This window comes from Oncorhynchus gorbuscha, linkage group LG19, assembly GCF_021184085.1.
Source record: "Oncorhynchus gorbuscha isolate QuinsamMale2020 ecotype Even-year linkage group LG19, OgorEven_v1.0, whole genome shotgun sequence".
NCBI classification, from domain to species: Eukaryota; Metazoa; Chordata; class Actinopteri; order Salmoniformes; family Salmonidae; genus Oncorhynchus; species Oncorhynchus gorbuscha.
Genome location: NC_060191.1, coordinates 30,840,517 through 30,984,695, shown reverse-complemented (window position 1 = coordinate 30,984,695; position 144,179 = coordinate 30,840,517). Strand labels below are relative to the sequence as shown.

The window sequence follows — 144,179 nt, the reverse complement described above, 5'->3', positions numbered from 1 at the left end:
ATCTGCAGAGAAAAATGGGAGAAACTCCCCAAATACAGGTGTGGCAAGCTTGTAGCGTCATACCCAAGGCTGTAATCACTGCCAAAGGTGCTTCAACAAAGTAAAGAGTAAAGAGTCTGAATACTTATGTAAATGTGATAATTAAATGTTGTAATTTTGTAAAAAATTCTAAAATCCTGTTTTTGCTTTGTCATTGTGTGGTTTTATGCTTTGTCATTGTGTGTAGATTGTTGAACATGTCAAGTGGTCTGAATACTTTCCAAATGCACCTCTACTATTACAAAAGATTCTGGGTGGCACCAAACATTGTAGGATCAGACTGGCTACTTTCTTTAAGAAGTTCCTATGGATTGGTTGGTGTCATGCAGTGTTTCACTACAGTCATAGATTTTAAGCCTTTTTTGGCCAGTCCCTCTTGAGGGTCACAACTAAGTGCATAGCAGTGGGAACTATGGCAACTACAGCCACAACATTCAATGGAACCACAGCTCCTCCTACTGGTCCCGAGGTTAACTCTCTTCTGGGGAAAAAAAAGGAGGATTTACCTTTGGAACGTTAACTGATTTAATAGATGACACATATCAGGTTTAACCCCATCATTTGAATGCTGTAAAGAAGTATTCTCTGTTGCTGTGAAGTCTGGTTAAGGTGTTTGGTCTGCTCCAAAATAGCCCATGAAGGTTCAGGTTCCCATTCATCTCAACATCAATGTTTTGGTTGGACAGATTTATCAGTGCAATGTCGCAACAAGCAATGGAGCACTGACAAATACCCATATCTCATTGAAAACCACTGTTATGTTGTTTCACTCCAATCATCTTAATGCATAGGCCTTGCAGTGGCCAAAGAAAAAACGATGTACAATAACATATTTTCATATCTATGGACAGCATGCCAACAAAGCTGTTGAGGGTTGACTGACAATACCACAAAGACGCAGCCGTGATGAGAAACTCAAAGCCTTCATTCAGTCTCTAAGAAGAAACATACATAAAACTTCACCTCCAGACAGATGATATGGTTGGTGTGAATACTGTATGTATATAAGATAACTAAGAAGAACCATGATGCCAGACTTTTCGGGTTATGAGAAAACGAGCGGCAACTGGAGGAGAGTCAAATCCCAGTGATGTGAGTGAGTTTACAGTCCAGACAGAGAGATCAGAGGGGTTAAGGATGGGGGGTAAATGTGCAGAGATCCTGTGCATGTGGGGGTTGTCAGCAGGATTATAGAGTACGAGCACACTTTCATCAGCAGGTAATCCAGCACAGGCTAGAGTTTCGTCCAAATATCTGACAAACCATTCACACAGATACAGTGGAGCTTCGCTTCAGTTTCACAGAAGGAGAGAGCACAGAGAGCAAAAAGAGAGAGAAAGGGACAGAGAGAGAGAGAGAATAAGAGATATATACAATCAAATTTCCCTAGATCTCATGAAATCCACATAAGAACTTATTTGGCATGAGTTTGTTAGTACAGATCAAACATCTTATGCTTGTTCTTCAAGTTGGACCCATTAACCTAGAAATGAAGTTTAAAAGTAGAAACCTTTCCTCAAACTGACTTGTTTGTCACTTCTCAGAGTGCAAGGGGAATTCTCAATATTCTCAATATTTCCAGTGGAACATGGGGTGACCAATTTGTTACACACCACAGATGGGCTAACTTGCGTCACCTCAAGGCCGAATTCCTCAGTGTGTAGAATTCCAAAATAAATTTTTCAACAACCTTGAAATGTTTCCTTTTAGAGCTGTTTCTTCCCCAACCAGCCTCTATAATTAGCCAGAGCAGATCACTGCAGTTCCCTTATCAAGTGTCTGGAGGGAAACGGCAAATGTGAATGGAAAACTGAATGATAGGAAAATGATAGGACATTTCTGAACTTGTCAAAGTTTTCCCCCAGTTTTTTTCCCATTTGTCTAAAAACATGTGGGACATACAGAACATAACTACCTGCAAGTCAAGAGGTCTTGTTGTGTCATCTGCTCCGTCTCATGATCTCATGACTATAAAATGAAAATAGTAAATACCCCTTAACCTTTCCCACATTTTGTTACGTTACAACCTTATTCTAAAATGGATTAAATCAAACAATCTACACACAATACCCCATAATACCAAAGCAAAAATAGGTTTTCCAAAATGCTTGCAAATTTATTATAAAAAATGTTAATACATTTTGTTTTAAATAATAATATAAATCTAAGCAGTTGAAGTCGGAAGTTTACATGAACTCGTTTTTCAACCAATCCACAAATTTCTTGTTAACAAACTATAGTTTTGGCAAGTCGGTTAGGACATCTACTTTGTGCATGACACAATATATTTTTCCAACAATTGTTTATAGACAGATTATTTCACTTATAATTCATTGGATCAAAATTCCAGTGGGTCAGAAGTTTACATACACTAAATTGACTGTGCCTTTAAACAGCTTGAAAAATTTCAGAAGATTATGTCATGGCTTTAGAAGCTTCTGGTAGGCTAATTGACATCACTTGAGTCAATTGGAGGTGCACCTGTGGATGTATTTCAAGGCCTACCTTCAAACTCAGTGCTTCTTTGCTTGACATCATGGGAAAATCAAAAGAAATCAAAAGAAAGACCTCAGAAAATAATTGTAGACCTCCACAAGCCTGGTTCATCCTTGGGGGCAATTTCCAAACGCCTGAAGACACCACGTTCATCTGTACAAACAATAGTATGCAAGTATAAACACCATGGGACCATGCAGCCATCATACCACTCAGGAAGGAGACACGTTCTGTCTCCTAGAGATGAACATACTTTGGTGCGAGAACTGCAAATCAATCCCAGAACAACAGAAAAGGACCTTGTGAAGATGCTGGAGGAAACAGGTAGATTACAAAAGTAATCTATATCCACAGTAAAACGAGATCTATATCGACATAACCTGAAAGGCTGCTCAGCAAGGAAGAAGTCACTGCTCCAAAACCTCCATAAAAAGACAGACTGCGGTTTGCAGCTGCTCATGGGGACAAAGATCATACTTTTTGGAGAAGTGGCCTCTGGTCTGATGAAACAAAATAGAACTGTTTGGCCATAATGACCATTGTTATGTTTGGAGTAAAAAGGGGGAGGCTTGCAAACCAAAGAACACCATCCCAACCATGAAGGGCCAGCATCATGTTATGGGGGTGCTTTGCTGCAGGAGGGACTGGTGCACTTCACAGAATAGATGGCAGCAAAAGGAATTGAGGAATTGTGTGGATATTTTGAACCAACATCTCAAGACATCAGTTAAAGCTTGGTCACAAATGAGTCTTCTAAATGAACAATAACCCCAAGCATACTTCCAAAGTTGTGGCAAAATGGCTGAAGAACAACAAAGTCAAGGTATTGGAGTGGCCATCACAAAGCCCTGAACGCAAACCTATAGAAAATTTGTGGGCAGAACTGAAAAACGTGTGCCAGCAAGGAGGCCTACAAACCTGACTCAGTTACACCAGCTCTGTCAGGAGGAATGGGCCAAAATTTACACAACTTATTGTGGGAAGCTTGTGGAAGCCGACACGAAACGCTTGAACCAAGTTAAACAATTTAAAGGCAATGCTACCAAATACTAATTGAGTGAATGTAAACTTCTGACCCACTGGGACTGTGATGAAATAAATAAAAGCTGAAATATATATTTCTCTCTACTATTATTCTGACATTTCACATTCTTAAAATAAAGTGGTGATCCTAACTGAATAAGACAGGGAATTTTTACTAGGATTAAATGTTAGGAATTGTGAAAAACTGAGTTTAAATGTATTTGGCTGAGGTGTATGTAAACTTCCAACTTCAACTGATATATATATATATATATATATGTATATATATATATATATATATAAATAATTTACATAAGTATACAGACCATTCGCTATAAGACTTGAAATTGAGCTAATGTGCATCCTGTTTCCATTGATCATCCTTGAGAGGTTTCTACAACTTGATTATAGTCCACCTGTGGTCAATTCAATTGATTGGACATGATTTGGAAAGGCACACACCCGTCTGCATAAGGTCCCAGAGTTCTGGTATATGTCAGAGCAAATACGAAGCCACGAGGTCGAAGGAATTGTCCGTATAGCTCGGAGACAGGTTGTGTCGAGGCACAGACGTGGGAAAGGGTTCCAAAAAATGCCTGCAGCATTGAAGGTCCCCAAGAACACAGTGGCCTCCATCATTCAAGTTTGTAACCACCAAGGCTCTTCCTAGAGCTGACCGACCGGCCAAACTGAGCAGTCAGGGGAGAGAGGCCTTGGTCAGGGAAGTGACCAAGAACCAGATTGTCCCTGACAGAGCTCCAGAGTTCCTCTATGGAGATTGGAGAACCCTCCGGAAGGACAACCATCTCTGCAGTACTCCATTAATCAGGCCTTTATAGTAGAGTGGCCAGACAGAAGCCACTCCTCAGTAGTAGGGACTAGGAGACTAGTCAGGATCGAGGGAAAGATGAACGGAGCAAAGTACAGAGGTATCCTTGATTAAAACCTGCTCCAGAGTGCTCAGGACCTCATACTAACAGGACAACAACCTTAAGCACACAGCCAAGCCAACACAGGAGTGGCTTTGGGACAAGTCTGAATGTCCTTGAGTGGCCCAGCCAGAGCCTGGACTTGAACCCGATCTTAAATCTCTGGAGAGACCTGAAAAAAGCTGTGCAGCGACGCTCCCTATCTAACCTGACAGAGCTTGAGAGGATCTGCAAAGTGGAGAATCTCCCCAAATACAGGTGTGCCAAGCTTGTAGCGTCATACCCAAGAAGACTTGAGGCTGTAATTGCTGCCTAAGGTGCTTCAACAAAGTACTGAGTAAAGGGTATGAATACTTACGTAAATGTTTATTTTTGGGGTATTGTGTGTCGATTTAATGAGGATTAAACATTTTTACATCAATTTTAGATGGCTTATTGAGGTAGTATGTGCATGTAGGTATCGTTAAAGTGACTATGCATATATGTTGAACAGAGAGTAGCAGAAGCGTAAAAATACGGGTTGGCGGTTGATGGGACACAATGCAGATAGCCCGGTGAGCCAATGTGCGGGAGCACTGGTTGGTTGGGCCAATTTAGGTAGTATGTACATGAATGTATAGTTAAAGTGACTATGCATTTAAGATTAATAGAGAGTAGCAGCAGCGTAAAAGAGGGGTTGGGGGGGCACACAATGCAAATAGTCCGGGTAACCATTTGGTTACCTGTTCAGGAGTCTTATGGCTTGTGGGTAAAAACTGTTGAGAAGACTTTTTGTCCTAGACTTGGCACTCCGGTACCGCTTGCCATACGGTAGTAGAGAGAACAGTCTATGACTGGGGTCGCTGGGGTCTTTGACAATTTTTAGGGCCTCTGACACTGCCTGGTGTAGAGGTCCTGGATGGCAGCCAGCCTTGCCCCAGTGATGTACTGGGCCATACGCACTACCCTCTGAAGTGCAGCCCCGCACTACCCTCCACTACAGCCCGTCGATGAGAATGGGGAAGTGCTCGATGCTCTTTTTCCTGTCCACAATCAGATGCCTTAGTCTTGGTTACATTGAGGGATAGGTTGTTATTCTGGCACCACCCGGCCAGGTCTCTGACCTCCTCCCTATATGCTTTCTCGTCATTGCTGGTGATCAGGCCTACCACTGTTGTGTCGTCAGCAAACTTAATGATGGTGTTTGAGTCCTGCCTGGCCATGCAGTTGTGGGTGAACAGGGAGTACAGGAGTGGACTGAGCACGTACCCCTGGGGAGCTCCAGTGTTGAGGATCAGCGTGGCAGATGTGTTGCTACCTACCCTCACCACCTGGGGGTGGCCTGTCAGGGTCTGTAGTCATTTAGGCAGGTTGCCTTTGTGTTCTTGGGCACAGGGACTATGGTGGTCTGCTTGAAGCATGTTGGTATTACAGACTCAATCAGGGACATGTTGAAAATGTCAGTGAAGACACCTGCCAGTTGGTCAGCACATGCCCGGAGCACACGTCCTGGTAATCCGTCTGGCCCCGAAGCCTTGTGTATGTTGACCTGTTTAAAGGTCTTACTCACGTCGGCTACAGAGAGCGTGATCACACAGTCGTCCTGAACAGCTGATGCTCTCATTGCATGCCTCAGTGTTGCTTGCCTCGAAGCGAGCATAGAAGTGATTTAGCTTGTCTGGTAGGCTTGTGTCACTGGGCAGCTTGCGGCTGTGCTTCCCTTTTTAGTCTGTAATAGTTTGCAAGCCCTGCCACATCCGACGGGCGTCGGAGCCGGTGTAGTATGATTCAATCTTAGCCCTGTATTGACGCTTTGCCTGTTTGATGGTTCGTAGCAGGGCATAGCGGGATTTCTTGTAAGCTTCCGGGTTAGAGTCCCACACCTTGAAAGCGGCAGCTCTACCCTTTAGCTCAGTTTGAATGTTTCCTGTAATTCATGGCTTCTGGTTGGGGTTTGTACGTGCAGACACTGTGGGGATGACATCCTCAATGCACTTGATTGATAAAGCCCATGACTGATGTGGTCTATTCCTCAATGTCATCGAAAGAATCCCGGAACATGTTCCAGTCTGAGATAGCAAAGCAGTCCTGTAGTTTAGCATCTGCTTCATCTGACCATTTTTTTATAGACCAAGTCACTGGTGCTTCCTGCTTTAATTTTTGCTTGTAAGCAGGAATCAGGAGGATAGAGTTGTGGTCGGATTTTCCAGATGGAGGGCGAGGGAGAGCTTTGTACGCGTCTCTGTGTGGAGTACAGGTGATCTAGAATTGTTTTCCCTCTGGTTGCACATTTAACATGTTGATAGAGATTTGGTAGAACTGATTTAAGTTTCCCTGCATTAAAGTCTCTGGCCACTAGGAGCGCCGCCTCTGGGTGAGTGGTTTCCTGTTTGGTAATGGAGTCCAGGTGTGAATCATAATGATCATGATCACCTTTGAAGAACTTCAGATGTTTTCAATGAGGAGACTCTCAGTTAGATAGCAAATGTCCAGTTTTTCCAAAAATATTATTTGTTTAGGAAATATCGCTCAGCTTTGTTCATCACGTTTAGCTACGAAAAAAACCTGTATCCAGGAGTGTAATTATCCCGCAAGCTCATTAGCATAACACAACGTTAACTATTCATGAAAATCGCAAGTGAAATGAAATAGATATATTAGCTCTCAAGCTTAGCCTTTTGTTAACAACACTGTCATCTCAGCTAGCGTAGCATTTAGCGTTTGCATTCAGCAGGCAACATTTTCACAAAAACAAGAAAAGCATTCAAATAAAATCATTTATCTTTGAAGAACTTCGTATGTTTTCAATGAGGAGACTCTCAGTTAGATAGCAAATGTTCCGTTTTTCCTGAAAGATTCTTTGTGTAGGAGAAATCGCTCCGTTTTGTTCGTCACATTTGGCTACCAAAACAAAATGAAAATTCAATCATCAAAACGCCGAACTTTTTCCCAAATTAACTCCATAATATCGACTGAAACATGGTAAACGTTTAGAATCTATCCTCAAGGTGTTTTTCACATATCTCTTCGATGATATATCGTTCGTGGAAGTCTCCTCTCTCCTCTGAATCACATGGATGAATGCGTGCAGCTGAAGATTACGCACCAATTTCGACGAAGGACACGTGGGCGGACACCTGGTAAATGTAGTCTCTTATGGCCAATCTTCCAATGATATGCCTACAAACACGTCACAATGCTGCAGACACCTTGGGGAAATGGAAGAACGTGTAGGCTCGTTCAGGGCGCATTCACAGCCATATAAGGAGACAATGGAAAACATTGCCTCAAAAATTTAGCTCATTTCCTGTTTGAAGTTTCATCTTGGTTTCGCCTGTTTTGTGGCACTCATATATAATATCTTTGCAGTTTTGGAAATGTCAGAGTGTTTTCTGTCCAAAGCTGTCAATTATATGCATAGTCGAGCATCTTTTCGTGACAAAATATCTTTTTTTTAAACGGGAACGTTTTTTCATCCAAAAATGAAATACTGCCCCTAGTGTTCCAAGAGGTTAAGACCGAGTCTGCGTCTCTCACATAGTAGGCAGACCATTCCATAAAAATTGAGCTCTATAGGAGAAAGCCCTGCCTCCAGCTGTTTGCTTAGAAATTCTAGGGACAGTAAGGAGGTCTGTGCCTTGTGAACGCAGCGTACCTGTAGTTAGGACCAAATCGGAAAGATAGGTAGGAGCAAGCCCACGTAATGCTTTGTAGGTCAGCAGTAAAACCTTGAAATCAGCCCTAGCCTTAACAGGAAGCCAGTGTAGAGAGGCTTGCACTGGAATGATATGATCACATTTTTTGGTTCTAGTCAAGACTCTAGCAGCCGTGTTTAACACTAACTGAAGTTTATTTTGTGCTGTATCCAGGTAGCCAGAAAGTAGAGCATTGCAGTAGTCTAACCTAGTGACAAAAATATGGATACATTTTTCTGCATAATTTTTGGACACAGTTTCAGATTTTTGCAATGTTACGTAGATGGAAAAAAGCAGCCCTTGAAACAGTCTTGATATGTTCATCAAAAGAGAGATCAGGGTCCAGAGTAACGTCGAGGTCCTTCACAGTTTATTTGAGACAACTGTACAACCATCAAGATTAATTGTCAGAGTCAATAGAAGATCTCTTTGTTTCTTGGGACCTAGATCTAGCATCTCTGTTTTGTCCGAGTTTATAAGTAGAACATTTGCCGCCATCCACTTCCTTATGCCTGAAACACAGGCTTCCAGGGAGGGCAATTTTGGGGCTTCACCATGTTTCATCGAAATGTACAGCTGTGTGTCGTCCACATAGCAGTGAAAGCTAACATCATGTTTCAGAATGACATCACCAAGAGGTCAAATATATAGTGAAAACAATATAGTGGTCCTAAAACGGAGCCTTGAGGAACACCAAAATTTACAGTTGATTTATCAGAGGACAAACCATCCACAGAGGCAAACTGATATCTTTCCGACAGATAAGATCTAAACCAGGCCAGAAATTGTCCGTGTAGACCAATTTGGGTTTCCAATCTCTGCAAAAGAATGTGGTGATCGATAGTTTCAAAAGCAGCACTAAGGTCTAGGAGCACGAAGACAGATGCAGAGCCTCGGTATGATGTCATTAAAAGGTAATTTACCACCTTCCCAAATGCAGTCTCAGTGCAATGATGGGGTCTAAAACCAGACTGAAGTGTTTCGTATACATTGTTTGTCTTCGGGAAGGCAGTGAGTGGCTGCGCAACAGCTTTTTCAAAAAAATTTGAGAGGAATGGGTGCTTCGATATAGGCCGCTTAGTTTTTGGTTTGGCTTTTTCAAGAGAGGCGTTATTACTACCACTTTTAGTGAGTTTGGTACACATCCGGTGGATAGAGAGATGTTTATTCAACATAGGAGGGCCAACCACAGGAAGCAGTTCTTTCAGTAGTTTAGTTGGAATAGGGTCCAGTATGCAGCTTGAAGGTTTAGAGACGAGGATGATTTTCATCATTATGTCGAGAGATTTACAGTGCCTTGCAATAGTATTCAACCCCCTTGGTGTTTTTCCTATTTTCTTTCATTACAACATGTAATTTAAATTTATTTTTATTTGGATTTCATATAATGGACATACACAAAATAGCCCAAATTGGTGAAGGGTAAATTTTAAAAATAAAAACGGAAAAGTGGTGCTTGCATATGTATTCACCCCCTTTTCTATGAAGCCCCTAAATAAGATCTGGTGCAACCAATTACCTTCAGAAGTCACATAATTAGTTAAATAAAATCCACCTGTGTGCAATATAAGCGTCACATGATCTGTCACATGATCTCAGTATATATACACCTGTTCTGAAAGGCCCCAGAGTCTGCAACACCACTAAGTAAGGGGCACCACTAAGCAAGCGGTACTATGAAGACCAAGGAGCTCTCCAAACAGGTCAGGAACAAAGTTGTGGAGAAGTACAGATCAGGGTTGGGTTATAAGAAAATATCAGAAACTTTGAACATCCCACATAAGCACCATTATTAAAAATCCATTATTAAAAAATGTAACAACTATGGCACCACAACAAACCTGCCAAGAGGGGGCTGCCCACCAAAACTCACAGACAAGGCAAGGAGGGCATTCATCAGAGAGGCAACAAAGAGACCAAGGATAACCCTGAAGGAACTGCAAAGCTCCACAACGGAGATTGGAGAATCTGTCCATACGACCACTTTAAACCATACACTCCATAGAGATGGGCTTTGCAGAAGAGTGGCCAGAAAAAAAGCCATTACTTAAAGAAAAAAAAATAAGTAAACAGGTTTGGACTCCACAAACATATGTAAGAAGGTTCTCTGGTCAGATGAGACTAAAATTGATATTTTTGGCCATCAAGGAAAATGCTATGTCAGGCGCAAACACAACACCTCTTATCACCCCGAGAACACCATCCCCACAGTGAAGCATGGTTGTGGCAGCATCATGTTTTTCATCGGCAGGGACTGGGAAACTGGTCAGAATTTAAGGAATGATGGATGGCTCTAAATACAGGGGAATTATTGAAGGAAACCTGTTTCAGTCATCCAGAGATGTGAGACTGCGACGGAGGATCACCTTCCAGCAGGACAATGACCTTAAGCATACTGCTAAAGCAACACTCGAGTGGTTTAAGAGGAAACATTTAAATGTCTTGGAATGGCCTAGTCAAAGCCCAGACCTCAATCCAATTGAGAATATGTGGTATGACTTAACAGTTGATGTACACCAGCAGAACCCATCCAACTTGAAGGAGCTGGAGCAGTTTTGCCTTGAAGAATGGGCAAAAATCAATGTGGCTAGATGTGTCAAGCTTATAGAGACATATCCAAAGAGACTTGCAGCTGTAATTGCTGCAAAAGATGGCTCTACAAACTATTGACTTTGGGGGGGGTGCATCGTTATGCATGCTCAATATGTTTTTTTTTGTCTTATTTATTGTTTGTTTCACAATAAAATATTTTGCATCTTCAAAGTGGTAGGCATGTTGTTTAAATCAAATGATAAACCCCCCCAAAAAAATCAATTTTAATTTCAGGTTGTAAGGCAAAAAAATAGGAAAAATGCCAAGGGGGTGAATACTTTTGCAAGCCACTGTTGTTAAAAAAAAACTTGTCTCCCTTGATCCTTACAGCTGCAAGACTCTTTGGATATGTCTCTCGACTTGACTGCCAGCCAGCCTACAAAGTCAACAACGTAGCCACTGCCAGCTAGCCTACTTCAGCAGTACTGTATCATTTTAATCATTTTAGTCAATAAGATTCTTGCTACGTAAGCTTAACTTTCTGAACATTCGAGACGTGTAGTCCACTTGTCATTCCAATCTCCTTTGCATTAGCGTAGCCTCTTCTGTAGCCTGTCAACTATGTGTCTGTCTATCCCTGTTCTCTCCTCTCTGCACAGACCATACAAACGCTCCACACCGCGTGGCCGCGGCCACCCTGATCTGGTGGTCCCAGCGCGCACGACCCACGTGGAGTTCCAGGTCTCCGGTAGCCTCTGGAACTGCCGATCTGCGGCCAACAAGGCAGAGTTCATCTCAGCCTATGCCTCCCTCCAGTCCCTCGACTTCTTGGCACTGACGGAAACATGGATCACCACAGATAACACTGCTACTCCTACTGCTCTCTCTTCGTCCGCCCACGTGTTCTCGCACACCCCGAGAGCTTCTGATCAACGGGGTGGTGGCACCGGGATCCTCATCTCTCCCAAGTGGTCATTCTCTCTTTCTCCCCTTACCCATCTGTCTATCGCCTCCTTTGAATTCCATGCTGTCACAGTTACCAGCCCTTTCAAGCTTAACATCCTTATCATTTATCGCCCTCCATGTTCCCTCGGAGAGTTCATCAATGAGCTTGATGCCTTGATAAGCTCCTTTCCTGAGGATGGCTCATCTCTCACAGTTCTGGGCGACTTTAACATCCCCACGTCTACCTTTGACTCATTCCTCTCTGCCTCCTTTCCACTCCTCTCCTCTTTTGACCTCACCCTCTCACCACTGTGTCCTCACCACGCGCTCTCACCACTGGTGTCCCCCAGGGCTCTGTTCTAGGCCCTCTCCTATTCTCGCTATACACCAAGTCACTTGGCTCTGTCATAACCTCACATGGTCTCTCCTATCATTGCTATGCAGACAACACACAATTAATCTTCTCCTTTCCCCCTTCTGATGACCAGGTGGCGAATCGCATCTCTGCATGTCTGGCAGACATATCAGTGTGGATGACGGATCACCACCTCAAGCTGAACCTCGGCAAGACGGAGCTGCTCTTCCTCCCGGGGAAGGACTGCCCGTTCCATGATCTCGCCATCACGGTTGACAACTCCATTGTGTCCTCCTCCCAGAGCGCTAAGAACCTTGGTGTGATCCTGGACAACACCCTGTCGTTCTCAACTAACATCAAGGCGGTGGCCCGTTCCTGTAGGTTCATGCTCTACAACATCCGCAGAGTACGACCCTGCCTCACACAGGAAGCGGCGCAGGTCCTAATCCAGGCACTTGTCATCTCCCGTCTGGATTACTGCAACTCGCTGTTGGCTGGGCTCACTGCCTGTGCCATTAAACCCCTACAACTCATCCAGAACGCAAGGTTAAATTGAGTTCTTCAGTTAGGTGGTTAACTGATTTTTTGTACTCTGACGTCTTTGGGTAGGTGGATGGAGTCTGGAAGGGCATCTAGGAATCTTTGGGTTGTCTGAGAATTTATAGCACGGCTTTTGATGATCCTTGTTTTGTGTCTGAGCAGATTTGTTGTGATTGCAAACTAAATAAAATGGTGGTCCGAAAGTCCAGGTTTTTGAGGAAAAACATTAATATAATAATAATATAATAATAATAATAAGATCCACAACATTTATTCCACGGGACAAAACTAGGTTCAGAGTATGACTGTGGCAATGAGTAGGTCTGGAGACATGCTGGACATGTTAATATTAAAGACACCAAAAATTTGAATATTATCTGCCATGACTACAAGGTCCAATAGGAATTCAGGGAATTCAGTGAAGAATGCTGTATCTGGCCCAGGAGGCCTGTAAACAGTAGCTATAAAAAGCGATTGAGTAGGCTGCATAGATTTCATGACTAGAAGCTCAAATATGAAAACGTTTTTTTTTTGTAAATTGAATTGCTCTCATGAATGTTAGCAACAACTCCACCTTTGCGGGGGATATGGTCACTAGTCACACATTTAAATTCATCAGGCTTAAGCCATCACATCAAGATTGTGATCAATGATTAATTCAGGACCTGCCTTGTTGATACTGTTGTTACGAAGGCAGAGCATCACTTTATTATAGACTTCTCCCCATCTTAATAACTACTACTGCATCAATATGTTTTGACCATGACAGTTTACAATATAGTGTTCCTCCAAGCAGTTTAGTCATCTCAACTTGCTCAATTTCCAGATGATTTATTACAAGATTTAGTTGAGGTTTAGTGAGTGTTTTGTTCCAACTACAATGCTTTTAGTTTTATAAATATTTAGGGCTAACTTACTCCTTGCCACCCACTCTGAAAATAACTGCAGCTCTTTGTTGAGTGTTGTAGTCATTTCATTCACTGTAGTAGCTGACGTGTATAGTGTTGAGTCATCCGCATGCATAGAAACTCTGGCTTTACTCAAAGTCAGTGGCATGTTGTTAGTAAAAATTGAAAAAAGCAAGGGGCCTAAACAGCTACCCTGGGGAATTCCTGATTCTAACTGGATTATATTTGATAGGCTTCCATTGAAGAACACTCTCTGTGTTCTGTTAGACAAGTAACTCTTTATCCACATTATAGCAAGGGGTGGAAAGCCATAGCACATACGTTTTTCTAGCAGCAGACCATCATCAATAAATGTGAAAAGCTGTCTAAAAAGACAGCCCCCGCAATAATTTAATCATCCATTTCTCTCAGCCAATAATCAGTCATTTGTGTAAGTGCTGTGCTTGTTGAGTGTCCTTCCCTATAAGCATGCTGAAATTCTGTTGTCAATTTCTTGAAATAGCATTGTATCTGGTCAAACACCATTTTTTCCAGAACACCATTTTTTTACTAAGGGTTGGTAACAGGCTGATTGGTCGGCTATTTGAGCCAGTAAAGGGGACTTCACTATTCTTGGTTAGCGGAATGACTTTAGCTAGTAGCTTAAATTGAAGATATGGCAAATAGGAGTGGCAATGTGGTCTACTATTATGCTCGGTAATTTTCCATCCAGATTGTCAGACCCTGGTGGCTTGTCATTGTTGATAGACAACAATCATTTTGTCATCTCTTTCGCACTGCCTTTACGGAAGTCAAAAGTACAATTCTTCTCTTTCATATTTGGTCCGATATACTTGGATGTGTATTGTCAGCGTTTGTTGCTGGCATGCCATTCCTAAGTTTTCTTATCTTGCCAATGAAAAAGTAATTAAAGTACTTTGCAATATCAGTGGGCTTTGTGATGAATGAGCCATCTGATTCAATGAATGAAGTAGCAGAGTTGGCTTTTTTTTCCCAACATTTCATTTAAGGTGCCCCAAAGCTTTTTCCTATCATTCTTTATATAATTTATCTTTGTTTCATAGTGTAGTTTCCTTTTCGTTTTATTTAATTTAGTCACATGATTTCTAAATTTGCAGTACGTTTGGCAATCAGTTGGGCTGCCAGACTTAACTGCCATAACCTTAGCCTCATCCCTCTCAAACATACAATTTTTCAGTTCCTCGTCATTCCAAGGGGATTTAACCGTTTTTACAGACATTTTCTTAATCGGTGCGTGCTTATTAGTAACTGGAATAAGTAGTTTCATAAATGTGTCAAGTGCAGCGTCTGATGCTCCTCATTACACACCACAGACCAGCAACTATTCTTTACATCATCAACATATGAATTACTACAAAACATATTGTATGACCTCTTATACACTATATTAGGCTCAGCCTTTGTGACTTTGGTTTTCCTAGATATGGCTAGTGTATTGTGGTCACTACATCCTATGGATTTGGATACTGCTTTAAAGCAAATATCTGCAGCATTCGTAAAGACATGATCAATACATGTTGATGATTTAATTATTGTGCTGTTTGTAACTACCCTGGTAGGTTGACTGACAACCTGATCCAGGTTGCAGGAACTGGTTACAGTTTGAATTTTTTTCTTGAGTAGGCAGCTTGATGAGAGCCAGTCAATATTTAAAATCACCCAAAAAAATATAGTTCCCTGTTGATATCACATACATTATCAAGGATTTCAACATATTATCCAGATACTGACTGTTAGCACTTGGTGGTCTATAGCAGCTTCCCACAAGAATGGGCTTTGGGTGAGGCAGATGAACCTGTAGCCATATTCAACAGTATTTAATATTTGATCGTCTTTAAGCTTTACAGGAGTGTGGTTCTGAATATAGACTGCAACACTGCCTCTGCTGGCATTTCGGTAGATGTTATAACCATGTATTGCTACCACTATCATCAAAGGTATTATCTAAGTGAGTTTCTGAGATAGTCAGTATATGATTGCCATCTGTTTCAAGAAAGTTGTGTTAAGTTGAGTTATGTTATAATAAATAAATAAATAATATGCCATTTAGCAGACGCTTTTATCCAAAGCGACTTACAGTCATGTGTGCATACATTCTACGTATGGGCTATTTCTTAGCACTTAGCACTTTCTGGGTTGCTTGATTGTTTTTAATTCTTTACTGTGAAGCCTATCAGAGGTAGACTTACTCATGTTATTTACATTGGAGTTGATAGTGCAGGGTGAGCAGCATAAAGTGGTCTTCCTACTATTGCACACTGACTCAGTGCTTACAGTGTAACTCTGGTTTGTAGGCTCACGATTACTGCTTACAATAGGTGTAGGATAAACAGATGTATTCGATGCAATTAGGGGTACAATAATTAAATTACTTACATTGTGTTTGCCAATGCCCCTAAGATCATGTACATTTGATGCAGCATTATGACAACTCATTGTAACAATGGTAGGGATTAACTGAGGTGGTTTTGGATCATTTACCAGTCATTGTTTCAACACAGCTTTGAAATGCGTGGACAGAGTCCAGGAGCCAAGATGATTACTCTGTCATTCCTATAGAGTATCTTCTGTTTCCAGAAGGTGTCAAAGTTATCAATAAAAGTGACTCCAGCAGAGCTACAGTAGTCTTTTCCAGGTGTGTAATGCCAGCATTCTGCTGAATCTTTCACACCCGCGGCCCAATGTTTTTTGGAGTAATTTTAGTTCATTCAAATCAATTTTCAAATGTTCTGAGCTAGCCCTCCTGATGTAGTTTGACCCCACATGGACTATGACAGTGTCAGCTCCCTGCATCTGTGGTAGAACAGTCGGAAGCAGCCTTGTTATGGCCTGTACTTGTGCTCCTTGGTAGCACAGGGTTTTTGCCTTGGGGACTGAGATGTTTCTCAGCATAGGGCTGCCTATGATGACAGCTGGTGATGTTGAATGGGCCGGTCTCTCAGGCAGCCTCACGGTCTGGTGAGGTGAGCTCCGAGGATCTGAACCCGAGGTAGAAGCCACCGGAGAGGGAGACAGAGCCACGGACGAAGGCGCCGGAACCTCTGGATCCAAGGCGGCAAATCTGATTCTGGTCCAGGCTCAACATCTCCATGGAGCCCCCCATTGCCAGAGGATGCCTTCTTCAACTTCCACGGCCGGTTAGTTGGGTCGAGATCAGCTCCGTTCTCCAGGGAAGTGGGAGACCCCTTCGGGGCTGGAACACTGCCTAGCACCGGCCAGTCGGCTATGGAGAACCAACACGGCAGCGACACTTCCACCAGACCAGAGCGGCATCCGGGTACTGGGGTGGAAGAAAAATAAAAAGTAGGTGGGTGTGGGTTCCCCAGTAGCTTATGTAGGTTTGTTACTTGCTTGCTTTAATGTTAGAAACGTTCAATAGCGGCCTCCATTTGAGCCCGCCATTCAAGCTAGGCTGGCTGGGCTTTCGAGTCTCTCCCCCTATACAGAACCTGGCAGGATCCCGAAACAGATAGCAGCGCTCACAGCAATTTAGCCCAACAGAGCCACAGGATTCAAAATAAAATTAAAATAAACATTTTAAACACTGTCAGCTTTTAAACCGAGGTCTTTAGTTCAGGCTTCAGCGTTCGACAGGTTTCAGGTAGCACGGGTCTTGGAGAATATCTTGGAGAATACCTTTCGTAGATCCTGATATTCCTCCGAGATGTAGGGCTGGAGGGCAACCACAGGACTCTCAACCGACGTGGAACCACAGGGAACAGGAAAGCAGGTCTTCCGGCATTCAGGTGACCAGATTCTCATCCTCGAACATGAGATGGTAGGGTTATGGCACTGAAGCCAAGGTAGGCCGAGGATGATCTTGTGAACTGGTGTACTGGTGATGAAGGGAATGTTTTCCTGGTGATTGGGCTCCACAGTGAGGGTGAGTGGGTGGGTGATGTGTGATGGTTCCAGATCCTAGAGGCCGACAGTCGAGACCTTGAACCGGAAAAGGAGAGGAGAGCGGGTAGGTAGTAATATTGAGAGAGGAGGCAAGGTTCTGATCCATGAAGTTGCCCGCGACACCGGAATCCACTAAAGCTGTAGACACAGGGCACAAGGGACAGTCAGCCAGAGTGACGGGTATTAAAAAGAGTCTAACAGGAAGATCAGTAGCTGGAATACTCACTCCTGGTCTAGGGGATGTAACATCATCTTACCGTCCCTCTGCTCTAGTGGATCCAGGATTCTGACGTAACGGACACCGCTGGCACTTGTGCCCTCCCTGGACACAGTACAGACAGTGCCCCAGCTGTATCCATCTCCATCGTTCCGCCACGGGAAGGCGTGTGACCCCTACCTCTATGGCTTCAGGCTCTGATCCTGAAACTCACCAAAGGAGGGAGAGAAGCGATGGAGATGCCGACGCTCCCGGAGGAGGTTATCCAGACGGATGGCCATCGCAATGAGTGCGTCCTGGTTGAGGTTGTCATCTTGGAAAGCCAGTTCCATCTGGACCTCCTCGCTTCAGATCTCTTCTAAATAACGCGCTGAGCGCCGGCTCATTCCATCCACTGGAAGCTACAACTGTCCGGAAGGTAAGCGCATACTCAGCAGCCGTCTGATTCCCCTGCTGGAGCTGAAGCAGATGCTCACCCCCCTCTCTAGTTTAGTTTATTAATTCATCCATTTAAAGAAAAACAAGCACACATAAAACTTAAAAGCTATACATGCACATTAATAAAATTATTGAGTATAACACATAATAAAGTCTGGGACTTATTTCCATTGTGGTCCTCTTGAGACAGATGGCTAGACAAGATCGAACACAGTATGGCAGTGAAATAATAAAACAAAATCATGGAAGAAGAACATATATCTCGTCATTCCAGTTACACCATAGGGGTTATTCATATGGGCACAGAAGACATCAAACATATTTTAACTGTATTTTTAAACCTGTCCAGAGAGGACGTTGTTTTTTATAGGCAAAGGCAACTCATTCCATTCTGAAGCTCCAGTATACAAGAACGTACCTTTGCCAGCATTACTTCTGAACCTATATAAGCACACATCAGTAACACCTGATCTGGTGCTGTGATTGTGTGCATCCCTAACACGAGGAAAGTAATCACTTAGATATCTGGGCGCAGGACCATAAATACTCCTGTAAACCAAACCTAGTTTGATCTGGGACACCCTAGCCTCAACAGGCAGCCAGTTTAGTTCATGAAACCAGCTCATGCCTCTGTGAGTACGTGGACTCACCTTCAATACTACCCTAATCAGCTTATTCTGGGCTATCTGGAGCTTCGTCTTCATAAGTTTAGATAAGCCCCCAAACCAGGAAGTACTAGTATAGTCAAAATGGCATTTTCATGGAGTTCTTATCAAGCAGCTTGGACCTTCTAGCCAAAAACCTAGCCCAAAAACGTAGTCCCTTCCCTAGCACCTTACTGGCCATGCTCAAACCTCCCAAGCTTCCATCAAGGATACATCCCAAGTAGCTAACAGAGGTTTTAGTAGTCAGCACCTCACCCCCTAACTCCACTCTGATTTCAGACGACCTACACAATTTAGGTCTGGATCCAAAAATAATTGCTTCAGTTTTCCCTAAGTGCAGAGATAGCTTATTATCTCCAAGCCATTTGCAAATGTCGGTAAGCTCTGTGCTAAGTATGCTCTCCAACATAGTTTTACTTTTGTGAGACACCAGAAGTGTAGAGTCATCTGCATAAAGAAAAAGACGGCAATAACAAGCATCTTTCATATCGTTAATATACAATAAAAACAGCAGAGGCCCAAGCACACTCCCCTGCGTAACGCCACAACTCATTGGTTTTGCCTGAGACATTGAACCATTAACCTCTACTACTTGCTCCCTTGCTGAGAAATAGGACTTTACCCAGCCTAGAGGGATACTGCTTAACTCCAGTGCCTCCAGTTTGGGTGCCTCCAGTTTGGGTGCCTCCAGTGCCTCCAGTTCCAGTGCCTCCTTCTGTACGTCAAGCAATACCATTTCACACAGATTTCCCTCATCAATCTCTTTCCTGATGAAGTCAGTCAAGTAAAGTAGACATGAATCAGTGGAGTATGTTTTTCTAAAATCCGACTGAAAATAATACATTTGACCCTGTTTGTTAACATATTCATACATTTGCTCATGTTCAATTCTCTGCAGGATCTTTGATGTTACAGAGGATATATACAGGCCTATAATTCCCAGGGTCAGACTTTATTCCCTTCTTATATAGAGGTATAACTTTAGCTTGTTTCATGTCCCTGGGAAAGGTGCCTTGTTCAAGAGAGAGATTAACGATATGCGTAATACAAGGGCCAATTTGCTCAGCAGAATCTATTAGAAACCTTCCAGGCCTGTGGCTTTGGAGCATTTAAGCTCTGCCAGCATACTGACTATTTTGAGTGTTGCAATCTTTGCAAAAGAAAAAGAGTTTGGCTGAACCCCTAACTCTACATAATACTTCTTGACTTGGTTGCTTCCAAACCAGAACTGGTGGGCAACCTGCTAACCAGCTTGCTGGCAACAGAAAAAAATGATAATAGTTGAATTCATTGGCAACCTCTGCTTTTTCATATACCATCTCCCCTGTTCAGTCCAATACTGTTTAGTTTGTTTTTGGTAGTACGTCTACAGCCTAGTTCCTTTAATGATTTCCAAAGCTTTTTGGGGTCATTTTGGTTTTCAATTATTTTCTAAGCAAAGTAACCCCTCTTGGCTTCATCCATCCTGCTCTGTGCTTCATTTCTGTGATGGAACATTTCTATTGTACAAAATCATGCTGCTCTTGAGAGTTCTTCCATTTCTTAAAATAAAGGCCTTATTCCTTGCTTGGATAGATTCTAGAATCTCATGATTAAACCAAGGGGCTATATCTCTGCTTTACCCTGACCAGTCGAATGGGAGCCATCACATTCACCACATCAAGGGATCTACATTTAAAGACTTCTCAGGCACGGTCTACCACTACACTATCTAGCACAGGTGACCAGTCAATTTTACCCACTTCCTCCCTAAACTTTTCTACACAGTATTTTTTGAGTCCTCTGATTCTAACGGTTTTGGAACACTTAAATATATCTTTAAAAATCCTCCTTGTGGCGTGGTTAAGGGCGCTGTACTGCAGAGCATCAACTTCATGTAATTGTCAATAATAGCCTTTGACACTTATGAAATGCTTGTAATTATACTTCAGTTTTCCATAGTAACACCTGACAAAAATATGTAGACACTGAAGCAGCAAACTTTGTGAAAATTAATATTTGTGTCATTCTCAAAACTTTTGGCCATGACTGTAGATATTCCATTAAAAAAATCTGTCGTTTCTGATCAATTTGATGTTATTTTAATGGACCAAAAATGAGCTTTTCTTTAAAAAACAAAGATATTTCTAAGTGACCCCAAACGTTTGAATGGTAGTGTATGTGTGAAAAAAAGGTTGTCCAAAAACGGAACCTCGAGGAACACCAAAACTTAGCATTGATTTGTCAGAGGACAAACCATCCACAGAGATGAACTGATATATTTCTGACAGATCAGCTCTAAACCAGGCAAGAACTGTAGATCAGCTCTAAACCAGGCAACTAACTGTAGATCAGTTAGGGTTTTCAATCTATCCAAAAGAATGTGTCAAAATCGGCACTACGGTCGAGGAGAACGAGGACAGATGCAGAGCATTGGTCTGACGTCATTCAAATGTAATTTAACACCTTCACGAGTGCAGTCTTAGTACTATGATGTGGTCTAAAACCAGACTGGAGCGTTTCATATACATTATTTGTCTTCAGGACGGCAGTGAGTCGCTGTGCAACATCTTTTTCTCAAACAATTAAGAAGAATGGGAGATTCGATATAGTTTAATAAAAAGTCTGGGTCAAGGCTACCTAAGTACAATATGGACACTTACCACGCTGCGCATTGGTCGTCCGATCCTTCTTACTACTCCTCCTCCGAAGAGGAGGATGAGAATCGTTACACAGAGGCTGATAGATAAATCAGGATTCTGCCTTATAGGCTGTTTTATAGGGAAAGGTCATTGCAGGCAGATGCATTATGTATATGATCAAGACTGGATGCACTCTATTCCTGTCAGGCTAATATGATTCAATAGCAGTCTTAGAGGCTGATAAGTCAGGATCCTGCAATGGAGCCTTACATATGAAACAGCCTATAATGCAGCATCCTGATTTATCAGCCTCGGAGGCTGCTGTTGAATCTGATCAGCCTGACAGGAATAGAGCTCACCCCATGCATCAGATATGCATATGCATAGAAAGCACTTTGACAGCTCATCTGCCTGCAAGGAGCCTTACCTATGAAACAGCCTACAATGCAGCCTCCTGACTTATCAGCCTCTGAGGCTGAAAATGAATCTGATCAGCCTGTCAGGAATGGAGCTCACCCACTGTAAATGTAAATAGTATCCACAAAAGTGTCCCTTATAATTACACACATCAGTTATACAAGCTAACAACCAGAATATACAGTGCCTTGCGAAAGTATTCGGCCCCCTTGAACTTTGCGACCTTTTGCCACATTTCAGGCTTCAAACATAAAGATATAAAACTGTATTGTTTTGTGAAGAATCAACAACAAGTGGGACACAATCATGAAGTGGAACGACATTTATTGGATATTTCAAACTCTTTTAACAAATCAAAACCTGAAAAATTGGGCGTGCAAAATTATTCAGCCCCCTTAAGTTAATACTTTGTAGCGCCACCTTTTGCTGCGATTACAGCTGTAAGTCGCTTGGGGTATGTCTCTATCAGTTTTGCACATCGAGAGACTGAATTTTTTTCCCCATTCCTCCTTGCAAAACAGCTCGAGCTCAGTGAGGTTGGATGGAGAGCATTTGTGAACAGCAGTTTTCAGTTCTTTCCACAGATTCTCGATTGGATTCAGGTGTGGACTTTGACTTGGCCATTCTAACACCTGGATATGTTTATTTTTGAACCATTCCATTGTAGATTTTGCTTTATGTTTTGGATCATTGTCTTGTCGGAAGACAAATCTCAGTCCCAGTCTCAGGTCTTTTGCAGACTCCATCAGGTTTTCTTCCAGAATGGTCCTGTATTTGGCTCCATCCATCTTCCCATCAATTTTAACCATCTTCCCTGTCCCTGCTGAAGAAAAGCAGGCCCAAACCATGATGCTGCCACCACCATGTTTGACAGTGGGGATGGTGTGTTCAGGGTGTTGCTTTTACGCCAAACATAACGTTTTGCATTGTTGCCAAAACGTTCAATTTTGGTTTCATCTGACCAGAGCACCTTCTTCCACATGTTTGGTGTGTCTCCCAGGTGGCTTGTGGCAAACTTTAAACAACACTTTTTATGGATATCTTTAAGAAATGGCTTTCTTCTTGCCACTCTTCCATAAAGGCCAGATTTGTGCAATATACGACTGATTGTTGTCCTATGGACAGAGTCTCCCACCTCAGCTGTAGATCTCTGCAGTTCATCAAGAGTGATCATGGGCCTCTTGGCTGCATCTCTAATCAGTCTTCTCCTTGTATGAGCTGAAAGTTTAGAGGGACGGCCAGGTCTTGGTAGATTTGCAGTGGTCTGATACTCCTTCCATTTCAATATTATCACTTGCACAGTGCTCCTTGGGATGTTTAAAGCTTGGGAAATCTTTTTGTATCCAAATCCGCCTTTAAACTTCTTCACAACAGTATCTCGGACCTGCCTGGTGTGTTCCTTGTTCTTCATGATGCTCTCTGCGCTTTTAACGGACCTCTGAGACTATCACAGTGCAGGTGCATTTATACGGAGACTTGATTACACACAGGTGGATTGTATTTATCATCATTTAGGTCAACATTGGATCATTCAGAGATCCTCACTGAACTTCTGGAGAGAGTTTGCTGCACTGAAAGTAAAGAGGCTGAATAATTTTGCACGCCCAATTTTTCAGTTTTTGATTTGTTAAAAAAGTTTGAAATATCCAATAAATGTCATTCCACTTCATGATTGTGCCCCACTTGTTGTTGATTCTTCACAAAAAAATACAGTTTTATATCTTTATGTTTGAAACCTGAAATGTGGTAAAAGGTTGCAAAGTTCAAGGGGGCCGAATACTTTCGCAAGGCACTGTATAACACGCTAGCTTGCTAGCTAGCTAACAAGACTAGCCAATTTAGCTGCATTGTTACTTGCATGCGATTAGATGTGGTGTTGGGTCGGCAAACTGTCTGGGAGACAATGTTGCCTGATAGGTATCGTTCAGGGCTTAAATGCCCCGCATTGCAATCAACGCAGCCACGGGGCTCCTTAATGAAGTGCTTATTGTGCATCTAAACAAATTAATGGATGATGCGTGGAAATTTTTATCTTGTGATCTCGACAAAACATCTTTTGTTATGTCGTGATCATGAGATGAATACGTTGCGATAGCTGCCAGAGAGCGCAGAATAACTGATGAATTTACGAATGCTCAACACCCATTAAATATGTCAGTAAACTCATCGGCCAAAGCATCCACTGTGCACTCAACGTGAAACGCGCTGAATTTACGAACGGACAATCTGATCAAGGCTCTGGATAACATAACAGCCCAACCAGCTCTGCTAGTGTGAGTAATGTTCAGTGTGCTGTTCTCTCTCACTCAGATGATTAGAAGTAGCTAGCAAGTTAGCGTGGGTGCTTGACTGCTGCTGTTAGTACATTCGGATCAACCCTTAAATAGATGGTTGGGGCTAAAGCTTAAGAGGGTGTGAATGATGCTGAATGGGTGTAGACAAAGAAGGGCTCTCCAATAGTAGTACCAAAACATTCAAAGGCCATTTTCTCAAAGTGAGTTTACAAGTTTAGCAACTTAAGGCAACATTATTTCCCATTGTTCATAAACTGTAGTGTATGATATACAATGTTGTAGGTCTAAGTCTCTATTATTAGCCAATGTAAACACCATTTCAAATGTTTCTACATAAGACCAGTTTGGGCCTGTTGGTAACATACAGTGGGGAGAACAAGTATTTGATACACTGCCGATTTTGCAGGTTTTCCTACTTACAAAGCATGTAATGGTCTGTAATTTCTATCATAGGAACACTTCAACTGTGAGAGACGGAATCTAAAACAAAAATCCAGAAAATCACAGTGTATGATTTTTAAGTAATTAATTTGCATTTTATTGCATGGCATAAGTATTTGATACATCAAAAAAGCAGAACTTAATATTTGGTACAGAAACCTTTGTTTGCAATTACAGAGATCATACGTTTCCTGTAGTTCTTGAACAGGTTTGCACACACTGCAGCAGGGATTTTGGCCCACTCCTCCATACAGACCTTCTCTAGATCCTTCAGGTTTCGGGGCTGTCCCTGGGCAATACGAACTTTCAGCTCCCTCCAAAGATTTTCTATTGGGTTCAGGTCTGGAGACTGGCTAGGCCCCTCCAAGACCTTGAGATGCTTCTTACGGAGCCACTCCTTAGTTTCCCTGGCTGTGTGTTTCTGGTCGTTGTCATGCTGGAAGACCCAGCCACGTCCCATCTTCAATGCTCTTACTGAGGGAAGGAGGTTGTTGGCCAAGATCTTGCGATACATGGCCCCATCCATCATCCCCTCAATACGGTGCAGTCGGCCTGTCTCCTTTGCAGAAAAGCATCTCCAAAGAATGATGTTTCCACCTCCATGCTTCACGGTTCTTGGGGTTGTACTCATCCTTCTTCTTCCTCCAAACACGGCGAGTGGAGTTTAGACCAAAAAGCTCTATTTTTGTGTCATCAGACCACATGACCTCCTCCCATTCCTCCTGTGGATCATCCAGATGGTCATTGGCAAACTTCAGACGGGCCTGGACATGCACTGGCTTGAGCAGGGGGACATTGCGTGTGCTGCAGGATTTTAATCCATGACGGCGTAGTGTGTTACTAATGGTTTTCTTTGAGACTGTGGTCCCAGCTCTCTTCAGGTCATTGACCAGGTCCTGCCGTGTAGTTCTGGGCTGATCCCTCACCTTCCTCATGATCATTGATGCCCCACGAGGTGAGATCTTGCATGAAGCCCCAGACCGAGGGTGATTAACCGTCATCTTGAACTTCTTCCATTCTCTATTAATTGCGCCAACAGTTGTTGCCTTCTCACCAAGCTGCTTGCCTATTATGATGTAGCCCATCCCAGCCTTGTGCAGGTCTACAATTTTATCCCTGATGTCCTTACACAGCTCTCTGGTCTTGGCCATTGTGGAGAGGTTGGAGTCTGTTTGATTGAGTGTGTGGACAGGTGTCTTCTATACAGGTAACGAGTTCAAACAGGTGCAGTCAATACAGCTAATGAGCTGAGAACAGGGGGACTTCTTAAAGAAAGACTAACAGGTCTGTGAGAGCCAGAATTCTTACTGTTTGGTAGGTGATCAAATACTTATGTCATGCAATGAAATGCAAATGAATTACTTACAAATCATACAATGTGATTTTCTGGATTTTTGTTTTAGATTCCGTCTCTCACAGTTGAAGTGTTCCTATGATAAAAAATTACAGACCATTACATGCTTTGTAAGTAGGAAAACCTGCAAAATCGGCAGTGTATCAAATACTTTGTCATGCAGGTGAAAGAGGACCCAAAAGCGACTTAACAGAAACAGAGTTTATTCAAGTCCAAACAGGGAATAACAGAAATCCTCTAGTCTGTAGAGGGGAATAACAAGAGAAGCGGCCACAGACTGCAGGTCGCTTCGGGTAGGCGCAGGCCGTAGTAGACAGAGACACCTGCTCACACGCAGCATCTGATGAAGGCAAAAAACACGACAGGACAGGGCGATACACAATCACAGCAAAAACACGACAGGACAGGGCGAAACGCAATCACAGCATGGTGAATACTAAACAAGGAACCGACGGGACAGGAACGGAACACAAAGGAATAAATAGGGACTCTAATCAGGGGAAAGGATCGGGAACAGGTGTGGGAAGACTAAATGATGATTAGGGGAATAGGAACAGCTGGGAGCAGGAACGGAACGATAGAGAGAAGAGAGAGCGAGAGAGTGAGAGAGGGAGGGGAGAGAGAGGGATAGAAGGAGGGAAAGAACCAAATAAGACCAGCAGAGGGAAACGAATAGAATGGGGAGCACAGGGACAAGACATGATAATAAATGACAAACATGACAGTACCCCCCACTCACCGAGCGCCTCCTGGCGCACTCGAGGAGGAATCCTGGCGGCAACGGAGGAAATCATCGATGAGTGAACGGTCCAGCACGTCCCGAGACGGAACCCAACTCCTCTCCTCAGGACCGTAACCCTCCCAATCCACTAAGTATTGGTGACCCCGTCCCCGAGAACGCATGTCCATGATCTTATGTACCTTGTAAATAGGTGCGCTCTCGACAAGGACGGGAGGGGGAGGGAAGACGAACGGGGTGCGAAGAAAGGGCTTAACACAGGAGACATGGAAGACAGGATGGACGCGACGAAGATGTCGCGGAAGAAGCAGTCGCACAGCGACAGGATTGACGACCTGGGAGACACGGAACGGACCAATGAACCGCGGAGTCAACTTACGAGAAGCTGTCGTAAGAGGAAGGTTGCGAGTGGAAAGCCACACTCTCTGGCCGCAACAATACCTTGGACTCTTAATCCTGCGTTTATTGGCGGCTCTCACCGTCTGTGCCCTGTAACGGCAAAGTGCAGACCTCACCCTCCTCCAGGTGCGCTCACAACGTTGGACAAACGCTTGAGCGGAGGGAACGCTGGACTCGGCAAGCTGGGATGAGAACAGAGGAGGCTGGTAACCCAGACTACTCTGAAACGGAGATAACCCGGTAGCAGACGAAGGAAGCGAATTGTGAGCGTATTCTGCCCAGGGGAGCTGTTCTGCCCAAGACGCAGGGTTTCTGAAAGAAAGGCTGCGTAGTATGCGACCAATCGTCTGATTGGCCCTCTCTGCTTGACCGTTAGACTGGGGATGAAACCCGGAAGAGAGACTGACGGACGCACCAATCAAACGACAGAACTCCCTCCAAAACTGTGACGTGAATTGCGGGCCTCTGTCTGAAACGGCGTCTAACGGGAGGCCATGAATTCTGAATACATTCTCAATAATGATTTGTGCCGTCTCCTTAGCGGAAGGAAGTTTAGCGAGGGGAATGAAATGTGCCGCCTTAGAGAACCTATCGACAACCGTCAGAATCACAGTCTTCCCCGCAGACAAAGGCAGACCGGTAATGAAGTCAAAGGCAATGTGAGACCATGGTCGAGAAGGAATGGGGAGCGGTCTGAGACGACCGGCAGGAGGAGAGTTACCCGACTTAGTCTGCGCGCAGTCCGAACAAGCAGCCACGAAACGGCGCGTGTCACGCTCCTGAGTCGGCCACCAAAAGCGCTGGCGAATAGACGCAAGAGTGCCTCGAACACCGGGATGACCAGCTAACTTGGCAGAGTGAGCCCACTGAAGAACAGCCAGACGAGTGGAAACAGGAACGAAAAGGAGGTTACTAGGACAAGCGCGCGGCGACGCAGTGTGCGTGAGTGCTTGCTTAACCTGTCTTTCAATTCCCCAGACTGTTAACCCGACAACACGCCCATAAGGAAGAATCCCCTCGGGATCAGTAGAAGCCACAGAAGAACTAAACAGACGGGATAAGGCATCAGGCTTGGTGTTCTTGCTACCCGGACGGTAAGAAATCACAAACTCGAAACGAGCGAAAAACAACGCCCAACGAGCTTGACGGGCATTAAGTCGTTTGGCAGAACGGATGTACTCAAGGTTCTTATGGTCTGTCCAAACGACAAAAGGAACGGTCGCCCCCTCCAACCACTGTCGCCATTCGCCTAGGGCTAAGCGGATGGCGAGCAGTTCGCGGTTACCCACATCATAGTTGCGCTCAGATGGCGACAGGCGATGAGAAAAATAAGCGCAAGGATGAACCTTATCGTCAGACTGGAAGCGCTGGGATAGAATGGCTCCCACGCCTACCTCTGAAGCGTCAACCTCGACAATGAATTGTCTAGTGACGTCAGGAGTAACGAGGATAGGAGCGGACGTAAAACGTTCTTTTAGAAGATCAAAAGCTCCCTGGGCGGAACCGGACCACTTAAAACACGTCTTGACAGAAGTAAGAGCTGTGAGAGGGGCAGCAACTTGACCGAAATTACGAATGAAACGCCGATAGAAATTAGCGAAACCTAAAAAGCGCTGCAACTCGACACGTGACCTTGGAACGGGCCAATCACTGACAGCTTGGACCTTAGCGGAATCCATCTGAATGCCTTCAGCGGAAATAACGGAACCGAGAAAAGTAACGGAGGAGACATGAAAAGAGCACTTCTCAGCCTTTACGTAGAGACAATTCTCTAAAAGGCGCTGTAGAACACGTCGAACGTGCTGAACATGAATCTCGAGTGACGGAGAAAAAATCAGGATATCGTCAAGATAGACAAAAACAAAAATGTTCAGCATGTCTCTCAGAACATCATTAACTAATGCCTGAAAAACAGCTGGCGCATTGGCGAGACCGAACGGCAGAACCCGGTACTCAAAATGCCCTAACGGAGTGTTAAACGCCGTTTTCCACTCGTCCCCCTCTCTGATGCGCACGAGATGGTAAGCGTTACGAAGGTCCAACTTAGTAAAGCACCTGGCTCCCTGCAGAATCTCGAAGGCTGATGACATAAGGGGAAGCGGATAACGATTCTTAACCGTTATGTCATTCAGCCCTCGATAATCCACGCAGGGGCGCAGAGTACCGTCCTTCTTCTTAACAAAAAGAACCCCGCCCCGGCCGGAGAAGAAGAAGGCACTATGGTACCGGCGTCAAGAGACACAGACAAATAATCCTCGAGAGCCTTACGTTCGGGAGCCGACAGAGAGTATAGTCTACCTCGAGGAGGAGTGGTCCCCGGAAGGAGATCAATACTACAATCATACGACCGGTGAGGAGGAAGGGAGTTGGCTCGGGACCGACTGAAGACCGTGCGCAGATCATGATATTCCTCCGGCACTCCTGTCAAATCGCCAGGTTCCTCCTGAGAAGTAGGGACAGAAGAAACGGGAGGGATGGCAGACATTAAACACTTCACATGACAAGAAACGTTCCAGGATAGGATAGAATTACTAGACCAATTAATAGAAGGATTATGACATACTAGCCAGGGATGACCCAAAACAACAGGTGTAAACGGTGAACGAAAAATCAAAAAAGAAATAGTCTCACTGTGGTTACCAGATACTGTGAGGGTTAAAGGTAGTGTCTCAAATCTGATACTGGGAAGATGACTACCATCTAAGGCGAACATGGGCGTAGGCTTATCTAACTCTCTGAAAGGAATGTCATGTTTCCGAACCCATGCTTCGTCCATGAAACAACCCTCAGCCCCAGAGTCTATCAAGGCACTACATGTAGCACCCGAACCGGTCCAGCGTAGATGGACCGACAAAGTAGTACAGGATTTTGATGGAGAGACTTGAGTAGTTGCGCTCACCTGTAGCCCTCCGCTTACAGATGAGCTCTGGCTTTTACTGGACATGAATTAACAAAATGTCCAGCAACTCCGCAATAGAGGCACAGGCGGTTGGTGATCCTCCGTTCCCTCTCCTTAGTCGAGATGCGAATCCCTCCCAGCTGCATGGGCTCAGACTCTGAGCCAGAGGAGGGAGATGGTTGCGATGCGGAGCAGGGAAACACCGTTGATGCGAGCTCTCTTCCACGAGCCCGGTGACGAAGATTTACCCGTCGTTCTATGCGGATGGCGAGAGCAATCAAAGAGTCCACATCTGAAGGAACCTCCCGGGAGAGAATCTCATCCTTAACCACTGCGTGGAGTCCCTCCAGAAAACGAGCGAGCAGCGCCGGCTCGTTCCACTCACTAGAGGCAGCAAGAGTGCGAAACTCAATAGAATAATCCGTTATGGACCGTTCACCTTGGCATAAGGAAGCCAGGGCCCTAGAAGCCTCCCTACCAAAAACTGAACGGTCAAAAACCCGAATCATCTCCTCTTTAAAGTTCTGGAACTTGTTAGAGCAATCAGCCCTTGCCTCCCAGATAGCTGTGCCCCATTCTCGAGCCCGGCCAGTAAGGAGTGAAATGACGTAAGCAACCCGAGCTCTCTCTCTAGAGTATGTGTTGGGTTGGAGAGAGAACACAATCTCACACTGCGTGAGAAAGGAGCGGCACTCAGTGGGCTGCCCGGAGTAGCAAGGTGGGTTATTAACCCTAGGTTCTGGAGGCTCGGCAGGCCAGGAAGTAACCGGTGGCACGAGACGTAGACTCTGGAACTGTCCAGAGAGGTCGGAAACCTGAGCGGCCAGGTTCTCCACGGCATGGCGAGCAGCAGACAATTCCTGCTCGTGTCTGCCGAGCATGGCTCCTTGGATCTCGACGGCAGTGTAACGAGCGTCTGAAGTCGCTGGGTCCATTCCTTGGTCGGTTCCTTCTGTCATGCAGGTGAAAGAGGACCCAAAAGCGACTTAACAGAAACAGAGTTTATTCAAGTCCAAACAGGGAATAACAGAAATCCTCTAGTCTGTAGAGGGGAATAACAAGAGAAGCGGCCACAGACTGCAGGTCGCTTCGGGTAGGCGCAGGCCGTAGTAGACAGAGACACCTGCTCACACGCAGCATCTGATGAAGGCAAAAAACACGACAGGACAGGGCGATACACAATCACAGCAAAAACACGACAGGACAGGGCGAAACGCAATCACAGCATGGTGAATACTAAACAAGGAACCGACGGGACAGGAACGGAACACAAAGGAATAAATAGGGACTCTAATCAGGGGAAAGGATCGGGAACAGGTGTGGGAAGACTAAATGATGATTAGGGGAATAGGAACAGCTGGGAGCAGGAACGGAACGATAGAGAGAAGAGAGAGCGAGAGAGTGAGAGAGGGAGGGGGAGAGAGAGGGATAGAAGGAGGGAAAGAACCAAATAAGACCAGCAGAGGGAAACGAATAGAATGGGGAGCACAGGGACAAGACATGATAATAAATGACAAACATGACATACTTGTTCTCCCCACTGTATGTCCTCTCTCGACTTCCGTAAACAACAGCATGCAGTCAACAGATTTTTCCAAACAAGAACGAAGCAGCTATTCACTTTGTTTCTTACATCATTTAGTGGTTTGAATACTGTGAGCACTTGGAAAGCAGTTTTGCTTGGCATGACAAACAAAACTGCATTCCAAATGCCCACTGTATTCCAAATATGAACTTAGAATGATCATTCTATATCTATAGTTACCCAAGTGTTTTTATCTATAATCACAAGTAAAATCGCAATCGCAAAATTTGGTACAAAAATGGCAATTCGATTTTTTGGGCCATATCATGCAGCTCTAGGACTAGTGGATCAGACTGTGAGCTTCCCTGATTTCGAAAGACTCTTAAGGCTCTTATCCGGGCTTGAGGGTCCTTGACCACTCTTATATCTAACCTTTGAGCCACATTATGGCAGAGCATATCAGTTAACGTTCTCACTTCGGACAGGCTCTCCCAGTCCTGCCTGGGCATTTCAGCAATTCTGCCAACTGTCAACACTGCCCAGGTCATGTTCTGGTCATGGCTGGTCTTGAACTTTAGGCTTTAGGAGAGTCAAGTGTGAGCAATCGTAAAGATAATTTGTATTGGTGTGTGTTTGTGTGTGTACACATTCTCTATTATGTCAACATGAATTAATGAGCTAGAGTGTGTATGTGTGTGCAAGTTGGGTTGTGTTAGTATTTATTTACACATGTCCAAATCAGCAATCTAAAATCTCCAACCCCTCGGGTCTCAGAGACCATCCGGCTGACCCCTAATAATGCGGTCCTTTAAAGGTGGTCATAATGGTTCTCAATCCCGTGACTGGGACCATGGAGGACAACAGAGCTTGTTGCCCTCTCCAGTCATATATTGCCCTCTCCAGTCATATATCACCCATATCAGTCCCATGAAGTTGATATCCTCTGCATTTAAACCATCTGCCTTGATCTCAGAGCCCTGCCAGAAATGTGAGCTGGGGGGTTGATAGAGCGATAGGACAATGCTTTGGCTTTGACCCCCGCACAATGTGACACTGGAGGGTATCCAAAGTGACTCACGCCAAATAAAATTCTGCCCTAGATCCCTGCCTGCCACAGTTACAGGGGGTGTAATTCTCTTTGTGTTACACTTCTCTCAACATATCACTGACCTTTCCAACTGCCACTCTCGGGGAAGGTTGACCAATTAGAATCAAACTTTTCATTTACGGATTACCTTTTTGCATCTCGACTGGTGATGTTACCATGTCTGCCGACCTTTCCGCAAATAAGCAACAGGGACGCTCAGGTGAAGTGTTGAAAAGTAATCAACACTTGTCAGTATCTGGTATCCAAGCACCAAAAGCGCAACAATCTCGCGTTGCAAATACATTGTGGTGAACTAGGACCCAAGTATCTGTGAATTTGTTTACAAATGTGTAGCTAAATATCACACATATCAAACGCGCCTTTTCAATGACATTTCTATATTTTAGAATGTTTAAATCGGTCTTATAAACAAGAGTATCCATGTTAGCACTCAGGCAAAAAAGATCACATAATCAGGATCCAAAAATGACTTTTTGTTTCCCTCGTTACTGTAGACATCAACTGTTTGAATACAGTATTTGTTTCTGTGTGTGACCATAGCTAAATTGGTAACTGTTTATCTCTGTCTGTAAAGTGGACGTCTCCCATTTGGCAGAACGGCCAACTTTCCAATATTGACTCTGTCATCGTGCAGACATGTAAGACAGCCAGAGCTGGCAACGTCAGATATTATTGTGAGAAGCTTGGCCTCTGTCTGTTGGTTTCTATGACAGCCATCAAGTCAGTCAAGACCTTTGGCTGTTGTTTTATTTAACCTTCATTCAACTAGGCAAGTCAGATAAGAACAAATTCTTATTTACAATGATGGCCAAACCCTAACCCAGACGACGCTGGGCCTATTGTGTGCTGCCCTATGGGACTCCCAATCACGGCCAGGTGTGAAACAGCCTGGAATTGAACCAGGGTCTGTGGTGTCGCCTCTAGCACTGAGATGCAGTGCCTTAGAACGCTGCACCACTTGGGTGCCCCTGTAAGGTGAGTCAATGTGTGAGTCATCCAAAAACTTATACCCATTCCTAACGGAGGGGTTGACAATGTATAGTGGATTCCCTCTTTAACTCTGAACTCAAAGTGAAGTCATTGTGCCCCTGAAATAAAAAGCTGTCGTTCTGCCCCTGAACAAGGCAGTTAAACCACTAGACCGTCCTTGTAAATACAAATTTGTTCTTAACTGACTTGCCTATGAAAATGTTTGTCTCACAGTGGCACTTGTGATCACTGGACATCAGATGGACGGACATCAGTAAGGTCACTGGACGTCTGCACGAAAAGGAGAAGTGATGAGTCAGGAGAGTTGTGTGTGGCCTGTGACAGAAGCAATGTGGAAATGTATAATCATTCAATCACACTCACAGTTGAAGTCGGAAGTGTACATACACCTTAGCCAAATACATTTCAAGTCAGACTTGTGGAGGTCTACAATTTTTTTTCTGAGGTCTTGGCTGATTTCTTTTGATTTTCCCATGATGTAAAGCAAAGAGGCACTGAGTTTGAAGGTAGGCCTGAAAGTACATCCACAGGTACACCTCCAATTGACTCAAATGATGTCAATTAGCCTATCAGAACCTTCTAAAGCCATGACATCATTTTCTGGAATTTTCCAAGCTGTTTAAAGGCCCACTCAACTTAGTGTATGCAAACTTCTGACCCACTGGAATTGTGATACAGTGAATTATAAGTGAAATAATCTGTCTGTAAACAATTGTTGGAAAAATTACTTGTGTCATGCACAAAGTAGATGTCCTAACCGACTTGCCAAAACTATAGTGTATGTAAACTTCTGACTTCAACTGTATATACGCACACACCTACACACACCCACACATGCACACACACACCTGGCCCCAGACAGATGTCAGATGTTCTTATCACATCAGCTGTTCTTTTTATTGGATGCCTCAAAGTAAACTCTACAGTGTAACTTTATAAACACCCACGTAAAAGCTGCAGTAGGACACTAATGCCAGCATGGCAAAGCTCTGTTTAGAATGATTCATCACTGTGATGAGCTGAGGGAGAATTTATCTAGGGAGCATCCTAGTCCACTGAACCTTACAGCACTAGCATCAGAACTCTGATCAGCACTCTGATATCATTTGGCAATTTATAGTTGATTGCTATCTAATTCTTATGGTACAGGGACTCTGGTCTAGACCTGAATTTGAACCATCCACTCCACCCATCAATTTACCAGAACTACCAAGGAGCCAGCCAAAAGGAATCATAGCCACTGACTCTGGTTTTTCTTTGAAATATATTACATGAGTCCACTGTCCTCTCACATGATTAGCATCAGCTCTCTGGTGGCATTGGGCACTGCATAATTGATGTTCATGTCATTCATGACTCAAATCAAATCAAATTTTATTGGTCCCATACACGTGTCTAGCAGATGTTATTGCGGGTGTAGCGAAATGCTTGTGTTTCTAGCTCCGACAGTGGAGTAACATCTAACAAGTAATATCTAACAATTCCACAACAACTACCTAATAGACACAAATCTAAGTAAAGGAATGTAATTAAGAGTATATAAATATATGGACGAGCAATGTCCGAGCGGCATTGACTATGATACTGTAGAATAGTATAGAATACAGTATATACATGTGAGATGAGTAATGCAAGATATGTAAACATTATTATAGTGACTAGTGTTCCATTTATTAAAGTGATTTCAAGTCTATGTACATAGGCATCAGCCTCTAATGTGCTAGTTAGTGATGGCTATTTACCAGTCTGATGGCCTTGAGATAGAAGCTGTTTTTCAGACTCTTACATGATCAATTTACCAGTACCAATCATCCCAGCAAGAAAATAGGAATCACATCCAATGTCCATTCACCATAACGTCATTTAAAATAAGTCATAGATAGGTTGCCCATGGATACTTAATGGCTGTGGCAGAGCCATGAGCAGAGATAACAGTATACAGTGGGTCTATTCTACTCTAACAATGATCAGTGATGAGGGTGCACACAACGGTGTGGAACAGTGGCAGCCAGCAGTGGCGAAGGCAGTGTGACGGCAGTTTTCATTAGTGATATGGGAACCCCTCACAGGTTAGAAGTATAAACCAGCCTCGACCAGGAGGATAATCTTATCAACCTATGATGAGTGGAGAGGACAGAGAGAGACAAAAGAGAGGGGAGTGAGAGGAGAGAGAGGAGCAGTAGTGGAGGCAGTTTGGGGAGACGATAACTTTAAAGCTTTATTCCTTATTTTGACTTCATTCTACCATTTGGGATGTCATTTACACTGAGTGTACAAAACATTGGGAACATGACAGACTGACCAGGTGAAACCATGTGTAAGCTATGATCCCTTATTGGTGTCACCTCAATCAGTGTAGATGAAGGGGAAGAGACAGGTTAAATAATGATTTTGAAGCCTTGAGACAATTGAGACACGGATTGTGTAGGTGTGCCATTCAGCGGCTGAATGGTCCAGACAAAATAAGTGCCTTCGAATGGGGTATGATAGAAGGTGCCAGGCACACCAGTTTGAGTGTCAAGAACTGCAACGCTGCTGAGTTGCATGCTCAACAGTTTCCCTTGTGTATCAAGAATGGTCCACCACCCAAAGGACATCCAGCCAACTTGACACAACTGTGGGAAGCATTCAAGTCAACATGAGCCAGCATCCCTGTGGAACACTTTCAACACCTTGTATTTGTATTTATTATAGATTCCCATTAGCAGCTGCCAAGGCAGTAGCTACTCCTCCTGGGGTCCAGCAAAATTAAGGCAAGAAAGTGTTAAACAAATCAAAATATATTTTATATTGGATATTCTTCAAAGTAGCCATTGGTACAATGACAGCTTTGCACACTCTTGGCATTCTCTCGAAAAGCTTAATGAGGTAGTCACCTGGCATGCGTTTCAATTAACAGGTATGCCTTGTCAAAAGTTCATTTGCGGAATTTCTTTCCTTCTTAATGTGTTTGAGCCGATCAGTTGTGTTGTGACAAGGTAGGGGTGGTGGGGATCCATAATAAATAGATGGGGATCCATAATAAAGACAAATACAAAATACTACATGATTCCATATGTGTTATTTCATAGTTTTGATGTCTTCACTATTATTGTACAATGTAGAAAACAGTTTAAAAAAAATAAAGAAAAACTCTTGAATGGGTAGGTGTGTCCAACATTTTGACTGGTACTGTATATGTATAATGTATTTGCAAAGCATTGCAAAGTATCAAGTGATTGATAAAATAATTATACATGAAGTTGGCATATAGGAAAGGCCCTGTAGAAGCTGACCACTGAACATGTCTACTAAACAAGGGGATGATTGTGGTATTGAAGCTAGGTGGAGCATGAAGCGTACAATATTGCGGGTGGCAGCAGTGCAGCATTGCACGTCCTCTGGACTAATAGGCCTCGCACCCCCTCTACCCAATAGTCTACCCCCGGACTCTGTACACAAAAGTACGCCCACTACTCTGACCAAGGACACACTAGACCAGAAACCATAAGTGTACAATCTGATTGTCTGATCATCGTCATATTTCACTCCAGTTCTGTCGAATTGCTTAGTGTGTCACATCACCTTACTTCCTGGTCATGGTAATTCAGTGTGAAATCACGAAACCGCATCTATCAGCCCGACATGTCCACACCCTTCCTTCATTGCCAGCTGGAACCTGAGGTTCCAGTCTCAGTCTGACGGTGGATGACATAATACAGTATGTTCAAAGTCTGTTCCATAGGCGTACTTTAACTTCCATTCACCATATCAATGTACTGTATGTACTCCTGTGAGCCTAACAAAGTCATTTTATGAATGGTTGAATGTTTGAATGGTGAAATGCTGGAATTGCTTCCACTTCTTCAAATCCAATCGTTATTTTGTCACTTCATTCCTAAGAGCATTACAATAATCAGATAAGAGACAAAACTGAAATCTGCACTGCTTGTTAGCATGCTCTATGCTGCATTGCTAGCATGATCTATGCTGATTTGCTAGTATAGGCCACCCAGCAAACATGATCCCATTGGCCCTTTGTGGGTATTTTGTGGGAAAGGTGGGCACGGGCTAGCCCACAGCAATCCCACATCTGCCCAACACAGGGTTCCTATGACCACAACAAGCCCATACCAGCCCAACATGGGTTAGCCCACACCAATCCCCATCAGGTCAACATGGGCTAGCTTACACCAGCCCAACACAGGCTAGCCCACACCAGCCAAACATGGGCCAGCCCACACCAAGCCCAACATGGGCTATCCCACACCAAGCCCACACCAGCCCAACACAGGCTAGCCTACACCAACCCAACACAGGCTACCCACACGAGACCAACACGGGCCAGCCCACACCAAGCCCAACATGGGCTATCCCACACCAATACGACACGGGCTAGCCTACAACAGTCCAAGACAGGCTAGCCCACAGCAGTCCAAGGCGGGCCAGCATACACCAAGCCCAACATGGGCTGTCCCACACCATGCTTAGGGTTGTTGTCCTGTTGGAAGGTGAACATTCGTTGAGGTCCTGAGTGCTCTTGAGCAGGTTTTCATCAAGGATATATCTGTACTTTGCTTCGTTCAACTTTCCCTCGATCTTGACTAGTCTCCCACTCCCTGCCGCTGAAAAACATCACGACAGCATGATGCTGCCACCGACATGCTTCACCATAGGGATGGTGCCAGGTTTCCTCCAGTTTCTCTTGTAAAACAACATATGTATGATAGCGACAACCAATGCTGGCAGCCTACATGTGGCCAATATTTCAGCCCACATCGGACCCACATTGTGCCAATGTGGACATGTTTGCCTAGTGCACTCTATGCTGCCTGATCTACATTATGCTGCTTTGCTGGCATGTGCTATGTTACTTTGCTAGCATGCTACTGTATGCCCTACTTTGCTAGCATGCTCTAGGCTAGGGTTAACAAGCTGGTTCTGTGTGGTTTGGTTTTGCTAGCCTGCTGCTCTCTGAGCTGGTTACTGGCAGGTGGCTCTGACTTTGACCTACTCTCTCCTGCCAGGAGGCAGCTGACAGGCTGGCCTTCTGCCAACAAGGACTTAAGCTGCTGCAACGTGCAGCCGGCCATGTATACGCCTGGGCACAAGCCCAGGGAAGAGGCTTGGCTGGGGGGTGAAGGTGGTTGGGGTGGAGTGGTGCTGAGGTTAACAAGTCAAGAGCAGCCACTGCTGGACAAACCCAGAGACCCATTCATAAAAACAGAGAATACTTACTGGACTGTATGCTGATGTGTATATGATCAACTACTGCCTCCAACCACTACCACGGCCAGCAGCTCAAGGATATCCAGGCCACCCACAGAGTGATGTTCTGCTTCACCAGAGGTTAAATGTAATGGAGTTACATGATATTTATTGTGGCTGTGGGGTTGAGTTGGGTCCACCCAAGCAGGAAGACTGTATTGTGTGTTGTAATTGGTAATATAATGGGTCATTTGAGGTTGTTAATTGATTTGGTTGTGCCGGCTGTCGGGTCCAGAGTGTCAATCTGCGTCACTTGCAGTGGCTCCAGTGCCAGCAACAGTGCCACCAAGCCTGGCCATAATGGTGAGGGACCCAGAGTCTTGGCAAAGCATTTGTCACAAAAAAAGGAACTGAAAATTCCACAACACCTCGAGTATGACGTCAACTTCTAAACATGACAGTGTAAATGCCAAAAACCAGGCCACAAGAACAGCTTCAGTCAACTTTTTTTAAAGGAGAGTGGTAGTGGAAGTCTACCCTCCTTAGGTATTTTTATTGTTTTACTGATAGGGATAGACATGAATGTAGGCCAAGAGGAGACAGATATGAGGGGGAACAGTGTTGACGAGCAGTGGAGTCAAGATTCGATCCTGTGTGGAACTGTAAGTTAGCTGTATGTCAGCCCCGCAGCAGTGGGTTCTAGGAAAGCAAGCGTGAGAATCTTTCATCTTGTTGGTATTACATTATCATGGTGAGTGTGACCCATGGCCCCATCCCTGGCACCTCTCTCCCCCTACTCTGCCCTCAGACGGTGGTCAGTGGGGTGAGAGGGCGGAGGGCGGAGGGCGGAGGGCGGAGGGCGGAGGGCGGAGGGCGGAGGGGATGGAAGGTGCGGGGGCCGTATTAAGGGCAGTAAGTCATAATGATGGGCTGGATTAGTGCCGATGGCAAGGTCATCCAGGTTAATCTCCCGCAGGAGGTTTTGGATCAGAACACAGTGATCCAGTAATCAGTATTCAAACCCAAAGCGCACACAGAGGTAGAAAGCATTAGAGGGGCCATACAATGCATGAGCACTAAAAGAAATAGCTACAAATAGCATTACACTAGCACATAATGTACCTCTTATAAAGGCACCTGGGTCTAGTCTCATCGATGTTCTTTCTTTTCCAGCCTTCCCATTGACTGGGAGCCCTGTAGGATGTTCTCTGTACTGCAACCTCAGAGGATACATGCACTGACCTGGTTTTTCAATTGGATATGCGCTCACACAGTTGGTAGACCTTTTCCCTCGTGTATGTCATCTGTGGAATTTGGTTTCAGATAGAGTTTCCCAGATATATATTGACAACCCCCAGCATCTTCAGAAACATTCAAAACCACATGAGAGGAGAGGTTTAATCCACGATGGAGAGCTCTGTACAGATGATTGTCTTTGGCTTATGTTAAATGTCTGGTACATACATTTGAATGATGAGGGATTTCAGGGATGTGCTCTACCCTGGCATTTTTCTTTCCCCCAGGGAAAATTATCTTATAGAAAGCGCCCACCCTTCCAAACTACTTAAGGCTGTCATTTAGCACATGCACTCAAACTCACACACCCACACACATAAATACCCACGCACACACCCGCGCACCCCTTTTCAGTGACTCCAGCTAGAATAACAGCAGGTTTACCTAGCAGCCTGTAAAGAATTCCAGTAAAAAAAGCGGAAAGTTTAAGAAACACCTGAATCCTGTTTGCTGAACAGTCTCCAGGTTTATTTGAACAGATGTCTTCCCTTCAGGGGCCATGAATAAAAGCTGGCCAGGACGGCGCAATAGGGCAGAGAACCACCGAGGTGCCAGACATCAGCGGAAAAAAGCAGCCGAAGAAGAAGATGGGGTGGAGACGTGAGGAGACAACTAGACTGGTTCATCTCTCTTCAGATGATATATATGGTTTTTAGTCTGACTCAGCTACTTTGGAAGACTAGGCTATATTTGAAAAATGCAAGATGTCGCGTCCGTGATTGTAGGTGCTATGATGTGGGTGTTTACGTCCAGTGCTGTGTTGTGGCTAGACAGCAAAAAAACAGTGATTGGGATAGTGGGCTATTTATGTATATCTTTTCCACCATGTCAGCCATCATTGTGTTGTGACTGTGAGCTGCTCAGCTCTTTCAGTTACTCTCACTGTTCAACCACTCATCCCTTAACGGGCATGGCCTATTTCATCCACCTGCAGCACCCTGAGGATGAAACAGACAGAGGAAAGAAAGAGGCAGGATAAAGCCATCTCCTCACAGCAATGTAGCAGAGAAATAGGGAGAAAGAGAGACAGTGTCTATGTGAGTATAGTCAAGGATATATTTCTCAATACCAGCTTGTCTCGCTCCCTCAATTCTCTCTCTCTCTCTCTCTCTCTCTCTCTCTCTCTCTCTCTCTCTCTCTCTCTCTCTCTCTCTCTCTCTCTCTCTCTCTCTCTCTCTCTCTCTCTCTCTACACTAACGTAATGAGACAGTGTAACAATGGGGCAAGTGTTGAATTTCTGATACGAGATTTCCGGACATCGGAAGAGAGCGGAGGGGTTTGATTCCCACACATGGGCCCTAATCAGACACTGCACATGACGAACATCCCCAGTGTCAGTGTGTGTGTGTGTGTGTGTGTGTGTGTGTGTGTGTGTGTGTGTGTGTGTGTGTGTGTGTGTGTGTGTGTGTGTGTGTGTGTGTGTGTGTGTGTGTGTGTGTGTGTGTGTGTGTGTGTGTGTGTGTGTGTGTGTGTGTGTGTGTGTGTGTGTGTGTGTGTGTGTGTGTGTGTGTGTGTGTACATGCATGGCTGAGAATGTGTGTGTGTGCATGGTGTATTACTGCTTGATCTTTCCATCCTATATCACTAAAAAAGACGTATAACTCCTAATAACTCCTAATCATTATCCAAAAGCTTCTGAATGCAACACTGTCATTGTTGCATGTGTCTCTTGTACGTGAGCCCATTTTGTTGGCCACGTGACCACTGGATGATGCAATTTGGATTCCTCCCTCTCTGTGGTTTTAATTCAGTTCCACAAGGCCCTCATAGATCTGGCTGATAACTGTATATGAGAACTGCTCATAACCGTATCCCACAGAATCTCCATTGTGCAGCATCCACAGAGTCCACATCACAGGGCTGCATAGGAACACCTGTGTGACATCCTCTATGAGACCTGGGCACCGCATGCCTCCTGTTTTACGTCACAATAAAGACCATGCTGAGCACTGTGGATGTGTGGGGCTGCGGATGGGGCTGGCAGTGGATGTCAGCGGCCCGGGAGACGCTGTCCTACTAGGAAGCATCTGCTGTGTGACCTGGCTGTTGTGACTATTCTGAGTTCAGGGGGATTTCTGTGGTAATGTATGGAGGAAAATCTGGAGGTAAAACATACAGTAGACCTACAAACTTGCCACAACATGCTACGATCTGAGCTCTGGTTGGCTAGTTTGCCTCTTCCTCCTGCCACCTCTCCCGTTCACCATTATTGCAAACCTGGAATTTCCTGAAATGAGCTAAAAATGAGGCATAAGAATTATGTTACAATTAGGATTAAGGTTACGGCTAGGATTAGGCTTAGTTAGGGTATGGGTAAAGTGGATAAATTGCTTATTGCTGCCCAAAAACAGCGCTTGCCTCTAGAAATTAGGATAAAGTGTGTGATAATGCATGGAGGACAGTTGGAAGGCCTTCTCTGAGATCTGGACTGCAGTGTAGCACAGCCAACACATAAACCTGCTAATTTCAGTGTCATATAGACAGAATGGAACACAATGACATGGCATGGCATGAGACACACACACATGCACCCACAGTGAAACATTGTGTTCTGCTTACTGTAATGGGCACATGGAAAATAACATACACATAAACACACAGACAAAGCACTGTGGACAGAGATGCTCTGTACCAGGAGAGATTCCTGGACTCCTGCCAGCCTTGATGCTCCTTCCTTACACGTACGCCGAACCAGAGCAAGGCTAGAGGAGGGAAAGAAGAGGACCATTTGGAAGAGAGACAGAGAGGAACAGGCTAACTTGTTTTTGTATATGGACTGAAGATGAGTAAGGATGTGTGATGGTTTGGTATTACATGTATGTCTGTGAGAGCCTCAGAGGTATAGATAAGTGAATTGGTGTCCCTTGTATAACGTGATTTGATGTGCGGGTTTGATCATGTTTAATCGAACCCATTTCAGAGGGGTGACCCATCCTCTTCTGGTTGTACCGGGTAGATGTGTGTGTGCATGTGTACCACCTTCACAGAACTGAAAAAAGGCATACCTACCTATAGGTCATACAGTGGCTTGCAAAAGTATTCACCCCCCTGTGACATTTTTCCTATTTTGTTGCCTTACAACCTGGAATTAGAATAGATTTGGGGGGGGGGGGTCGTATCATTTGATTTACACAACATGCCTACCACTTTGAAGATGCAAAATATTTTTTATTGCTAAACAAACAAGAAATAAAACAAAAAACATAAAACTTGAGCGTGCATAACTATTCAGCCCCCCCAAAAGTCAATACTTTGTAGCAATTACAGCTGCAAGTCTCTTGAGGTATGTCTCTATAAAAACTTGGCACATCTAGCCACTTGGAGTTTCTTCAAGGCAAAACTGCTCCTGCTCCTTCAAGTTGGATGGGTTCCGCTGGTGTACAGCAATCTTTAAGTCATATCACAAATGATTCTCAATTGGATTGAGGTCTGGGCTTTGACTAGGCCATTCCAAGACATTTAAATGTTTCTCCTTAAACCACTTGAGTGTTGCTTTAGCAGTATGCATAGGGTCATTGTCCTGCTGGAAGGTGAACCTCCGTCCCAGTCTCAAATCTCTGGATGACTGAAACAGGTTTCCCTCAAGAATTTCCCTGTATTTAGCATCATCCATCATTCCTTCAATCAATTCTTACCAGTTTCCTGATGCTGTCACCACCATGCTTCACTGTGGGGATGGTGTACTCGAGTTGATGAGAGGTGTTGGGTTTGCGCCAGACAAAGCATTTGTCTTGATGGCCAAAAAGCTACATTTTAGTCTCATCTGACCAGAGTACCTTCTTCCATATGTTTGGGGAGTCTCCCACCTGCCTTTTGGCAAACAACAAACATGTTTGTTTATTTGTTTCAAGTCGCTCTGTGGACTGTACGGCAGGGTAGCCTAGTGGTTAGAGCGTTGGACTACTAACCTGAAGGTTGCGAGTTCAAACCCCCAAGCTGACAAGATCTGTTGTTCTGCCACTGTTCCTAGGCTGTCATTGAAAATAAGAATTTGTTCTTAACTGACTTGCCTGGTTAAATAAAGGTAAAATCCAAAAGTGGTCCTATGGACAGATACTCCAATCTCCACTTTGCAGCTCCTTCAGGGTTATCTTTGATCTCTTTGTTGCCTCTCTGATTAATGCCCTCCTTGCCGAGTTTTGGTGGGCAGCTCAATCTTGGCAGGTTTGTTGTGGTGCCCTATTCTTTCCATGTCTTAATAATGGATTTAATGTTGCTCTGTGGGATGTTCAAAGTTTCTGTTATTTTTTTATAACCCAAACCTGATCTGTACTTCTCCACAACGTTGTCCCTGGCCTGTTTGGAGAGCTCCTTGGTCTTCATAATACTTGCTTGGTGGTGCCCCTTGCTTAGTGGCGTTGCAGACTCTGGGGCCTTTCAGAACAGATGTATATATACTGGGATCATGTGACATATCATGTGACACTTAGAGTGCAAACATCTGGATTTTATTTAACTAATTATTATTATAACTTCTGAAGGTATTTGCTTGCACCAGATCTTATTTAGGTGTAAAGGGGGTGAATACATATGCACCTTTTCCTTCTTTTATTTTTTTTTTGTCATTTTTTTTCATTTCACTTCACCAATTTGGACTATTTTGTGTATGTCCATTACATGAAATCCAAATTAAATCCATTTAAATGACATGTTGTAATGAAACAAAATAGGAAAAACGCCAAGGGGTCTGAATACTTTTGCAAGGCACTGTACCAACAAGACACCTACTGCATTGCTTATCCACAAGCCCTACCAGACCGGCATCACCAGCTGTTTATCCCATCACCAAATAAACATGCTTGGCCTATTCTGGAGCACAACATCTAATTTCCTTGTGCAACCTAATCTACTGTGATATAGCCATGCTGGTGTTTCAAGGGTAAAGGGAACCCACTAATGGTTGTTGTGAAACTCTGTCTACACTGCCTCTCAGTGGTGGAAAGTGGGAATGATTGCTATGGACACACTTCCTCTTGACACAGCTCCGAACCTTGTACACTATTGCATGACTGAAAGTCTTGTTGCATGTTAAGTTCATCATCTTACTCTATGCAGTCTCAATTCTGCACCTCATTACACCCTCCTTTTATTATACATAGGCAAGATATGAACCGCTCCTTCCTGTTAGAATAGAGGTCACACAACAAAATACAAATAAATTATACATTTTGAAATATTACACATGGTTTAATCTCCTCATGGGCAGACGCACATAACATTAATTCTTGCAGACAGAGACGGTGATGGAGCTGCTGACCTGTTTCCGCCACTGGTTCTAGTATGATTTCTCTTTCGTCTACCCCAAGAACTTAATCGAGTAGCTGGCGCAAGATTTCAGTTCTGGGTTGCCGAGATTACATATGGGTAAAATACAAAGGTGGAAACAAAATCTATATTCTTCCTGACTCAAATATCTTTGATTGGATCTGGATTGATGGAGTTCCTGCGTGCTTACTTCATGTCTCTTCAGAGCAGACTAGGAGGCACAACTCTCGGCTTATGGAAGTCGAACGAGGAGGACATCCTGTATTTCTGTCGGATGTAGGGGTATCTTCCATCATCCTGTGGATGCTCGTAGTGCATTTTGGGATAGACGTACCACATTACGACTCCTGAGGGGTTGATGGAGACGGTGAATTCTGTGCTGGCAGACAGTCTGTTCAATGTTTTCCCAATGAACACGTCATAAGCCTGAAAGATATAGAAGAGTACAAATGTAGAGGTACAACACTTTGTCACTTACAAAAACACAGCCCACAGCTCAAACTTCCACTTCCCTCAACAGGAATAAATACAGTCATCATGCGCTGGAAGAAATCGAGTCATCATGCACTACAATGTGGTTGGAGAGAACTAGGAAAGGAATCAGGAAAGTGGAGCACACCTCGTAGCTGCCTGCTGTGTAGTTTAACTTGGCCAGGGAGGTGTGGCAGTGATAGGCCTTGTCTTGGCGACGGCTGAGGGACACCAGAGCACTAGCCGACTGGGAGAGGGCCGCCAGTACACTTCAACATGACCTCCTCTCCTGTAAAAAAGAGAGTGACATACAGACAAAGAAAAGGAGAGTAAACAGTGAATTTCGTGCAGAGACCGTGGTCTAGTGATAATGCTCCGAGCCAGTTACATACTCTACTACCAATCGGTGACCAGGGTTCAGTCCCCTTCCTACTGTTCTCCCACTTGCCTGTCTCCTAACTGTCTGAAGGAAGTGAATTTCATACTGCCAGAATTTATCTATGTGACTCATAAACAAATGTGTAGTTTTGTCATTGAGGGTCACGCGTCTTCCCTGGACGCCCATAGGATCCTGGTTGATGGCGATAGCAGCTCTGTTTTGCAGGATAGGCCCTGGCCTCACTGCTTAGGGTCCGAAGGTTGTTGGACATAATGAGAAGTGCAGCCATGATCGCCCAAAGAGTCATCTGAGAGCGTGATTGGTCCACACTGAGGCCGACGTTTCCTATGATCAGCTGGGAGAGAAAAATGATAAATATGTAAGGTTAATGAGATGTACAACAATGTGAATAAATGTAAATAAATAAAACAATGTGAGCAGAGTGACTCCTAGTCCCTTCCAAATGCAGGAACAAGGTTAATATTGGCAAGACAGGTGTAAGGTAAATGTGAAATAGTAAAAAGTAAATGTAAAAAGTAAATGTGAAATAGGGAGAAAACTCTACCAATACAATTGTGAGGAGAGTACAGTATTAGACGTGAACAGAGAGGAGAGCACAGAAAGAAGGACAGAGGGATTGGTGTAAGTAAGGGACAGACAATGGTCGGACATAGGACAGACAGCGGACAGACCATGTCAGGATCGTTCCAGCGTCCAGGGCCGGCTTCAGGCTGCAGTATCCCCTGGTTGTCAAAGAACCCGTCTGTAATGTCTTGCACACTGTCCCACGAGTCCTGAGTGTCATCATAGTTACACCACAGGTTACAGATCTCCCCCAGCAGAGTGTAATTCACCTGCAGAAAAAAAGAGACATGGACCCTGTGAGTGTTTGTGAGCAATACAAATACATTTACATACACCTTGATTTGTTTCTGAAAAGGTACTAATGTTGTAATGACATTAGATTTGATACTGTTGCCTGTCTCTATGTCTTTGGAAGACTTGTTTTTTCCCCTGAAGGATCAGGATAATCATCAAACAACTCTAATCAAGAATGATCTGAGTGATGGATCAAACGTGATGGATCAAACAGTTTGTCATCTAACTACAGTAGTGCTGTCCCGGAATACCTGTAACCACGCGAAAGTAGCCCATGCGAGAAACAAAACAACTAATGGAATCAATGGGAATATGACAATGAATAGAGCATTATTCAAAGAGAAGGGACATCCGTTACCTTTTCCTCCAAGCCATAATTGTTATTGTAAAACCAAAAATCTTTGCAGCACATAGCTATTCACTAACCCTTGTCCCCCCCCATCTCCTTCCGTATATTATTATTTTCATGACATTACAGTAGTAAGCAAAGGGAGACAGGTATGTACAGTACAGGGAGACAGAGAGGAAGGGCACAGACAGTCAGCCGAGCCGGGGCTCAAAACCCGTCACCAGGGGGGGATGTGCGGTCCCTTATTTTTTTTATTGTGTCACTGGTAGCATAATGAAACACACACTGGGAGGGAGTCCACCCCGATAGGCTGGCCAACTACAGGAGTAGCCAATTGGACGGCCTGTTTTATTCAAAGCCTTGGACACGAGAGGGTAACCTGTATGACAGGAGAACAATAAAAATCCACTCTATGCCCCTCTGAGTTTATTTCCCTCTACCCTCTCTTACACCCATCTCTTTAAATACCACCACGCCAGGATACTAAAGGACCACCAATGCTGATACACTCTATATAGTAACTCCCAATGTACAGTTGCAGTTCACCCTCAAGATTCACACACCCTTCTGTTGCTCCTCTTCATTGGAGTAGCAGCCATCCAACTTCCGGAAGTCCACACCCCAACTAGCGGACGTCTGGGCATCAGTCTCAATCTTGTCCAGCGTGGTGCCAGGGTACCCTCCACAGGTGTGTGTGTGCCCAGGTCCCCATAGATGACCAGCTTCAGGTCGCAGTCATGGAGGTACCTCGCCAGCTTGGCAATGCCCCCAGGGAATCTGGGGTTTTAGAGATGGCAGTGAAGTCATGAATCTCATACCTAATACTGTCCGTTCATAATGCTGTCGTAGATAAGACCTCAAACTCAAGTCAATGTCCTTTATTAACCCATGGTAGCTCTACAATAGGAGTGACTTCAGAGTCACTATGTAAAACTGCACATAAATATGTCTACCATTATGTACCTGATGTAGTTCTTGGGATCATTCTCACAATCGATATTACAGCAAAAACGCTCCCAAGACATCCATCCCATGGGTGGGGTCCTCATCAAACCATTGTCCGAAGCAGAGGTAGCTGAGGTTAATGCCAGCAGGAAAATCACTGGCAACAGCTTCATCTCTGAGGAGAAATAGTGATATGCAAAGCAACTGTAAGGTTTGTCCTAGTTGTTTATATTTAGGTCGCAGAAAAACTCTGCAAAACAAACAACAAATTGTATTGCCCAGCAAAGAGAAACTGAAAGCACCGCTCAGATTTGATGCATGGATCATATTTTTTATTTTTTTATTTAAAAAAAGTTTACCCCCTTTTTTCTCCCCAATTTCGTGGTATCCAATTGTTAGTAAATAACTATCTTGTCTCATCGCTGCAACTCCTGTACGGGCTCGGGAGAGACGAAGGTCGAAAGGCATGGATCATATTTGTGGTGACTAGAATACTGATCTTGGTTAACTGGGAAAGTGAAAAAACTGTTTAGCCAGAAAGCAGGTTAGCAGCCCTGTGTCTGCACATGGGTTGTTTATTACATACCATAATAACGCATTTCTATGTAGTTCCCAACAATCGAATCATGTAGCCTGCATGATTCTGGTCAGTGAACAACCAGATCACCAACATAGAAGCAGTAAAAGGAAATAAGTCCTTATTCAATAATGATAACAAATATAATATGTATAACAAATTATATTACAAAACTACATTGGGGTACTATACCTGCTCAGTGTTTCACTTTTGCAGTCAGTAAACCCATTTTATTAGGGCAAATTCGTCACTGCAACTACTTTCTCTCTATTTTCTCTTGCTGGTCTCAATTTCCTGTATACAGAGCCTTGGTGATGTGACTTATCTCTGTCACATGGCAACCAGAGGGGGAGGGATTGCTGCCTTCTAATTTAGCAGCACATAGCAATTGAACTACGAATGCTGCTTTGCACATATTGTGTGCACAGCTTCTAACGTCTCATATATCAAATGTTCATTACTGAAATATGAGTGATTCTAATCACACCATATAATTCAATTCAATTCAAAGGGCATTATTGGCATGGGAAAACACATGTTTACATTGCCAAAGCAAGTGAAATACAGTAGATAAAACAAAAGTGAAATAAACAATTAAAAATTAACAGTAAACATTACACTCACCAAAGTTTCAGAAGAATAGAGACATTTCGAATGTCATATTATGGCCATGCACAGTGTTATAACGAAAATAAATAAACATACTGTAAATATGGGTTGTATTTACAACGGTGTTTTTTCTTCACTGGTTGCCCTTTTCAAGTGGCAACAGGTCACACATCTTGTTGCTGAGGGCAAACTGGTATTTCACCCAATATATTTGGGAGTTTATCAAAATTGGATATGTTTTCAAATTCTTTGTGGGTCTGTGTAATCTGAGGGAAATATGTGTCTCTAATATGGTCATGCATTTTGCAGGAGGTTAGGAAGTGCAGCTAAGTTTCCACCTCATTTTGTGTACACATAGCCTGTCTTCTCTTGAGAGTCTTGTCTGCCTACGGTGGCCTCTCTCAATAGCAAGGCAATGCTCACTGAGTATGTACATGGTCAAAGCTTTCCTTAATTTTGGGTCAGTCACAGTGGTCAGATATTCTGCCACTTGTGTACTCTCTATTTATAGGGCCAAATAGCTTTCTAGTTTAATCTGTTTATTCGTAAATTCCTTCCAATGTGTCAAATAATAATATTTTTGTTTTCTCATGATTTGGTTGGATCTAAATGTGTTGCTGTTGCAGTCATGGGGGTCTGTGGGGTCTGTTTGTGTTTGTGAACAGAGCCCCAAGACCAGCTTGCTTAGGGGACTCTTCTCTAGGTTAATCTCTCTGTAGGTCATGGCTTTGTTATGAAAGGTTTGGGAATTGTTTCGTTTTAGGTGGTTGTAGAATTTAATAGCTCTTTTCTGGATTTGGATAGTTAGAGGGTATCAACATAATTCTGCTCTGCATGCACTATTTGGTGTTTTACGTTGTACAGGGAGAATGTTTTTGTAGAATTCTGCATGCAGTCTCAATTTGGTGTTTGTCCCATTTTGTGAATTCTTGGTTGGTGAGCGGACCCTAGACCTCACAACCATAAAGGGCAATGGATTCTGCAACTGAGTCAAGTATTTTTTGCCAGATCCTAATTTTTTCAAGATCCTAATGTCGAATTTCATGTTCCTTTTGATGGCATAGAAGGCCATTCTTGCCTTGTCTCTCAGATCGTTCACAGCTTTTTAGAAGTTACCTGTGATGCTGATTTTTAGGCCGAGGTAAATATATTTTTTTGTGTGCTCTGGGGCAACTGTGTCTATATGGAATTTGTATTTGTGGTCCTGGCAGTCTGACCTTTTTTGAACCCTCATTATCTTTGTCTTACTGAGATTTATTGCAAGGGCCAAGGTCTGACATAATCTGTGCAGAAGATCTAGGTGTTGCTCAAGGACATTCCTTGGTTGGGAGCAGAAGCACCAGATCATCAGCAACAGTAGACCCTCATGCCAAATTTGAGTCAAGAGCTTTTTGAAATCAACAAAGCATGAGAAGACTAACTTTTATTTGGTTTGTTTGCTTGTCAATTAGGGTGTGCAGGGTGAATACACGGTCAGTGGTACGGTATTTGGTCAAAAATGCTCAGTACATTGTTTTCACTGAGGAAATGTAAGAGACTGCTGTTAATGATAATGCAGAGGATTTCCCCAAGGTTGCTGTTGAACCATATCCAACGGTAGTTGTTGGGGTCAAATTTTTCTCCACTTTTGTGGATTGGGGTGATCAGTCCTTGGTTCCAAGTATTGGGGAAGATGCCAGAGCTGAGGATGAAATTAAAGAGTTGAAGTATAGCCAATTGGAATTTGTGGTCAGTATATTTTATCATTTAATTTAGGAATCCGTCATCACCACAGACCTTTTTGTGTTGGTGGGTTTGTCTTTTGTCCTGTAGTTCATTCAGTATAATTGGAGAATCCAGTGTGTTCTGGTAGTCTCTAATAGCTGATTCTAAGATTTGTAATTGATCATGTATATGTTTTTGCTGTGTGTTCTTTGTTATAGAGCTAAATAAGATTGGAGAAGTGGTTTATCCATACATCTCCATTTAGGATAGATAACTCTTTGTGTTGTTCTTTGTTTAGTGTTTTGTTTAGTGTTAGATTCTATAGATTATTCAATTACATTCATCTGATTTCAGACGTGCTGTTCCTGATTTTTCCGTAATGTATTTTTGTATTGTTTTAGTGATTCACCATAGCAAAGGCGTAGACTCAGGTTTTCTGGGTCTCTATGTTTTTGGTTGAATAGGTTTCTTAATTTCTTTCTTAGGTTTTTTGCATTCTTCATGTCACGTTCTGACCATAGTTATTTTGTGTTTTCCTTGTGTTAGTGTTGGTCAGGACGTGAGCTGGATGGGCATTCTATGTTTTGTGTGTCTAGGTTGTTTTTCTGTGTTCGGCCTAGTATGGTTCTCAATCAGAGGCAGGTGTTGTTAGTTGTCTCTGATTGAGAATCATACTTAGGTAGCCTGGTGTTTTTGTGGGTGATTGTTTCTGTGTCTGTGTTTTACACCACACGGTACTGTTTTCACGGTGTGTTTATTGTTTTGTATACAGTGTTCAGTTTATGTGTTTAATAAACAACCATGGACACTTACCATGCCGCATATTGGTTCTCCGATCTTCAGACGAAGAGGAGGAAAACCATTACACTTCATCAAACCATTTGTTATTGTTTTAGATTTTCTTAGGTTGTCTCGTTGAATTTTTGGGATTTGATAGGAAAGCTTAAATGTAAAATACTGTTTAGGTGTTCTACAGCCAGATTTACACCTTCCCTATTATAGTGAAATGTTTGGTCCAGGAAGTTTTATAAAGGGATTGATTATGTTCTAGTTGTTAGACTAGTTGTTTTTTTGGTAGGTTTCTACACTACTTACCTTCCACCTATAGCATTAATATTGTGCAGTTCCTTTGGCTTTATGCCTCATGATTGAATATTGCTCTGTTCAATTAGACTGTGATTTTGCTGTGATCTGATAGGGATTTTCAGTGGACTGACTGTGAACGCTCTGAGGGACTCTGGGTTGAGGTCAGTGATAAAGTAATCTACAGTACTACTGCCAAGGGACGAGCTGTAGATGTACCTACCATAGGAGACTCCTTGAAGCCTACAATACAGACCCAGCATGCGACAGAGCTGCAGGAGTTGTGACCCGTTTTTGTTGGTTGTTTTGTCATAGTTGTGTCTATGGGGGGCATATTTGGGAGGGAAAGGTAGGTGTTTGTCCCCCTGTGTGCTGAGAGTGCCAGGTTCTTGTCCAGTTCTGGCATTTAGGTCACCACAGACTTGTACATGTCCCTGGGCCTGGAAATAGTTGATCTCCCCATCTAGGATGAAGATGTCATCATTAAAAGTATGGGGATTATTTTGGGGGGATATAGGTAGTAAACATGAGGACATTTTTCTCTGTTGAGGTAATTTCCTTATTAATTTCGAGCCAGAATTAAAATGCTCCTGTTTTGACTAATTTAACAGTTTGGGTTAGGTCTGCTCTATACCAAATTAGCATAACGCCTGAGTCTCTTTCCTGTTTCACACCTGGTAGTTTAGTGGATGGGACTACCAGCTCTCTGTAACCTAGAGGGCAACCAGTGGGTCCGTCTCCTCTATACCATGTATCTTGTAGAATGACAATCTTGTAGAGTCCTAATGTGTCTCTGTGTCCTCCTTGTCCTGATTGCAGGTTCATGGGGCATAATCACAGTGCACCAGTCCTCTCTGTCCAGCCTGGAGACACTGCACATTCTCTGTAGAGCCTCACAAGACATTGGTAACGATATGGAGCTTTACCACTTCAAACCTGGACAGGCACCCAGAGGCCTCATTCATGATAGTAACCAGAAGTATCCTTACACACCTAGTCGGTTCAGTGGCTTATTGAATGGAGCTCTCACCATCCCTATCACAGAGGTCCAGGTTGAGGTTGAAGCTGAGTAATATTGCCAACAAAGTGAACAGCTTCCATTCCCACAGTGAAATATGGCCATACAAAAATCTCTGTTAGCTTCTCTCACTTCGGGGAGTTCGTGCGAGTGCCCGGCCAAGCATCAGAGAACCTTCTGACCTCTTTCCATCATAGCTGTAGCTGTACTGTAAGCATTTCACAATCATAAATAACTGGCAATACTGGCCGGGCCGGGCAAAGCAACACAAACTTGGGAATGGAACTGAACTGGCAGCTGGAAGGCTGCTGGTCTCTGATCTCATATACCATCTCCTGCCCTTGTGCACTTGGACAAGGCACTCAACCCACCACAATTGCTCTCCGCCGAGGGGCACTGCACTACAGCTCATCCTGCGCTTCTCAACATGTGTGTGTATACGCTCTTAGAAATCTAAATCTATCTAGAACCTAAACCCTTTAAAAAACAGTTAATTCCATGTAAAACCCTTTCCACAGAGGGCTCTACATTGAACACAAAAGGGTTCTACATGGAACCAAAATGTGTTATCTATTGGGATAGGCGAAGAACCCTTTAGGAACCTTTTTTCTGTGAGTATATAGCTGGGGGTGTTGGGAAAGGCAGGAGACAAATTTTCACTCCTTCCAATGGCGTGGAGAAACAATAACCCTTGCCTTTACAGTAAAGTAAATTACATTTTGAAGCGATTTAAGTCTTGGGGAAAAGCACTATGGAAATGCAATCCATTATTAATAATGAATCCATATTATAAACATGTCCATTACCACTTCAATTGAGGGGCAGCAATTTAACATATCATTAGAGCCTAAACTAATTGAGTATGAGAATATAAAATAGCATGCTGGTGTAGTGCAACACAAAATATAGTTATTATGATCATAGTGTCTATTCAATTTTAACATAGCCTTCAGCAGGACATACACATTTCCATTTTTTTGTATCACCTTATTATCCAACATATTTGCATGCAGTTTTGCTTCTCGTGTCTTTAAACTACAGCTGTTTCCCCATACCACCTCAACACAGTACAACGAAGTACACCCCAATTACTTTAGACTCGCCCAACAGTGTTATAGTGTTATTATTGGTAGCCCGAGATGGCATAGCAGTTCAGACGTCTTTTGTCCTCGTCTTGTCGTGTCCTGTATATATATATATTTACAACTTTTTTTTCACATACATTTTTTTTATTTTCCATCAACTCATCTTCAAAACACTCTCCTGCAACCCGCCTCACCAATTTATATTTATAAATAAGTATTATTTACCTCAAATCTGCAATCCTCCAAGAAGCTAGCCAGAAACTCCAAGAAGCTAGCCAGAAGCTAGCTAGAAGCTAATCAGAAGCTAGTTCAGAAGCTAGTTAGCTTCTTTACTGGCAAATCGTTAGTATTCAGCTAACCACGGTTTGTGGTCATCAGCTATCCTTTAGCTTGAAAATCTATCGCCAGTTTTGTACGGCGCAGCGCGGCTCGGAACGGAACATACCGGACCAATTTTTCTCTCCATGTCTTTGGATTTCAACTGCTCTCTGGACATTCATTCCCGGATCTCACTGCTAGCCAGCTGCTATCCGTGTGTCTATCTGCTCTCGTCGATTCCGGAGCAAACATCAATTACTCCGGAGCTAGCCAGCTCCGTAAATCACTCCTGAGCTCCGTCAATTCACTCCTGGGCTGCAGTCACCTATCCGGACCCGTTTTACTGCCTACGCGGAGCCCCACCGGGCCTTCACAACTGGACTGCCGATGTTGTCTACCCGAAGGAGATCCGGCTGGCTCCTCCGTCTCGACGTTACCTGAACGCCCATCTGCGGCCTGCTAACCGTTAGCTGTCTTACCGGCAGCTCTCAGAATAGACAATCGGACAATTTATTTATTTTTATTATTATTGTTATGTTTATTCTTGGGCCTCTATAACTATATCTATTGTTTTTATTTTATTTTTGTTGTTGTGTGATTTGGACTAATTCCCTCTACCACACGGAACCCCACTAATCTACTGACGGAACGCAAGAGGTGGGTAACAACAGACCCCCTTCCTATGCTAGCTTGCTACCGATGTCCTGGCTAGCTGTCTAAATCGCCTTGACCCCGAAACCAACCACTCCACTCTCTGGACTCTTTTGATCACTCGACTAAGGATGCCTCTCCTTAATGTCAATATGTCTTGTCAATTGCTGTTCTGGTTAGTGTTTATTGGCTTATTTCACTGTAGAGCCTCTAGTCCTGCTCACTATACATTATCCAATTTATTAGTTCCACCACCCACACATGCAATGACATCTCCTAGTTTCAATGATGTTTCTAGAGACAATATCTCTCTCTTCATCACTCAATTCCTAGGTCTACCTCCACTGTATTCACATCCTACCATACATTTGTCTGTACATTATACCTTGATGCTATTTTATCGCCCCCAGAAACCTCCTTTTACTCTCTGTTCCAGACGTTATAGATGACCAATTCTTATTGCTTTTAGCCGTACCCTTATTCTTCTCCTCCTATGTTCCTCTGGCGATGTAGAGGTGAATCCAGGCCCTGCAATGCCTAGCTCCACTCCTATTCCCCAGGCGCTCTCTTTTGATGACTTATGTAACCGTAATAGCCTTGGTTTCATGCATGTTAACATTAGAAGCCTCCTCCCTAAGTTTGTTCTATTCACTGCTTTAGCACACTCTGCCAACCCGGATGTTCTAGCTGTGTCTGAATCCTGGCTTAGGAAGACCACCAAAAATTCTGAAATTTTAATTCCAAATTACAACATTTTCAGACAAGATAGAACTGCCAAAGGGGGCGGTGTTGCAATCTACTGCAAAGATAGCCTGCAGAGTTCTGTCCTACTATCCAGGTCTGTACCCAAACAATTTGAACTTCTACTTCTAAAAATCCACCTCTCTAAAAACAAGTCTCTCACCGTTGCCGCCTGCTATAGACCACCCTCTGCCCCCAGCTGTGCTCTGGACACCATATGTGAACTGATTGCCCCCCATCTATCTTCAGAGCTCGTGCTGCTAGGCGACCTAAACTGGAACATGCTTAACACCCCAGCCATCCTACAATCTAAACTTGATGCCCTCAATCTCACTCAAATTATCAATGAACCTACCAGGTACCCCCCCAAAGCCTTAAACACGGGCACCCTCATAGATATCGTCCTAACCAACTTCCCCTCTAAATACACCTCTGCTGTCTTCAACCAAGATCTCAGCGATCACTGCCTCATTGCCTGCATCCGTAATGGGTCAGCGGTCAAACGACCTCCACTCATCACTGTAAAACGCTCCCTGAAACACTTTCAGCGAGCAGGCCTTTCTAATCGACCTGGCCGGGGTATCCTGGAAGGATATTGATCTCATCCCGTCAGTAGAGGATGCCTGGATATTTCTTTTAAATGCCTTCCTAACCATCTTAAATAAACATGCCCCATTCAAGAAATTTAGAACCAGGAACAGATATAGCCCTTGGTTCTCCCCAGACCTGACTGCCCTTAACCAACACAAAAACATCCTATGGCGTTCTGCATTAGCATCGAACAGCCCCCCGTGATATGCAGCTATTCAGGGAAGCTAGAAACCATTATACACAGGCAGTTAGAAAAGCCAAGGCTAGCTTTTTCAAGCAGAAATTTGCTTCCTGCAACACTAACTCAAAAAAGTTCTGGGACACTGTAAAGTCCATGGAGAATAAGAACACCTCCTCCCAGCTGCCCACTGCACTGAAGATAGGAAACACTGTCACCACTGATAAATCCACCATAATTGAGAATTTCAATAAGCATTTTTCTACGGCTGGCCATGCTTTCCACCTGGCTACTCCTACCCCGGTCAACAGCACTGCACCCCCAACAGCAACTCGCCCAAGCCTTCCCCATTTCTCCTTCTCCCAAATCCATTCAGCTGATGTTCTGAAAGAGCTGAAAAATCTGGACCCCTACAAATCAGCCGGGCTAGACAATCTGGACCCTTTCTTTCTAAAATTATCTGCCGAAATTGTTGCCACCCCTATTACTAGCCTGTTCAACCTCTCTTTCGTGTCGTCTGAGATTCCCAAAGATTGGAAAGCAGCTGCGGTCATCCCCCTCTTCAAAGGGGGGGGACACTCTTGACCCAAACTGCTACAGACCTATATCTATCCTACCATGCCTTTCTAAGGTCTTCGAAAGCCAAGTCAACAAACAGATTACCGACCATTTCGAATCTAACCATACCTTCTCTGCTATGCAATCTGGTTTCAGAGCTGGTCATGGGTGCACCTCAGCCACGCTCAAGGTCCTAAACGATATCTTAACCGCTATCGATAAGAAACATTACTGTGCAGCCGTATTCATTGATCTGGCCAAGGCTTTCGATTCTGTCAACCACCACATCCTCATCGGCAGACTCGACAGCCTTGGTTTCTCAAATGATTGCCTCGCCTGGTTCACCAACTATTTCTCTGATAGAGTTCAGTGTGTCAAATCGGAGGGTCTGCTGTCCGGACCTCTGGCAGTCTCTATGGGGGTGCCACAGGGTTCAATTCTTGGACCGACTCTCTTCTCTGTATACATCAATGAGGTCGCTCTTGCAGCTGGTGAGTCCCTGATCCACCTCTACGCAGACGACACCATTCTGTATACTTCCAGCCCTTCTTTGGACACTGTGTTAACAACCCTCCAGGCAAGCTTCAATGCCATACAACTCTCCTTCCGTGGCCTCCAATTGCTCTTAAATACAAGTAAAACTAAATCCATGCTCTTCAACCGATCGCTACCTGCACCTACCCGCCTGTCCAACATCACTACTCTGGACGGCTCTGACTTAGAATACGTGGACAACTACAAATACTTAGGTGTCTGGTTAGACTGTAAACTCTCCTTCCAGACCCATATCAAACATCTCCAATCCAAAGTTAAATCTAGAATTGGCTTCCTATTTCGCAACAAAGCATCCTTCACTCATGCTGCCAAACATACCCTTGTAAAACTGACCATCCTACCAATCCTCGACTTTGGCGATGTCATTTACAAAATAGCCTCCAATACCCTACTCAACAAATTGGATGCAGTCTATCACAGTGCAATCCGTTTTGTCACCAAAGCCCCATATACTACCCACCATTGCGACCTGTACGCTCTCGTTGGCTGGCCCTCGCTTCATACTCGTCGCCAAACCCACTGGCTCCATGTCATCTACAAGACCCTGCTAGGTAAAGTCCCCCCTTATCTCAGCTCGCTGGTCACCATAGCATCTCCCACCTGTAGCACACGCTCCAGCAGGTATATCTCTCTGGTCACCCCCAAAACCAATTCTTTCTTTGGCCGCCTCTCCTTCCAGTTCTCTGCTGCCAGTGACTGGAATGAACTGCAAAAATCTCTGAAACTGGAAACACTTATCTCCCTCACTAGCTTTAAGCACCAGCTGTCAGAGCATCTTACAGATTACTGCACCTGTACATAGCCCACCTATAATTTAGCCCAAACAACTACCTCTTTCCCAACTGTATTTAATTAATTTATTTATTTTGCTCCTTTGCACCCCATTATTTTTATGTCTACTTTGCACATTCTTCCATTGCAAAACTACCATTCCAGTGTTTTACTTGCTATATTGTATTTACTTTGCCACCATGGCCTTTTTTGCCTTTACCTCCCTTCTCACCTCATTTGCTCACATTGTATATAGACTTGTTTATACTGTATTATTGACTGTATGTTATGTTTGTTTTACTCCATGTGTAACTCTGTGTCGTTGTATCTGTCGAACTGCTTTGCTTTATCTTGGCCAGGTCGCAATTGTAAATGAGAACTTGTTCTCAACTTGCCTACCTGGTTAAATAAAGGTGAAATAAAAATAAAATAAATAAATTTGAGCAGTGAGCACCATGATGTCAGCATTTCAGCTCCTCCTTCTTTTAGCCCTGTGGACAAAAAGTATTGGAGTAAAACAAGCTTATATTTTGGGTTCGTTTTACCCCTTTTTCTCCCCAATTGGTCATTATAGTCTTGTGAAACGTCGCCATGAAATGCCGACTGTTAAACGTCGCCAGAAAGCTCTGGACTGGGAACTGTCGCCGGAAGCTCTGGACTGGGAACTGTCGCCGGAAGCTCTGGGCTGGGAACTGTCGCCGGAAGCTCTGGCCTAGGAACTGTCGCCGGAAGCTCTGGGCTGGGAACTGTCGCCGGAAGCTCTGGGCTGGGAACTGTCGCCGGAAGCTCTGGACTGGGAACTGTCGCCGGAAGCTCTGGACTAGGAACTGTCGCCGGAAGCTCTGGATTAGGAACTGTCGCCGGAAGCTCTGGACTTGGGAGGAGATAATGGCAGGAGACGAAAGCCTTCCATGGAAGCAGACGCAGGAGCATCAACGGCGACTTCGAAGTTCAGGACCACAACGGAAGACCGAGAGGCAGCCCCCCCAAGAAATTGGGGGGGTGGCACACGGGTTGGTCAGGCACCATGTTGTGCGGAGATACGCAATGTGTCTCCAGTGCGCATCCACAGCCCGGTGCATTCTGTGCCAACTCCTCGCACTTGCCTTGCGAAAGTGAGCATCCATCCAGGACGGGTTGTGCCGGCTCAGCGCTCCTGGTCTCCAGTACGCATCCTCTGTCCAGGATGTCCTCCTGGCCATGCTGCTTGGTCCGTTTGTTGTGGGATTTTCTGTTACGATTGTTATAAGGAGTGGACCAAGATGCAGCGTGGTATGTTTCCATCCTTTATTTTAGAATAAAAAACTAAAAAACGAAACGTGACACTAATATAATGCTCACGGGCATACAGTACATAGATAAGATCCCACAAAGCACAATGGGAAAATGGCTACCTAAGTATGATCCCCAATCAGAGACAACGATAAACAGCTGCCTCTGATTGGGAACCATAGTCGGCCAACATAGAAATATAATTCACCTAGATAACCCACCATTAATTAAATCACACCCCGACCTAACCAACATAGAGAATAAAAGCTCTCTATGGTCAGGGTGTGACATGTTAATAATTATATTGTATTTTACAAATGTATAAAATATATTTTATTCTTATGTAAATCAAGAATATATATATTCATATTGTCTTTATCTGCATTTATACATATTTAATTGTGTTTATGCTGGAGGCTATGAAAATACTAAAGGGGGGTTCTAATTAAGCTAACATATGGAATTTTTTTTAGATGGTCATACCATGGATCATTTAGCTAATTGATGTTGAATTTTGAGGCCCCTATAGGTATAAACATTTTAAATGTTTGATAAAATATTATAGAATATGGCTTTGTCTACTTTATCCCATAGAAACACATAGAATAACACATTCATAAATGGTCAAACAAAAAATAAATCATAAGGAATAAGATTTTGAAGTGTCTGTCCTATATCTAGAAGATATAAGAAAGCTCAGGAAATATGTATATATTTTTGGACACATATTTAATTATTTTATTTGTTGGCACAAAACTATTTACATACTTCTGTTATTTTTTTATCCAGTCCCGGGTTACCTTCAGACGAGTCACGTGACACTAGTGGGGGTCGTAGAGCAAAACAGAGAACATCATCGTGTTCGTCAGAGTCTCCCCTTTCCAACGAGTGGTTATACCATTCGGCTGCTGCAAACGTTTTCATGAGAAGACTGATTTTCGGGAGGTCTCCTGGTCTGACAAACAGTGCTGTACTGTAGCCACTTTCCACCGCAGATGCAGAAGGCCAACATAGGCAGATGTGGTGGATTGAGACGCAGCCCATAAACCGCCCCCCAGATATCTCTAGTTTACGGATTAAACACAGGCTAGTTGATTTTCTGGTTGTATAATGTCTAACCTTTTTTTCCAAGATAATTGTTTTAAATATGTTTTATATTACCATAATGTAGTAGTATATTACCAGATGCTGATGCTTTGTATTTCCATTGATTCATTAGTATATTTTCCACAGGTCGTACCACAGCTGCCACTCAGGTCAGTGTGTTTGCCCCAACTGGTAAGTACCTGACCAGAACTGGTGGTCAGACTACACTGCTGTGTCTGATCAACAACTTCTACCCTGATCAAGTCACTGTGAGCTGGACAATGGATGGGAAGAGTGTCTACGGACACTAACAAGACAGCCAGTCTGTACTTACTCCCGATAGGACTTACAGTACAAACAGCACTCTTACTTTCCCCAGCTCCACCTAGGAGTCTGGAGAGAAGTATGTCTGTGTCATGCCCTGACCATAGAGAGCATTTTTAGTCTTTATTTTGGTTAGGTTGGGTGTGACTAATAGGTAGTTTTTTTCTATGTTGGCCTGGTATGGTTCCCAATCAGAGGCAGCTGTTTTTCGTTGTCTCTGATTGGGGATCATATTTAGGCAGCCATTCCCCCACTGTGTTTTTGTGGGATCTTGTTTATGTGCAGTTGCCTGTGAGCACTTCATTTACTTCACGTTTCGTTCGTTCTTTACTGTTTTTGTGCATTTCATTCAATAAACATATAGAACCCATATCACGCTGCTCTTTGGTCAGAATGTTATTACAACAATTGTGTCAGTCTGCCAGGTCCTGCATTGAGCCAGAGGGAGCCCATGACTGGAACCCTTCTGAGGAACCAGTGTGTGATGGAGGAGTAGCATCTCTATCTCTGTACTTTCATGAAGTGTAGACATACAGCTAGTGTTTTCACTTCATCTTTTCAATAGAATGGTTCTGTTACCATAGCTATAAGTGCATTTGACTACAACTAACAACGTTTCACTTCAGTAGCCTATTTGAGAAGTGTAATTTTTCAAAGTGTAAGTGTAAGTTTTCATCTGAAAATGACATTTGTCAAGAGGCATTTCTCTATTTACACTTACATTAAATGAAACGTTAACACAATGAATCATTACAATCTGTGATGAAATTAAATGGTGTACACTTGTTTGACAGTATCGTCTTTGCTTGACGATGAACATTTCATAAAAATTTTAAAAAATGCCTGAGCGTGATTTTTTAAAAGTTGTTTGATGATCCTATTGGATGCTCTGTCAAAAAAAGACTGCTCACAGAAAAGATATAAGCCACCGGTATCTGCAATCCAATGTTGACAAAGTGCCACTTACCCATCCCCAACTCTCCTATAACCATCCTTGCTGTAGTCCCTATCGTACCTGCCCATGTGGACCACCCCACTGCCGCTGGTGCTGTTGCCCCAACAGACACCCCTGCTGCCCCTACCACCCCTAACAGTGCCCCTGAGGTCCCTCCCGCACCCAGCACCACAAGCGAAGAGACCCTCACTACTATCAGAATGACCACTGCCAACCCAGCTGATCCTACTATAACCTTCCCCTTATCTTTCCCCCTGCCCAAAGGGCCCCTAAGCATAGCTGACTTAGCTTTGACACAAAAAAGCCTGCACCCAAGGCCTCTAGAGAAGATCTGTGGTTCATCCGGGTGCTAATTGATATACAGTATCCTAACCAACCCTGTGCATTTTGATAGATTCCGACACCACTTCCTGACCTGCGTGCACAGTGAACACCGCTATGGCAAACGTGGCAAACATTCCCATGCACCCTGCGAACATCCAGAAGTTAAAATTGGACAATTTCATGAACATGAAGGACATGAAAAGGACCAAAGCTAAAAGGACCACAAACACACACCGGTAGTCCCCGAATGCAAACACCCCAAATCCTGCTGTGACCATGGCGGTCATAATCATGGGTATCCACGAAAACGTCAGGAAATCCACGTATTTCACCACCACTTTGTTGATCTGCTCTTGAATGGTCCTTTGCTCATTTACCTCCATCCACTTTCTCCTCTTTCTCTCCATCTCCTTTCTCTCCCTGCGCTGTGCCTCCGAGGTTATTCTGTGCTCCAGGCCCTCTGTCCTTTCTCCTTCCTTCTCCAATGTGACAATCCTCTGCTCAATCTCCTCTGTCATTCTGTCTCTCTTCTTCACCTCCCTCGCCTCCATCTCTCTGAGCTCTCACTCCCTGGCCTCCAGAGAGCTCTGTCCCAGGCGGACACAGGACTCTCTTTGTCTCCAAATCAACTTGAAAAGGAAGTGCAAAGCAGGTGTGAGCAGGGTGAACATGCTTAGTGCCCAGAGAAGTCCCACCATCCCTGAGCCCACCACGATTGCCTCAATGACGACTCCAAATGTTGCTCCACTGGCTGTGGTCCTGAAAGCACCAGCTAGCCCAACTGCGATTCACACAACCACAGATTCTGCCTGGGATGCTCCACCACCACTGCTCCTGGCACCCAGCAATATGGAAGCCATAGCTGCTGCGAATATGACCCCGGCCACCACTGAGGTCATGACTGTGGTTAGTGCCATTGCTCCCAGGAGGTTACCCAGTCCCAAGGGCCTCACAGTCTGGACTCCGTAAGACACAGGCTGAAGCGGGGACCCTGAGGTCATCACTGGCATTCACCGGCTTCTCAGTGGCCCCCAGCACACAGCCTCCCACCACTCCCAGGACAAATCCCAGAGCTGCTTCCAGCATGGGGCTCCTGGCCTCTGAAACAAAGCAAGAAAAGAGAGGGTCACTTACAAAAACACTGGATGTGGTATAACAGCGTTGTGCTATAGTTTATATATATATTGCCTGAAGATGTGTAACAATGAAATATTATGAAAAAGTAAGTAAAGATATCCAATCATCCCTGATATGTAATTGTTAAGTGGTTGGCAATTTGAGTACATTAATCATATTTTTCAATTGTACTAACAGTATTGACAATATTTATCCTGTAGGCCTATCGTATTTGTATTGTACCATGCAACTGAATGAAACCACCATTTGTCACTTCAACCGTGAAGTGCCTGTAGCAAGTGACTGTCAACAGACTTGCTGATCAGGTTTAACCAGCAGAACTGCCATGCATGGTGCCATGATATGTACTGTATATACTGTTCACGTTGCTCACATGGTTCCAACACTTGCAATACTAGGATTTAGCTCATGTTCAAGCACTTTACTGGATATACTGTATATGTCCCAATGCCTTCTCTCTGAAGCAACAAAGTTGCTCTCCAATACTTGTTTGCTATAAGATGTCCCAAAATAAGTACATGGTCAACATTATTCACAGTGTGCTGTCTGCACGTGATTGCCAAGACAAAACATGAGCTTCCATCTCATTGATAAATAGAATCATTTACATCTTCCAAGGTGTAGTACTTAATGCCAAACATGTAAATTCAAAACCACCTATCAAACAATTTGCCTCATATGCTAAATGTGTTGAACACTACCTTATACAGCATAGAGAAATCATTCACCACCATCCCCCACTATATGACATTAACGGTTCAGTAAAATGCAGGTGACTTACTCAGCTTTGATGGAACCATGATGATACAGGAAGCTCAGTGTACAGTAGATGAGTTCCCTCTTCTTCCAGCAATTACAGTGCAGCCTCTCCACCAGCTTTTTGTCTCAGGTGAGACCCTAGCTCTGTCTGTATGTGATACAGGTGAAAGTACTCCTCTGCTCCCTAGTTGAGAGCCTGACCAGGACAGGATATGCCCGTTAACTGTTTCACGAAATCACCCATCATTCTGTTCATACTAATTCATCTCCAGGATCTCTACTACATTAAATTAGTATCAACACTCACATGAGCATCGATGTTCTTCCTTTATCTGGCATATGCCCTGACTCCTCCCTGTTCCTATCCTGACTTTCATCCATTCCCTACTGTCTTGGTGCGGGCAAGTTGAGTTGAACTATTCTGTAGTTTGTGAAGGTAAAATAAGATAAAGATATACACACACGCTACAGTAGTAAAGTTTTCATCTTTATTCATCAATTGCTTTCTTTCATGAGTGTAATAGAGTGAGTGCCTGTGCTGTTGCATAAATGGGTTTGAATTTTTTTAAAGGCAGCTAAAATGACAAAATATGTCATTGTATAAGTACATTATGGCAAATTAGACTCGGAAATAGTTAATCAGGGACCATGACCAGAGTGACATCCAACTCCCTGTTCACCGATGACTGCATGGCCAGGCACGACTCCAACACCATCATTAAGTTTGCAGATGACACAACAGTGGTAGGCCTGATCACTGACAACGACGAGACAGCCTATAGGGAGGAGGTCAGAGACCTGGCCGGGTGGTGCCAGAATAACAAACTATCCCTCAACGTAAACCAAGACTAAGGAGATAATATAATAATAATAATATATGCCATTTAGCAGACGCTTTTATCCAAAGCGACTTACAGTCATGTGTGCATACATTCTACGTATGGGTGGTCCCGGGGATCGAACTCACTACCCTGGCGTTACAAGCGCCATGCTCTACCAACTGAGCTACAGGGAGATGATTGTGGACTACAGGAAAAGGAGGACCGAGCACACCCCCATTCTCTTTTTTATTTTTATTTTTTTTATTTTTTTATTTTACCCCTTTTTTTCTCCCCAATTTCGTGGTATCCAATTGTTGTAGTAGCTACTATCTTGTCTCATCGCTACAACTCCCGTACGGGCTCGGGAGAGACGAAGGTTGAAAGTCATGCGTCCTCCGATACACAACCCAACCAGCCGTACTGCTTCTTAACACAGCGCGCATCCAACCCGGAAGCCAGCCACACCAATGTGTCGGAGGGTACACCGTGCACCTGGCAACCTTGGTTAGCGCGCACTGCGCCTGGCCCGCCACAGGAGTCACTGGTGCACGATGAGACAAGGACATCCCTACCGACTAAGCCCTCCCTAACCCGGACAACGCTAGGCCAATTGTGCGTCACCCCACGGACCTCCCGATCGCGGCCGGTTACAACAGAGCCTGGGTGCGAACCCAGGGACTCTGATGGCACAGCTGGCACTGCAGTACAGCGCCCTTAACCACTCCGACACCCGGGAGACGCCCCCATTCTCATCGCCCCCATGTGTTGCTCGCCCTTGTTTACCCCTAAATTGGAGACCAGCCCGTTTTGTGTATATTTATTATTTATTTTGAGTTTGCAGTGATCTTTATTCTACATCTGCTATCTTTATTGGCATGCATTATTTTAGCCTTTGCATTTCCTTGGTTTGCTGTGCCTTTCATTTGTGTGTCTCCTAATTATAGTCTCCTCCCCTTTGGCTGGTCTCCATGGGGATCAGCACACCCTTAATTGACACACCTGAGACTAATGCCCTTAATGAGTCATGTGCCCTGTTCAAAAAGGAGCTCCCAGCTCACTTCAGCCCTCTGCTGATGTTGAGAACAACATTTACATTTACATTTAAGTCATTTAGCAGACGCTCTTATCCAGAGCGACTTACATATGTACCCTCCTCACCCCGCTGTGGTAGCACTTAAGTATTCTTAACTAACGATGGCAATAAACAGTAATAAAACCAATCATATGACAATTACAGCTTCTGGTAATCCTAAATAAGGCGTATAAAAATCCTAATGGATTTCAGCAGCGCTCTTCTCCTTTCTATTTCCAACTGTTTTAGTGTCTCGCCTAAATCAAGTCATTAACAACCTCTACTCCTGAGGCTGCTTTTGCCCCCTGACCGCCACGCCACCTGACCGCCATGCTACCGCTAGATGACCGCAACAGAGTCATGCTGTCACCTAGGTGAGCGATGGAGGACAGAGCTGAATGACTGAGTGCTACAATGCACAAAGCCCAGACGGTCTTTCCTGAACTGAGTGGAGATTAAGTGCTACAGAGAGAATGCTAGCCCCTCCCACCTACTCTGGTCTTTGTCCCAGTGGCAAGGCAACATGTATCAACGATGGACTAAGCTATTGGACCAGCAATCTACCCCCTAAAACAAAAATGTATATATATATAGATGGATATCCAATGGATGGACAACGCACAGCGGCAGCGGCCATTTTGTTCTACCTTGGCAGCAGCCAGGATTTAATCATAGGCCTGAGTATCCGTGTTTGTGTGAGCTGTTTGTGTGTTGAAAATGTGTAGACCTCAAGTGAAGAGAATCTAAACTCTTATCAAACATTGTGTGTTGACCTGGGATCGTACTTATCTGATTCTGTCATAGCTTCAAGAGTTTTGTACCAAGTACTGGTGGACTCCACTAACAAAAGAATGGGTGATCAGACCAGAGGTCCAAGACCTTAAGAACAGTTTAGAGTTTTCCCAGGAAGAGGTGCATGTGCTGAAAGAGACTTGAGGCAAGATAACAAAGTCCACCTTAGAGGACATCCACACTGTCTGTGAATCATCATTGTTACAGATGACTGGGAAATCTGACTTGTCTAGAGGGACAATCCAGGAGGAGTAAAACTGTTACCAGAGTCTCCACAGGTCTGGAAAACCTGTATCCTGCCCAGGTGAAAAGACCCAGGCCGATAGTTGTCAGGTTCAAGGACAAGATGGCTGTTTTGGAGAGGGGCAAGAACTTGAGAGGAACCAACATCTTCCTCAACGAAGAACTTATCCCAGATATGAAAGCTGCCAGAGAGTGTGAGGACATTGCTTACATCTGCAATGACAAGCTCATCGTCCACCTTCCCTCTCAAAAGACTGGGAGGAGTGAGAGAGACAAACTTTTGGGTCGGTAGCTTTAGCACGTCACACACACCAACTGACACTGACAAGTCCCTGATTGTTTAGCTTATAGTCAGTCAATGTGTTTTTTTTTGTGAGATACCTAGGAAAGGGCTAAGAATAGCCCATATTAATATATGTAGCCTTAGAAATAAGGTTCACGAAATCAATAACTTGCTAACATCGGGTAACATTCATGCAATGGCCAGCTCTGAAACTCACTTAGATAATTCCTTTTGATATGGCATAACATCTACAGAAAATACAGGAATGGTTATGGGGGAGTTCTTGCTGTATATGGAGACATATTCCTTTAAAGCTTAGAGAACCTTATGTCATGTTGAAGTGTTGTGGTTGCAAGTTTACCTGCCTCATCTAACACCTTTTGTTTTGGGGTGCTGCTGTAGGCCGCCAAGTGCTAAATCAGTATTTGGATCAGTTCCTATAACAAGAAGTACCAAATGGTGGGCCTAAAGTAATTTTTATAAGAGATCATGCAAAATGTTTTATCAGGACTCTTTTGTTGAAGATGTAAAACAATAATGTTGGTTTAATGTGTATGAGGAAGTGAATCCAGATGCAGCACTGGAGGTATTTGTAAGTGTTAAGGGATTTTTTAAAATCAATAATGACTAATTATGTATACATTTCAATCAGGACTGACTAATCAGAATACTATTATGTTACTGTATAGATGTATGAATTTTCTTTTAACCCTAGTACTGAATATAATGTGTGTAAATATAATCAAGAATTAGAACAATGACTGTCTGTTCCTTGGTAGAAATGAATTAACTATATCGCCAGACTGGCTAGAATGTTAATCTACACAGGCAGGCCTTTGGCGCGGTCGTAAATTATCTAAATTAGCATAGACGATGTGGGAAGGCTTGAGAACTATGCAGCCTTTGTACCAGTGTCAAGAAGAGACGGGACAGTTCGAAAACTAATGACGTCATTTTCAGTTTATAACCTGTGGTAAACTGTATCATGTTCAGTACTCTCGAGAATCAACGCTGCTGGTTGATTTTGAGACTGGTCTCTGTCCATTTTATGCAAATAGGAGTCTTACAAATTCTTAGGAATTGACAGAGTGTTTAATTTTAATTGGATATTAAAACATAGAGGAATTTAATTCCTTGTAACAGTAAGCCAAGATAAATGACATGAACAAATGGAGAAGTACCTTAAATGATATCAAGGGTAGAAAACCCAATTAATCTCCAATGTTCATTCAAGTTGATGGTTCATTTACAACAAAAACCTTTTGATATTGCCAATTATTTCAATGATTATTTCACGAGTAAAGTAGAAAAACTTAAGTGAAATGACATTGAAAAGAGAACCCTCATAATGAAAGAAAAGGATTGCTGTTTTGAATTTGGTCAAGTCCATGTGGGAGAGGTGGTAAGCTATCGTGATCCATCAATAATAAGTCACCAGGAATAGACAACCTTGATGGGAAACTATTGAGAATGGTAGCAGACTGTATTGCCCCCCCCCCCCTCTATATGCTATTTCTTTAACCAAAGCCAAAAGGAGGGTTTATCCACAATTGTGGATAGAAGCTAAACTAATTACAATCCCTAAAAGCTGCCCAATCAGTTTGCTGCCTGTTCTTAGTAAACTGATGCAGGTCTTTTGTATTATCAACTGGAGTACAAAATGGAAGAGCCCCAGTTTGCTTTTTTGGCTTTATAAAACAAACAAGTGAATGTCTGGCTGCAGCCTAATGTCCCAGTCATCATCCCTCTGGAGAGAGAGTGAGAGGAGATCCCTCATGAATCCAGTACATCAAGGGAGTTTAATTATACTTTTAATGAATCTATATTATATTGTTTTATAATTTGATCATAGTGGAGTTAATCGGTTCCTCCCTGTCCTCACCCCAGCGCACCGCCCCCCTTTGACCTAAACTTTCTGGCCAATGTTAGCATGGCTCAAGACTTACCTTTTTCATCACCATCCCAATATATATCTATATTTGTATATGCCAGGTTGTGTCTGCTCTAGGACCTATAGGTAATTCATAGTGATTTAAAAGCATAGTAAGAGAGGGCTAAATGGGCTGTCAACTGAGCCAGAAATTCTAATGAAAATTAACACCTCTAGAAAGAACATTGCAATCATATTTAAATCTATTTAGCATAAATGTAGCATACATAATTTATCCTAAATTTAAAAGTGCAACTTAGGTTGTGTATTGGCTTCAGCCTCGTGTCCACACTGATGCTGACATGAGGGAGGCAACAAAATGTAGCCAAACGTTGAGACTTTTAATTACAAAAATATAGGCTAAATGCCAGTTATCTTTGGCAACTATAATGTAGGATAATTAACATTAACATCTAAAGGATTGATTCTGTTGACATAGGCCTACTTGAGGCACAGTTCATTCCAATCAAATGGTCATGAGCAGAGAGAAGGGAGCGGAGAGAAAGGATGGTGCCTGTTTTTGCCCTTCACACATCACCCACCTTACAATCTGAGCGGTGGCAGTCCGCATTCACAATCCTGGTCATATTAGCAACCCATGTTGCTTGTTACATCTGTAGATCTCCCCTCTTCATAACTGATATATACGTCTGTGTCACATGAAACCGCTTGCATGTGCAGTGCGCTTTTTTACAGTATGTTTCGACCAGAAGCGGCCTCCTCTTGACAACTCTTTGCTCCAAAAATTTGCAGCTTTGTGAGCGTAGGTATTCAAATTAGTAAATACTGCACATTTTAGAAAATGAAAAACAAACAAAAAATATTAGCTAGCTACATCTCGCCATTGTATGCAGTGGTGTCTATTCATGGATGCCAAGGAAAGCCAGGCTTTCCCTTAAAATTGAGCAAGAAAAAAATGGTTTATCTTTCGTCTGAATGTATCTCACTGGAGAAAGTATCAGAGCGAGCGAAACAGCGCCCCTCTGTCTCTGTGCAGGCCATCTATCTGATGCGTCTGGTCAAAAAGAGCATTTGGCTTCCCTTGATGAAAAAGTATTCAATCATATCCAATCAGTGTTGAGCTAAACAGAGTAAGCTCAACTGTAAATGGTCCTGGAGCACCAAAAAAGAAAGTGTCAAGGAAATCCAGTTTGGATTTGGCTTCACTCCAAATCACACTGAGAGCAACACGTCATTGACAGAAACAACTTGAATTGTTGCATCTCGTTGTGTTGTCCTCCAGTGGCTAGCTAGCTAAAATTGTCCCTTTCCGAAATTAACCATGGATGGAGATAAACATTTGGACTTCTGGTTTTACGTAATTCTCCGTACAGGCCAATGATTATAAAGGCGATTCTGATACAACCACAAATTCATACATTGTTGCCCTGACCTAAGAGGATGGAAGTTCAATTTGTAGCTAGATGTAGAAGGCTAATGTAACTAGCTAATGTTGCCCATGAAAGGAAGTTAGGCTAGCAACCAAACATTTGAGCCACGTACCACGTAGCCTAGGACAACAAAAAATGTAATTCTGTACTGTATGACAGTCATAGACCTTTCGTCAACATGAAAGATAGGAGGATGGCATTGTAGTAGGGTGAGTCAACATGTGTTTTCTACTCTTACAAATGCACTAACAAACAAATCAGAACCATGGACAGCCATAACATATTTAGTTTACGTTGATTGGACTAAATCGTTTTTGGTATATTTTAGTAGTCACTCTAAGCATAGGTGATTTGCTGAAGTTGAAATTGTGCTGGAATAGTGGAGGGAGCTCCTGTTTTCTTTGCAACTAGTGGTAACTCTCCGTGGTTCTAAATCTAAAGTTGTTTAGAGTCCGAAAATGTCAGGAACATTAGCTTGCTTGATCATGATGTAGATCATGTAACTGTTTGTTACGTACAATATGCTTTATGGACTTCACTGTACAGATGTTGTTCTCCGGTTTCGTGATGGAACAAAGGTGTGGTTGAATCTATTCTGCCACTGTCTTATTGTCTTGGCCTTATGCCTATATATCATGGTGGCTAGAAATATGAACTAGCAGGTTATAAGAGCAAACAATGCAATTATCACAACACAAACAGTTGAAGTCGGAAGTTTACATAGACTTGGGTTGGAGTCATTAAAACGTGTTTTTCAACCACTCAACAAATGTCTTGGTAACAAACTATAGTTTTGGCAAGTCGGTTAAGGCATCTACTTTGTGCATGACAGTATACTACACCAATATTAGTTTCCATTCATACAAACTGTCAAAATGATTTCTCAGCACCGGGTGTGAACTCCTGACTCTCAGACCACTGCACTATGCAGTTCACAATGCTCTAGCAGGCCGTGAGAGTACTTGATGATGGTATGAGGTCGGTTGGTTTACACTGCAGAGCCTTCCCAAACCATAACCCTCTAGGTACGGTACTGCATTGTATAACCTACAAACACTGCTTCCAGCTGCCCCCTGGGGCGATTATACATTTGAGATATGTATTAACCTGTAGGTAGGATATTTATTTACCTATTTAATCCTCCTGCTGCAGGATTATTTTCCTCCTGCGATGACATTTGTCATATTAAGATTCAACAACTGTGCCCTGCTTAACGTTTTCCTTATGGAAATGCTCCCAATAATTTTGAGTTAATCGAGGTGAAAGAGAACAACATTTTAGTCAAATGCAAACTCTGCAAAGGCAGCATTGATGTCTTCGTCCAGAAACACGAAATCCAAACCTGAAAAGCATCTGGTATCCATAAAAATCCAGAAATCTGTTAAAGAGGACACATCTATACACATTATGATAATAAACATAGGTGCATAAATACTATTTATACATAAATAATATATGTGTTCTAACGAAATGTCCACACAAACAATCGAAGTGTCTGATAAATGCAATTCAAAGCGGCAATGACTTTAACATACTGTGGCATACAGCAGGTCAGCCACCAGGGGGAGACTCGTCGAGGCCTTGTGACAGACGGCGTCTACATCAGAAGGCGATGGCTCCCTCTGCTGGACGTGCCAGGTCTCGACAGGCTCTCCGGCCGGGAGTAATTGTGTTTGGTGAGTAATCAAGGGGTTGATTGCTCACCAGCTGGACAAGTCCCATAAAGCTGCCAGAAGGGCAGCACACGGGAGAGGGGACGGGGGGAAAGAGGTTACTCCCTTATAGTCGTGCTCAGTCCCGGAGATAACGGAGGGAGCTCAGTTTTGTTCTCCCCAGGAAACAGCAAGACCCGGAGACCCAGAAGACAGTATCCAAGAGGATGATTTTATTTTTGTTTGTTATTGAAATAAACACTCTTGAAAACAAGCTAATCCAACTCTGTCTGTGTCTGATCTGTAAAAACATTTTGACCAAACCCCTTGGTCTGCCACAATACATTGCTTGGAATGTGAGAGTAGGGTAACTCCCCTCGCGGGTCTTGAACACAGGCCACCAGCACCAATGACGAAGACCCTAAACACTGTTCCAATAAAGGATATCTCTAGGAATAGGGGATGTGCTTATAGAGTCACTATGGTTAGACTCTGATCAGAAGAAACCCTAAAACCCTCCTCCCTATAGGCACTTGTGTCGATCAGAAACAACTTAATAGGTGTAAGCAATAGGTTGAAATTCACTTTGAAGAAAATCTAAGTTCTGTTAAAAAGCAGTGGAGGCTCCTCAGAGGAGGATGGGGAGGACCATCCTCAGTGAATATCATAAAAATAAATATTGTAAAACATTTCAAAATGTATCCTTTTTTAGATAAAACTACACTAGACTATACCAAATTATTGATTAAAACACACTATTTTGCAAAGAATGTCTACAGTAGCCTCAACAGCACTCTGTAGGGTAGCACCATGTTGGAGCTGGAGAACAGCTAGCTTCCGTCCTCCTCTGTGTACATTGGCTTCCATACAAAACCTAGGAGGCTCATGGTTCTCAACCCCTTCCGTACACTTACACAGTAATTATGACAACTTTCGGAGGATGTCCTCCAACCTACCAGAGCTCTTGCAGCATGAACTGACATGTTGTCCACCCAATCAAAGGTTTAGAGAATGAATCTAGTACTGAAAGCATAAGCTAAAGCTAGCTAGCACGGCAGTGCATACAATGTGAGAGAAAGACAATAGTTGAACACGTTTGAACAAATTAATTTATTCCAAAATGACGGAAAAACTAGAGAGAAATATATAGAGAGAGATTTCTTCTGTTTCTTTATTCAGTTTCACTTACTTAAACACCCTGCTCAAACAGAGGGATGCTATGTTAGCTAGCTGGCTATGACTATCCAACATAACACTGGAACTCTTCCAAGTTAAGGTAAGCATTTGGTTTTACTAATCACTGTTACGTTGAACTGGGTGAATGGAATATGAATGACAGTCATCCAATATGCTGTATAGAAATAAGGCCATGCTCATGAAAAGAAAATCATCCTCTCTCCTCTAAAACAGCACTGACCGCCCCTGGTTAAAAGTATACTCAAGAAAATATTTTATTGATCATGGTGATTCAGAAGTATTATTAAAACAGGTTAATATGCCCCACCAACATTACACAACTATACAGAAATAAGTAAATCAAATCAATGATTAGAGCATAGTCAGATTAACTGATACCTGACACGGACCTGGTGTCATAGCAGGAAGATCGAAGTACCATGAACCAAGAGTTCAAATCACGGATGAGGACATATTGAATAATAATTACTGTATAAATGAATATGCACAATATAGACATGTATGTCAATGTGTGTAAATATGCAAGTTGAAAACAATATATGTTAAAAGTGCTGTGTATGTGTGTGTGAGTATCCCAAACCTTACCAACAGACTTGGAGCTATGACTGGATCAGTGGCCCACCAATCAGGGCCATGATTGTCTCGGTAACAAGATGTGATGTGTAATACATTTCTCTTTGGACACGTTCATGTTCATGTTCCCATGAAACATGTCTAAAACATTTTATATTTTTTTTATTTCACATTTATTTAACCAGGTAGGCCAGTTGAGAACAAGTTCTCATTTACAACTCCGACCTGGCCAAAATAAAGCATAACAGTGCGACAACAACAACAACACAGACTTACATATAAACAAAAGTACAGTCAATAACACAAAAGAAAAGAAAAATAGAAAGATCTATGTACAGTGTGTGCAAATGTAGAAGAGTAGGGAGGTAGGCAATAAATAGGCCCTAGAGGCAAAAATAATTACAATTTAGCATTTATACTGGAGTGATATGTGCAGATAATGATGTACAAGTAGAGATACTGGGGTGAAAAAGAGCAAGAGAGTAAGTAATAGTATGGGGATGAGGTAGTCGGGTGTGCTATTTACAGATTGTCTGTGTACAGGTACAGTGATCGGTAAGCTGCTCTGACAGCTGATGCTAAAAGTTAGAGAGGGAGATATAAGACTCCAGCTTCAGTGATGTTTGCAATTCCTTCCAGTCATTGGCAGCAGAGAACTGGAAGGAAAGGCAGCCTAAGTAGGTGTTGGCTTTGGGGATGACCAGTGAAATATACCTGCTGTAGCACGTGCTACGGGTGGGTGTTGCTATGGTGAACAGTGAGCTGAGATAAGGCGGGGCTTTACCGAGCAAAGACTTATAGATGGCTCTGTGATAGACAACATCCAGTTTGATGAGTAGAGTGTTGGGGGTTATTTTGTAAATGACAACGCTGAAGACAAAGATCGGTAGGATAGTCAGTTTTACGAAGGTAAGCTTGGCTGCATGAGTGCAAGAGGCTTTGTTGAGAAATAGAAAGCCGATTCTAGATTTAATTTTGGATTGGAGATGCTTAATTTGAGTCTGGAAGGAGTGTTTACAGTCTAACCAGACACCTAGGTATTTGTAGTTGTCCACATAGTCTAGGTCAGAACCCTCCAGAGTAGTGATGCTAGTCGGGTGGGAGGGTGCGGGTAGCAATCGGGTAGCAATCGGTTGAAGAGCATGCACTTAGTTTTACTAACATTTAAAAGATGTTGGAGGCCACGGGATGAGTGTTGTATGGCATTGAAGCTCGTTTGGAAGTTTGTTAGCACAGTGTCCAAAGAAGGGCCAGAAGTATACAGAATTGTGTTTTATGCATAGAGGTGGATCAGAGAATCATCAGCAGCAAGAGCGATATCATTGATATATACAGAGAAAAGAGTCGGCCTGAAAATTGAACACTGTGGCACCCCCATAGAGACTGCCAGAGGTCCGGACAACAGGTCCTCCGATTTGCCACACTGAACTCTGAGATGTAGTGTGAACCAGGCGAGGCAGTCAGTTGAGAAGCCAAGGCGATAAGAATGCAGTGATTGACAGAGTCGAAAGCCTTGGCCAGGTTGATGAAGACGGCTGCACAGTACTGTCTTTTATCGATGGCGGTTATGATATCGTTCATGACCTTGAGTGTGGCTGAGGTGCACCCATGACCATGTCGGAAAACAGATTGCATAGTGGAGAAGGTACGGTGGGATTCGAAATGGTCGGTGATCTGTTTATTAACTTAGAAAGGCAGGGCAGGGTGGACATACAGTTGAAGTCGGAAGTTTACATACACTTAGGTTGGAGTCATTAAAACTTTCTTGTTAAACAAACTATAATTTTGGCAAGTCAGTTTTAAGACATCTAATTTTTCGAACAATTGTTTACAGACAGATTATTTCACTTATAATTCACTGTATCACAATTCCAGTGGGTCAGATACATACACTAAGTTGACTGTGCCTTGGAAAATTTCAGAAAATATGTTATTGCTTTAGAAGCTTCTGATAGGCTAATTTACATAATTTGAGTCAATTGTAGGTGTACCTGTGGATGTACAGTGGCGCAAAAAAGTATTTAGTCAGCCACCAATTGTGCAAGTTCTCCCACAAAAAAAGGTGACAGAGGCCTGTAATTTTCAACATAGGTACACTTCAACTATGACAGACAAATGAGGGGGGAAAAAACAGAAAATCACATTGTAGGATTTTTAATGAATTTATTTGCAAATTATGGTGGAAAATAAGTATTTGGTCAATAACAAAAGTTTATCTCAATACATTGTTATATACCCTTGTTGGTTTGCTTTGCTGCAGGAGGGACTGGTGCACTTCGCAAAATAGATGGCATCATTAGGGCGGAAAATTAGGTGGATGTATTGAAGCAACATCTCATGGACAATGACCCCAAGCATACTTCCAAAGTTGTGGCAAAATGGCTTAAGGACAACAAAGTTAAGCTATTGGCTTTGTGGCCATCACAAAGCCCTGATCTCAATCCCATAGAAAATTTGTGGGCAGAACTGAAAAAGCGTGTGTGAGCAAGGAGGCCTTACATACAATCCTGACTCCGTTACACCAGCTCTGTCAGGAGGAATGGGCCAAAATTCACCCAACTTGTTGTGTGAAGCTTGTGGAAGCCTACCCAAAATGTTTGACCCAAGTTAAACAATTTAAAGACAATGCTGCCAAATACTAATTGAGTGTATGTAAACTTCTGACCCACTGGGAATGTGATGAAAGAAATAAAAGCTGAAATAAATCATTCTCTCTACTATTATTCTGACATTTCACATTCTTAAAATAAAGTGGTGATCCTAACTGAGTCAATTGTAGGTGTACCTGTGTACCTGACAGGGAATTTTTACTAGGATTAAATGTCAGGAATTGTGAAAAACTGAGTTTAAATGTATTTGGCTAAGGTGTATGTAAACTTCCGACTTCAACTGTAGGTCTATAAAATTTTGGGTCTAAGGTGTCGCCCCCTTTGAAGAGAGGCATCTTTCCAATCTTTGGGGATCTCAGACGATACGAAAGAGACGTTGAATAGGCTAGTAATAGGGGTTGCAACAACTTCTGCAGATTATTTTAGAAAGAGAGGGTCCAGATTGTCTAGCCCAGCTGATTTGTAGGGATCCAGATTTTGCATCAGCTGTTTGGATTTGGGTAAAGGAGAAGTGGGGGGGTTGGGTAAGTTGCTGCAGGGGGTGCTGAGGTGTTGGCTGGGGTAAGGCTAGCCAGGTGGAAAGCATGGCCAGCCGTGGAAAAATGCTTATGGAAATAATCGATTATTGTAGATTTATCAGTGCTGACAGTGTTTCCTATCCTCAGTGCAGTGGGCAGCTGGGAGGAGGTGCTCTTATTCTCAATGGACTTTACAGTGTCCCAAAACCTTTTGGAATTAGTGCTACAGGAAGCACATTTCTGTTTGAAAAAGCTAGCCTTAGCTTTCCTAACTTACTGAGTACATTATATTGGTTCCTCTCCTGACTTCCCTGAAAAGATGCATATCGTGGGGGCTATTCGATGCTAATGCAGAACACCACAGGGTTTTTTTTGTGCTGGTCAAGGGCAGTCAAGTCTGTGGTGAACCAAGGGCTATATCTGTTCTTAGTTCTAAATTTTTTGAATGAAGTATGCTTTTTTAAGAGCAACCAGGCATTTTTGAAGAGCAACCAGGCATCCTCTACTGATGGGATGAGGTCAATATCCTTCCAGGATACCTGGACCAGGTCGGTTAGAAAAGCCTGCTCGCTGAAGTGTTTTAGGGAGCTTTTGACAGTGATGAGGGGTGGTCATTTGACCATGGACCCATTACGCACGCAGGCAATGAGGCAGTGACCGCTGAGATCCTGGTTGAAGACAGCAGAGGTGTATTTAGAGGGCAAGTTGGTCAGGATGATATCTAAGAGGGTGCTCATGGTTAGAGATTTTGGGGTGTACCTGGTAGGTTCCTTGAAAATTTGTGTGAGATTGAGGGAAACTACCTTAGAGTGTTGGGTGGCTGGGGTGTTAAGCAAGTCCCAGTTTAGGTCACCTAACAGTACGAACTCTGAAGATAGTTTGGGGGCGATCAATTCACAAATGGTGTCCATGGCACAACTGTGGGCTGAAGGGGATCTATAGCAAGCGGCAACGGTGAGAGACTTGTTTCTGGAAAGCTGGATTTTTAAAAGAAGAAGCTTAAATTGTTTGGGCACAGACATGGATAGCATGACAAACTCTGCTATCTCTGCAGTAGATTGCAACTCTGCCCCCTTTGGAAGTTCTATCGTAAAATGTTATAGTTAGGGATGGAAATTTCAGGATTTTGTTGGCCTTCCTAAGCCAGGATTCAGACACGGCTAGGACAACCGGGTTGGCGGAGTGTGCTGAAGCAGTGAATAAAACAAACTTAGGGAGGAGGCTTCTAATGTTAACATGCATGAAACCAATGCTTTTAAGGTTGCAGAAGTCCACAAATGAGAGTGCCTGGAGAACGGGAGTGATGCTGGCGGCTACAGGGCCTGGGTTAACCTCTACATCACCAGAGGAACAGAGGAGGAGTAGGATAAGATTATGGCTAAAGGCTAAAAGAACTGCAGGTTTCTTGGCACGAAAGGATAGATTAAAGGCATAATGTACAGACTAGAGTATGAACAAGGGTACAGACCAGGGTACATTAATATCTTATATTTTGAGAACATGGCAACCATGTTCTGTGTATGTTTGGTGGGACGTTGATGGAATATTTTCCTAACCCTCAGTAAACTGGACACATGCAATTTTCCCCCGAAACGTGTCTAGAACATTCATATCTTATTTTCTGAGAACCTAGCAAACATGATCTGTGTATTGTAAATGAGAACTTGTTCTCAACTGGCCTACCTGGTTAAATCAAGGTGAAATAAAAAATAAATCAATCGAAACTATTTGGTGGGATTTTGTAAAAAGCTCTCACAGTCTCATGTCAAAAAAGACGTTCATCTGTGTTTCTCAAAAGTAAAATATATAAGTTCTTCCAAACTTCAAATTTCGAAGTGTTTAGGGTACATTTATGCATTTATACATTTATCCAAATTTGTAAGGTTAGGGTTAAGTCTAGGAATTAATTCTGAAATCTTAAAGTCAGGCATTAACTCTGAATGATTAATAAGGTAAGGGTTAAGGTTTGGGATAGGCTTAAAACAAAAATAAATAAACAAATTATATTGCTGGATTCAAAATATCCAACCTTTGGCACCAGAGGCAGATGTTTACAACTGTCTTCTATCCCCAACCACAACGCCCTAGCAAAACCAAAACCTACTTGAAGGTAACAGTGCTCACTGTTGCCCCTAATGGGCTGACTGAGGATGACCCCTGGTTTGCTGTGGGTGTGGTCGTGGAATGATAACTTCTTAAATACATAACATGTACGATATAACTTGTCCTCTCTTATGTGAAGGTTGGGTGGCAAGGAGCCCACCTGGTACAGGATAGGAGTAGCTGAGAGGACCAGATGGTTTATAAATAATGCTTTGCTATGCTCTGCTTTACTCTGTTTTCCATGATCAAAGTTTTATCCTATATCTTACATGTCAATAAACAATACAGTTTTATACTTATGGGTGTCAAAAGGGGGAGCCAAAAGCATATATCACTTGTTGATTTTTTTTCTATTTTTCTTGGTTGATTTTTCTTTTCTGTTTTTCTGTAAAAAAAGTACAAAATAATGTTTTAGTAATAATAAACGTTTGATTATTTCCATGAAATGCTATTAACATATTACTATGTTGGGACCGCTGAAATAAAGGATAATGAGTGACACCCTTGTGGGTGTCAAAAGGGGGAATCAAAAACTCCAGTTTATACATATGTTAATAAACAAAGGGACGTGCATCACTTCATTTATTCACAAAATAAAGGTTTAAAGTTCCTGGGTTCATCAGCAACCTAGTATATCGGATGGTGTGGTTACAGGGTGTAAAAAGGGGGATTATGGGGATTCTGTGTTATGCAATATAGCCCGTTACCATATATGTGAATGAATATTATCTGCTGTTGGCTTGTGTGGATGTATGTATGTGTTATGCAACATAGCTGACTTGAAACATTGTTAACAGTTTCAGGGCCATGGGCCTTTCTCATGATGGAAAAATACAGAATAACATGAAGACAGGAACTGTGCAATGAGTTGGGGGGAGTACATTCATAACGTAGTGTTGCGAGAACAAACCGTCTTTTGTTAGATAACAGGAGCCAGGTGCCTGATAACTGCATATTCTACACAGCTACAACACTGACCGCTGAAGCGCTTAGGGGGCTGGGACCAGCTCTGCGCCAACAATCAACGATAGGCTGGGTGAGTATAAACCACGCCCAGTCTCTACTCTGACAGGCCGGCTCGGAAGCAGGAACTATTTCTGTCAGAGTATATTTATAATATCTTTGTCAAGAACAAGTCAGTTCTCTGTTTTGCCCTGCGAGGTGGGACAGAGAGTCCGTATATACGAAAATTGCATTTACCACTTATTGCTTAGCTAATAAAAAATACATAGTATACAATCGGTGACTCAATGTCATGCTTATCCTGATACCAGATTGGAATTGACTCGACCCTAACAGAAGGCAGAACCTCAGTTAAATTAGCCAATAATAATCTTCAGTCAAGTTAGCCTAAAGGTCGGCAGATGGCGATATTGGGGTACGCATGCAGCCAGCTATATATCCCTGGTTCGTACATTAAACATTCTCCATTCAGGCTGCATACTGTTTGTGAAACACCATTTTCCACCACCATGCTAGAGAGGCTAATGGTAGGTAGGTAGGTAGGTCGGCTAGCTATAGCAACTTAGTTTAATGCACTGACTAAATCGCTCTGGATAAAAAACAGCTGCTACATGACAAATGTAAATGTAAAAATTAACACTTGCAAAGCACTGGGTATTTTTTTTGAATGAGCTCCAGCACTAAACAAGACTCAATTTTGTCGGTCCGTACTGGACCAAATCGCTGAGCACGATACGCAACATCTGGGTCGAGCATTCCTATCCATTAGCCAAGCATGATGGTGGAAAGTGAAGTTTCATAAAGAAAGTACATTATATTTCCCCAATTTTTTTCCTTCCTTCTCACCATTAAATCGAGTTAAGGAGGAAATCGACACCTTCGTAGCCTGAATAGAGAATGTTTTACGTATGAACCGGTCCACAGGGGATACAAGTGTATAGCTGGCTGCATGCAGTTAATTTGGATGGTAAGATGAAACGGCTCAATATCGCTATCTGCCGGCCTTTGGACTACAATCAAGTCAAGTGGGAACTTTTTATACGGAACTAAACATCACGGAACGGAACGTTGTTCACGGAATGGTTTCAGTGCTGCACAATAATGGCATCTGTGAAAAAGGCGCATGTGGAGAACTCAGCTGTGGTATTAGGTAAGCTTTAATAGTTTTTCTTATAATTTTTCAAAAGAAGTATAGGCAGCTAGCTAGATGATTAACCTTGTATCGTTGGTCTCTCCCAGACTCAATAGACTGGACTCAAGCCTGGTAGCTAGGCTAGCTATAGCATTGGCACTCTAGCATGATCAGAATCTTTGGCTGTACGTTAAGTATCTAAACAGTTACATTAAACCCTGTGGAGTCTTAAGTAGGCAGATCAACGTACTAGCTAGCTATGGTACTTGCTTTTAGTCGTCTTCGCTCTGCATTTGAAATATCAAATGGCACTAGCGTTCGCTTTACACGCGAAAGGTCCCCGTTTTGGGGGGACTCCCGAGTGGCGCAGCGGTCTAAGGCATTGCATCTCATTGCTTGATTCGTCACTACAGACACCCTGGTTCGAATCCAGGCTGTATCACAACCGGCCGTGATTGGGAGTCCCATAGGTTGGCCCAGCGTCTTCCTGGTTTGGCCGGTGTAGGCCGCCATTGTAAATAAGAATTTGTTCTTAACTGACTTGCCTAGTTAATGAAGTGAAATAATAAACCAAAACCTAAAAAGTAGCTAGCCTATGTGACGTAACTTGGCTAGTTTAGGGAGCTAACTTAGATAATTGGTTAGTAAGCTGTCTGTGTAAGCTAAACATTTGATCGAATCAATACTTAATGCCCAGCCTTAGATTGTAGCTAGTGTTTATAGAGAAGCATGAACAATGCAAACATTAGGTGTCTGCTGGGTTAAGCTAGATCTGAAATGGCAAAGCTGAATTGTTTTGAATTTGCAACCTATTCAAGCCTAGCTATTATTTGTATAAGTCAATATGATAAATGCCTTATTTTCACACATCAGAAGAGGATTCTGAGCCCCAGGAGGACCACAGTGCTGAGAATGATGATTCTGACAGAGGGAGCGATGGCGGAGGGTCAGAGGATGGAGGGAGCGATGGAGAGGGGTCAGAGGATGGAGGAAGTGATGATGGAGAAGAGGATGGAGAGAGTGATGGGGAGCAGGCTATGTATGGAGGGAGCGAAGGAGAGAAAGAAGAGGGTGAAGGCAACAGAGAAGCAGATGATGTAGACACCAACCCCAATGCTGGATGGGCGGAGGCCATGGCCAAGATTCTGCAGAAGAAAACGCCAGCGAGTAAACCCAGCATCCTGCTGAAGAACAAAGAGCTGGACAAGATGAAGGAGAAGGAGAAGAAGGAGAGTCTGGAGAGGAAGAAACAGGTACTGTTTATTTTCATGTCTGTACATGTTTCTGTGTATGTACCTGTATGTCAATTTCTCACTTTAATGAACACAGGTATTAAACTGGTTATTGAAATCAGATGATAGCCTGATAACAGAAATATCCTTAGACCAGTTCACCTGGCGTTAAATTGCACCCATGGCATTTATTCAGTACAGCTTGCCTGTATGTACGTGCTTAATAACTTTTTTTTCCTGGCTGCCAGACTGATAAGAAGCGAGCTTGGGAGATGATGTGTCGAGAGAAACCAGACGTTGTAAAAGACCGAGAGAATGAGAGGAACCTGCAGAGAGTTGCTACCAGGTACAAACACACGTGTGCCGCTTACAAACCTACAGTGCCTTCAGAAAGTATTCACACCACGTGACTTTTTCCAAATGTTGTCGTGTTAAAGCCTGATTTTAAAATGGATTCAATTTCGATTTTTGGTCACTGGCCTACACACAATACCCCATAATGTCAAAGTGGAATTATGTTGTTTTTTTGTTTTGTTTTTTACAAATGAATGAAAAGCTGAAATGTCTTGAATCAATAAGTACAGTGCATTCGGAAAGTATTCAGACACCTTGACTTTTCCCACATTTTGTTACTTTCCAGCCTTATTCTAAAATTGATTTAATCGTTTTTACACCCCTCAATCTACACACAACACCCCATAATGACAGCAAAAAAAAAAAAAATTTTTACAAAAGTATTAAAAGTAAAACACATACCTTATTTACATAAGTATTCAGTACTTTGTTGATGCAATTACAGCCTTGAGTCTTCTTGGGTATGATGCTACAAGCTTAGCCATGCCTATATTTGGGGAGTTTCTCCCATTCTTCTCTGCAGATCCTCTTTAGCTCTTTAGATGAGGAACGTTGCTGCACAGATATTTTGAAGTCACTCCAGAGATGTTCGATCGGGTTCAAGCCCGGTCTGGCTGGGCCACTTAAGGACATTCAGAGAGACATGTCCCAAAGCCACTCCTGCATTGTCTTGGCTGTGTGCTTAGGGTCGTTGTCCTGTTGGAAGATGAACCTTCACCTTAGTCAGAGGTCCTGAGCACTCTGGTGCAGGTTTTCATCAAGGATCTCTCTGTACTTTGCTCCCTTCATATTTCTCTCAATCCTGACTAGTCTCCCAGTCCCTGCTGCTGAAAAACATCCCCACACATGATGCTGCCCCCACCATGCTTCACTGTAGGGATGGTGCCAGGTTTTCTCCAGACATGACAATTGGCATTCAGGCCAAAGTGTTGAATCTTGTTTTCATCAGACCAGTGAATCTTGTTTCTCATGGTCTGAGAGTCCTTTAGGCGTTCCAAGTGGGCTATCATGTGCCTTTTGACTGAGAAATGGTTTTCTGTCTGGCCAGTCTACCATAAAGGCCTGATTGGTGGAGTGCTGCAGAGATGGTTGTCCTTCTGGAAGGTTCTCTCATCTCTACAGAGGAAGTCTAGAGCTCTGCCAGAGTGACCACCGGGTTCTTGGTCACCTTCCTGACCAAGGCCCTTCTCCAATTGCTCGGTTTGGCCTGGCGGCCAGCTCTAGGAAGAGTCTTGGTTATTCCAAACTTATTCCATTTAAGAATGATGGAGGCCACTGTTTTTGGACCTTGAATGCTACAGAAATGTTTTGGTACCCTTCCCCAGATTTGTGCCTCAACATAATCTTGTCTCGGAGCTCCACAGACAATTCCTTTGACCTCCTGGCTTGGTTTTTGCTCTGACATGCACTGTCAGAATCATGTCTAATTAATTGAATTTACCATAGGCGGACTCCAATCAATTTGTAGAAACATCTCAAAGGTGATCAATGGAAACAGGATGCACCTGAGCTCAATTTCTAGTCTCATAGCAATGGGTCTGAATACTTAAGTAAATAAGGTGTTTGTGTTTTTGCTTTGTCATTATGGGGTGTTGTGTGTAGATTGAGGGATTTGAATTTTATACATTTTTGAGTAAGGCTGTAACATAACATGGAAAAGGTCTAGGGGTCTGAATACTTTCTGAATGTACTGTATTCAACCCCATTGTTGTAAGGAGTCGCATGATAACTTTCATGGGCTCACCAAGTCACAACAAAGATACAGGAGTCCTTCCTAACTCAGTTGCCAGAGAGGAAGGAAACCTCTCAGGGATTTCTCTTTAAAATTGTGACTTTAAAATGGTTAGTTTAATGGCTGTGATAGTAGAAAACTGAGGATGGATCAACAATTTTGTAGCTACTCCACAATACTAACCTAATTGACAGAGTGAAAAGGAAGCCTGTACAGTATACAACTATTCCTGAACATGCACCCTGTTTGCAACAACACATGAAAGTAATACTGCAAAAAATGTGGCAAAGCAATTCACTTTTTGTCCTGAATACAACATGTTTATGTTTGGGCCAATCCAATACAACACATTACTGAGTACCATGCACCATATTTTCAAGCATAGTGGTGGCTGCAACATGTTATGGGTAAGCCTGTAATCGTTAAGGGCTGGGGGATTTTTTCAGGATGAGTAACTAAACAAGAATGGAGCCAAGCACAGGCAAAATCCTTTCCACCAGACACTTGGAGATTAATTCACCTTTCAACAGGACAATAATCTGACCAAATATACACTGGAGTTGCTTACCAAGAAGACAGTGAATGTTCCTGAATGGCCGAGTTAGTTTCACCTTAAATCTCCTTGAAGATCTATGTCAAGACCTGGAAATGGTTGTCTAGCAATGATCAACAACCGACTTGACAGAGCTTGATGAATTTTGAAAAGTATAATGGCCAAATGTTGTACAATTCAGGTGTGCAAAGCTCTTAGAGACTTACCCAGAAAGACTCACAGCTGTAATTGCTGCCGATGGTGATTCTAACATGTATTGATTTAGTAGTGTGAATGCTTATGTAAATTGGTTATTTTGCATTTATGATTTTGTGCTAAATATAAGCGCCACAAAATATTACAATTAATCTTACAGTGAATTGCCTTTAAATTTTACCAGAATGTCAGTGTGATATGTGTACCTCTCCTCTCCACAGGGGGGTAGTACAGCTGTTCAACGCTGTGAGGAAGCACCAGAAAACGGTGGATGAGAAGGTGAAGGAGGCGGGCGGCTCGGAGAGGAAGAAGGCCAAGCTCCTCTCCTCTGTCTCCAAGAAAGACTTCATCAACGTGCTTCGTGGCACAGAGGGTGGCAGCGAGGTTGTCACCAAGACAGAGAGACAGGTGGTGAGTTTCATCCCTGATACCTCTCCCACTGATGTGTTGTTTTCCCAGAGTTGGTCTTAAGGCAGGTGCTAAATTCACCCAACTAAAGATTTATTGCAGCTAAAGTGTGAATTGCAGCCAGTTGTAGTTGTGCTGAATATAATAGTTATAATTCCATTCTCCCGGATGCCAGTCGCTGTGCACCAATGTACCTCACTCACATGGCTCTCTCAGCTATATAATTTCTTATTAGTCGGGTACTTCTCACAGGCCTAGCAGCTCCGAAGTAGCCTACAAGTGAAGACAGACATACTTCTTATCGAATTCTGATGCGCACTTTGAAGATGTTAGAAGAACTGTCCACATTTGCTTTTCCTCAGCCAACAAGACAAGTAAACAAACGGCAATATCACTTGTCTATGTCAATGTTCTATACCCCATAGTAGGAAAGTTAACCTAATCTATTGGTTAGCTTGTCGTTCTGTGCGAGAGAAAAAACATTTGAATCAGACTCTGGGGCAGTTGTGGGGCGATGGATCCCAAATTCATACAACCACTACACAATTTTTTAAATATTTTTTTTAAAGCAATAGATCAAGTTTAGCTTAATTTAGATTAGTTTTTTTTTACATTATAAGCATTGCACACACGGCAATAGGCTACGTGCAAATGTTCCAATATGCAGTGGTCGAAAAAGTACCTAATTGTCATACTTCAGTCATACTTGAGTAAAAGTAAGGATGCCTTCATAAAAAAGTAAAAGTGAATGTCACCCAGTAAAATAATACTTGAGTAAAAGTCTTAGTGTTTTGTTTTAAATGTACTTGCATATCAAAAATAAAAGTGAAACTATGAATCATTTCAAATTCCTTATATTAAACAAACAGCACAATTTTCTTGTTTTTTTTAAATTGACGGATAGCCAGGGGCACACTCCAACCCTCACATAATTTACAAACTAAGCATTTGTGTTTAGTGAGTCTGCCAGATCTGAGGCGGTAGGGATGGCCAGGCATATTTTCTTGATAAGTGTGTGAATTGGATAATTTTTCTGTCCTGCTAAAGCATTCAAAAAGTACTTTTCGGTGTCAGGGAAAATGAATGGAGTAAAAAGTACATTATTTTCTTTAGGTATTGTAATGAAGTAAAAGTTGTCAAATACCCAAGAAAACTACTTAAGTAGTACATTAAAGTAGAGGTCGACCGATTACGATTTTTCAACTCTGATACCAATTTATTGGAGGACCCAAAAAAGCCGATACCGATTAATCTGTAAATATTTTTATTTTTTTGTAATAATGGCAATTACAACAATACTGAATGAACACTTATTTTAACTTAATATAATACATCAATAAAATCTATTTAGTCTCAAATAAATAATGAAACATGTTCAATTTGGTTTAAATAATGCAAAAACAGTGTTGGAGAAGAAAGTAAAAGTGCAATATGTGCCATGTAAAAAAGCTTACGTTTAAGTTCATGGTAGAAATAGTTTTAGTTACTTAGCTCCGTGGTCCTGGAATTCTCTCCTGAACATTTTAAAACACTTGATCGATGTATATAATCATAGAAGAATGTAATTGTTTTTAGGCCAGCTGTTTTTGGTCAAGATGTTTGTGTTTTTAATGTAATATGTAATTGTTGTGCTGTATGTGTGTTTATAGTTTTGTTTAATGTTCTGGTAGTTGTTTTGTCTGAAACGTTGTTCCCCCTGCTGCTATTGGACCAGGTCTCTCTTGGAAAAGAGATGTTATCTCAATGAGAAAAAACCTGTAAATAAAGGTAAAATAAAAAATGTCAGAATTATGTACAATTCTGGCAAATTAGTTTGCAACGAGCCACTCTGCCCAAATTGTTGCATATACCCTGACTCTGCGTGCAAGGAATGCAAGAGAAGTGACACAATTTCCCTAGTTAATATTGCCTGCTAACATGGATTTATTTTAACTAAATATGCAGGTTTAAAAATATATATACTTCGGTGTATTGATTTTAAGAAAGGCAAAAGATGTTTATGGTTAGGCACATTCGTGCAACGATAATCTACTTTTGTTAAATCATCACCAGTTTGGCGAAGTAGGCTGTGATTCGATGATAAATTAACAGGCACTGCATTGATTTTATATGCAACGCAGGACAGGCTAATTAACCTAGTAATATCATCAACTATGTGTAGTTAACTAGTGATTATGTGAAGATTGATTGTTTTTTCTAAGATGAGTTTAATGCTAGCTAGCAACTTACCTTGGCTTACTGCACTCGCGTAACAGATGGTCTGCCTGCCACGCAGTTGACTCATGGAATGCAATGTAATCGGCGTCCACAAATGCGATTGTTATAAAAACTTTAAATCAGCCCTAATTAATCGGCCAACCTCAAATATAGAGAGAAAATTGCTGCTGTCATACTAACAGCAGCACCATAGGGACAGTCTGACATACTAACAGGGCCTCTGAGCTTCAGGGTTAGAGGATCAGTGTTATAGCTGGGCTGGCACTGGAGATTGAAGGGTTTAGATTGGGGATTTTCAGACGCCCAAACCCAGGATATTTTTCTGGTGATTGACATGGGATTTTAACATTAATAAATGCGTCTTGTATAGGGCAGGTCTGTAATAATTTCCACCATAACCACTTATTAAATGTAATAATTTAATAAATATTCTCTGTAGTGGCCTGTTGTGAAGTGTAGTTTCCCTTGATGTCCACATGGTGGCACTGTTGGCTGTGGGATGTTGTGAAACTTTCTTGGAGACTATTGTTATGAGACTGAGGAGTTGGGAGTTATAGTGGTGGTCTATTCTATAAGAAACGGATCATGTATGGGTAATAAGTACCATCTTTGTAAAAAGCTGATATATTTTGTTTGTGTATAGACTGGCTGGGAGGCAGAAGAGAAGCCAGCCTGGAGCGTGCTGAGAGACGACTTTATGATGGGAGCCTCCATGAAGGACTGGGACAAGGAGAGCGACGAGGAGGGGGGCGAGCAGGAGGCACCAGAGGGTGTGGAGGACGACAACAGCGAGTCGGACTGAGCAGACTGGCCCATCTAAGTGTGTATATGACTGAGCACACCCAGGAGTGTGTGTGTACACAAGACCGTGCCTTTTGAGTCCACTGTGAGGAATGGAGCTGAAGGGTCCTGCATCGCTGAGATCGGCTCAACCCAGCCTCCCTCTCCTCTTCCCCCAGAGGCAGCTCTACCAGGCCCAAAAACCCCTCTTTGAATTTTCTATATGGAACAAGGAGCTGAAGAAAGACTGCGGTCCAGGTCCTGTTCTGGCCCACAATGCTTTGGGTCAGGATACCTAGTTTGTGTAATGCTGGTGCTCTCTGGCTTGTCAAGGTCCCACGGAACATTTTTCCATCTGAACTCTGCTGTGTATATAGACCCTTTTCCCCCCTAACAGTTGCATGTTCCTCAATAAAAAGCCAGTTGATAAACATTTCCCTTTCCAGTTTTGTGTTTTAATTGTTTTTTGGTGAACTGAGTTATAGCACTAGTTTAACTAAAGACTTATTGATGTCTTTATACACTGTGTACAAAACATTATGCACACCTGCTATTTCCATGAGACTGACCAGGTGAATCCAGGTGAAAGCTATGATCCTTATTGATGTCACTTGTTAATTCCCCTTCAATGTGTAGCTGATGGGGAGGAGAGCGGTTAAAGAAAGATTTTTAAGAATTGAGACATGGATTGTGTATGTGTTCCATTCAGGGAGTGAATGGGCAAGACACATAAGATTTAAGAACTGCACCTCAACAGTCACGCTCAACAGTTTCCTGTGTGTATCAAGAATGGTCCACCACCCAAAGGACATCCAGACAACTTGACACAACTGTGTTAAGCATTGGAGTCAACATGGACCAGCATCACCATGGAACTCTTTCGGCACCTTGTGGAGGCTGCTCTGAGGTCGGGGTGGGTGCAAATCAATATTAGGAAGTTGTTCTTAATGTTTTGTACACTGTTTATCTAGTTTATTTCATACATTTTTAGATATTTATTTTATGCAGTGGTTGAAAAAGTACCCAATTGTCATACTTGAGTAAAAGTGGAGATGCCTTTCAATAGAAAGTTATTCAAGTGAAAGTCAGCCTGTAAAATACTACTTGAGTAAAAGTATTTGGTTTTAAATATACTTAAGTATAAATAATTTCAAATTCCTTATGTTAAGCAAAGCGGACAGCACCATTTTCTTGTTTTTAAAATGTGTTGCAAGGGTCACATTATTTACAAAAGATGAATTTGTGTTTAGTGAGTCTCTTGATAAGTGCATGAATTTGACAATTTTCCTGTCCTACGCATTCAAAATGTTACTAGTACTTTTGGTTGTCAGGGAATGTGTGGAGTAAAAAAGTAAAACATTATTTTAGGAATGTAGTAAAGTACCAGTCAAAAATATAAATAGTGAACTACAGATACTCCAAAACACTACTTTAATAGAAAAAAGTATTTTTTATTTAAGCACTTGACACCACTGGTTTTTATGTGGTATGGTTGTAGTGATCATATGACAAACAAAAGATGTAGTAGACATGCTCCCTGACTGTCAGAGAATGTGAGATGCCCTACTGATGACCCCTCGGAGAGGAAATGTGTGTGTGTGCCAGAGAGCATAGAACAGCTGGTGACATTGAGATGCTGTCCCACTACATAAACCTCTCATTTTGTGGCGCCCACCCCGTTTTACACACTGCTTGCCTGCGTGTGTCTACTGGACGGTTGCCAATGTGACAGCCCTCACATCGGAGTGAACCTGAGCGCCAAGTTGATGTGGCGACTGCCCAGTGGCAGTTCTGCCTACTCCTCTTTTCTCTTTCTCTCCCTTTCGCTTTTTTCACACAAAAAAATATTCCTGTCTGACCCTTGCCACACTCACACAAGTAGTGGAAATATTTGCAAAGAGCCCTTATCGCCGCAAGGAGAATGCCGCCACGTCTCAGCCGACCTGTCTCCACCGCTTAGAGCGCCCATTCGTCATGGCAACACTGTGACCTGCCACTATGGAATGCCAGGGCTCTCCTGGCTTTGTTGACACACTGCTAGAGAACCAGCCTGCTATGTCACCTCATCCTCTTCAGTCTATATGGTATTGTCCTCTATCCCTCTTTATTAGGTCCAGCTGTCCCTTTGCTGCTCTGACCTGGGCCATGTTCATTAAGCACAAAGTGGAAGAAAATGTAGGTAATTAGCGAGGTACTACCTGAATGTGCCCAATAAGACACTTGTTTTCTGTCATTTTGTCAGTGTGCCCAAATGAACACGACCCAATGGTTTTCCTGAGCCGGTGTACAGGGATTGTAGAGATGGAGTTACTAATACAGGTTCACTGGGTGTAAAATAATGATATAGGGATATCTACAGGTGCAGAAGGAGATTAAACATGACAGGGTCACTCACTACATAAGTTTAGAGGGCTTTAAAGTAATAATGGTGTTCTGTCTGTGTTACTGTACCGTATACTCTGACCGGTCATGGTGTGTTCAACACAGTGAGCAGGTGTCGGAGAGGACATGCAGGAACTGCCTTCCCTGTGTGAGATATCTACCTCTATTCCCAATGCATCTCACACACACACTCACACCTCTTGTTGGCCTAAGATGTCTGTGTGGGTATTGATTTAGTGACAACATCTGGTTTACACCAGTAAGTCCGGGCTCTGAGAGAGTTTCTGAGAGCCTGTCATTGCTGATGAATTGCAGGCTTTGGTTTGGGTGGAGTGGGGTCGGAGGTGTGGGGGCAGGGTGAGAGAGAGGGAGGTTTTAGCAGAGACAGGAAAAAAAGACTTGGCAAAGGATGAAAACAGTGGGGTTTTCTTGGGAGCGTAAATGTAAATCAACCTGGCGCATTATGACTGTGAGAGTGAGAATCCAAGAAAATAGAAACAGAGTGGATACGGGAATGTCCATGGCTGACATGGTGCAGTCCCCCTAAAACAGGTGCAGGGATGACAAGAGAGCTGTAGTGTACCACTCCCTAACAAAGACCCAGGGAAGAACCATTCTAAACATCCCCCATTTAAGAGCTGGATAAAGGGTTTTAAAAATAATGGGCATAACAAATTACTTGTAGTGGTGATGTTGTTTTTATTGAAGTTATTCAAATCTTACGGGAAGCAGTATTCTTGCCAACTTCTGTCGTGTTATTGAGGAGGATTGCGAAAAGAGCATGCATACCCGGAACCCACAAATCAAATCAGCCTTTATCACGTATTTATCCCGTTCATATAATTTCTCAGGAAGCTCAATTTTATGTTATTGTAAAGTTCTTGTAAGTTTTCATCTGCAAGACGTTTCTTTAGAACCATCCCAGCTCGAATCTGAAATATTTATTGTCTACTTTATCCATTGCAAAATGCGGTACCAAAATAAGTGTATGTTTTTACAACGGACTTGTGGATATGGTTATTGAGCTAGTGGACGCCAAATTATCCATCTGGCGTTAGGACCCCGTGGTTGCGCGCAGGGACATTGCCCGCTGCATTGTCCGGATGGGCACACTAAACACTCATTACAATAAATCGTCTCGTAACCTGAAGTTGAAGGAGTCCCCCGGCCTGAAAGTGACGACCACAACATCCATTTGAAGAAGAAGGAGCACGTGGTTAAGTAAGTCTTATAAATATCCCTCTACAACCGGCCGCATGCTGTTGTGCCACTGGCAACATCAGCTCTGCGGACCGATTTTCAGAGCAAGAAGAGATGGAGGAACGCGTCAACGGTCTACCATTGTATTAAAAGGAAATACCGATTATCTTTATACTTCAACCTACTTGCCATACTTTTGATACACTTTTTCCCCGCATTTTCTCAATTTACATTGACCCAACACATGCGTTATAACAACTTTAATAGGTTATATCTCCTCGAGACGACACTTTGCGAGTACCAGGACGGGTTGATTTTTGCACTGTTCTATGTTATTCTGTCAAGAACCGCGATGCAACTGCTCAGCGAAGCCCACCTTGATTTTGAGATAGAGAAATCAAAGACGGACTTGTGCTGAGCGCGGTACTGGCCACAGTTGGAAAGCTCGCAGCGCTCTGATGCGGTAGAGGTGTGCGCTAACCCACAGGCTACACGTCTGTTCTGCACAACTGGAGATAGCGAGCTAGCTGGTTGTAGTGTGTTTTTGCTTCAAGGTTTTTATATTAAACCTTGATTGGCATTTAATGGCCACAATTCGGTCTTTTTCGTTTGGACAATTGTAACTTTACGCGCGTTTAGTATGCGTTTATTGTGAAGTGATTGGTAATATCATACATTGCCTACTGCTGCTGTCTGCTCCCCGCTGCCCGTATAACGGATTTTACAGATTAGTTCACTTCCATGGTTGAATGGATTTCCAGGTACAACTTCAAATACTGTGCTGAAACTGGGATCACAAAACTACCACGTTTCCCAATATTTAGGCCACAGGTAGTTAAGTGTGCAAGCCGATATATCCAATATTTAGGCTTTTTTTCATGTTTATATTGCCTTTCCGTTATATTTAAATATACTTTCCAAGGCCGCTGTTATCTTTTTTTTGGTCAAGATTTCAAGACGCTGCTGTAGTCTACTTTTAGAGTTCACAATGAACTACTGCGTTTTAAGTCTTCTCCTGACCATGGATTTAGCCACTGTGGCCGTCAGTTTGTCTACATGCAGTACGCTGGACATGGATCAGTTTATGAAAAAGCGCATAGAAGCCATCCGTGGACAGATACTGAGCAAGTTGAAGCTCACGAGCCCCCCGGAGACATATCCCAAGCCCGAGGAGGTGTCGCGGGATATCATCGCCATCTATAACAGCACGAGAGACCTGTTGCAGGAGAAAGCCAACGATCGGGCGGCGACGTGTGAGCGCCAACGAAGCGAGGAGGAGTACTACGCAAAAGAGGTTCACAAAATCGACATGCAACCCCCCTACCCCTCTGAGAGTAAGTGTGTGTGTTTGTGTTTGTGTGCGCGCCTGAATACGTGCCAGAGCGCACGCGCACCTGTGTAACGGTTTAATGCATAATTGAAAAGCTCCAATAACCAATAATTACCCACTGGGCACAGAAGTCAGTTCAACTTACATTTGGTTGAGTTGACAGATAGAGTGAAATCAACAAAACATGTCACCATGTCATTGGATTTAGGCTAAAAGTTGCAAATCCAATCAGTTTTCCCCTGTTCCTTTTTGGGTTGAAATGACATGGAAACAACGTTGATTCAGCAGGTTGTTGCTCAGTGTAGTATTATCTGCAAAGTTTTCAAAGATGATTATTTTGGGGGAAACTATACAAACTATTCCTGGCACTGTTGCAGCCAGGCAAGCAAAACAACGATTGCAGGTCGGCCTGTGCTGCTAGAGCTGTCATCGGAAAAAGTAGCCTGACATGAACCTCTCCCTCTCGTGGGATAGGGGGATCGATTTCCTCCCAGGCTGACTCCCGGCGCCGCCTTGACAATGTGTTATTGCATAGTTATGAGGTAGTAGAAGCAGACTACAATGAAACACTGATTCAATATTTACCCCCTCCCCCCATCTCACTCTAAAGAAAGAGTTCGTATTGTGTATGTTGGTACATTTATAACATAACACTCAAGTTTTCCTAATGTTATGTTAATTCAGCGTGTCCTTGCATGTGTCTCTCCAGCCTGGAGCTGCTTTGTAGATAGGGACAGGGTGAGCTCCAAGGACTCATTGACCTCATAGAGAGGCCTATGAGTATTTATCACATTGAAAGAGTGGATTATATCAGTGATAACCTCTTATTCTCAGTGGGCCGCCTCTGGATTCCCGTTTTCCCTGACTGCTATAAACCCTATCAAAATTGATAATACACTCCCACGGCAAGTTCTTCATTGTTTACATGTCAAAAGCATGAAGAGCAGGGCAATCTAAAATATTGTCAGAACAGGTTTGAGATATCAAGTTGTATTCCTTTCATCTCAGGAGGCAGGGGGTGATATTGAGAAAGTGGTGTGTGTGTGTGTTTTATGTGTAGACCTACACTCCCAAATTGGATTAATAGGGGTCTGAGACGGCTAACCCTGGGCTCCCAGAGTCACTACAATTACCTAATTTAAAGTTGTTTTTTCCCCCTCACTGCTTTCAAGTAATAAACCACTGTGTTTCTAGCTACATTTTTACACACACATTCATGTTTTCAAAGTCATGGTTGCCTAAACATAATCATATTAAACACTGCTATTGTGCCATTTATTCTGTAATCATTTTTTTCTCCTCCAGATCAAATGTGAGTACACGGCACAGAGAAAAAATTAATTAGGAGATATTTTATATGCCCCAAGGTATATTTTGCATTAAATATTATCCTTGGCCCTGCCCATTGTATAAATACACCTAAATATGTATAGATCAGGCGATGTGCCAAGCGCAGTCAGGAAGGCATTTACAGGGTATAAATAATCCTGAGTCAACATTCAGAGAAAAAGGCTGAATTATTTTATTTATTTATCCTTTTTAATCTCCTTCTGATGCTGCTCTACTCTTTAGCTCCTGGGAGGAAAGATGACAAAGAGAGAGACAGGAGAGAGGGAGAGGGAGTCAAACCACCAGTTGTTAGTCCCAAAATGCACAGCCAAAGACGATACGGGTGGCTATTTTTTTAACAGTCGACTGTGTGTGTGTGTGATCCAGTGTCAAAGTGTGAATGTCTTTGCCAGCTAATAATGCACACACATGCACACAAGGGTATCAATCTTATCTGGTAGGGTGCCAGGAAGTCCTCAGAGGTAGCACTGTGGGGCACCATGGCACTGGAACTCACACTAAAATGTGCACGGGGGAGAGGATCGGCTGTGGAGTGGAGTGGATTGGACAAGGGGGGGATGGCTGGGGTTGAGGGGCTGTGTAGTGGGGGTAGAGACAGAAGCCTGGCAGGCCCACAGTACACTATTTAAACCAGCAAGCAGGCATTATACATATAATACCGAATGCTGCCCTGGGCTCTGCTCTGCCACTTGCTGCATGGAAAATTCCAGCAGGAGACGCACTGTTTCTGGGCTGTGGAGTGGTTGGTAGAAAGATAACCTATCCTTCCCCCATCCCAATCTCTTCCTCTCTCTTTCTCATCTCCCCACTCATTTTTGCCCCTCATTGATACTCATTGGCCCCCATTTAAACACTTCGCAATGTTTGCCTTCTCTCACGCCCACTTTCCCAATCTCATATGTACAGGTATGTGTGCGTGTGTGTGTGCGTGCTGCATGCATTGCGTGTAGGTGTGCTGCATCTTTTTCAACATTGTCACCTAGGCTATGTCATGCGACAGTCTCTCATGATGCTGCATTATGGACTGTACAGTGGCAAGAAAAAGTATGTGAACCCTTTGGAAATATCTGAATTTCTGCATAAGTTGGTCATAGAATATGATCTTCATCTAGGTCACAACAATAGAGAAACACAGTGCTTAAACTAATAACACACAAACAATTATATGTTTTTATGTCTTTATTGAACACACTGTGCAAACATTCACAGTGCAGGGTGGGAAAAGTATGTGAACCCTTGGATTTAATAACTGGTTGACCATCAAACGTTTTCTGTAGTTGCGGATCAGACCTGCACAACGGTCAGGAGGAATTTTGGACCATTCCTCTTTGCAAAACTGTTTCAGTTTAGCAATATTCTTGGGGTGTCTGGTGTGAACTGCTCTCTTTAGGTCATGCCACAGCATCTCAATCGGGTTGAGGTCAGGACTCTGACTGGGCCACTCCAGAAGGTGTATTTTCTTCTGTTGAAGCCATTATATTGTTGATTTGCTTCTGTGTTTTGGGTCGTTGTCCTGTTGCATCACCCGACTTCTGTTGAGCTTCAATTGGTGGCCACATTCTCCTGCAAAATGTCTTGATAAATTTGGGAATTCATTTTTCTGTCGATGATAGCAAGCTGTCCACCCACAGAGGTAACAAAGCAGCCCCTTCCAAACAACTCAACTGTGGTTTAATCTGTCCACAGAATATTTTGCCAGTAGCTCTGTGGAACATCCAGATGCACTTTTGCAGACTTCAGACATGCAGCAATGTTTTTTTTTGGACAGCAGTGGCTTCTTCCGTGATGCCCTCCCATCAACACCATTCTTGTTTAGTGTTTTACATATCATAGACTCATCAAAAGATATGTTAGCATGTTCCAAAGATTTCTGTAAGTCTTTAGCTGACACTCGGATTCTTCTTAACCTCATTGAGCATTCTGCGCTGTGCTCTTGCAGTCATCTTTGCAGGACGGTCACTTCTAGGGAGAGTAGCAACAGTGCTGAACGTTCTCCATTTATAGACAGTTTGTGTTACCGTGGACTGATGAACATCAAGGCTTATAGAGATACTTTGGTAACCCTTTCCAGCTTTATGCAAGTCAACAATTCTTAATCTTAGGTCTTCTGAGATCTCTTTTGTTCGAGGCATGGCTCACATCAGGCAATGCTTCTTGTGAATAGCAAACTCAAATTTTGTGAGTGTTTTTTATAGGGCAAGCCAGCTCTAACCAAAATCTCCAATTACGTCTCATTGATTGGACTCCAGGTTAGCTGACTCCTGACTCTAATTAGCTTTTGGAGAAGTCATTAGCCTAGGGGTTCACATACTTTTCCAACCTACACGGTAACTGTTTAAATTATGTATTGAATATAGACAACAAACATACAATAATTTGTGTTGGTAATTTAAGCACACTATGTTTGTCTATTGTTGGGACTTACATGAAGATCAGATCAAATTTGATTGCCAATTTATGTAGAAATCCAGGTAATTCCAAAGGGTTCAGATACTTTTTCTTGCCACTGTAAAAGCTGATACAACATTGGCCTGTTAGCATGCCCTCATTGCCCTATACAGAAATGCTTGTTTAGCATTTGCCCTGCCTACTCTCTAAGTTATTGTATGTCTCCAGTGTGCTATAGCTCTCCTGTGGACTAAGAGCTCTCACAGTGACCCTAGTGTGTTTGTGTGTGTGTGTGTCTGTTGGGGATAGTTTTGCCATTCCCTTTTACCGGGGTGTATATATGTTTAAACTATATGTGTTGCTTGCTTTTATAAAATGGGATTTAGATGATGTCATACACACAGCATCGTTCAAAGGCAGGGGTGAAACGAATGACCTTATTAATTTATCCGCACATTAATTCTGACATGTTCTTCATGATCGCAAACCTTTATTGACTATGATAAATGGTTGGAGAGGAGAAAGCATTATAGCCTAGACTTAGAAGGGTGGCATCGTGAGAGTAGCATCACCTATGCTGTCTTGTCCTTGTGATAAGACAGGAATGCTGGTTGGTTCATATTTAGCAGTGGTGGAAAAAGTACCAATTGTCATATTTGAATAAAAGTAAAGATACCTTATTAGAAAATGACTCAAGTAAAAGTGAAAGTCACCCAGTAAAATACTACTTGAGTAAAAGGGGTTGAGAAGACACATTTCAGTTGAATGCATTCAGTTGTACAACTGACTAGGTGTCCCCCTTTCCCTTTCCCTAAAAGTATTTGGTTTAGATATACCTAAGTATCAAAAGTAAATGTAATTGCAAAAATATACTTAAGTATCAAAGTAAAAGTAAAACTATAAATCATTTAAAATCCCTTAAACCAGATGGCACCATTTAAAAAAAACATTTACGGTTAGCCAGGGGTACACTCCAACACTCAGGCATAATTTACAAACAAAGTATTTGTGCTTAGTGAGTCCACCAGATCAGAGGCGGTAGGGATGATAAATGCGTGCATTGGACCATTTTCCAGTCTTGATAAGCATTCAAAATGTAAACAGGTACTTTTGGGGTTCAGGGAAAATATATGGAGTAAAAAAGTACATTATTTTCTTTAGGAATTTAGTAAAGTAAAAGTAGTCAAAAATATAAATAGTTAAGTCAAGTGCAGATACCCCAAAAAAACTTTAAAGTATTTTTTACTTAAGCACTTTACACTTTACAATGCAAACTTTACAATGCAAACTGTTACAGCTGTACTTGAATAAAGAACATTCTGCTCATTATATACTGAACAAAAATATAAAAGCAACAATTTCAAAGATGTTACTGAGTTACAGATCATATGAGGAAATCAGTTAATTGAAATAAATTAATTTGGCCCTAATCTATGGATTTCACATGACTTGGGCAAGGGCGCAGCCACGGGTAAGGCCTGGGAGGGCATAGGCCCACCCACTTGGAAGCCAGGCCCAGCCTTTCAGAATGAGTTTTCCCCACAAAAGGTCTTTATTACAGACATAAATATTCTTCAGCACCCCTCAGACGATCCCTCAGGTGAAGAAGCCGGATGTAGAGGTCCTGGGCTGGCGTGGTTACAAATGGTTTGCGGTTGTGAGGCCGGTTGGACGTACTGCCAAATTCTCTAAAATGACATTGGGGGTGGCTTATGGTAGAGAAATCAACATTACATTATCTGGAAACAGCTCTGGTGTGCATTCCTGCAGTGATGATGCCAATTACACACTCCCTAAAAAATGTGACAAAGCGGCACATTTTAGAGGGCCTTTTATTGTCCCCAGCACAAGGTGCACCTGTGTAATGATCATGCTGGTTTAATCAGCTTCTTGATATGCCACACCTGTCAGGTGCAGGGATAATCTTGTCAAAAGATAAATGCTCACTAAGAGGGATGTAAACAAATTTCTGCCCAAAATTTGAGAGAAACACGTTTTCCGTGCGAATGGAACATTTCTATAATATTTTATTTAATCTCATGAAACATGGGACCAACACTTTACATGTTGCGTTTATATTTTTGTACAATATAGAAGTGCAATCCTCGTTCAGAGCAGCCTACTCCTCCCATCATTTTAGTCATATCACTGGAAGTGTTTTGTATTAAGCTATATGTGGCATTTGATTTACATTAACGTTAACTTTGGAAATGTACATTGTAGAAAACACGATTACATTGTATATAGTGTAGTAAATTGTACTACACTATCTAAACCACACTCAATGCAGTAGACATTGATATGTTGTACTCACAGCAAATCACTAGACATATTTGCAATTTAATGAGTTGTTGTTGGGCAAACATTTCAAAGTGTTTTAAGAGAGGTCAGCTAACACAGTGAGTGCTGTACCAGCGTAAATAGAGACCACATGTTGATTCTGCCTTTTCTTCAGTCATGTGGATTCAAAGGAGCACTAATTACCTAGCCTTTCAACAACACGCCAGTACATTACACTTCGAATAGGTTCTGAACATCAAACTTTACATGGTTCAAATAAAAAGCATTAGTTTGAATCACTTTAGATTTGGAGTGCACCGGTGTTATTTTCTCAGAAAGCCTCATTGATATACGCTGTAGTTTAGTATAGTTAAGTAACAATTTTTTGGGGTGCAGTAACACAACTCTACTAAGGTAAATTAATTGAAAATTAACCTGATAGAACAATGTCCATGTTGCTAATCTGTGACAAACTATGATGCTGATTAATAAGTCTAGAACCAACAGGACCCTGAACAGCTTCTACACCCAAGCCATCAGACTGCTAAATTAGTAAATTAGTTAACCAATAGCTACCCAGACTATCTACATTGACCCTTTTTCACTAGCTCTTTTGATTCATCACATACGCTGCTGCTACTGTTTTATTATCTAACCTGTTGTCTTTATCCCTACCTACTGTATGTGTACGGTGCATTCGGAAAGTATTCAGACCCCTTCCCCTTTTCCACATTTCGTTATGTTACAGCCTTATTCTAAAATTGATTAAATACTTTTTTATCTATCTACAAACAATTTCCCATAATGATGAAGCGAAAACAGGAAGACATTTTATTTTTGCAAATGTATAAAAAAATTAAAAAACAGGAATACCTTTTTCACAGAAGTATTCAGACCCTTTGCTGTGAGACTCAAAATTGAGTTCAAGTGCGTTTCTACAACTTGATTGGAGTCCACCTGTGCTAAATTCAATTGATTGGACATGATTTGGAAAGGCACACACCTGTCTATATAAGGTCCATTAGCTTAAAGTGCATGTCAGAGCAAAAACCAAGCCATGAGGTCGAAGGAATTGTTCGTAGAGCTCCGAGACAGGACCGTGTCGAGGCACAGATCTGGGGAAGGGTACCAAAACATTTCTACAGCATTGAAGGTCCCCAAGAACATAGTGACCTCCATCATTCTTAAATGGAAACATTTTGGAACCACCAAGACTCTAAAGCTGGCCACCCGGCCAAACTGAGCAATCGGGCGAGAAGTACCTTGGTCAGGGAGGTGACCAAGAACCTGATTGTCACTCTGACAGAGCTCTAGAGTTCCTCTGCTCTGTGGAGATGAGAGAATCTTCCAGAAGGACAGCCATCTCTGCAGCACTCCACCAATCAGGCCTTTATGGTAGAGTGGCCAGGCGGAAGCCACTCCTCAGGAAAAAGCACATGACAGCCTGCTTGGAGTTTGCCAAAAGGCACCTAAAGGACTTTCAGACAATGAGATACAAGATTCTCTAGTCTGATGAAACCAAGATTGAACTCTTTGGCCTGAATGCAAACCATCACATCTGGAGGAAACCTTGCATCATCCCTACAGTGAAACATGGTGGTGGGAGCATCATGCTGTGGGGATGTTTTTCAGCGGCAGGGACTGCTAGACTAGTCAGGATCGAGAGTAAGCTGAATGGAGCAAAGTACAGAGAGATCCTTGATGAAAACCTGCTCCAGAGCACTCAGGACCTCAGACTGGAGCGAAGGTTCACCTTCCAACAGGACAACGACCCTAAGCACACAACCAAGATAACGCAGGAGTGGCTCGGGGACAAGTCTCTGAATGTCCTTGAGTGGCACAGCCAGAGCCTGGACTTGAACCCGATCGAACATCTCTGGAGAGACTTGAAAATAGCTGTGCAGTAATGCTCCCCATCCAACATGACAGCTTGAGAGGATCTGCAGAGAGGAATGGGAGGATCTCCCCAAATACAGGTATGCCAAGCTTGTAGCATCATACTCAATAAGACTCGAGGCTGTAATCGCTGCCAAAGGTGCTTCAACAAAGTACTGAGTAAAGGGTTTGAATACTTCTGTAAATGTGATATTTCAGTTTGAACTGTTTTTGCTCTGTCATTATGGGATATTGTGTGTAGATTGATGAGTGGGGGGAAAAAAACAATTTGATCCATTTTAGAATAAGGCTGTAACATAATCAAATGTGGGAAGGGCCCGTAAGTAAGCATTTCACTTAGTCTATACCTGTTGTTCACGGAGCATGTGACAAATACAATTTGATTTGATATTTTGCTTTTGTCCAGTTTTTTGTTCTTCATACTATAACTCTCCTAAGGTGAGCTAGCAAGCCTAGCGCTGAGACATTCTTCTGGTGAGAGTTTGCAGAGGGGCCAGATAATAAGAACGGCCCAGTGTGTGTGTGCCAAGTGTTTGAGTTACATAATGACATCTAATCAGCTTTTTAAACTTTCTGTGGGAAACATGTCAGACTTACATAGGTCTTAAAGACAAATGCACATTTATGAATAGCACTGCTTTTATTAAGATGTAATGGTGTGTATTGTGGGCATGCATGTGTGTGTGTCCATGTTTGTTTACATGTGTGCTTATGTGCATTCAAGCATGTACAGTACCAGTCAAAAGTTTGGACACACCTACTCATTCAAGGGTTTTTCTTTATTTTGACTCTTTTCTTCATTGTAGAATAATAGTGAAGACATCAAAACTACGAATGAACACTTGAAATCATGTAGTAACCCAAAAAATTGTTAAACACATCAAAATATATTTTATTTTCGAGGTTCTTCAAAGTAGCCTTTGCCTTGATGACAGCTTTGTACACTCTTGGCATTCTCTCAACCAGATTCATGAGATAGTCACATGGAATGCATTTCAATTAACAGGTGTGCCTCCTTAGTGTGTTTGACCCAATGAGTTGTGTTGTGACAAGGTAGGGGTGGTATACAGATGTGGATCAAGTCAATATTATGGCAAGAAAAGCTCAAATAAGCAAAGAGAAACAACAGTCAATCATTACTTTATGACATGAAGGTCAGTCAATCCAGAAAATTAGAAGAAATTTTAAAGTTTCTTCAAGAGCAGTCGCAAAAACCATCTAGCTCTATGATGAAACTGGCTCTCATGAGGACCGCCACAGGAAAGAAAGACCCAAAGTTAACTATGCTGCAGAGGATAAGTTCATTAGAGTTAACTGCACCTCAGATTGCAGCCCAAATAAATGCTTTACAGAGTTCAAGTAACAGACGCATCTCAACATCAACAGTTCAGAGGAGACTGTGTGAATCAGGCCTTTATGGTTGAATTGCTGCAATGAAACCACAACTAAAGGACACCAATAAGAAGAAGAAACTTGCTTGGGCCAAGAAACATGAGCAATGGGACAATAGACCGTTGGAAATCTGTCCTTTGGTCTGATGAGTCCAAATGTGAGATTTTTGAATCCAACCGCCGTGTCTTTGTGAGACGCAGAGTAGGTGAACAGATGATCTCCGCATGTGTAGTTTCCACCATGAAGCATGGAGGAAGAGGTGTGATGGTGTGGAGGTGTTTTGCTACTGACACTGTCAGTGATTTATTTAGAATTCAAGGCACACTTAACCAGCATGGCTAACACCAGCATTCTGCAGCGATACGCCATACCATCTGGTTTGCGCTTAGTGGGTCTATAATTTGTTTTCAACAGGACAATGACCTAATACACCTCCAGGCTGTGTAAGGGCTATGTGACCAAGAAGGAGATAGATGGAGTGCTGCATCAGATGACCTGGACCCCACAATCACTCAACCGCAACCCATATGAGATGGTTTGGGATGAGTTGCACTGCAGAGTGAAGGAAAATCAGACAACAAGTGCTCAGCATATGTGGGAACTCCTTCAAGACTGTTGGAAAATCATTCCAGGTGAAGCTGGTTGAGAGAATTCCAGAGTGTGTTAAGCTGCCATCAAGGCAAAGGGTGGCTGTTTTGAAGAATCTAAAATATATTTTGGTTTAACATTTTTTTTTGGTTACTACATGATTCCATATGTGTTATTTCATAGTTTTGATTTATTCAATATTATTCTACAATGTAGAAAATAGTAAAAATAAAGAACGTGTAGGTGTGTTCAAACTTTTGACTGGTACTGTATGTGCTTGTGTTCTTGTCTGTGTGTGTACAGTATGTCTGTGTGCCTGTCTAGTATGTTAAAGGTCCAATACAGCCGTTTTTTTTTGTCTCAATATCAAATCATTTTTGGGTAACAATTAAGTACGTTACTGAGATTGTTTTTAATTAAAATGGTCAAAAAGAAACTAAAATAGCATCTTAGCAAAGAGCAATTTCTCAAGCAAAATTTTCGCTAGGACTGTCTGGCAGTGGGCTGAGAGGGGAGATTGAAAACAAGCTGTTATTGGCAGAGAGGTTTGAAACTATCTTTCTTATTGGTCTATTAACTAATTTACCACCTGGTGATGTCACCAGACAGGCCAAAATTCCATCCCACCAAAACAGGCAGAAATTTCAGGCGGTCTTTTGAAACAGCTCTTACACTATTTGCACAATTTCACAGTATTATTCCCTCGTAGTGCAGAAATATGAAGTACAGACAAATCTAGATTTTGACTCTGCCCTGGACCTTTTCTATAATATCAGCATTGTTGTTAGTTTATGTTTGACTCCTGGTGTTTGTGTGTTCGGATGTGTTAGCTCAGTATGCTGAAGGCCTCGTATGTGTTGATCCTGGTGTGGCTCGATGTGTGTGATGGATTGTGTTTAGTGTAAGAGACCACTCTTGCCTATCTCCCCTGCACTGCTGTAAATAAACATGGGCGTGTGTGTGTGCACCCGCGCGCGTGTTGCTGCTTTGAGAGGAGAAGGTTGTACAAACAACAGCCAAACAGATGAACACAAACACACTGTGGAGAGCTGGCCCGTTTGAACTATTTTGGGGCAGGTCAAAGCCTCACGCTGTTTGCCACTATTTTTTAGCCGCATCTGACTTTCACCAAGCTGTTTCAAGGGAGAGGGACTTTCCTGGGTTTGGTGCCACGGTACCTCAAGCAACTGCACGTAGGTCTTGAAGGGATATTGTCCGAAAGCAACTCCTATAGTCGACGTGTTGCCCCTGTATCCCTGTTTTCAGGTATATGGCTTTCTTTGTACTGGGGGCTTTATTGTTGCTGTGTCATGGAGCTGAGTTCTATCATAATGAAACTGTGTTTGCTATGTAATCATAATGCCATGTAGCCTTGGTGTTGTGTAGTTCTTTGAGGTCTACAGTAGGTCTTTGTCAGTGTTCAGTTTCTCTGCTGTTGTGCACCCTGTTGATGTCTCATTGGTGCTCTTGGAGAGGGAGAAGGAGAGAGAGAGACAGAGCCAGGAGGTATCAGCAGCAGCAGCACTGTGGGGTTGTTGTTGAGAATGGGGCTTGATCCTCCGCTAAAACTTACGCAAGACCTGGACGCTGCTGCCATTTGAATTGGAGGACAACTGTGGCCAAGCAGCATTGCGTAACCGAGGGAAAGAGAGAAAAAGAAACGGGGGAAAGAGAGAGAAAGAGTAACCACGATTCCTCCAATGACGTTTGGTGTTGTTTACAACAATGGGACAGGTTCCCGTGTAAGATGCTACTCTAACATGACAGTGATAGAAGGGAGTGAGAGCTAGTGCTGTTGTTAGTGGAGGGCAGTTTAGTGAATGTGTACTGCAGAGAGGCACGTTTTATGGGACTGTTGAATGTGTGATTGCGGTTTGTAATGTTATGCAATCGTCGAGCAGAAGATAGTGAATTGCAGTGTGTGTCATAGTGTTCCGAAGGTTTATGTATTCAGCGATTAATGAGGTGAGGTATTCTCCCACTGAGTTTGGACCAGGCCACTGCTACCCAGCATGCATGCACACCCTCTTTCTCTCTCACTCTCACTCTCTCTTGCTCGCTCTCGCTTTCTCTCTCTCATACACACATTTAAACACAAACATACACACGCCGCCATGGGGTCTCTCTCTTTCTCCTTCCCTCTTACACTATCTCACCTCATCTTCCTCCCTCGCTGCTCTGTTATGCTGCTTGCTTGTTTTCTGGTTGCCATACAGCAACAGTGGAGAGGGACCATGTGTCTGTCTCTTGCCTGAAGCCCAAAAGCCCCTCTCATCTGAGTCTCTGTCTCTCTCTTTCTTTCTCACACTCTCACACTGTGTGTTTCTGTGTATGTGTGTATATACGTTTCTGTGTGTGTGTGTTGGTCTGTTGCTGGGAAAGAGGCCTGTGGAGACTGACAGGCCTTCGTGGAAGGGGCTTCAAAGCACCGGGTATTTTTAGTTCCCAGGGATTATGTGCAGAGTTGTTTTCAATTTGCTATTGGCAGGTGAGTGGCTGGGCGGAGGCGTCTGCAGGGAACGAGACAGGCGGGAGCTCTCTTCCGTCTCACATTCCCTCTCGCTCTTTCTGTCGTCTATTCCCCGCCTTTACTCTCACTCTTCCCCCCTTTTACTCTCACTCTTCCCCCACTCTTTCCTCTGTGATCTCCTGTCTGTCTGTCCCTATTTCCTTCTCGACTTCTCTCTTTATCGCTGTCTCGTTGTTCTCCTATTCCGCCTGACGAGGTTGACTTTCTCAGCCAGTCGCCTTTTCCTCTCCTCTCTCCTCTCCTCTCCTTTCCTCTACCTCTTCGTTACCATTTCTTGACTGATGTTTCTCTCCTTTCCTATTGAGCATGCTTTTTTAAAAATCCTCAGATGGTCGTCTTGATTCCACACAGGATCTGTCTCTCCCTCTCTCCCGCTCACCTTTGCGTTCCTCCCTTCTATCTTTTCTCTCCTCTCCACGTCTCCTCATCTCAAATCACATTTTATTTGTTACATGCTTCGTAAACAACAGCGGTAGACTAACAGTGAAATGCTTACTTATGGGCCCTTCCCAACAATGCAGAGAAAAATATAGAATAAATAATAAGGGATAAATACACAATGTGTAACAACAACTTGGCTATATACACAGGGTACCAGTTCCGAGTTGATCTGCAGGGGTACGAGGTAATTGCGGAAGACACAGTGCATTCTGAAAGTATTTACACCATTTCCCTTTTTCCACATTTTGTTATCTTACAGCCTTATTCTAAAATGGATGAAATAAAACATTTTCCTCATCAATCTATACACCATAGCCCATAATGACAATGAAAAAAATGTTTTTTAGATCATTTTTTTAACCAAGACATGAGGTCGAAGGAATTGTCCGTAGAGCTCCGAGACAGGATTGTGGTTGAGGCACAGATCTGGGGAAGGGTACCAAAACATTTCTGCAGCATTGAAGGTCCCCAAGAACAAAGTGGCCTCCATCATTCTTAAATTGAAGAAGTTTGGAACCATCAAGACTCTTCCTAGAGCTGGCTGCCCAGCCAAACTGAGCAATCGGGGGAGAATGGCCTTGGTCAGGGAGGTGACCAAGAACCCGATGGTCACTCTGACATAACTCCAGAGTTCCTCTGTGGAGTTGGGAGAAACAGAAGCCACTCCTCAGTAAAAGGCACAGCCCGCTTAGAGTTTGCCAAAAGGCACCTAAAGGCCTCGCAGACCATGAGAAACCAGACTCTCTGGTCTGATAAAACCAAGATTGAATTCTTTGGCCTGAATGCCAAGCGTCATGTCTGAAGGAAACCTGGAACCATCCCTACGGTGAAGCATGGTGGTGGCAGCATCATGCTGTGGGGATTTTTCAGCAGCAGGGACTGGGAGACTAGTCAGGATCGAGGGAAAGATGGGTGGAGCACAGAGAGGTCGTTGATGAAAATCTGCTCCAGATTGGTAGAAAACATTTACAGAAGCCTAAGGCATTGGGTGGTTTAGCTCTACCAAATCTTCAGACATACTATTGGGCTGCAAATTTCAGAGCCCTTTTGTACTGGCTGCAGACTGATTCTACTGGCCCTAGACCACTCTCGGTCCAGGTGGAGTCTGAATCGTGTAAACCTGCTGCACTTTCTTCTGTGTTGTGCTCGTCTCTCCCAGTGTCCCCAGGCAAAAGGTGTGTCAACCCAATTGACACAATTGGTATCAGTTCCGTTTAGCCTTTAGCCTCTGAAGCTTTTCTCTATCAGGCCCAATCAATCAGAACATTTTATTTCCTCCATCTTTAAATGATGGGGCTTTTGGCATCCGGCACTCACTAGGCCTCTCCTCGCCCGCCCAATTATTCTTTGATGATACATTTGCCTCTTTTGCGCAGCTACAGGAAAAGTTCAACCTCCCCAATCCCACTTTTTCTCCAGACTAGGAACTTTATTAGAGCTAACACACCTGAATTTCCCCATAGCCCTGCGAATACAGCTACAGAGAGCATCTTGGAGCTGAACAAGCATCCTAGGGGCGCAATATCAGATGTATATGCAATGATTAATGACTTACAGAACCCCCGTTTGGTGCCTTTAAAGACTCGATGGGAAAAGGATTTTAGGAGAGGAACACCTGGGAATCTGTGCTGCACGGGGTGCATTCGTCCTCTTTTAGCACTAGACACAGCCTCATTCAATTCAATGTGGTTCACCGTATCCACTGGTCCGGGGCCAAACTAGGAAGAATATTCCCTGATTTTGATCCTACCTGTGTCCGATGTAAAACGGAACCAGCCACACTGTATCATACGTTTTGGGGCTGTCACAAACTGTCAGGTTTCTGGGAATTGATATTTAAATGTTCCTCTGATATATATGACACTGTTATAGATCCGTCTCCCCTTACAGCCCTTTTTGGAGTACTGCCCATGGGTACCCCCCTGTCAAGAATCCAGTTGGACACTGTTGCTTATACAACTCTTTTAGCTAGACGGCTAATACTACAGAACTGGAAGATGGCAGCTCCCCCATCTTATAAATATTGGGTGAGAGATGTGTTGTGCTCTCTGAAACTAGAAAAAATAATATTCAATACACGTGGGAACCCCAAACTGTTTTATGAGGCTTGGGCTCCATTCCGGTCTTACTTTAAACAGTCCATCCTTTGATGGCATTCATATTAAAACAAAAATAAGACTGTATTTGAGTCCCCTGTGAGGGGGGGGGGCATTAAAGTTAATGATGTGCTTATTGATTGTGACCTGCGGATGCCTTGTTCATCTTGCCCGGTTAGAGACTAAAATGTGAGCTTCTTTTTCCCTGTTTTTATTTGTATGTTTGTTCACGCGTAGAATTTTTTTAAATGATTATTACTTTTTTTTTTTTAAGCATTGTCAACTTTGTTTTTGTTCCAGTGGATGGTCGGTCTGTGGCCATGACTGTCTGTGAGTGACTGCATTTCTCCACCCCTATCCCTTGCCTACTTACAGGAACAATGGTGAGGTGTCTGCTCTGTCCCTGTACTACTGCCCTTTAACCTTTGTAGCCTTCTGCCCGGTGTGTTTAACTTGTCTAAAGTACGGTATCTTTAAGGCTATTCTTTTTTTATTTCTATTTGTTCTAGTTGAGCATATTATTTATATTGTTTTGTGTTGTCTTGTGTGTAAAACTGAATAAACAGAAATTAAATAAATATGCTCCAAAGCGCTTAGGACCTCAGACTGGGGTGAAGGTTCACCTTCCAACTGGACAACGACAGGAGTGGCTTCGGGACAAGTCTCTGAATGTCCTTGAGTGGCCCAGTCAGAGCCCAGACTTGAACCCGATCTAACATTTTTGTTCAGCGACGCTCCCCATCCAACCTGACAAAGCTTGAGAGGATCTGCAGAGCCAAGCTTGTAGCGTCATACCCAAGAAGACTCGAGGCTGCAATTTCTGTCAAAGATTCTTCAACAAAGTACTGAGTAAAGGTTCTGAATACTTATGTAAATGTGATATTTCAGTTTTTTCTTTGCAATACATTTGGGGCATTGTGTGTAGATTGATGAGGGGAAAAAACATATTAATCCATTTTAGAATAAGGCTGTGACGTAACAAAATGTGGAAAAAGTCAAGTGGTTTGAATACTTTCTGAATGCACTTTATGTACATATAGGTAGTGACTAGGCAACATGATAGATAATAAACAGTAACTGCAGCAGTGTATGTGATGAGTCAAAATAGTTAGTGCGAATAGAGTCAAATGCAGATACAGGGCTCTATGCTGACTTTTCTTTTACAAGGAACACGTGTGTGCCTAAGTGGGAAAATGTAGACTGGCACAAAGATATGTTGGAGCACAATGATAAATATTTAAGGTAATAAAGCTAGATTCCTTCATTTTTCTAGGCGCACTGGTGCTCCTAAAATAAAAATTGCAGGTTGCACAGGAAAATGTTTAGACACATATGTGAGTAAAATGGTCGCACTGTAAAGTCCTGAGATTGTCCGGGTAGCTCTTTAGTTAACTATTAAGTCGTCTAATGGCTTACTCCTGGTAGAAGCTGTTCAGGGTCCTGTTGGTTCCAGACTCGGTATATCGGTACCAGTTGCCGGTCCAGAGTGTGTGAGAGAGAACAGACTGTCCGTGCATAGAGGAAACCTAGGGAATCTGAGAGCATATTTTATAGAAGTGAGAAATGCTCCAAAGTAGGTCAAATAATTTCCCCTTCGGTCTATCCCGGGATATCTCAACCCTGCAAACCAATATTTGGTCTCAATTTCCATTTTCAAATGGTAAAAATGACTCTGAGGTAGCAAACAGTTGCATCCGGTAATTTTACAAAAGTCATAAATCAGACTTTTGGGGAATTTGAACAAACATTTTGATATTTTCCTCGTAATTCTGGGCTTGTAGGACCATTCCAACAATGAAGAAAATGAATGTCTCCTCGTAAAATATATACCACTTAATGTCATATTTTATTAAAGCCACATGTTATGCCATAAAGGTCTCCAGGCAACTCAAATGTTTTAATATTACACAAAACACCCTGTAATATCCCCCAGTGTGTGTGTGTGACTGTGTTTGCATGCGCCATGCCAATTTATCTGCTAAAACACTTGCAGGTGTTGTTATGAAATCCTAATAGCCTGTGCTAATATCACAGGATTTTATTGAAACCGCAGTTTTTAGCCTGGTACCAGATCTGCTTGTGCTGTATAGCTAACTTCTGGTTGTTGTCATGCTAAATGTTTGGCATGACAATGATCATAGGAATTGGCAAGACAGCACACACATATCTGGGACCAGGCAAGTTTTCTCCAGAGCAGAACCTTGTGAGTTAGGTATTTTAACTTTTGTAGGCACTCTTCGGCTGTTTTTCACTGATTTGCATTGTTTATTAGAGTAAGGGAGAGTAAGGGAGTAAGGGCAGGAAAAATCTTTCATTCAAAGAGCTTGTTGAATGAGATTTTAATATGGTGTGTAGATCCTAAGTAAAAAACTGTGCAGACATATTTATTGGCTAACCATTAGCAAAAGGAGTCTAGTACTGCTGGAGCAGTGGGCTCAGCCGAAACCAGCACAGACCAACTCCAAATGAAACAGTTTGGCCTTAAATTGTTTTTTTCTTTCTCGAAGGTCAAATGTTTGCCCACTGCAGGTGTTTCACTGAGCTGTGCCAAGCACTGTGAAGTCCCTTTCATGTAAAACAAAATCTCCTTAATGTCGCTCTGTAAAGTAGAAGCCAGACACAGCTTGAAACATCGCTCTTTGTCAAACAGTCTGCAATTAGGGCCAGTTTTAGTGTCATTTCAGTATAAACTGAGAGTTTGGGCAGCTGGAGGCTAGTCTAACTTCTCTCTCTCTCTCACACACACACACACACACACACACACACACACACACACACACACACACACACACACACACACACACACACACACACACACACACACACACACACACACACACACACACACACACACACACACACACACACACACACGATGTACTGTATAAAACCTGCATGTCTGGAGTGCATTATAGGACAAAGATGATGCTGGCTGCAGTTCTGGAACCGCTCCGGGGACAGGAAGCAAGTGGGTGGAGCCAGGGCGCAGGAAGTGTGTGTAGGGTCAGTGGAGGTCACTGACAGTGTGAGGAGTGAAGGACGCTGGGAGGGGTTGCATTGGTTGGCACAGGTCCCTGTGACTCTGCTGTTTTGATAACTGCACGGCAGACATTGAGCAGTTCACAGGCCTCCCGGCTCTGGAGCCGTGGGAAAGATGCATATTTAATGTAATTCCCCCAAGATTAACGCTCCTGGAGGCTCTTCAAAGGAGGAAGGGGGGCACCAGCATACTCAGTGAATTTCATAGAAATGTAAATAGTGTGGCTGAATAACAAGTTATCCTTATTAGATAAAACTATACTAAATATAATCACGTCACCAAATAACTGATAAAACTCACTGTTTTGCAATGAATGTCTACAGAAGCTTCAACAGCACCTTCTAGGGTAGCACCATGGTGTAGCTGGAAGCAACGTCAGCACAAGAACTGTTCGTTGGGAGCGTCATGTAATGGGTTTCCATGGCTGAGCAGCCACACACAAGCCTAAGATCACCATGCGCAATGCCATGCTTCAGCTGGAGTGGTGTAAAGCTCACTGCCATTGGACTCTGGAGCAGTGGAAACGCGAGTGATGAATCATGCTTCACCATCTGGCAGTCCGACGGACAAATATAGGTTTGGCGGATGCCAGGAGAACGCTACCTGCCCGAATGCATAGTGCCAACTGTAAAGTTTGGCGGAGGAAGAATAATAGTCTGGGGCTGTTTTTCATGGTTCGGCTAGGCCCCTTAGTTCCAGTGAAGGGAAATCTTAATGCTACAGCATGTTCTAGTTGATTCTGTGCTTCCAACTTTGTGGCAGCAGTTTGGGGAAGGCCTTTTCCTGTTTCAGCATGACAATGCCCCTGTGCACAAAGCGAGGTCCACACAGAAATGGTTAGTCAAGATTGTTGTGGAAGAACTTGACTGGCCTGCACAAAGCCCTGATATCAACCCCATTGAACACCTTTGGGATGAATTGGAACGCCTACTGCATGCTAGGCCTAATCGCCCAACATCAGTACCCGACGTCACTAATGCTCTTGTGGCTGAATGGAATCAAGTCCCCACAGCAATGCTCCACCATCTAGTGGAAAGCCTTCCCAGAAGAGGCTGCTATAGCAGCAAAGGGGGGACCAACTCCATATTAATGCCCATAATTTTGGTATTAGATGTTTGGTGAGCAAGTATATACAGTGCCTTCGGAAAGGTTGGAATCAATACATGTTATAACAGGGCACGTTAAATTGTCTAAGTCTTGGATGTGGCCTAATATACAAGAACCCACCCCGCAACCCTGGTGTCACAGGCACCCTCTTCCAGCTAACTCAGCCATTGTAACCACACCAGCCCACTGGTGTTGCTTTAACCTGCCATGGCAATACTCTGTGTCGGCAGCACAAGGTGAAGAGAGAGTCCAGCCATGCCCAGCACACTGCCCTCTCTTTCCTCTCAGGAAGGAAGCTGATGTTTGAAGTATCCTAGGACAAGTTTCTTCCTCCCCGCGCAGGAAGACATTCCTGCTGTTAGTTTTTTTTCCTCCCTCAGTTGCTTGTGTGACTTGCCACTTGCCAGGGTGGCAGGGTAGCCTAGAGGTTAGAGCGTTGGACTAGTAACCGGAATGTTGCAAGTTCAAATCCTGAGCTGAGGTACAAATCTGTCGTTCTGCCCCTGAACAGGCAGTTAACCCACTGTTCCTAGGCCGTCATTGAAAATAAGAATTTGTTCTTAACTGACTTGCCTAGTTAAATAAAGGTAAAATAACAATTTGAAAAATAACTGACTTGCCTGTTTGAAAAATGTGATAATATGTAAAGAGTATGTGCTTGTTGTTTATTTTTGAAAAGTCTGTGACAAACATTGCTTGGCTTCTGAATATACATGGGAGCAGTATAGTCTTTTTCTCCCAGCAGCACATGCCTGACTATTTTGCCATTGGCCTGTGATGTCATGGAAGTGATGAGTAATGAATGAAGGGAATGATTAGAGGGATCAGGGGGCTGTCTATACGCTGTGTGTGACAGCTCTCATGTGACATCAGGCTGCTCTGGGAGGAAAGAGGGAACGGAGGCCTTGGTCTGGTTAATGAAAGTATAGTGCCATCCCTCTAAGCAACCTACTCACCCCCTCCCAATGAGCCTGCGCTTGGTGTGTTCCGTTCCCGTGTGTGACATCACCACTGCCTCCTCGCTTCTCAATTCCCTAAATGAGCCCGGGTGCAGTGCACACAGACAGACCACAGCGGCGCCAGTTGTGGTGGATCATTTTGGTGTCACGTTTGTATAAAACAGTGTTACCGTGGTCTGACTGACTCTCTCTCTCTCGCTCTCTCTGCCACTGAACCTCATGTCAACCAGTGGTTGGCTTATTGAGTCACCCAGAATTCCCCAGTTGACTTGAGGATGTATTACTGTATTACTGTATTGTGTGTGTGTGTGTGTGTGTGTGTGTGTGTGTGTGTGTGTGTGTGTGTGTGTGTGTGTGTGTGTGTGTGTGTGTGTGTGTGTGTGTGTGTGTGTGTGTGTGTGTGTGTGTGTGTGTGTGTGTGTGTGTGTGTGTGCGCGCGCGTGCGTGCGTGCGTGCGTGCGTGTGTGTGTCTGCTTGACTGTTTATGTTTTGTTGAGTAAAATGACCTATTGTGCAGTTGTTGTGTGTGAGAGAGCATTCCAAATGTATATAACGGATATACAGTAGCTTTATGTGTGTGCGTGCTTGCGTGTGGTTTTTAGTTTATTACGATCCCCATTAGTTACTGTACATGCAGCAGGTACTATTCCTGGGGTCCATATAAAACTTACAAATACGTAACGAAGTAGAGAACAGTTATAGACAAGAACAACATGAGATATCACATGAAATTATATATAAAAAATATTAACTAAATGTTATATAGGAAAGACACATGGAGACAACAAAAAATACTATTTACACACTATTCATATATACATATTCATATTCTTATATACAGTACAGTTAAATTACATCTTTAGAAAGAGGAGGTGCTGTGATACACCATGTATTTTTAATCAGTTTTTTAAAGCTTAATTGGCGTTTTGCTTGAGTAACATCTGGTGGCAGAGCATTTCACGATGACATGGCTCCATACATAACTGAGCAATGCATTAAATCTGTTTTTGGTTTGTGTACCGTGAAGAAACCCGTTGTGGCGTGTCTGGTGAGGTATGTACTCTACATTGTAGAATAATAGTGAAGACATCAAAACTATGAAATAACACATATGGAATCATGTAGTAACCAAAAAAGTTTTAAACAAATCAAAATACATTTTATATGTTAAATTCTTCAAATAGCCACCCTTTGCCTTGATGACAGCTTTGCACACACTTGGAATTCTCTCAACCAGCTGCTTATTCACCTGGAATAAGCATTCCAGGTGAATAAGCATTCACCTGGAATGCTTATTCAACAGTCTTGAAGGAGTTCCCACATATGCTGAGCACTTTTCCCTCACTCTGTGGTCCGACTCATCTCAAACCATCTCAATTTGGTTGAGGTCGGGTGATTGTGGGGGCCAGGTCATCTGATGCAGCACTCCATCACTTTCCTTCTTGGTCAAATAGCCCTTACACAGCCTGGAGGTGTTTTGGGTCATTGTCCTATTGAAAAACAAATGATACTCCCACTAAGCCCAAACCAGATGGTATAGCGTATCGCTGCAGAATGCTGTGCCATGCTGGTAAAGTGTGCCTTGAATTCTAAATAAATCACAGACAAGTGTCACCAGCAAAGCACCCCCACATCATAACACCTCCTCCTCCATGCTTTACGGTGGGAAATACACATCATCCATTCACCCACATCACGTCTCACAAAGACACGGCGGTTGGAACCAAAAATCACAAATTTCGACTCCAGACCAAAGAACAAATTTCCACTGGTCTAATGTCCATTTCTGGTGTTTCTTGGACCATGCAAGTTTCTTCTTCTTATTGGTGTATTTTAGTAGTGGTTTCTTTGCAACAATTCGACCATGAAGGGCTGATTCACACAGGATCCCCTGAACAATTGATGTTGAGATGTGTCTGTTACTTGAACTCTGTGAAGCATTTATTTGGGCTGCAATTTCTGAGGTTTTTAACTCTAATGAACTTATCCTCTACAGCGGGGGTAACTCTGGGTCTTCCATTCCTGTGGTGGTCCTCATAAGAACCAGTTTCATCATAGTGCTTGATGGTTTTTGCGACTGCACTTGAAGAAACTTTCAAAGTTCTTGAAATGTTCCTTATTGACTGACCTTCATGTCATAAAGTAATGATGGACTGTCGTTTCTCTTTGCTTATTTGAGCTGTTCTTGCCATAATATGGACTTGGTCTTTTACCAAATAGGGCTATCTTCTGTATACCCCCTACCTTGTCACAACCTTAATTTGTGGAATTTCTTTCCAAGAAGGCACACCTGTTAATTGAAATGCATTCCAGGTGACTACCTCATGAAGCTGGTTGAGATAATGCCAAGAGTGTGCAAAGCTGTCATCAAGGCAAAGGGGTGGCTATTTGAAGAATCTCAAATATATAAGTATATTTTGAGTTGTTTAACACTTTTTTAGTTACTACATGATTCCATATGTGTTATTTCATAGTTTTGAAGTCTTCACTATTATTCTACAATGTAGAAAATAGTCAAAATAAAGAAAAACCCTTGAACGAGTAGGTGGTCTAAAACTTTTGACTTGTAGTATATGTCTTTTTGAAGTGTATGCAAATAGATTGTATGTGTGCGAATGGATATCCAGACCTGTACATTAGATGAGTGTATGTTCATTGTGGTTAGTCCAGCTGCCCTATTTCCTGTGCCCTCAGTCAATGCGGCCAGTGTTGTGTTAAGCACAGCGGCATCATTCATGAGGCAGCGCCGCTGTGTAGAAGTTACACACTGCCTTAAGCTGGCCCATTGGGACTTGGAAGTGTGACTTTCTCTGTTGACAGATGGGAAGGAAGCGAGCAAGAGCGTAGTTAGTCTTGGCTCATCTGACTCTCTGGTCACACAGAGATGGGTTAGTGTTGGCGCGCCCAGTCCATTGGTCACTGGCGCAACACAGAGAGAGAGAAAATGAGAGAGAGAAAAAAGATTGATAGGCTGATAAAAAAAAGACAGGATCTGCTCTGAAACATGACCCTGGGACGGGTATTTGGTAGGTGCCTGTGAGAGACCTGAATGGGTCTCTCACTAAGAAGGTCAAAGGTCACATTAGACACAGTCACCTCACACATGCTCCCTCTGACACAAGAGCATTGTCACAGCTTTGTGATTAACACGCACACAAACCGCACACACGCAAGCTATTATAATTCAACTAATTTATCTCAGTGTTGAGTAAAGTAAATGGTATTTTGGCTGTCGTTGTCCTTTAAGGTCTGGCTCCAAGTACAGCTGCTTAGCAGTTTCTCTCCCCCTTCTCTCCATCCTGTCCTGATGGTCGTTGCGGTTGTATACTCTCTTTAAACAAACCATGGTGGCTGGCTAATCCTGGGCTTCTGCCTAACGTTGCAGCCATCAATTTAAGGCTCCGGGCCTCCTAATACACCGTGGTGTAGGGAACTGTCAAGCACACACCACCGCACACATGGTTCCCAGCATTACGTGTGTTGCATTACTTTCTGCGCCCAAGCACACGACTGTCAGGCGCAACACTACACACAAGGTTGTCAGTGCTAAGCGTGTCACCCGGTTCTACTGTGTAAACTTCTGTCAAACACACGCTTCCACCACACATGGTTTTGAGTTGTGTGAGCGTTACAGTACTACTGTGCAGGTCCCGTATCAGATACTTACGCACATGTTCGTGAGTATTCAGTGAGCATTACCATGGTACCGGGTTCCTATAGGGACCATGTGAACTGCAGCATTACCCCCAAGTGACCCACACGGGAGACAGGGAGATGTGTGTGTTAACATTGCAAGTGAACGAATGTCATCAAATTCTAATCTGGTGTGTGAGCCATTTTGATAACTGCTGTGAAACTATGAGAATTTGACCATTCTTTGTCTTTTTATAACCTCTCAACTGAACACAGTGAGTGGGGAAGAGTAAAAGTAGGGAAGAATTTCCACCCTGTCAGCCATTACATTTGGATTGGTCTGTCTTTACACACACATAAACAAAATCGTCAGTTGTGTTGCTAAACTCCGTCCTCCTTCCTTTTTTTCAGATGTTATCTCTCCCACGCACTATAACCCGTACTACAGACGGCTCACCTTCGACGTGACCTCCATGGAGAAGAATGCCTCTAACCTGGTCAAGGCTGAGCTACGAGTCTTCCGCCTCCAGAACCCCAAGGCCCGCGTGTCTGAACAGAGGATTGAACTGTACCAGGTAAACCTCCCTTCTGTCCTCATCTCTAACCAGGTTTCCATCCAACCTTTTTTTATTTTCTTAGTAAAAACATTTTTAACCCCCATTTTCCTCCCCAATTTTGATCTTGTCTCATCGCTGCAACTCCCCAACGGGCTCGGAAGTACAAAGGTCCAGTCATGCGTCCTCCGAAACATGACCCGCCAAACCGCGCTTCTTAACACCTGTCCGCTTAACCTGTAAACCAGCTGCACCAATGTGTCGGGGGAAACACCATTCAAATGACATCCGAAGTCAGCCTGCAGGCGCCCGGCCCGCAACAAGCAGTCGCTAGAGCGCGATGAGCCAAGTAAATAAAATAAATATGGAGACAGAGTCATGAAGACCCGGTTCACCGGCAACCCCCAATCCCCTTCGGCCGTGACCGAGGTGCGCCATGTGGCCGTGCCTAATGGGGAAAGGGGGAATGGAGCCGGTCGGGTGCAACCCAGGCGACATGGTGATGCGGGGAACCGGGCTCAGGCTGGGGCCGAAGCCACCCTCCAGGTCAAGAGCCCCATGCCGAGGGAAGGGAGAGCCAGGGGGCGTGAGCACCCTACCCAACCCACAGCAGTTTCGTTCTTGGAGCACAGCCCCACGCCTGCGGCTGGCAATCCGTTAATGATCCTTCCGCAGGTTCACCTACGGAAAACTTTTTTTTGATCGTCTTCTCGGCGCTCCACCAGGGCCGTGACCGACCTCAGCGGGGCTGATCCGAGGACCTCACTAAACCATGCAATCGATAGTAGCGACGGGCGGTGTGTACAAAGGGCAGGGACTTAATCAACCCGAGTTTATGACCCACGCTGGGAATTCCTCGTTCATGGGAAATAATTGCAATCCCCAATCCATATCACGAGTGGGGTTCAGCAGGTTACCCACGCCTCTCGGCGAAGGGGAGACACACGCTGATCCGCTGAGTGTGGCGCGCGTGTAGCCCCGGACATCTATGGGCATCACAGACCTGTTATTGCTCAATCTCGTATGGCTGAACGTCACTTGTTCCTCGAAGGAGTTGGACGCCGACCGCTCGGGGCCGCATAACTAGTTAGCATGCCGGAGTCTCGTTCGTTATCAGAATGAACCAGACAAATCGGTCCACCAACTAAGAACAGCCATGCACCACCACCCACAGAATCGAGAAAGAGCTATCAATCTGTCAATACTTTCCATGTCCCTGCCGGGTGAGGTTTCCGTGTTGAGTCAAATTAAGCCGCAGGCTCCACTCCTGGTGGTTCCCTTCCGTCAATTCCTTAAGTTTCAGCTTTGCAACCATACCCAAAGACTTTGGTTTCCCGGACGCTGCCCGGCGTGTCATGGGAATAACGCCGCCGGATCACAAGTTGGCATCGTTTATGGTCGGAACTACGACGGTATCTGATCATCTTCAAACCTCCGACTTTCGTTCTTGATTAATGAAAACATTCTTGGCAAATGCTTTCGTCTGTCTAGCGCAGGTCCAAGAATTTCACCTCGAGCTGCACAATACATATGCCCTCTCAATCATGGCCCCAGTTCAGAAGAAAAACCCACAAAATAGAACCGGAGTCATTAGGTTACAGATTAAATAAATGATGATGAACTTCACAGGTTTGTGAAAGTGCAATGTGATGAGCTTGATGCTCCTTTCCAATAAACATCGAGGGTCTTATTCTGGTGACATGATCATCGATGCTTGGCTGCCATTTGACAAATAAAAACAATTAGCACTATTAGCACACCTGACACAGGATGAATGATAATATGGTGAATTCCACAAATATACTACTTTTGTTTTTTAAGTTTTACCACTTGAGACCAGTATGAAATAGATTACTAAATGCTTACCACTAAATGAGTATATGCCATATTTGAGTGTACATGCGTGCACACACACACACATTATGAAGTTCAGTGTGGGCCTGTTAGAAATGTGTGAGTCAGTAGTGTCGGGAACCGGGCAGCGCATGGATCAGTCCAGCTATTTGTGAGTGGAGAGAGGAGTGTGGAATGCAGAGCGGTGATTTAGAGCCGGTGCTGAGTCTCCGGGGGCTGCGCTCCGGCCCAGCGTCTCCTGCCTCCACACGGTGTAGGACCATCGGCACCAGCCCATTCCCAGGGCGTGGTGGTGTTTATGTCCAGCCAGGGGAATGACAGGTGACCTAAACACAGCTCAACATGGAGGACTTTCTCACACCAACACAGGCGGTTGAAAGCGTGTGAGGGAGGACAGATCGAGCCGGTGCAACCAGGGAGAGTTTCTCCAAGGAGATGAACTGATAACATTCAGTAATACATTTAAGTCGTGCTGTACATGAACTGGACACCCAAAACATTACAGGGACGTGTGTAGTTCCACACACATTCAGATACAGAGTGGAATTGAGCCGATACACGATGATGTGTGTCTCAGAGAAACAGTGTTACTATACATTAACTACTAGGAAGGTTCTCCCTTTGCCATGACTGTTGAGGAGTGATCGGGCCCTGAGATGGTTCACTCGCCAGGGCCTAGAGGAAAGATAGCTAGGACTTATATATGTTGAAGTAAGTGACCATCCAGGTAGATGGGCCCCCTTGTCAGTCTCTCATCTCAAGGGTTTGTAATCAGAGATTTTGACTAGTCTCAACCTCTCCTTTTTCTCTCACTCTATCTCTCTCTGCCTCTCTCTTGCCTCTTCTCCGTCCCTCTCTCGTTAGGCTTCCCTGTAGCAGCAGTAGATAACAGTGGTGTAGCAGACAGTGGTGGAGTAGAGAAGCAGTGTTTCTCACATTAAGGAGAGCATGGCCAACATAAATACATGGTTATGAAGGACAGCAGAATAACAACGCTCTGTCCGGCATCTGTTTCCGGCCCAGCTCAGCTCCTCCTAGACCTGCTCAATCGATCAGGGAGAGAGCAGTCTTGGAGAATGGGGGGACCACTACTAGACCCGAGTAACTGAACCAGGAGCGACTTCTGGGACTCTTGCCAGAATTTCCCTCCAGGTTGTTCTCATACATAGGACACATGTTGTTTCCACAGATTTTGAGTCACAAGGACCTGGCGTCCCCGACGCAGCGTTACATTGACAGCAAGGTGGTGCGCACGCGCACAGAGGGGGAGTGGCTGTCTTTTGACGTGACAGAGGCAGTCAGTGAATGGTTGCTTCATAGAGGTAGGACTATACTATACTACAGCTGAATCACTGACCATACATGATGCGGAAATCTTATTGGCCTGTTGTATATTAACAATCCTGTCTATTTTTCCCCCCAGACAGAAACAGTGGATTCAAGATCAGCTTGCACTGTCCGTGCTGTACGTTTGTGCCCTCAAACAACTACATTATCCCCAATAAGAGTGAGGAGCTGGAAACCCGCTTTGCAGGTATGTATTGGACAGTATATGTGTGTTACTCTACAGGCATACAGATGCTGTCTTAATTCGACTAGTTTCTCACGGCAGTTAAAGGAAATGTGAATTATTATGGAAATTTTTTGAAGGGGATGATACATTTTTCATTCGAGAAAATCAAGTCTGAAATGTTTAAGTGGAAATTTAAAACTTTAGAAGCCTTGAACACTACCGTTTGCATTTCCTGCAGTGCAGGAACATTTTCTGTGACAACAGAGTGATCAAATAAAGATAGAATATCTGTACATTGAGAGATAAGTACATTGTATTTTACTTTCCTTCATATGTAGCTAACTGACATGAATACTTATGCAGCAATGTGTTTGGCAAGTGTAAATAAGAAGTGCAGTAAGTAGCAGATATGCAGTTTGTGTGATTCACTGGTACACATCTTAATTTGATCACTCTGCACAGCAGGAAATGCAAAAAGTGTCATTTCCACTTTAAAATGTCACACTTGATTTCCCCTAACTTGATTTGACATTGTATGAACATGATGGATTTTGATGATATGTATGTGTGTGATTGACAGGTATAGATGACAGCTTCCACCACAGCGGAGACCTGAAGGTGTATCGGAAGCGGCGCCACAGCGCCCAGGCTCCACACCTGCTCATGATGCTGCTGCCCTCCTACCGCCTAGAGTCCCAGCACAAGAGCCACCGCTCCAAACGAGCCCTGGATGCTGCCTTCTGCTCCAGGTACTGACCCATAATGACCCCTACTGACCCCACTGATCCTCACCTGACCTCGACACCACTCTGCTGGCGGGAACTCAACACACATACACAAGCATGTGTGCATGCACACTCACAGCTAATAGATACTGTACACACCGAGTAAATTGTTACCTTCTCTGTCAGCAGTTCACCCTCTCAGTGACACACACACACACTTGGCTTGGCAGTTGTTCTTATTGCAGAACTCTCTCTGCTCACAGCTATGCATGTATTCACTCTCTCTTACACACACACACACACGCACACACACGTGTGGCTCCCACAGAACCGTATCCATCCCTCACTCATAACTCTCTTTGTCTTCCTACGCACAGAAATGTCCAGGATAACTGCTGCTTGCGGTCGCTCTACATCGACTTCAAGAAAGATCTGGGCTGGAGGTGGATCCATGAGCCCAAGGGCTACAATGCTAATTTCTGCGCCGGGGCCTGTCCCTATCTATGGAGCGCTGACACCCAGCATTCCAAGGTGAGAAGTCAAGGGTCAAAGGTTAAATAATCCAAAGGGATTGGTTTAGAGCCAGCAGAGGTCAGAGTGGTAGTAGAGAAGTGGTGAGAGTAGCAGTGTGGAGTAGTGGTCATTGTGGCAGCATTGTGCAGTGGAGTTCTTCTGTAGATCGTCTTATTCCTCTTTTTAGTTTGTTCATAGTTTCAAAGCAGCACTGGTCAAAGACCACTGACTTTGTCAACATCAAGCCTCATACTCATACCTGTGTGTGATTCTTCGCTTCAGGTGCTAGGCCTGTACAACACCATCAACCCGGAGGCGTCAGCATCGCCCTGCTGTGTGTCTCAGGATCTGGAACCTCTCACCATCCTCTACTACATCGGCAAGACCCCCAAGATAGAGCAGCTCTCCAACATGATCGTCAAGTCCTGCAAGTGCAGCTAGGAACTGTGCATATTCAGTCACACACACACACACACACACACACACACTTGGATACACACACATTCAGTCACACACACATGCACACACGTGTGTATGCACCCACCCACCCACACATATAAATACACATACTGTACATTCACACAGTCAGTCACACTATTAGTCTCCTGCACTATTGTACAGACATATTTGATCTCCTACAAGCACAAGTGGAAAAGGTGCTGAGCAGATTTAGGTACAGAAAACATGTCTCCCGAAACATCCATGCGCGCGCACACACACACACACACACACACACACACACACACACACACACACACACACACACACACACACACACACACACACACACACACACACACACACACACACACACACACACACACACACACACACACACACACACACACGCAGCTGTGGCTTTTGTACAGGTGTGCCTGTGTTTTTGTGTTTAGAAAGGCCCTGTTAACATGCCTCACCTCACACACTTGTCACACAAAGACACAAGAGTACGGCAAACACTGGAAAAAAGTATACGTGTCTATATGTGAAATAATACGCCTGAGAAACAAAGACGACCCCCCGGTTTCAACATTCAAAGCAAGCCATCTCCTTGATTTTGTTTGTCTCGTTTTGCATCCTTTTGAAACTATTGTAATTTTATATTTTGTTTAGATTTTTGATAATTGTATTGCCTATTTAATATCCAGTGTTTTATGGTTAGCCCCCAACACGTTTTCAACTCTCTCGAGAAGTGGTGGATGAATCCACTTCCCAATGTCAGTTTACTAATATGTTATAACATAGTAATGTTATAATCGCATCCCATATGCTGTTTATATGTGCTGTAACAGCCACTTTAGGCAGAAAGAGGCTAGGAGACTGTAAGAGAGAGACAGAGAACAAAAGAAAATAAACACACCTGGCATGCCTGCCTTTTCAACATAGACTCATCCTCACACAGGCATACTCATAAAAAAAACACACACACACCCATCCCAAACACTGCAGCAGGCAACATATTCAAACTCTGCTGGAATGAACAGTCCTGACATTTTGATAACAAAACAACTAAACAAGAAAAGTGTCCCAAAGTAATGTTGAACTCTGTTTACCTTGTGCATTGAATCTTGAATGCTTTAGGAAGCCCAACAGTGATTCCATCAACGACACAAGGTATGTCATCATAAACACACGTTTAAGATTTCTGTGGATATGTTGGATTGTTCTGAGTAGAACCGGGTTGTCGTTGTCTATATGATGCAGTGGTATGGGAATGTGGAAGTATGTTAGTTAGGGAGGGATACTAGTGTTGTCGTGACAATTAGAGAGAAGGGATACAATAGGTGAGAATGGACAGTAGATGTGACCTGGTTCAGAGATTATCCATGTACCTTTGAGAACATTCCATTAGGTCTGAGATTACCCTAGGTCAGAGGTCAAAAGGTCATATTTACAGGTGTGCAGTAGTTGTTATGGACACCAGCATTGTATCTGCTCATTTGCATCCGAAAAGCTTTGTCTCGCCCGCCTCCCTCATAGTGTAAAGCCATTATTCAGTCAAAGGTTTTTGTCCTTTTGTGGAATAAAAATTGTTGGATACAAAGAATTGCACTGACGCTATTTTGATTCTGTTTTTTTATTTTTTATATTTTTTAATAGTCGTTACTTCCCCCCTTATTAAATGAGGAGTGTTGATGATGTGACTTAGAGCAGGAAGTGTAGGTGATACTACCCCGCCCCTAACCCCACCTCCCTTTGTGCACCCGCGCCAGAGGACTTCCTGGAAAACCAGGAAAGAGGAGCGAGGCACCAATATTGTCATGATAGAGCTATTATTTTTCGTTGTTGTTGTTTATGATGATTATGTTTTTGTTGTTGTTGACCCACTATGATGTATTGTAACACATTATTGTTGTTGTACTCTAGTGGTAAATAAATTATTTAAATTACAAGGGAATAACACAATTCGCCTTTCCTTTTCGCTGTTAATCTGTGTTAATCAAAGCAGGATATTACATAAATGTTATCAAACCTTGAGAAAGATGTTGAGAGAGAAGTTTCAAAACAGATTAATTTGCCACTCCCATTGAGCAAAACAATAACCGTATGATTTTCTTATGCTGCATGAGTGGGCTGTCATTTACATCTCCAACACAAGCACCTAATGCATCTCTCTCTATTTCTTACTGTGAAAAGCTACGGAGGTAAGCTAGAATGGCACGTTGTTAGTACTCCACGAATGTACATTTACAGTGTCTGTCAGAATTGAATTGAATAACTCTCCAGAAGGGTAACTACCAGAGATGGACTCAGAAGGGAACGAAAGGGAGTCTGCAGATGAGGAGAAAAGAGGGAGTGTGTGCACAGATAGGGTGCAGGAAAGGAAAGAGAGATGGAAGGAGTATTAATAGGACGTGGGAGGTTTGAGTCAGTCCGTTCTGGTATGACGCTTCTCACCTTGAGAGTGAAAGGGAGACAGGCAGGCTGCCCAGGTAGAAATATGACATGAGATAAATAAATAAAGACAGTGTGGTCCTAGGCAGAGCTGGACTTTCTGTGTGGTAACTCAGGAAGACACACACGCACACACCCTTTAGACCAACCTAGTGCCTGGCTCCACTCTAAAGACATCTGGCCCCTCATAAAACATGTCTCAACATCTCTGCTGGACCCAACGAGACTCTGGCATCATCTGAGCCTGAACCAATGGGGGGGGACAGTTATATTCTCAAATGATCAAGTTGGATACGACTGCAATGTTCAACACATCGTTCGCAATGTATTTTATTCACGCTTTGAAAACCACAACATCGAGCCGGGTGTGAGGACCGTCACTGACCCAGAGGACTGGGTAATCTCGCTCTCCAAGGACGACGTGAGAAAGGTCATTAATCAGGTCAACACCCGCAAGGTCACGGACCCCGGCAGTATTCCAGGGCGTGTTCCAGCTGGGAGGCATATGCGCAGAACAGCTGGGAGGCATATATATTCACAGTAATTTTAAACCTCTCCTTGTCTGTAATCTCCACACGTTTTAAGATGATCACAGTCATCCCTGTTCTTAAGAACTCTAAGGCTTCATTCCACAATGACTACCACCCTGTAGCACTCACTTCTGCATTAACTCCACCATCCCAGCCACCCTAGACCCACTCCAATTTGCATACACCCCAACAGATCCATAGATGACGCAATTTCAATTGCTCTCCACGGTGCCCTCACCCACCTAGATAAGAGGAATACACTATGAAACCAAGATAAATTACATAAAGAATGATAGTAAAAAGCTTTGAGCACCTTAACTGAAATTTTGGGCAAAAAGGCAAACTCCGCTCCATCATTCATTGCATCAGATGGTTCCTTGTCACAAAACCCACTGATATTGCTTTAAAATTGCCAAGAAACAGAATATCTCGTACAACGCTGTGTATTACTCCCTTCACAGAACAGCGCAAACTGTCTCTAACCCGAATAGAAAGAGGAGTGGGAGGCCCCGGTGCACAACTGAGCAAGAGGACAAGTACATTAGAGTGTCTAGTTTGAGAAACAGTCACCTCACAAGTCCTCAACTGGCAGCTTCATTAAATAGTACCCACAAAACACCAGTCTCAACGTCAACAGTGAAGAGGCGACTCCGGGATGCTGAACTTCTAGGCAGATTTCCTCTGTCCAGTGTCTGTGTTCTTTTGCCATACCTTAATGTTTTATTTTCATTGGCCAGTCTGAGATTTGGCTTTTTCTTTGCAACTCCGCCTAGAAGGCCAGTATCCCGGAGTCACCTCTTCAGTTTCTTGCCAATTTCTCACAAAGTTCTTTGTCTCTGGACATTTTGAGCCTGTAATCGAATCCACAAATGCTATTACTCCAGATACTCAACTAGTCTAATGAAGGCCAGTTTTATTGCTTCTTTAATCAGAACAACAGTTTTCAGCTGTGCTAACAAAATTGCAAAAGGGTTTTCTAATGATCAATTAGCCTTTTAAATTATAAACTTGGATTCGCTAACATAACGTGCCATTGGAACACAGGAGTGTTCAAAAAGCAAAAAGTGCTCTTCACTGACGAGTCGCAGTTTTGTCTCACCAGGGGTGATGGTTGGATTCGCGTTTATCGTCGAAGGAATGAGCGTTACACCGAGGCCTGTACTCTGGATCGATTTGTAGGTGGAGGGTGCGTCATGGTCTGGGGCGGTGTGTCACAGCATTATCGGACTGAGCTTGTTGTCATTGCAGGTAATCTCAACGCTGTGCTTACAGGGAAGACATCCTCCTTCCTCATGTGGTACACTTCCTGCAGGCTCATCCTGACATGACCCTCCAGCATGACAATGCCACCAGCCATACTGCTCATTCTGTGAGTGATTTCCTGCAAGACAGGAATGTCAGTGTTCTGCCATGGCCAGTGAAGAGCCCGGATCTCAATCCCATTGAGCACGTCTGGGACCTGTTGGATCGGAGGGTGAGGGCTAGGGCCATTCCCCCAGAAATGTCTGGGAACATGCGGGTGCGTGGGGTAACATCTCACAGCAAGAACTGGAAGATCTGGTGCAGTCCATGAAGAGGAGATGCACTGCAGTACTTAATGCAGCTGGTGGCCACACCAGATACTGACTGTTACTTTTGATTTTGACCCCCCTCTGTTCAGGGACACATTATTCAATTTCTGTTAGTCACATGTCTGTGGAACTTGTTCAGTTTTTGTCTCAGTCGTTGAATATTGTTATGTTCATACAAATATTTACACATGCTAAATTTGCTGAAAATAAACGCAGAGGACGTTTCTTTTTTTGCTGAGTTTAGTATGCTTACTTTATTGTGTATTTCATATTTCTTATTCTTATTTCTCGTGTTTTTTTTCTAGTAATACATTGTTATTAATTATTGCATAGTTGGGTTACTTGTGCAAGTAGCATTAAAACTTTGAAACCATTAGAAATAATCATTTTTCTTCTAAAGTAGTAGATAGCATTTCGATCATTGCCAGACCTACAGTAGCTAAGAACTTCTAACCTGTTAGGGTTGGGAACACTTTAATGCATCTTCCCATATGTATGCATTCATAAAGTCTTTATAATAGCTACATAAGACATTATGACATCTGTTATAGGCAGTCATAAACATGATGAACAACGGCACAAGATTACCAATGGTTGACAGGTGCAGGGCTATGGGATTCAACTGAGAAACACTAACACACAGCTCAGTGAGTATAGTGCTCTTGGGCTTTAGACATTGACCAGCTGTGGCGGCAGGACGAGCAGTGAACAGCAGAGTAACTGGGTTGTCATTTACTTCTTTGATTCTCTCTCTCTCTCTCTCTCTCTCTCTCTCTCTCTCTCTCTCTCTCTCTCTCTCTCTCTCTCTCTCTGGGTTTGTAACATAGGGGGAATGCTGGAGATTTCACATTTAATTCTGAGACACCGTTTAATGTCTTATCTGCTTCTCAGCTTCCCCCCCGCGGACACACACATACACAAACGTACACACACACATGCACACTTTTCTGCTCTAAACACACACGCATGCATATGCACATACACATACACATTCAATCTTTCTCACACACGCGTATACACACATGCATTATTTGTCTCTCTTACACACACACACATACTGCACACACCTATACTGTAAACATCCATACTGCACACACCACACACTTTTAGATATCCGCAATACCTCAGAAGTGTTCTCCCTCCTTGGCAATCATGCACACACACAGAGTGAAAGCCTGAGAGTATCCAGCAGATCAGAGCGAGGGGTTTTGGGGTGAAAGGGCTCCTCCTCCTGAGGGAGTAAAGCGATTTGGTGATTCAGCCGCAGCTGGCGGCACACAATAATATGAAATCAGAGAGAGGCACTCTGAACGGTGACATCAGCATGAAGCAATGCACAGGCCCTGATTATCACAGAGAAAATCTCAGGCTACTTGTCAGAAAATGTATGTCTGTTGACAGTTTGTGTGTGCGTGTGTGTGCATGCGTGCTTACACGTGTTCGTGCGCGCGCATGTGTGCGTGTATTGCTACCCTAATTTTTTATTTATTTTCTTATTTCAGCTTGATTTAACCAGGTAGGCCAGTTGAGAACAAGTTCTCATTTACAATTGCGACCTGGCCGGGTAAGGGTACTGGAAATCCCCAAAAGTCCCCACAAGGATAGTGAAACAAGGGACATTTTCCCTCGTGGGTTAGGGGTTAAAGGGAAACCTCACCGCTAAACAAATGGGGTGGGGGGTTTTTTCAGTCTAGTCTACCTACATAATTATTAGTGATGAGAGGTGTTTCATACATAATTATCCACCATAGCAGTATGATCGCAAATTGAATGGAGTCATGTTTTTGTAGCAATTATGGAGGCCGATTGTGTGTCACCGATTACACAATCACACTAGCAGTGCGTAAATATGGTTGTCCTTGTTCAATAGAGCCATTGGACTTGTCTCAACGATGTTCCTATCTGCCACAACATGCAGCCTGACAGCTATAAAATGGCAGGATTTTCAAACGGGGCGGACAGTTCTTACTGGAGAGGGTCACAGACCCCATGGATCGTGTGTCTGTGACAGACCATCAAAGTTTCGATGCAGATATAGATAGAGGTGTGTTGGAGACGTTCTTCAGAACCTCCAAGATCAACTGGCGGCAGCAGCCTAGACCAGCTTGACCAGGAGGTTAAATGACAACTGAGTAAGTTGTTTTGCTGTCAGTAGCTAGCTAGCACTATAATCTCTCTTTTCACACGAGGCATTGTTCTCCAGTGCAGTGTAATTTCGTGACTGAGTCAGCCGTAACGGGGCTTGCTAGTTCCACTACAAGGCAAGCTAGCCAAGTTGAGCTAGGTAGAATTGTTTTCTATACCCAAAATATACTGTAGCCTAATGTTATAGTTAGATAGCTAGCTAACATTATTAGCAAGCCTAGATACCCTCAGTGCATCTTATTAGGAGATTCTTATTAGCAAAACTGGAGAAATGTTTTGATGATGACGATGATGACGACGACGACGAAGAGTAATGGAATGTCTTTGGTTTCATGACACATATTAGTCTTTGAGTAACTATACCTGTGTGTTGTAGCTAGATTGCTAACGTGTGTCTGTGATATGTGTAATACCATTCATTGTGCTGCAACAGTAGGAAAGTCTAGTAGCGTTTAATTGTCATTCTCATACAGGCAATACCGTTTGATGGCCTACGGATTCTTTTTGGAGTTAGTTCTATGTGGGGAGAAGCTAGGCACAGGACACCGAATCCCCTTACCTGTTGGGGCCATTACATCCCTCACACAATGGACAGTATGTTGGATACAAATAAGATGTGAAATCTCCTGTTGTATCAAAGTGACTCCGAACACCTCACTGTACCCACCAAACACACCATATGCAAAGCAGTTCGACACACACAACAACACAGAGTTAAACATGGAATGAACAAACATACAGTCAATAATACAGTAGAAAAAGTCTATATATACAGTATGTGCAAATGAGGTAGGATAAGGGAGGCCATGGTGGCAAAGTAATTACAATATAGCAATTAAACACTGGAATGGTAGATGTGCAGAAGATGAATGTGCAAGTAGAGATACTGGGGTGCAAAGGAGCAGGATAAATAAATAAAGACAGTATGTGGATGAGGTAGTTGGATGGGCTATGTACAGGTGCAGTGATCTGTGAGCTGCTCTGACAGCTGGTGCTTAAAGCTAGTGAGGGAGATACGAATATCCAGCTTCAGTGATTTTTGCAGTTCGTTCCAGTCATTGGCAGCAGAGAACTGGAAGGAAAGGCAGCCAAAGGAAGAATTGGTTTTGGGGGTGACCATTGAGATAAACCTGCTGGAGACGCGTGCTACAGGTGGGTGCTGCTATGGTGACCAGTGAGCTGAGACCAGGCGGGGATTTACCTAGCAGAGACTTGTAGATGATCTGGAGCCAGTGGGTTTGCCATAACTGTTCCTGCATACCGCTGTGTAAACTCACCTCGGGCTCCTGAGCAAATGAGCATTATCTGAATACAATCTATTTATATTAATTTGCTACTGTTTTATTGAAATATGTTTACTTGCCAAGAAATACAAGTTGAAATGATAAACCAACTTTTTTAGCAGTAAGATAGTAGCTACAGCACCTTCAGAATGTATACTCACACCTTGACTTTTTATTGTTGTGTTACAGCCTGAATTTAAAATTGAATAAATGTAGATGTTTTTTCACTGGCCTAAACAGAATACTCCATCATGTCAAAGTGGAATTATGTTTTTCACAATTTTTACAAATTAATAAAAAATGAAAATCTGTGTTATGGGTTTGTGTATTAGAGGCGAAGTCAGGTGCAGGAGAGCAGAGTGTAGTGAACAGTAGTGAACACTTTTTATTCCGGTCCAAAATGACAGCACAAAGTAACATTAAATGTGCCCAAACACGGAACATAGACAAAAACAAATGCGTGTAACAATATCCACAATTCCAAAAAACACGTAACACAAACAATCTTACACAAAGACATGATGGGGAACAGAGGAATAAATACATATGGATTGATTGGGGAGTGAAAACCAGGCGTGCAGGGAACAAGACAAAACAAATGGATACATGAAAAATGGAGCGGCGATGGCTAGAAAGCCGCTGACGTCGACCGCCGAACGCCGCCTGAACAAGGAGAGGAGCCGACCATCTGAAATGTATCGAGTCAATAAGTATTAAACCCCTTTTTTATGGAGAGCCTAAATAAGTATAGGAGTGCAAAATTGCTTAGTCACATAAGTTGTATGGACTAATAGTGTTTAACATGATTTTTGAATGACTACCTCAACTCTGCACCCCACACATACAATTATCTGTAAGGTCCCTAAGTCGAGCAGTGAATATCAAACATAGATTCAACCACAAAGACCAGGGAGATTTTCCAATGCCTCACAAAGGGCACCTATTGGTAGATGGGTTAAAAAAAGCAGACGTTGAATATCCTTTTGAGCATTGCGAAGTTATTACTTTCGATTGTGTATGAATACACCTGTGATAAGGTGCATCTCGTTGAGAGGTGTAGGAGTCAGGCGCAGGAGAGCAGGGATTTCTGAGAAGCATGTTTAATATATATATATGCATAGTCCACCAATACAAAATTGGCACAGATGAAAATCCAAAACTACGCTCTCGAAGGAACAGAAACTCGTGCCAATACATGGAGGTGCAACCACAGTTTCGACACTACATACAAGTGCCTAAATAGTGAAGATAATACAGAAACTCGTGCCAAACGCACGGAGGAACAAACTCAGTTCCGAAACTTAACTACACGTACGTAATAGCGAAAACAATAAACATCATAGATTATTGAACGCAAATACACACAAGCTTAATCCTGCAGGCAACAGGTGCCCTATATACACACAGAAATAAACGCAATTGAAACCAGGTGTGAAAAGGAAAGAGGGATCGGTGGCGGCTAGTGAACCGGCGACGCCGAGCGCCGAGCACCACCCGAACAGGGAGAGGAGTTACCTTCGGTAGAAGTCGTAAGAGTACCCCCCCCCCCCTTGACGCCCGGCTCCCACAGCGCGACGACGCCGGCCTCGAGGACGACTCGAGGACGAGGCACAGGGAGTCCTCCGCCATCACCCAGCACCCAGCATCTCTCCTCCGGACCGTACCCCTCCCAGTCCACGAGGTACTGAATATCCCCCACCCGACGCCTCGAGTCGAGTATGGACCGAACTGCATACGCCGGCGCCCCCCCGAGGGACCTCCCGCACCTCATCTTCTTGAAGCGGACCAGCCACCAACAGGAGGAGAGACAGGAGAGACACATCAAACGAGGGGTTAATACGGTAATAAGTTTATTCTCCTTAGGACTTTGAATGGCCCCACAAACCGTGGACCCAGCTTCTGGAGGGCAGGTGGAGGGGCAGGTTTCGGGTCGAGAGCCAGACCCGGTCCCCCGGTGTGTACACCTCGCTGCGGTGGCGGTAGGCACTGGCCTTCTGCCGCCCTTCGGCCCGTTTAAGGTACCCGTGGGTGGCCTCCCAGGTTTCCCTTGAGCATCTCACCCAATCGTCTACCACAGGAGCCTCGGTCTGGCTCTGATGCCATGGTACCAGGACCGGCTGATAGCCCAACACACATTGGAAGGGCGACAGGTTCGTAGAGGAGTGGCGGAGTGAGTTCTGGGCCATCTCTGCCCAGCGGATGTACTTCGCCCACTCGCCTGGCCGGTCCTGGCAATACGACCGCAGAAAGCTACCCACATCCTGGTTCACTCTTTCCACCTGCCCATTACTCTCGGGGTGAAACCCAGAGGTAACGCTGACCGAGACCCCCAAAGGTTCCATGAACGCCTTCCACACCCTGGACGTGAACTGGGGACCCCGATCAGAAACAATATCCTCAGGCACCCCGTAGTGCCGGAAGACACGAGTAAACAGGGCCTCCGCCGTCTGTAGGGCTGTAGGGAGACCGGGCAAAGGGAGGAGACAACAGGACTTAGAAAACCGATCTACAACGACCAGGATCGTGGTGTTGCCCTGTGATGGTGGCAGATCGGTCAAGAAGTCAAGTCATAGTTTCGCTCCGCCGGGCTGAGCTTCCGAGAAAAGATAGCACGGGGTGGAGCATCGGTGGCGTACCCGAGCGCTGGGCATACCTGGCTCTAACCCCAGCCTCGGATGCGTCCACCTCCACTATGAATGCCAAAGAGGGGTCCGGATGTGCCAGCACGGGAACCGAGGTAAAAAGAGCCTTCAGGCGACCAAAAACCCTGTCCGCTTCAGCCGACCATCCCAGACGCGCCGGCCCCCCCTTCAGCAGTGACGTAATGGGAGCAGCCACCTGCCCAAAACCCCGGATAAACCTCCGGTAGTAGTTGGCAAGCCCTAAGAAGCGCTGTACCTCCTTTACCGTGGTTGGAGTTGGCCAATTACGCACGACTGCAATGCGGTCACCCTCCATCACCAACCCCGATGTGGAAATGGCCTGTTGGAAGAACAAGCATTTCTCAGCCTTGACGTACAGGTCATGCTCCAACAGTTGCCCAAGTACCTTGCGTACCAGAGACACATGTGCGGGGCGTGTAGCGGAATAGACCAGAATATCATCGATGTAAACCACCACACCCTGACCGTGCAGGTTCCTGAAAATATTGTCTACAAAAGATTGGAAGACTGCTGGAGCATTCTTCAACCCGTACGGCACGACCAGGTACTCATAATGGCCGGATGTTGTACTAAAAGTTATATGCACTCCTGAGATCCAGTTTTGTGAAAAAACGTGCTCCGTGAAATGACTCAATCGCCGTGGCAATGAGAGGTAGTGGGTAACTATACCCCACCGTGATGGAATTTAGACTTCTATAGTCAATGCACGGACGCAGACCTCCCTCCTTCTTCTTCACAAAAAAGAAACTCGAGGAGGCAGGTGAGATGGAGGGCCGAATGAACCCCTGCCCCAGAGATTCAGATATGTATGTCTCCATAGCCACCGTCTCCTCCTGTGACAGGGGATACACGTGACTCCTGGGAAGTGCAGCGCCTACCAGGAGATTTATCGCACAATCCCCTCGTCGATGAGGTGGTAATTGGGTTGCCTCCTTTTTACAGAAGGCGATAGCCAAATTTGCATATTCTGAGGGAATGCGCACAGTGGAGACTTGGTCTGGACTCTCCACCGTTGTAGCACCGATGGAAACTCCTACACACCTGCCTGAGCACTCCTCCGACCACCCCTGTAGAGCCCTCTGTTGCAACGAAATCCTGGGGTTGTGCCGGATTCCCCGCCGCGCCTGAATCTACTAGCGCCTTATGCCGGGAAAGACTGGAAAATTCAGGAAAAACAACCATACATACATGTGACCAACAAGGGCTCTGGGTGAGCCTGGTGCCGACTCACCTGAGGTGTCCGGGCAGTGCTCGGCCTGGCGTCTCGACTCCCTGGAGGACCCCCCCAGCACCGGTCAGCAGTGTGCCCTCTGTGACCACAGCTGGCACAGGAAAGGGCCCCTCCTCCGGTCGCCCTCGCTGCAGCACCTCCTAGCTCCATGGGTGTTGGAGTGGTGGAGCTGGGGGATGGAACTGACAGAGCCCGATCTGGACGTCCGCGGGTCGCCAGCAAGTTGTCCAACCAAATGGACATGTTGATCAACTGGTCCAAGGAGAGGAGAGGGTGGTGTCTCTACAGGCCAGCTCCCTACGGACGTCCTCACGCAAACTACACCTATAGTGATCGATCAAGGCCCTGTCGTTCCATCCCGGGCCAGCGGCCAAGGTCCGGAACTCTAGAGCAAGATGCCTCAGATAGAACAGCCGTTCACCCGCCGCTCGACCCGCAGGTGGGTGATCGAACACGGCCCGAAAGCAGCGGGTGAACTCTGGGTAGTGGTCCCTCGCCGAGTCAGGATCGTTCCATACCACGTTGGCCCACTACAGGGCTTTACCTGAGAGGCAGGAGACGAGGGAGTTCACGCTCTCACCCCCGAAGGAGACGGACGAACGGTCGCCAGGTATAGGTCCATGGCACCCGGCCACCGTCCCATCGTACTCCCTCGGGAGAGCGAGTCGAATACCACTGTGCTCAGGCAATGAAGGAGACGGTAGTGGTACTGGTTGGGGTGTGGCTGATAAAGGTGTGGGAAGGCCACCTCTCTCCCATCTCTCCATCGTCGCTATCACCTGATCCATGGCGGTCCCCAGCCGGTGTAACACTGCCGTGTGGTGTTGCACTCGCTCCTCCATGGACCCTGGGAGTGCGTCTGCTGACTCCATAATTTATTGGTGCAGGATTCTGTGATAAGGTGCGTCTCGGTGAGAGGTGTAGGAGTCAGGCGCAGGAGAGCAGGGATTTCTGAGAAGCGGCTAGTAAACCGGCGACGCCGAGCGCCGCCCGAACAGGGAGAGGAGTTACCTTCGGTAGAAGATGTGACAACACCGAAATACAGGAGTCCTTCCTAACTCAGTTGCCAAAGAGGATGGAAACCGCTCAGGGATTTCACCATGAGGACAATGGCAACTTTAAAACTTTAAGACTTTACAGAGCTTAATTGCTGTCATAGGAGAATGGTTGAGGATGGATCAACAACATTGCTGTCACTCCACAATATTAACCTAATTGACAGTTAAAAGAAGGAAGGCTGTACAGATGAAATATATTTCTGAAACTTGCATCCTGTTTGCTACAACACACTAAAGCAAAACTGCAAATAATGTGGCAAAGCAATTCACTTTTTGTCCTGAATACAAAGTATTATGTTTGGGGCAAATCCAATCCAACACATTACTGAGTACCCCGCTCCATATTTTCAAGCATAGCGGTGGCTGCATCATGTTATGGGTATGCTTCTAATCATTAAAGACTGGGGAGGTTTTGAGGATAAAAAATAAACTAAATGGAGCTAAGCACAGGCAAAATCCTAGAGGAAAACCTGGTTCAGTCTGCTTTTCACCAGACACTGGGAGAAGGATTCACCTATCAGCAGGACACAACATAAAACCCAAGGCAATGAGCACTGTAGGTGCTCACCAAGAAGTCTGTGAAAGTTCCTGAGGGGCTGTTACAGTTTTCACTTTCTCAGTTTTCACTTTTCACTTTCATCTACTTGAACATGTATGGTAAGACCTGAAAAAGGTTTTCTAGCAGTGGCAGGGGCTGGGAGACTAGTCAGGATCGAGGGAAAATGAGAGAACAGCTGGAGAAAACCTGCATCTTCTAACAGGACAACGACCCTAAGCACACACCCAAGTCTCTGAATGTCCTTGAGTGGCCTAGCCAGAGCCCGGACTTGAACCTGATCGAACATCTCTAAGACAGACCTGAAAATAGCTGTGTAGCAACACTCCCCGTCCAATCTGACTGAGCTTGAGAGAATCTGCAGAGAAGAAACTCCCTAAATACAGGTGTGCCAAGCTTGTAGTGTCATACCCAAGAATACTCTAGGCTGTAATCACTGCCAAAGGTGCTTCAACAAAGTACAGAGTAAAGTGTCTGAATACTTATGTAAATGTTATATTTCAGTTTTTTTTTTTACATTTTAGAAATGAGCAAACCTTTCTAAAAACCTGTTTTTGCTATGTTGTTATGGGGTAATGTGTGTATATTGATGAGGGAAAAAATAATATAATAAATTTTAGAATAATGCTGTAATTTAACAAAATGTGGAAAAAGTCAAGGGGTCTGAATACTTTCCGAAGACACTGTATGTACAATAGCTAGCAATATCTATACCACAATGGTATTGTGAGTATACTAGGCATTATATATTATACTACAACATCAGTCTGAATATGGATGTTGTGTTGGCTGAATCTTCCTGGCAGCGTTTTGTGTTGGGCAATAGCAGTTGACCTTGGACTCGTTAGCTACAGACTACCAGAACATATCTAACCGTTAAGCTAGCTAACTAACTACCGCAGAGGCTAACGTGACTGGCCTATGTGTTCTATTCACAGAGTCCGATTCCATCAACATCTGCAGCGGCATTAAACATCGAGCTCAGCACCAGGAACCTTTGCTAAATCTTTCCATGACTCCATGATGAGCAAATAAATATACTGGAGCTGGGCATAAACATGGCTGTGTCTTGCTGTCATTAACTTAAAATTGATTGCCATTCAAAATCCCATTTTCCCTAACCTCTAACCCTAAACCTCACGTTAATCCTAACCCTAACCTTAAAAGGGAAATTTCACCTGCTGCTCTTTCACTGTATATGTCCATTAATATGCTATTGAAATATATGTGTCATATAAATCGAGAGTTTCCTCCCTTACACGCAAATACAAGCATTTCTGCATCTCACTGATAGAAACGGGCCATCTACATTTCCTGGCTGTAAGCAAACCACAATATTCAGAATTCATAGAGATTTCAGAATGCAGTTCTGACCCTGTCAAGGTGGATCCAGTTGAGAATGGGTATCAAAAGGTAGCTAGCTAATGATCCTACCTGGACTAACCATTCATTCACAGAATGTCAGCTTGCAAGTACCTATTTATTTTTTTGTGTCGAAAACAACAGTTGTTGAATGGCAGTCAATTTTAAGTCCCCACAATGATCGTGTGTGTGTGCGTGTGCGTGTGCGTGTGCGTGTGCGTGTGCGTGTGCGTGTGCGTGCGTGTGGGTTCATGTGTGTGTGTGGCCAAGACATTCCTTTGATAGCAATTTGACTGAACTCAATATTACTCAGTTTCAACCTCTTTTCCCCCTTTACCCCTTACTTTCTCTCTCTCCCTCTCCCTCCATCTCTCCCGTGTGGCAGCTGCAATTGCCTGGCAGACAGAGTGTTGTGTTGCGTCTGTAATTACACAGGAAAAGCCAGCTCTCCTTTGAGCTCCGGATTAGCAACTCTCTTTGTGAGCAGACAGAAAGAGGCAAAAAAGGAGGCAGATTGAAGTAGCACACAGAATCCAAGTACAAAGTGTTTTTCCCCCTCTGTCTCCCTTCCCCTTGAGTTTGACAAGCGTCTTGGAGATATCACGATAGAGAGAGGCAGGAAGGGACCCCTGGAACCCCGGACATTCAATCCCTCCGGCCCCGGCCTGCACACGCACACGCGCACACACGCACGCACGCACGCACGCACGCACGCACGCACGCACGCACGCACGCACACACACACACACACACACACACACACACACACACACACACACACACACACACACACTCTCTGCCTGCCTTTCTCTCGCCAGACAAAGCTCTAAACCAAGCTACTGAACCCCCCCCCCCACACACATACATTATACAGTATGTAAGAACAGTCACACATTTAGTCAGTCAGTCATTCAGTCACTCAATCACTCCCTGACTCACTCCCTCGCCATCTTCATTCGTTTACATTTACATTTACACCTGTATAAAATGGGCACACACACTTTTACATAACACCCACACCCACATCCAAATACAGAGTAGACCCGGTAGACAGCTGCATTCATTGTTGGAGTGATTTGCTGTTGTGGATTCTAGCCTGTTGTTGAATTGGGTTGAGAACCGGGGTCTGCTGAAGACTTTAGCTCCACGTTCTCTCCCAGGGTGAGTGTGTAAGGGAAACTCCTGGTGTGTGGTGCGGGTGGGCCACGCAGAGAAGCGTAGCTCAGGGCTATGTGTGTGTGCGTATGTGTGTGTGCGTGCATGTTGTATGCATGGGTGTGTGTGCATGTGCGTATGTGCGTTTGTATATGTGTGTGGGTGATTGTGTGTGTGTACGTCTCTGTGTGCACGTCTGTGTTTGTGGAGGTCGGGGATGAGAACATGCGGATTGAGTAACAGCCATTCCATATTGGTTGAGTGACCACCATGTAATATTAGAGTGGTGCGTGTAAAATCACATTTACCACAATAAACAATAATAATTCAACGTGGATAGCTGTTGAAAGTGAGCTGGATTCCCATTGGCGACAGAGAAGGGAGAGGTGTGTGGGGAGGAGTGGGGTGTAGAGGAGCTGGCTGCACTGGGCATCCATATTACCTCTGATAATAGCGATCTGGGATTGTCATTATCGGGAGGCTGCCAAGACGTCCACAGCAACCAGTGTGGAGTTTAACTCTTCCCTGGTACAGCGCACTAGACCAGAGCTCTGCTTAGAACAATATGGCACGCACACACACACATGCATGCACACACACAGACACACACACTCACACATTTACAGTATATGACACTCACTGTGGTATTACTCACTAGTAAATGAATAACAACCATGTTTTACCCTTTGAAACTTCTCAATAGTGTAGGTAAGTGTGTTAGTGAGTTACAGTATATGTGTTGGTGATTGTGTGTGAGTGACTTGCCCATTTTCCTAGACCCCCCCACCCCCACCATGAGGCGCACTTAAATGAGCAAGGTCAACCTGCACCCCCTGTTGAGACGGAGGGAGGAGGGGAGAAAAAAGAGGGTGGAGGGAGACGAGAGGAGGAAACACCACCTGGTCCTATAGCCAACAGTCAGTCAGACAATGAAAGAGGGAATGAAATGGATGAGAAAGGGAGAGAATTAGAGTGCTTGACAGAGACAAGGCTAGATAGACATAGAGCAAAGCGATAGGAGGGAGATTGTGACAGAGATTAACAGTGTTTGTGAGAGAGAGAGAGAGAGAGAGAGAGAGAGAGAGAGAGAGAGAGAGAGAGAGAGAGAGAGAGAGAGAGAGAGAGAGAGAGAGAGAGAGAGAGAGAGAGAGAGAGAGAGAGAGAGAGAGAGAGAGAGAGAGAGAGAGAGAGAGAGAGAGAGAGAGAGAGAGTGAAAAACAGGAGTGTGAGAAAGAGCTGATGTTGGATAGAGGAAATATCATGACAGAGCTGAGGAATGGAAACTCTACAAGGCTGGTCTCTCGCTCTCTCTGTCCCTCGCGTGCTCTGGCATGGTCGTCACACCGCAACATCACTCTCTGCTCTGTTTCCCCTCCTTTAAGCAAATTACCTTGCCAGTGTTTTTGGATTCTAAATAAAACATCTGCCGCTGTAGTGGCGGAGGACTCAGGCATAGTCCTGCAGACAGTATTATGTTTTACACAGACACATAGCAGCGCTGGGACTTTCCCATACTTTTATGGGCTGGAAGGGGACACACACACACACACACACACACGCTTAGGGGGGCAAAGGGTGGAGAGGTCCACTATATTTCCACCATAAGGCCTTTATATAGAGGGTTCTTGTCCAGGTGTGAGGTCGAATGAGTTCCCTCAACTCCCACCCTACAACCATGAAATAGCTTTACGGTTTCATTGAGGTCACCACCCCACTTTGCCACATAGTCAGTTTAATGCCTTGGCTTTATGTACGTTGACATGGCCCTAAACCTTTCTCTGAGTGCGCATTGGGGAAAAAATGGGTGATTGAAAGTTATAGCACACTGGTCGAGAAAGATAGAGAGAGTGGAGAGAGAAAGAGAAAGCAAAAAGAGATAGTGAGAGAGAGTCAGAGAAAAAAAAACAGAGAGAGAAAAAGAGCAGAAAGAGAGTCTAGAGAGACTGGGACTAAGACTGAACGGGGAGCCACAGTCGTCCGATTAACCCCTGTGACACGTTGACAGTGTAAGGAAACAATTAACCCCAAAAAGGGCTTATTTGGCTTGGCTGTTATTCATGAGTTCTCCATACATATTTCAGAACCAGTGCCAACCAGCTGACCTGGTAGACCTGCCCGCTCAGCTTGGGGTCCCACAGGCGGAGCCCTCACCCCCACTTGCCCCCCTGTCCTGCCTGCCCCCCTAACCCAGCGCCCAGCGGGTAGGAGAGTAATGACACATAATGACTCACACCCCGGCCCAGCGAAATGAATGGCCCAAAATGACTCGTCGCCAGCCTGTAAGATTAATAGCACTTAATGGTTTGTATTGCCGCCCGTAATCGAGCTGTCACTGGCCCTGCTTGAGGAATAGCAGGACCATGCATAATTTCTCACGCCTCGTGTTCCCTCGGAGCTCCCAGTCGGTGTCATGTCCCCGGGGCCCCCTCTCTCCCACTGGACATGGTAAGTCCTATCTAAGGAGTGTAAATGGAGGGTCAAATACATGGTCATGGCTGAACTTTCTGTGGAGCTTATACTGGGGGGGGGGTTGATGTCCCCGCTACCACTAGACATTGACTAAGGGGGTGGGGGGTAAAGACATGGTCAGGCCTGTCCCATCTGTGAGAGTCTATAGGGCGGCTTGATGTCTGAGGAAATCCCCCCCACCCCCATGGTCTACTCCACATCTCTCAGGGAGGCACTACCCTTTCATGTGACAGTGTATGTCTGAAGCAAATATATTATGACTGGGACTGGGGGCATAACCTAGTGTTTGATAGAGTGGGGTCCATACTGTAGCAACAGTATGTGTTGAAGACTTTTTGTCTATAAAGCCCTCTTGCATAAACTTCCTCCTTCCTCCTAAACCTCATTGTTAACCTTCAAACATTTAAGTTACCAGACCTGGACTCAAGTGAGATAGGTCAATGTGCTTTTAGTTTTTGCACTTCTCATGTTGAATGATCTCCAAAAGTCCTTGTACAGATACAGTGTGTATAATGTAATTGTTGTTTATTGATGTGTTCATGCAGGGCTAATATGTGAAATAGACAGTGGTCTCAGCATGACTTCATGCTTAAATAAAGGATGATATATATATATATATATATATATATATATATATATATATATATATATATATATATATAATATATACTGTATATGTACAGTTGAAATCGTAAGTTTACATGCACTTGGGTTGGAGTCATTAACACTATTTTTCAATCAGTCCACAAATTTCTTGATAACAAACTATAGCTTTGGCAAGTCGGTTAGGACATCTACTTTGCACATGACACAAGTCATTTTTCAAAAAATTGTTTACAGACAGATTATTTCACTTATAATTCACTGTATCACAATTCCAGTGGGTCAGAGGTTTACATACACTAAGTTGGCTGTGCCTTAAAACAGCTTGGAAAATTCCAGAAAATTATGTCATGGCTTTAGAAGCTTCTGATAGCCTAATTTACATCATTTGAGTCAATTGGAGGTGTACCTGTGGATGTATTTCAAGGCCTACTTGTAGACCTCCACAAGTCTGGTTCATCCTTGGGAGCAATTTCCAAACGCCTGAAGGTACCACGTTCATCTGTTCAAACAATAAGACGCAAGTACAAACACCATGGGACCACACAGCCGTCATACCGCTCAGGAAGGAGACGCGTTCTGTCTCCTAGAGATGAACATACTTTGGTGCAAAAAATGCTAAATCAATCCAGAAACAACAGCAAAGGACCTGGAGGAAACAGGTACAAAAGTATCTATATCCACAGTAAAACGAGTCCTATATTGACATAACCTGAAAGACCGCTCAGCAAGGAAGAAGTCCCTGCTCCAAAACCACCATAAAAAAGCCAGACTGCGGTCTGCAACTGCACATGGGGACAAAGATCGTACTTTTTGGAGAATTATCCTCTGGTCTGATGAAACAAAAATAGAACTGTTTGGCCATAATGACCATTGTTATGTTTGGAGGAAAAAGGGGGATGTTTGCAAGCCGAAGAACACCATCCCAACCGTGAAGCACAGGGGTGGCAGCATCATGTTGTGGGGGTGATTTGCTGCAGGAGCGACTGGTGCTCTTCACAAAATAGATGGCATCATGAGGGAGGAAAATTATGTGGATATATTGAAGCAACAACTAAAGACAATTAAAGCTTGGTCGCATATGGGTCTTGCAAATGGTCAATGACCACAAGCATACTTCCAAAGTTGTGGCAAAATGGCATAAGGACAACAAAGTCAAGGTATTGGAGTTGCCATCACAAAGCCCTGACTTCAATCCCACAGAAAATGTATGGGCAGAACTGAAAAAAAGTGTGTGAGCAAGAAGGCCTACAAACCTGTCAGGAGGAATGGGCTACAATTCACCAAACTTATTGTGGGAAGCTTGTGGGAGGCTACCTGAAACATTTGACCCAAGTTAAACTATTTAAAGGCAATGCTACCAAATACTAATTGAGTGTATGCAAACTTCTGACCCACTGGGAATGTGATGAAAGAAATAAAAGCTGAAATAAATCATTCTCTCTACTATTATTCTGACATTTCACATTCTTAAAATAAAGTGGTGATCCTAACTAACCTAACACCAGGAATTTTTACTAGGATTAAATGTCAGGAATTGTGAAAAACTGAGTTTAAATGTATTTGGCTAAGGTGTATGTAAACTTCCGACTTCAACT

The 144,179-nt window shown here is 43.7% G+C and overlaps 2 protein-coding genes and 1 pseudogene across 2 annotated transcripts; 2 read left to right on the top strand and 1 right to left on the bottom strand.

Annotated features, from left to right (window-relative positions):
* Positions 1-45,121: 45,121 nt before the first annotated feature.
* Positions 45,122-49,515, bottom strand: LOC124005641 (annotated as a pseudogene).
* A 32,187-nt stretch (positions 49,516-81,702) lies between these two features.
* rrp15 (ribosomal RNA processing 15 homolog) lies at positions 81,703-89,722 on the top strand. The gene is made up of 5 exons (XM_046315027.1): positions 81,703-81,836; positions 82,692-83,071; positions 83,299-83,396; positions 86,106-86,295; positions 89,153-89,722. The coding sequence occupies exons 1-5, from the start codon at positions 81,788-81,790 to the stop codon at positions 89,309-89,311; spliced, it is 876 nt and encodes a 291-aa protein (XP_046170983.1). The 5' UTR covers positions 81,703-81,787; the 3' UTR covers positions 89,312-89,722.
* A 3,183-nt stretch (positions 89,723-92,905) lies between these two features.
* Positions 92,906-125,453, top strand: tgfb2 (transforming growth factor, beta 2). The gene is made up of 7 exons (XM_046315704.1): positions 92,906-94,205; positions 118,313-118,476; positions 121,499-121,631; positions 121,733-121,843; positions 122,403-122,571; positions 122,925-123,078; positions 123,343-125,453. The coding sequence occupies exons 1-7, from the start codon at positions 93,860-93,862 to the stop codon at positions 123,499-123,501; spliced, it is 1,236 nt and encodes a 411-aa protein (XP_046171660.1). The 5' UTR covers positions 92,906-93,859; the 3' UTR covers positions 123,502-125,453.
* Positions 125,454-144,179: the final 18,726 nt, after the last annotated feature.

What these genes read in the sequence shown, in the direction of transcription:
- rrp15 (XM_046315027.1), top strand. Translation starts at nt 81,788, where the DNA reads ATGGCATCTGTGAAAAAGGCGCATGTGGAGAACTCAGCTGTGGTATTA. An exon ending in GAACTCAGCTGTGGTATTAG is followed by an intron (nt 81,837 to 82,691) that starts GTAAGCTTTAAT and finishes TTCACACATCAG; the next exon opens with AAGAGGATTCTGAGCCCCAG. An exon ending in CTGCAGAGAGTTGCTACCAG is followed by an intron (nt 83,397 to 86,105) that starts GTACAAACACAC and finishes TCCTCTCCACAG; the next exon opens with GGGGGTAGTACAGCTGTTCA.
- tgfb2 (XM_046315704.1), top strand. Translation starts at nt 93,860, where the DNA reads ATGAACTACTGCGTTTTAAGTCTTCTCCTGACCATGGATTTAGCCACT. An exon ending in ACCCCCCTACCCCTCTGAGA is followed by an intron (nt 94,206 to 118,312) that starts GTAAGTGTGTGT and finishes CCTTTTTTTCAG; the next exon opens with ATGTTATCTCTCCCACGCAC. An exon ending in GCTGGAAACCCGCTTTGCAG is followed by an intron (nt 121,844 to 122,402) that starts GTATGTATTGGA and finishes TGTGATTGACAG; the next exon opens with GTATAGATGACAGCTTCCAC.